At 33.7% G+C, this 132,718-nt stretch overlaps 9 protein-coding genes and 1 pseudogene across 16 annotated transcripts; 7 read left to right on the forward strand and 3 right to left on the reverse strand.

Moving 5' to 3' along the window:
- The first annotated feature begins 11,161 nt into the window (after positions 1-11,161).
- LOC117915398 lies at positions 11,162-13,563 on the forward strand. The gene is made up of 4 exons (XM_034830979.1): positions 11,162-11,260; positions 11,420-11,456; positions 12,068-12,342; positions 12,609-13,563. The coding sequence occupies exons 1-4, from the start codon at positions 11,162-11,164 to the stop codon at positions 13,320-13,322; spliced, it is 1,125 nt and encodes a 374-aa protein (XP_034686870.1). The 3' UTR covers positions 13,323-13,563.
- A 1,176-nt stretch (positions 13,564-14,739) lies between these two features.
- On the forward strand, positions 14,740-19,759 carry LOC117915749 (probable enoyl-CoA hydratase 2, mitochondrial). The gene is made up of 8 exons (XM_034831465.1): positions 14,740-15,013; positions 15,101-15,270; positions 16,474-16,548; positions 17,615-17,705; positions 17,817-17,868; positions 18,159-18,262; positions 18,331-18,407; positions 19,296-19,759. The coding sequence occupies exons 1-8, from the start codon at positions 14,872-14,874 to the stop codon at positions 19,470-19,472; spliced, it is 888 nt and encodes a 295-aa protein (XP_034687356.1). The 5' UTR covers positions 14,740-14,871; the 3' UTR covers positions 19,473-19,759.
- A 6,650-nt stretch (positions 19,760-26,409) lies between these two features.
- LOC117915429 (AP2/ERF and B3 domain-containing transcription factor At1g51120-like) lies at positions 26,410-27,339 on the forward strand. The gene has a single exon (XM_034831025.1). The coding sequence runs from the start codon at positions 26,410-26,412 to the stop codon at positions 27,337-27,339; it is 930 nt and encodes a 309-aa protein (XP_034686916.1).
- Positions 27,340-33,424: 6,085 nt separating this feature from the next.
- On the reverse strand, positions 33,425-35,077 carry LOC117915440 (1-aminocyclopropane-1-carboxylate synthase 7-like). Its single transcript, XM_034831034.1, has 4 exons — positions 34,955-35,077; positions 34,743-34,871; positions 34,506-34,666; positions 33,425-34,412 (listed from the first exon to the last, which is right to left on the reverse strand). The coding sequence occupies exons 1-4, from the start codon at positions 35,075-35,077 to the stop codon at positions 33,425-33,427; spliced, it is 1,401 nt and encodes a 466-aa protein (XP_034686925.1).
- Positions 35,078-41,232: 6,155 nt separating this feature from the next.
- Positions 41,233-56,085, forward strand: LOC117918788 (ubiquitin carboxyl-terminal hydrolase 3). Its single transcript, XM_034835685.1, has 9 exons — positions 41,233-41,356; positions 42,167-42,298; positions 42,438-42,476; positions 45,177-45,282; positions 48,822-48,880; positions 48,995-49,069; positions 54,792-54,840; positions 54,974-55,050; positions 55,634-56,085. The coding sequence occupies exons 1-9, from the start codon at positions 41,282-41,284 to the stop codon at positions 55,730-55,732; spliced, it is 711 nt and encodes a 236-aa protein (XP_034691576.1). The 5' UTR covers positions 41,233-41,281; the 3' UTR covers positions 55,733-56,085.
- Positions 56,086-56,249: 164 nt separating this feature from the next.
- Positions 56,250-57,135, reverse strand: LOC117918799 (oleosin 1-like). Its single transcript, XM_034835697.1, has one exon. The coding sequence runs from the start codon at positions 56,900-56,902 to the stop codon at positions 56,501-56,503; it is 402 nt and encodes a 133-aa protein (XP_034691588.1). The 5' UTR covers positions 56,903-57,135; the 3' UTR covers positions 56,250-56,500.
- A 1,167-nt stretch (positions 57,136-58,302) lies between these two features.
- LOC117915341 (COP9 signalosome complex subunit 7-like) lies at positions 58,303-85,053 on the forward strand. 8 transcript variants are annotated; one of them, XM_034830926.1, is made up of 9 exons: positions 58,305-58,496; positions 59,703-59,778; positions 63,895-63,983; positions 64,996-65,085; positions 72,014-72,058; positions 72,152-72,222; positions 80,449-80,587; positions 83,966-84,077; positions 84,738-85,053. In XM_034830926.1, exons 1-8 carry the CDS (start codon positions 58,338-58,340, stop codon positions 84,041-84,043), a joined length of 747 nt encoding a protein of 248 aa, XP_034686817.1. In that variant the 5' UTR covers positions 58,305-58,337; the 3' UTR covers positions 84,044-84,077; positions 84,738-85,053. The 8 variants fall into 8 exon arrangements, with proteins under 8 accessions (XP_034686792.1, XP_034686823.1, XP_034686817.1 ...); XM_034830918.1 differs by having other exon boundaries at positions 58,306-58,496; positions 83,983-84,077; XM_034830901.1 differs by lacking the exon at positions 84,738-85,053 and having other exon boundaries at positions 58,303-58,496; positions 83,983-84,543.
- Positions 85,054-86,763: 1,710 nt separating this feature from the next.
- Positions 86,764-87,918, reverse strand: LOC117915388 (ethylene-responsive transcription factor 2). Its single transcript, XM_034830968.1, has one exon. The coding sequence runs from the start codon at positions 87,824-87,826 to the stop codon at positions 86,978-86,980; it is 849 nt and encodes a 282-aa protein (XP_034686859.1). The 5' UTR covers positions 87,827-87,918; the 3' UTR covers positions 86,764-86,977.
- An 11,278-nt stretch (positions 87,919-99,196) lies between these two features.
- Positions 99,197-100,448, forward strand: LOC117925189 (ethylene-responsive transcription factor 5). Its single transcript, XM_034844120.1, has one exon. It carries the CDS (start codon positions 99,311-99,313, stop codon positions 100,331-100,333), a length of 1,023 nt encoding a protein of 340 aa, XP_034700011.1. The 5' UTR covers positions 99,197-99,310; the 3' UTR covers positions 100,334-100,448.
- A 13,179-nt stretch (positions 100,449-113,627) lies between these two features.
- LOC117919348 lies at positions 113,628-122,580 on the forward strand (annotated as a pseudogene).
- Positions 122,581-132,718: the final 10,138 nt, after the last annotated feature.

A 132,718-nucleotide genomic window follows, 5' to 3' on the forward strand; every position in this document is an offset into this window, starting at 1 on the left:
CTTGTTAGTTTCATCTAATATCTTTCATATCATATTTGATTTAATAAGATTCTAATTATAGATAAAAACATATTCAAGTCAAATAGTGACAATTTGATTTTCATTAATATAAAATGGAAGTATGAAAGTATAATATTTAAATAAGAGATGATAAAATTAAGACAATGGGATAAACATGTTTGTTAACACATTGCTTGAATAACATATATTTGATGTTTAATTTGTTGTTTTGATTTTGGGAATAGTGTCCTCTTTGTCAAACATTACCCAAATTATGTTATCGTTTATAATTTTTTTATTAAAATACTAAAAGAAAAATAAATTATATGATTAACATAAAAACTTACTTACAAATGACTATTTAATAATAAATGGTTTTATTATCCAATAATCAAAACTCTATAATTATATTTCCAATCAACTCAACCTAATAATTATATTTCTAATTATGAGGACAAGTGAATCATACTTGATTCTATCTAATTGAATAATTGTATCTTTTATTCATTATCACAATTTGGTTCAATTTGATTCAACTCAACCTAAGCCCATTCCACCTTTTTTTAGTACACCTTCATATAATAAGTTGAAGTGTACTTACATTTAAAAAAATCAATTCAACCTCAATTTGGGATAGGCACATATGTCAAATATACAAAACCAAACCAAGTGCAATATGCATCATTAATTTAATATTATGGTATCATCATAATTATTGTTACTGGATTTAATCTTTATTTGAACTCAAAACAAACTTGATCAACTGCCAATTGATTAACCTGATATCAAAAACTAGAATTGGATTCGATTTGACATAGGGGTTTATAATGCTTACAAATTTCTTGTACAATCTAATGGATGTTAATGCATAATAGACTTGTAGTACTCAAGGATGCAGTACTTTGATTATTGACCATGCCTTAGTTTTTTTATTGTAAATGATTTTCTTTTTTTCATTTCTTCTTATGCATATTTGAATTTCCTATAACAAAATCAAGACAATGTTTGGAAAAAAAAAATCGTAAATGTATTTTGTTTGTGTTGGCAAATCCATGTCTATTTTAGTTCTATAAGTTTTAGTTTTGGTATATACTTGAGCCAGAAAATAAATAGATAATATCTTCATGTTTTGGTAATTTGATGTTGGTGATACTCAATTGAATGAAAGGTTAATATGAAGGTTAAATATTGTATGATGCAAAATGAAGTTTTCTCAAACTCATGTAAATCTCAACCACATGAGATAATCAATATTTAAGAAGTTTACAATGAGTTGTATAACAATGAATCAAGAGGAAACCTTTGGAAAGCATCTTTCTTCATGCATCATTTGTCATCTCCTTGCACAAGTGTTGTACAATTTTGTTCAAAGAAGCATTTTTCATCGGTACTTGCTAACATGCATAAGGTCACTTACACCTGTGTAAGTGATACCAAAAAAATGCTCATTTCGTTATCTCGCATGTGCATGTGCACAAAAGGTTTGAGCATGTTGTATAAGAACAAGTAAGGACCTATTTTTTAATGTTATCATTATATCTTAAGTCAATGCAATTTTGAATTGCTTGTCAAAAGGTTGTTATGAGACTAAACAATTGTCACCTTATTCGTAACAACACTCAATAATTCAAATAGTGATCATTTAAGAACTTATTTGAAAGAATTTCTAGGGTTTAAAAGAATTCAAATTTTGTGTGAAATTAAGAAATTCTTTGACTTGGATTTTATATGGATCTTTGCTTGTGCTCTTTTTATTATTGTTGTTGTTGTTGTTATTGTTGTGATTGTCATTTATGATTCAAATCCAAAGTGAGTCAAGAGACCATGGTTGGAGTGAAGCCAAGTAATTTGAAGTTATACTTTCGGATTAATTTTTTTTTTTTTTATTTCTATTAAGGTTTACACCTGTTTAATTGTCTTTTAAGACCTGCCAAGGAGGTGTTTCCATACCTAGAAGGTTATTTTGATAATAATTTCATAGTCTAAAATCATCTCTTAATTCAATTTCATACATTTTCCTATATTGAAAAAAAAATGATATTAGTTAGTGAGATCAACCCCAAAGTAGTCCTTTTCTAGGTAGTTAGTTATATCACTCGTATGATTTTTTTAATGATTTTATTAACTACTAATCCATGTTGGTAATTTAATATCTAAAATTGTTTAGATTATCATTATATAATCATTTTTTTACTTGTTTGCTTATAATCAAGTAAATATTTTTTGTTTTTATCTACCATCATGATTACCATTTACTATGCATGGAAGACATTTAAAATGTCTTTGTTCAATTTGGCAACATACCAATAGCTTAATTCAAACGTATATATATCTAACAAGGTGAAAAATAGGAAAGCCTAGATGGAAGCAACTCTAGAAGTAATTATAACAAAAATAGTTAAACATGTATTAGAATTTAAATGTTTTTTTATATATATATAATTCACCATCCACATGTGGGTTAAAGAAATAGGAATGGATAAATCTTTATCATTCATCAATAAGTTTTGCTTATAAGTAATATAATTATTGGTAAGAATCCAAATATATATATATATATATATATATATATATATATATATATATATATATAATTTTTTGAAGTGTTTGAACCTTTCTATATTTCTATTATTCTCTTAATCAAGTTCTTTCTGGTGTCTATCTATATTTAGAATTTATAAAATAAAGTGATAAGAAACTTTAGTAGTTTTTTGAAGATGGAACCTACCAACAATTAAAGATTGTAATTCAAGTTACAAATTTTTTTACAAATATTTAATTTTAATTTTTATCCAACATTGATATAAAAAAAAAGCTACCAAAAATTAGAGATTGTAATTCAAGTTACAAATGTTTTTCGTAGATATTTAATTTGAATTTTTATCCAAAATCGGTATATATCAATACAAGATAAGGCTTGTTTTTGTCTCATATTATATTTATTTACTTAAAATAAATAGAGATCTATTTTGATTAAGTGAAGATATTTTTAATATTATTAAAATAAAAAAAATGAAAGACATACTTTTTAATTAAACTTTTTTATTTGAAATTAATAGAAAATTGTTTGATACATTTTTTTTCACATAAATAAATAAAAGCAAGGTTCCATAAAGTCTACATAGATTAAAAACCTTATTGATTAATTTTATAAGTTATAGAATTTTAGTAATTCTTATTATTCAGTATTTACATCAAATGGTTGGCTTAGTTAAAAGCTTTGAGTACTCTAGCCTAAGTGCGGAAGTTCAAGTCCAACACAATTACATTTGTGTGGGCTCAAAAGAGCATCTTAGCTCAAGGGCATACTTGATTACCCTATTGAATTAATGAATTACATCTCTATTTTTTATTTTTTTTATGTAGATGATTTTTTATTTGCGTTGTTTATGTGAATTTTTTTGTTCAATATTATTTGATTGGACCTTATCTATGGATGTACGTGCATTTTTTATTATCCCCTTGCTATTATGGTGGATTTTTTAAAAGGATATTGGTATTTTTTTAAAAATAAAATAAAATTTTAAATTAGCTATAATGTTCTATTTCATATTCAATGAGAGATGATTATGAGAATTGCAAAATTCTCGATTTCATTATATTAACAATATCATAGGCTAATAATTAAGAAATATGCTAATGTCATACTTTATGCAATAAATGTAGTAAAATAGCCAACAAAAATGTTGTTCTTGATTTCACTAAAGGAGAAAAATTATACAACAATAATCATGATATGAGGCGCAAAAAAAAAAATCCAATATATGTTAAATGAATAAGAAGCCTTAGAAATCTTAAATAATGTTATGATCCAACTCGACAAAATAAATTTAGCCCACCACCACTAAAATACGGAAGTTATTAGTTCTAAGTTAAAAAAAAAAAAAAAAAAATTATGCATGTTTTATTATGTTGAGTAGCACGCACAATTATTTAATAAGAGAATTTGAGAATTACCTCACTACCCAAGACATAAGGAATAAGCTTAAGATTATTTATAGTCTGGCATTTACAACTAAGTCGTGAGTGCTTACTTTGAAGTTCAAGAAATATGTCAGATCCAAACACAACATGACTGATTATTTGAATATAATACAACCTTAATATATGACTTAAATGCAGTTGGTAATAACATGGTTGATAAGTAAGAAATCACAATTATTATCCTCTTTTTGTCTTAATTATGGGGACAAATGAAACTTATGCTCACTTAAAATGAGAATATAAAAACTTTTACATATATTTCTCATTATATTGAGTTAAAAGTAAAGTGTTTTAAGGTACAACACACAATCCTTATAGCATGTATAGGTAAACAATAGGCTAATAAACCTAAGAGTAAGGGAAAAAGAAAACATGGTGGTACAGTTGGAAATCGGAGGCCGAAAAAGAAAATAAGAAAAATCACTAAAAAGGCACAAATAAGAATAAAACCAAAATAAAACAATATAATTAAGATAAAAAAGACAACTAGCTTTTCTATTGGACTTTGTACCTACCATCAAGATTTTTTTTTCTTTTTTTTTCTTTTTGAAAACCCTCTAAAAGGTCAATTATGTGTTGTGATGTGCTTTTGTCTTTAACCACCAATCATTTAAGGAAAATAATTGGACATATAATAATAATAATTTATTTTCAATTCCCAATTTGCACATGTGAAATAGATTAAAACCTTAGCAAATAGAAAATAATAAATAATAAATAGTTAAATAATGAATTACAAATACAAAATTATTTTGTTGTATTAATAATTTTTCATTGATAATAACACCATTCATGACAACCTGCTCATATTTTGTATTTATGACAAAACTAAAATTTTAAATTTTGATATTTTGATAGATCCAAGTAAAAAGTTCTATAAAATTAAATTTTTTTACTTAAATCATAAAAATTATAAGAAAAAAAAATGATTTTTGAAGGGATTTGATTTCAAAACCCTGGATTGATAAGTAAAGCAATACTAAACATCTAGTCTAATAAGTTATTATGAACTTAAAGTAAGAGAAAGATCATTATCAAAAGCTTTTTTAAAGGATCAACCTCTTTGATCTTACATAATGTGAGTTCCTTTTGTTAAATCAAAGTTATAAGGACACATGAAGCTTATTGAAGAAATTTGTGCATCAAACATTTAGAAAGATAAGTCACATGATTGTAAAGTTGATTGATCAATGCTTATGAGGTCAAAGATTGGGAAGAAAAAAAAAAGTGGTTGAAAAACAAACAATTTTTTTTTTTTAATAAAAGAAAAACAATGATGGTGTTAAGACTAAAAAAATGATCTAATGTCTCAATGCCTATTAGCAAAGAAAGAAATGTTATAAGCATTAAGTACCATTATTTGAATATCTTTTAGAAAATACCTAGCTCTGGAAATGTAAAGGGAAATTATTGAAAATTGTGTGCTTGCACGGGGCATTAAATTGTCTTGATGTCATTGTAAACTCTTGAGAACCGGAGATATTTGTTGTCAATTATCCATGGAACCAAAGTCATCCATAATCGGTTGGCCTTCTGGAAATAATTCGTATTTGGTTAGCTTAGAACCAAGATTAATTCATAAATGGTTAGGTTGAAATTGAAGTAGTCTTTTGCTTGTTAGATTATATTTTAAGTAATTTTATAGAAGAGCAAAGATAATCTTTACAAGTAGTTTTCTCTTATCCAATACTAATATTACCAAAATTATATACTTATTTTGTGTAAATTTATGAAGATACATCTAGTTTTCTAATTAGAAATCACTTTATTTTCTATAAATAGAAATTACTATCAGTAAGTTTTGATATTATTATAATTCATTCATACCACAAGGGAAAAAAAGGCAAACAAATTTTCTTTTATTTTCATCAAAACGTTTAGTGACTTTGTTAATTTCGTCTAATATGGTTCATACATATTTGATTTATGGGATTCTAATTTACCATAAAACATATTCAAATAAAAAAATAACTAAATATTTTGTAGTCAAATTAGTGGGGAAAAATCTTTTATTTTCATTAATATAAAATAGACGTATAAAAGTATAATCTTTAAATGAAAAGTGGTAAAATTAAGACAATATGGGATAAACATGTTTGTTAAATAGTGTTTGATATAAGCATATATTTAGTGTTTAATTTATTATTTTGATTTGGCTGATAGTTTCCTCTTAGTCAAACACTACCCAAATTGTGTTATCATTTATAAATTCTTATTAAAATACTAAGAAAGAAATAAACTCGGTAAAATTGTACTCGTAAATGGTTGTTTAATGCTAAATAATTTTATTATCCAATAATCAAAACTCTATAATTATATTTTCAATCAATTCAATTTAATAATTCTATTTTTAATTATGACAACAAGTGAATTATATTTGATTCTATCTAATTGAATAGTTGCATCTTTGATTCATCAACATAATTTGATTCAGTTCGACTCTACTCAACCTAAACTCATTTCACATTTTCTTATACACTTTCATATAACAAGTTGAGGTGTGTATACATTTACAACATCAATCCAACCCCCATTTGGGATGTGCACATACGTCAAATATCCAAAACCAAACCAAATGCAATATGCATTATTAATGTAATATTATAGTATCATCATAATTATTACTATTAACTTAATCTTTACTCAAACCTAAAACAAACTTTTTAACCTAATCTCAAAAAATTGAGCTAGATTGAAATTGACCATAGGAGTTCTAAGGTCAAATTAGGCTTGCACGAACTTATTGTAATGACACTTATCCTATTTATCATCTAGAAAAATTCATTTCAAACCCTAGATCGCAACAATTCTAGGGATAATAGATTTAAGGCATCAGAAGCATTTAAAACATAAATATTTAGATCTAAAGGTAATAAAACTTGACATTTGATTTAAATGTTCCTAGATCAAACTCCAATCAACAAAGAAGATTTCAACCACCTTGCAATCTTCCACATGATCACTCCTTCTTTGAGTCTTAGCACATGTGTAGAGTGGCTACACAACTTTCTTGACAAAAAAAAGAAAAGAAATAAATGTTCTTTGAAAGACAATAGTCAAGTGTCTAATCATAAATTCCTAATAAAGTTTATATAGACGTCCTTATAAATTTAAGTGATTTTAACATAACTTAGGCTCAAGTCACTTAATCTAATCTACTAGGTCATAATTAATTAATTAACCTTAAAAAACTCAAATTAATTAATTAGTTCAATCTAGAAAAATCATAATTAATAAAGCATAAAATCTTGTGTAACCTTATGCTTTTACCAAAAAGCTCTTAATATCAATGATTAATTCTCTATAAAACCTCAAGACTGTGGTGCCAACAAAGAATATGAACTTGAGTAAAGACCATTGGAACCTGTTGGAAATTTGAGGCTAATCCCTATGGTAATCACCCTAGAGGGGAGCGGGGGTGGGTAAATAGGGTGATGGTCTCTTTTTCACAAATTTAAACTATGCAAAAATAAGAGACAATTATATGCAAATATATAATTAATAAAATAAACACAATTGCATATAATTTAAAAGAGTTAGGGAAGAGAGAGTGCAAACACAAGAGTTTATAGTGGTTCGGCACTTCCTTGCCTACGTCCACTCTCCTCAACTTCCTAACCGAGTGAGGGTTCCACTATCTTGAAGGTTCAACCAAGCTTCCAATCTCTTTACAGTTGGATTATGGTTTCAATTCACCCTCTTGGACTTTAGCTCCAAGCACCCTTTACACTTCTTCAAGAGATATCCCTCTCTTGAACAACCTTTCAAGTGATACCCCTCACTTGAGAAAATTCCTCACAAAGATATACAAATAATGATCTCTCAAAATCCTAGTAATAGAACTTTAGGTTCAAAGATACAAGAAAAACTAGGATTGAATGGTGCACTAAAGATATGCAAGTTTTGGAATAATGGTGCACTAAAAAATACTCTTCCAAGACTCAAATATAATCAAGAAAGATTTGGGAAGGTTTTGCTTATGAAACAATGAAGTTTTGAGCCTTTTTATAGAAGAAAAAAGTCATACTAGCCGTTGGGGGTTCAATCGATCGAGCTAGGGGTCGACCGGTTGACTAGCCGTTAGGGAAAGTGACCATTGGGCCTCAACCAGACCTCAACCGGTTGAGGTTCAACCTTGACCGGGAAGAGAAGGCCACTGGGAGAGAGATAAACTTTTTGGCCTCCCTCAACCGGTCATCGACTGGACGAGCACAATCGGTCGACCGGTTGAGCCATTCTTTTGGCTCAACACTCAACCTTTTTCAACTTAAAACCTTTTAACACAAGTTTGAAAATCATTTAATACAAGGTTTTAGTTGAAAATATGAAATCATCCAATTCTTAAGATATTTAAAACAATATTACTCTTGGATGATTTTGGTGCATAAATAAAGAATGAAATGCATGAAAGTCCTAGTGCACCAACAACCTTACAAAGAGATCTTAAGAAGCTTTGGTCTTGAAAAACTCTTCTCTTTGAGGTGGTCTTCTTCTTCATGATTTCTCCTTGGCTTGATTTGTCTTTGGATTGCCACTTTGGAAGTCGTCTTGCCTAATCACACTTGAAATATGATCATTAGTTCTAAACCTTATTTTATTATCATCAAAATCAAGATTAACCAAACCGTGGTTCCACATAACCTATAAAAAAAATACCAACTTCTTTAAAATCTAATTTTAAAATTGACTCCTTCAATATTCTAATTTAATCAATTTCTCAAATTTGTAATTTACTATTCATTACATGCAAACTCCTTATAAACTGGTATCCGTAATCTAACAAGATAATTACTATCGAACTCTCAAAATTACCTTTATAATCCTTAAGTCATAGATTCTCTTATTTTGTGATCAAGTGATATACTTTAATCCACAAAGTACATATATCAAATTCCACTTTAGGAATTATTGCAGTCACGAATTACATGATCACAAGCCTTTAGGATCACTGAAAGAGATATGTTGTCTCAATCCCATGAGATATCATTATGTTTATGTAGAGAATATCTATTATCACTTACCTTAATTAATAGTGACCCAATTCATAGGATTTATATGACCATCTTAGGGTCTCACCCATGGATCAAAGCTACTAAAGGCTTCATTACTACTTTGACATTCTCTCAAGGTGAGTCCATAAAATACAATAACTTGGTGAATTATGACTACCCAATAGTCAATGTCATGATTCACCGTAGATCATATTCAATGTATAATCATACAGACTAGTGCATTTACCATGAGAAACTCATCTCAATTACCAAGATAAACTTTGTCTCTAATTAAAATGTGGTACATTACAGTATCAAATAAATTGTTTAATTCCATAAACCAACTATAAATAATTTATCATCTTGCAAAGAACTCATGACTTGAATCTTCTGTATAACTCCTAATATATCTAAGTCATGTAGAATGTAAATAATATAAATGCGAATGCTCAAACAATAATTAATGTAAATAAGAATATAAATAGGAACCAAAGATCATAATATACAAACATATCGGTGAAAACTTATTATATTACATCATACCATACTTTTAAGAGTTTTATCCTAACAATTTTATACTAATTTTTATTTTTATTTTTAGTTAGAGATCAGTATTTTGCTTAGTTAATTCAAAAGAATCCGAAATCAATATAACACACAATAATTAAATCAACTAAATTAAAATATAGCACTTACAAATTTCTTGTACAATTTAATGGAATGTTAATGCATAGTAGACTTGTAGCTCTCAAGGCTGTGGCACTATGATTATTGACCGTTTTACCCTTATAATATTTCAACTTGTTGAGTAGACTTAATCATATTATTAGTCATTATTTCTTATTATGAATGGTTAATTGAGTGGCATTTTAATTTTTATTTAATTCAACTATGATATGTACATGTTTTTTGTTGGATACTTCAATTATTCTTTAATTTTATTGTACTATTTTATTATTATTATTATTAGTTGTCTTTGATTGCAAAAAATGGCAAAACCATATGGCTTATTTAAGGAGACAATTGCATTTTCTCTATTAAATTTTAATTACTTATTGTTTATACACTTTTTAATTTGAACTATTAACAAAACAAAACAATACAAAACCTCTTCTCTCCAAAGAAAATTGCAATTTCTCGATTAAATTTTAATTTGAATTATTTAAAAATTAAGATAAATTAGAATATCTTAATTAAACAAGCTTTCAAGTCATTTGAATTAAAAGCATTGCACAATACATCATTTTTTTATTTAAAAAAAAAAAAAACACTTTATAGCCAATATTTTTTACCTTTTCATCTAGAATTTATATATATATAGAGAGAGAGAGAGAAACCTTTTTGATAATTTTTTGATATGTTTCAACAATTTTTTTAAAAAAATTTGGGTATAAAATTTTTTAATACTTTTTTTCTTTTTTCTTTTTTAAGTTTTGTAATTTGTTATCACATTTTTAAAACAAAAAAGAAAAATAAATTATTAAGTGGGTGTCTGTGAACCAACTTAATACTTAAACTAACTTAATTTAAGTCATTAAGTAAATTAAATATGTTTCGTAAAATAACTTAATAGTATAATGTAAGGTCAAAAATAACTTTAAATAATAAGTAAACATAACAAATTTATTATTAAATTCACATCTTTATTTTATTTTTTTTACTCTCATTTATTCTAATTACTTTTATGATCTCATTTACTATTCCATGACTTCCATTGCTATTTACCTTATTTGTCATAGTTATAATTTATAAGGATAAATATGTTAAATTTAATGATTTACAATAAGTTTTAAGTTAATTTTATCAAACAACCTTATACATAAAGTAAGAATTAAGTAATGAGTTTTAAGTTAATAACTTAAATATAATTTAATTTAAAATCAACTTAAATCAGTAAGTAATAAGTATTAAATTTTATCAAACATCCCCTAAATATGATTTTTAAAATTATTTTCAAAACTTTAATCATTAAAACAAAAATTTAAAAAGAAAAGTGAAAGCAAACATATCCTAAAATAAATTTAATATTTAAAATTTATATTTTCTATTTAGAAAAGCTTGAACTTCTTCAAGAAAATAATTAACAGAATTAATTTAGATAAAAAAAATTAAAATTAATAAATTGATAATATAAATATTATTTTCCAAACAATATTGGCGCCAATTTTTGCCGGGAAGTTTGAAAAATGGAAAAACGACTAAATCTATTATCTAACGGGGAACGTTCCAGTTCTTACACTTTTCTCATCCATATGCCTCAAGAGGAAGACAATTTCGATTCCCAGGTATCTTTCCTTTTCTACTATCTTCGTATTTTCTGTTTTCTGTTTGGTTGCCGAGAAAAATTAGAATCTGTCCTACAGGCTACAGCTTCTCTGCGACCAAACAGAGCGTTGAAACCTTAAAAACTCTTATATATTGCCTTAATTTCGTTATTTTTTTAGGTTCTGGGTTCTTCGTTCTCGCTCTCGCTTCCTTCTGGTATGCCTTCAGAGATTTTATCTTTTGTTTGATGTCTGAGAAAGTAGAAGAAAGGGGGCTCAGAAAATTTCAGATTCTGCTAATAGTGAAATTTCACCTAATTAAGGCCAAAGGCAGGACTTGTATTATGGGGTTTCAAACAATGGAAAATGTTGGGTTTAAAGATTTAGTTTATTTTCCTGTTTCACATTTTCTCAGCAATTAAACGAGTACCATCTGTTTGGCTGCCGAGAGAACTGAAAAAAAACCGAAAAAAAAAAGAAAAGAAAATGAAAATCTCTTGTTTCATTTTTCTTAGTACTAAGTCCGAGACGGTCCATCTTAACCAAGCCAAATAATTGCGCTAGGCATTCATGTCTGACCAGATGATCAGTCCTAACGGTGAAGGCCTTATAATACTTAAAAAGTTAATTTTCTTTTTTCTTTTTATTTAATTTCTCTTTCCCCACATTTTTCCAGCAACCAAACATTGTTGGGGTTTTAGCCCAAGTTGGCTTGATGCCCTAACAGCTTATACTTTTGTCAATTGGTTGCTTAACAGACATTGCATTACTGAAAAATTATGTGTAAAAAAAGTTCTAAACTTCTGGATGTATTTTGTCTTCTATCAGAGCCTCCTGACATCAGAAACTGGTTTTCAAGTTATGAGTATGAATCCCCAGCATCGGATTCTCTCAATGATTTCGGGTTCTCTTCTTTTAAGGGAAGCCAGTGTGAGAAAGAGGAGCTTGATACTGAAGAGAGCAACAGAGTCAAGGATGAGAATTTGGGGGAATTCAGGAACACTGAACTCATAGATGAATTGGCTTCTGGTGAGAAGACAGGTCCAAATGCATTTGTTGAATGCCAAAGAGATGATAAGCTTGAAAACCCCAACGTGAATGAGGTACTCTCATTGATCTTCTCCTGCCTTTTATGTTTCTTCTTCTATTCATATTTGATTTTCATAAGAATAGTGAACATTCTGATCTGGGTTTCATGTTTGTAGCTTAGTGGCACAATGATGACTTGGGTTCCTGCTTATCTGTGTTTTATCTGATAAAGACTAATGTGAATTCAAAAATACTTGTGGGGTTAAGTTAATTGTCAGATTGCAGATGCTTAAGATCTTTTGGCTAAGCCATTTTTCCCTTTCTTGTTTGAAATTTACAGAGGAATCGTGATAGTGAAGGGAATAAAGACCGGTATGGTTGGAATGATTTGTGCTCCAGCAAGATAAGTGATCAAGGCTGGGCTGATAGCACTTTGCAAAACCATGATACTGAGCCAACCAAAAATGTCAAGCAATCAAGTAGGAATAATGAAGATTCTTTGCCAGAGTTGGAAGGGAAATTCTCTCTGAAATGCTCGAAAACTAACAAAGGTATTGGCAAGAATGGCAGAAGATCTCCAATAAAGTTGGTTCAAAGGAAGGGTTTCATCCAAAGGAACTCAGAAGCTAACTCCCCAACCAAAGGAGTTGGTCCTGTATCATCTGAATGTACTTCAGACAGGATTGTAGTTAATGGGGATTCTAGGAAAAAGACAAGCCTGGTGAGCAATGACAAGGAGAATGGTGGAAAAGAATTAGTAGAAAATGGTTTTGTTTCTACCAGGAAAAACAGATGCAGAGGAGAGAATGATCATAACCATCTTAATAAACCACGAGAATTTCAGTTGGTGAGTTCAAGAAATACAGGGATGGTTTTGTCAACTGGTGAAAAGAATGTTGGGGAAAGGAGGAAGGTATTGTCAGAAAAAACCAATCTTCAACACTCAGATGTTACAGAGATAGCTGGAAAATGGAAGTGTCCCCAGAAAAGCAAGCCAGATCTTGGACCACCATTGAAGCAGCTTCGACTTGAGCAATGGGTTCATCGCTTATGAAAACATCATTTTGAGAAGACAGAAACTCAGATGTCAAGCAATGGCCATCTTCTCTATGTATCAACTGTTCTGTCATCCTTAAAAACTGAAAGAATTGTACAACCTACAAAGCCCACAGGAAATAAAATTAGTGGGTATCTAATACGAGATCCATTGCTTTTATAATAAGAGGGAATATTCAAAATTATGTGACTTGTAAATTAGATTGAAAGACTACATTGGACATGGATATTTATCAAAATTATAAGAAGAGGGATTTTTATTCATCTCTTCTACATGGTGTTATGATTCATCTTTATTCTCATTTTATTTCCATCCTCATTCCTACGTGCCAACGCATCCGAGTGTATATAGAAAACATACTACATTGGACATATATTTATCAAAATTTACTCATAATTGATATGCCCTTTTTTTAGTCCTTCTCATATATTAAATTCAACATATTTTTAGATCATGTTATGATTTTAGGAGTTCAATAGTAACAAAAACAACTACAAAAAAAAAAAAAAAACCTCTATAAAAACAAATAAATAAATAAATAAAAGAATGTGAAAGATCTTGAAAAAAAAATATATAAAGACAAGAAAACTATGACAAATAAGTGATTAATCTCTACAAGTTGATCATTACTATGAATTTGAACTTCATCAGAAAAAATGAGAGCGCAAGAGTGAGAGAGAGAGAGAAATGAGATAACAAGAGGGTAAATTGTGAGAGCGAGTTGATTATGATATGTAGAAGGAAAATGAATTAGGAATGCGAAGAAAATGATATTTTTTTAATAAATAAATAATATAAAAATGTTCAAAATGAGTTTTTTTTTTTTTTTTTTTTATGGATTATTTGCTTAAAAATGGTGAAATAATTCATAGTTTGTAAATCTAATTTTCCCCGTTTTTCAAACTAAAAAAATACTAATTTTAACTAAAAAGCCCTTACACTCTTTTTTTTGTTTATATATATATATATATATATAAACTCTCTTTAACACTTACATATAAATAATAATAAAAATTGAAGAAAATTTATGTTAAAATAAGTTATTTTTCAAGTTCAAATATAGAAGAAATTAGATTTACAATTTTGAGATTATTTCACCCTTTTAATAAAAAATAAAATGATCTCAAATCTATAAATCTAATCATTCATATTCCACCTAAAAAATAACCCATTTTTTATAAAAATATTTTTATTTTTACTTTTTTTTTCTTGTAAAATATTTTTTTTTTCTTTTGAAAGTAATCAAATTTTAAAAACTTATATGATAACAATAAAATTTGAAAGAGCATTAATCTCAAAAATATTTTACTTTTCAAATTCCAACATGGCAACATGATAGAAGTTTTTGCAATATCTTTATAATAAAATAATTCCAAGGAAAAACGGACACGTTGTGGGAAAAACTGGTGTGTGAAACGCCGCGTTTTTATCCAAACAGGTGAAAGGGTCGAACAACTTGTTGATCATGATTGTGATTCGGCACTCACATCCCGTATAGAATCGTGAAAATTCGCAGACCCTCGGTGTCTGCAGCTGCAATAATCAAATGGGTGTGTTCGCTATATCTCTCTATCACCACTGCCGCAGCAATTTCTCATTCAACTACCATTACCAGAGTCGTAGAACTCTCATATTGCAGTCTGCTTTTGAATCAGTTAGAGTCCAGAGACTTTCCCACGACGATTCTGGTAAGTATGAAAAAGTGAACATTGAATTGAATTTTTCTCTGTCCAGAAATCCAATCTGATTCAACTACCGAACTGAGTATTTTTCAGGTATTGTTGAGGTTCACTTGGATCGGCCTGAAGCCAAGAATGCCATTGGGAAGGAGATGCTGAGAGGCTTGCAAAACATTTTTGAAACTATTAACAGAGACGCGTCTGCTAATGTTGTCATGCTAAGTAGTTCAGTTCCCAGGGTATTCTGTGCAGGTGCTGATTTGAAGGTAAAAGTATTAGGCTACGAGTATTGGGCTTCAGCTGTTTGTTGATTTGCTTTCAAGAATAGGTGGAACTAATCACATTGAATAGTGGGGTTTTTTGTTTTCTGAAAAGGAAGTATGTTTGATGAGGGGATTTTTCAAATCAAAATAAAGATTACCCAATTACTGATTGTATGATATTTACAAGGGGCTTTACAGGTGTAAAGAATGGGCCTTTCTTCGTGAGGAAATTGTAGAAACTAGAAAGGTAAATGTGAAGCTGAATTTGATCACCAGGGTTTTGAATTGGAGTAGGTATGGGCAAGCCCTCAATTTCTCAACTGTCACACCATTGGAAATTAAAGATGTTCTAATAGAAGTGGTTGTGAAGATGTGAACATTGTTCCTTTGGGTTTTATTGATCACAGTATCAAATCCTAGAAATTGGACTAATGTTGAGTAGCAGGATGACACCTCTGATAGCCTTAGCTATATGCACCTTTATATAGCAGTGTCTCAAGTTATAGTTCTGTGAAATTGGTATGATTATAATCTTGGACTGCTTCAATCCTCCATATTATTCACTGTTCAGCATAGTTTCTTGCTTCTGAAATCCATTTCTTATGCCAGTCTTAAGAGGTTTGAGTGATATAGAGCATGAAGATTTATGATATTGTCTCAATAGAATTTCCATTCTATAATAGAAAAGCTATGGCTGTTCTTTCCCACAGAGTAAAAGGAGTTTAAGGAAAGTTAGGTGTGGTGCTTTGAGAAACAAAAAGGAAAATAAAGATGGGTTATGCGTTTCAGTGGAAATGAAGGACTAGATTTGCTTCTTAACGAGTGAACCAAATATTATGGTTTGTTTTTGCCTTGTTTTATTGATTTTTTTCTCTATTGCAGGATCTGTAAGCCTTTTGGCTTCCTCATATGAAGTTGGAATAGAAGTTTTTTTCCGTTCTTTAAGCTTTTACATGTATGTTTATATGATGACTAATGTGTTAACTAAAGAGCCACCACTGATACCTTGTCTATTAACCCATAGTTGTTTCACAAATTGGTTATAATTGTGGTTGTCTTAATTTCAACTTTTGGCCAGTCAACATTGATCTCTTACTCTCAGTTATGCTTGCATTGATTTTTTTTTTTTTCCTTAGGAACAACCTTATACAGCAGCTTGTTCATATGCTCAACATTAGTTCTTTGCTATAAATTGGACTTTGACAGGAACGCAAAACAATGAATACTTCTGAGGCTCGGTTTTTTGTCAACTCATTGCGCTCCACATTCTCATTATTAGAGGTGAGTCTTCATCATTCATCAACATGCCTTCAATATGCACCTTAAGTTGCAGACAGATGGTCCACAATAATATATGCATTCAAATACAAGGGTGATAGTAAAATCAATTGTGATAAAGGTAGTGGGCTTCGTTTCATTTTGTAGATTAGATGTTTAAGAGCAGAAATTTTCTTTGGTTGGCAGATTAGATTGTCAAGAGCTGAGATTTTAAGTACTCTAGTTTTATCCCCTGTGAAAATGCTGTAAAAATATATTCGTCTGCAAAAGTTTATAGTTATATCATATTCACATTGAAATTCATAACCAATTATAAACTTTAGCAGATGTATATATTCTTTTTCTATTAAATCTGAAAATATTTAACATGATTATGCATATGTTTGTGCACATGGGGGTGTTTGAGTGTGAAATCTATGGTAACAATGAACTTATCATGATAATGCCTTGCTTTTTAGCCATTAGAAATACGAACCTATAATTATGCTAACTTTAAAAACTTATCAATTATTATACTATTACATATATTCCTTTTAGCCGTTATCACCTTTTTCCCTTCTATAATATCTTCTTTGTGCTTATTATACAATTTGATTCTTTATCTATCAAAGAAAAAAAACATCTTTGTGCTTATGAAAAAAAAAGATATTCCTTTTGGCTGTTGCCAGATACAATTCATGGTTAAGGGCTGGTGCATATTCATCCCAATTCATATGATTTAGTACTTATATGTACAATTTAAAAATTTGCATATTCACAAGAATGCTCTAGAGGCAGTTTTGGACCATGAGGCTTTCTTCTATATTGATGCTTTTTCTCCCTCTCTAGTCTATTGTTATAATGCCAGTGTGGTGCATGCATTTTATTTTCATTATATTTTGGTCTTTCCATGTTCATATGTTAGTTCCTTATTTGTTTTTGTCTCTCCTTGACTACTTGTACAAACTACTTATATTCATTGTGTACCAGCATTCGATGTTCCTTGTCAGATGTCTTTATTTCTGTGCATTCCATGTGTCTGCCTTCTCCTTGACCATTTGTACAAGCTTCTTATGTTTATTTTGTACAGGCACTCCATGTTCCTACTATTGCTGTTATTGAAGGAGCAGCACTGGGTGGTGGGCTAGAAATGGCTCTATCATGTGATCTTCGGATTTGTGGTAGTTCTGGATCTAATACTTAATTTTTTCTGTTGTATTCCTAAAAGGCCTGGCGGTTTAAATTGAAATCTGATTGTTATTATTCTATTGTTTTCACGTTGAATGAATCAGGAGAAGATGCGGTATTGGGCTTACCAGAAACAGGACTTGCTATAATTCCTGGGTATCTTGTAACTCTCATTTCACATTCTGTAACCTATATTGTTTTTTCCTTATGAATTTCAGACTGCCTGAATCTTGTTTGATGGGGAAGTTACCTAATTTTCTTGCTATTTCAAACTATTATTGGAGAAATTACCAATTTTGAATGTACTTTGCTTGCTAATGACAGACGGGGAATTGCTGTACCTAATCAGCTTATCATTTCAGTTATAGCGCCGTTGTTAATATACTTTGACTATTTTAACATTGTCCTTCTCAGCATGAACCTCACAGAGTCCTTTCTTTTTGCAGGGCTGGTGGAACTCAAAGACTTTCAAGATTGGTTGGAAAATCAATTGCAAAGGAACTCATATTCACTGGTCGGAAAGTTGGTGGCAGGGATGCAATGTCAGTAGGTATGTTCTATTTGAAGTTACTTTAGTTTTTGCTCCATATTTACCAATGAAAGTGAGCTATGCTGCAGGATTAGTCAATTACTGTGTTCCTGCTGGTGAAGCTCATTTGAAGGCACTTGAAATTGCTCAGCATATAAATCAGAAGGTACAAATCTTTGTCTTTTCAGATTCTTCTTCTAAGGAAAAACTTATGACATGAGACACCAACATGGCTTTTGAAAGTGAAACAGTCTCATACCAACCAGACTAACACCACAATGTGGGGACCTTCTGTCATCATATTTTGATTTCATGTGCTGAGAAATTATGATTGCAATCCTTGCCTTTGCTCATAAAAATCTTTTAACATGTAAAGTAACACTCGATATAAACCAGAGCCATCCAATTTTTGGATCAGCCAGTGGATTCACAAGGGCCAAATTTTCATGCAAAATCAAAATTATTATTGTTATTATATCATTATTAGAATTTCATGAAATCTGAAATCCTAGTGGCAATTTATATGCATTTTGATTGCACAAATTTCATTATTATATCACAATTAGAATTTCATGAAATCAGCAATCCTAGGGGCAATTTTTATGCATTTTGATTGCACAAATTTCAATGTTAGACCAATCCCAACGCCCATGACTATAAGTGCATACTTGTCATATATATAGCAATTTTAGTAAAGCCATTCAGAGTACTAGCATCATTACATTTTTGGTCCTTAATCTTTTGGATCAGCTATATGTGGAACTTCCCACTATGTATGCCAACTTGGCTTCCTATAGCATCATATGCATTTTTTTGTATTTGGATCTGAATGCATGTAAACTTGGCTCCGAGCAAGAGCTTCATCTGTTGTATATTTAAGCAACAACCATACATCTCTACAATTTTTAATTATCAGCAAGGCCTTGTATTGTAGCAGACAATGCTTGGCTGCAGAAAATACATGTTACGTACAAGTCATTTTATTGTTTATAAAAATAGCATTTAAGTGATGCATAGTAATTTCATATTCAAACTGACCTCATATCCTTCACAGGGTCCATTGGCATTGCGGATGGCAAAACGAGCTATCAATGAGGGGATCGAGTTAGATATGGAATCAGCTTTGGCATTGGAAGAAGAGTGTTATGAACAACTTCTGAACACAAAAGATCGCTTAGAAGGTTTGGCAGCCTTTGCCGAGAAGCGGAAGCCCAGATATAATGGTGAATAAGAGTAGCAAAGATGCCTACATGAACCCATGAATTAAAATAAAAGACTTTTGCAAATACCCTTGCTTTAACAATGTTCATTGCATGATGTTTATCTCCTGGATGTGTTTGGGCTATGCGGAATGCACTGTTAGAACAGTCATTTTTTATATATGCCAACAATTTATAGTTAACCTGCTATCTTTCACTTATTGTGATGATGTGAGCAAAGTTTAAGGTGGGTTTTAGGGCATTTTCACAAGTTGTACGTACTTCTTTACCATGAATGGAAGGGCAATTTTTTCTCGAAGAACTTGCTGGTTAATGTACTTGTTCAAATCAGAACACATGGAGTGGACCCTTTTTATTTGCAGGGTATTGTGCACTAGAACCAACAAAGGCAGTTCTTACAGTTCAGGAGAAGTAGAAAGTTGTCTAATTCAGGCTACTTGTGAGTAGCACCCTGCTCTCAATAAATCTTTTTTAAAATTTCCCCTGGTTCAGAAATCTTCTATAATTACATAAATATATGGATAATTAGGAAAAGAGGAAGAAAGCGCGCACACAGAGGGAATTGAGATTTTGAAGTGGCCCAGTTTAGACTGGCCCTCTGCCCTTTGAGGATCTCTTTTAACACATCAGCCATCCCACCCTCCGAGAGAGTAGAAACTAAAAATGTGTTTGATAGTGATCGTAGAAAGTGTTTATGACGTTTTTCAAGTGTTATTTTAAAAGTATTTCATAAAATCATTATCAAACGCACTCTAAAACTTCTAAAACTTAAAAAGATAAAAAATTTAAAGTATTAGAAAGATTAAAAGTGTTTTTTGAAATCAATGGCAAACGGACTCTTAAAGTGCGTTTGACAATGATTATATGAAATATTTCTAATATTTTTAATACTTATAGAATAAAAAATTTCAATTTTACCGTTCCTATCATCACTCTCAAACACACACTAAATGCTTGTAGATTAGTTTGAGAAGTCAATCAAACCATTGGTTTCCACATTGTGTCAGTTTAGTAATCTCTAGCTATTTTCCATTAAAAAACTACAAGAATAACCCTACTTAAGCATTGGTGGCATGAATATGCGTCATCTACAACTTAAATTTACCTTAATAGGCTAGGATTTTTTATGAAATAAGAAATAAAAACTAAAAAGAAATATTCAAAACATAAATAAAAATACTTGCATCAACTTCAGATGGATTCAACTTTCTTGACATGTAGATCCATTAGCTGCCACTTCAACTCACTTCGAGTTCACAGATGAGGTTCATATTGCCTCTGTTTCAACATTGTCATTGGAAGAAAGGTTTTGATTGGTTCTCCACTGATGAATGATGTTATTAGCTTCAACCTTCATAGTGGCCAAGTAACAATGAGGGAAATGAGAATATTGTAGGGAGAATGATAGCCTGCAACTTGGGGTGAGAGGAAAGAAGGATTTCTAGGGATGGAAAGAGAAGTGAGCTGCTAAAAAAGCGCGTTACACTATTTGATTTTCACCTTAAGTTTCAAATAGCAATCTAGCAGGTTTAAAAATAAAAATAAAAAGTTAGTTTCAAAATAGTGAGTGCAACCTCTGTTTCGTGTTTCCTTTTGAGCCTTATTCATTAGTAAATATGAATAAAATAAATTTTTTATTATAAATTAAATTTATGATTAAAAAAGGAAAACTAAAAAAAAAATTATAAAATAATATTAATATATGATATATAAATTATTTTATATAGTAAATAATATAATATAAAAAAAATTATTTGTAAAGTTCAAATAATTTAATCATGAATATTGTTAAACATAATAAAATTTTCCTTTTTCTAAATTGAAAATATTTAAATGTGATATAATTTTTATTTTAAATATTGAAAATAACATATATTTTATATTATTTTTTATTCATTTCACAAATTAAATATAAATATAATATAACATATCCTATTAGGTATGCTACTTTAAAATATCATGTTTGTAAGATATGCATATCCAAAGATATCATATTTCAGGATATGCATATCTTATCTAATGAGATATAATATCCTAAAATATACATATCCTATCGTATCATATCTCATCAACCAAAGTAACCTTAGGTCATGTTTGGTTAGTCCGATATAACATATGATATGATAAGGGAGCGAATATTATATCCTATTCCATGTTTAGTCACTGATGAGATATGATAAGTTATGTCATCACTTATCTTATCTTATATTTAACCAAACATGAGATATGATAAGTGGTAGAATATATTATCCATCATTTTTTTTTATCTCGTTCACATGAGATATGTTAATCTCATGGTATGATATGAGATATACGTATCTCACATATCAAAAATTTATTTTTTTATAATTATTATATACTCATTTTACAAAATAAAATTTTATTATAAATTAAATTTATGATTAAAAAGGAAAAACTAAAAATATATTTATAAAATAATATTAATAGATGATATATGAATTATTTTATATATGAAATAACATAATATAAAAAAAATTATTTATAAAGTTTAAATATTTTAATAATAAATAACAAAATTTTCATTTTTTAAAATATAAAATATTTGAATATGATATAATTTTTATTTTAAACATTGAAAATAATATATATTTCATATTATTTTTTATTTATTTCATAAATTAAATATAAATATAATATAATATAACATATTTAATTGAATATACTATCTTAAAATATTATGTCCATAAAACTATATATATATATATATATCCGAGGATAGGAAATTATTTCCTAGGATATGCATATCTTATGTAATGGGATATGATATTTTACGATATACATATTCTAACATATCCTGTCAACCAAACGTAGCCTTAGGTTATGTTTGGTTCCCGTAAAATTTGAGAGAAAATATGAGGGAAAGAAAATAGAGAGGAAAAGTGAAAGGAAAGAAAAATAAAAAATAGATTCAAAATTAATAAATTATTTTTATATGTTTCTTCAAACTCATTTCACTTTGATGAATAATAAGATTTCTGATTACCTTTTGAAATAGCCAAGATCTAGATTGGTTGTTTCACTAGCCAAATTTTTCGTCTCAAGTCATGAATGAAACTACAAATACGAGAATCATTCGTTTCTCACAGCACAAGAGCTTTAACATTCGTTTCACTGGAAAAACTAGGGATAACTTCAAGAGAAGACCTTTTGTTTCTTTAGAAGAATTATATTCTTACTCTTTTTGTTTTCCAAAGAGAGAAAAAACATATTTTTTTGAGAGAGAAGCCAAAATACCTCTTTTTGGTTTTTTAGGGAGATAATTCTCACCAAGGGAGATTTCACTCTTAGAGAGAGAAAAAAAAATAAAAAGACTTTTTATTTATTTATTTTTTTACTTATTTATTTTTAATAGTGGCTGGGTAGTTATAAAACTCCCAAAAACTACTCCCTCATTTTCTCACTTATTTGGGTCGGGTCAGGTCAGCTCACTTGGGCACCCAAACCCAACTCCAACACACTTAATTTCCTCTGTTATATAAAGATTAAATAATTTTAAAATGTATAAATTTCTAACTAATTTTAATTATATTTAATTTTATTTAAAAAAAATTATAGTGAAACCAAACATGAAAAAATTATTTTCCTTTATATATATTTTTTTCTTTCCTTGGTATTTTATGGAACCAAACATAACTTTAAGGAATATTGCATCTGCCCCCCATAATTATAGCTCCATTTGGAAATTTCAGTCTTCTGTGTAATGCGAACTTAGATAGTGAAACTACTAGAATTTCACAGCATGAGTTATACTAAAGATATGAAAAAGTTTTGATTTCAACAAAAGTTAGTGCATTTTCTGTTTAATGATCCATTTAAAAAAGAAGTGATTATGTCTCCATGCCTTAAATGTTTCTTATATGACTGAGAAACCTACATAATCCAAATCTTGAATATGGGAATCTAGTAGACTAATTCTTTTTTTTCTTTTTTTTTTAATCAGAAACAAAAGATACGTCTAACTAAATTTGTAGATATTGAAGATTTAGAGAGTCCTATTAGAACACTTACATTGAACTTCTTGATTATTCTGTCTAACTTCTTGATTTTTCTTTTTCGTTTTTTAAGAAAGGTAGTTGATTGACTAGTGAGTCTTCTTGTTTAAGTAAGAAAACAAGTTAATGAGATAGTTATTCATTCTAAAGAAAGCCTGAACCAGAACTTGTTTATAAGCATAATGTCACCGCCTGCTCGTTAATGCAGGGGAGCAGGAAGGTTTTCAACATTATCCCAGCTCCTCAGGACTCTACAAAAAAAAAAAAAAACAAAAAAAAGACTGCTCAGGCTTGTTTTTCCTTTTTTTTTTTTTGGGGGGGAGCTTGCTAGGCATACTTTGGAGCTTGCTAGAAAATACCAGAATATTCCACAAGCTTCCAAAGAAGAGTAAAGTTCTTCAGAGTTATGTGGAACTGACCAAACTAGACTGAAAGTCTCTTAAAGGAACTAGGAATATCTATAAGACTCAGGAATTGTGTAGATACTCTACATAATGCAGATGTTATGGGAGGTGGTTGCAGGGTCCTCCAAAAACCTCAGGATCTATAGAACACTTTGGTTGTCTTAACTAGGAGAGACCCTCATTTGGCCAAGACAATAGATCTTGTAAGCTACACTCCTTGTAAAGCTTTGAGGACTATGTAATTGCATTTTTTCAAGCTTTCAAGCATGTTCTCTTCTTTTTTTCAAGTCTTAGCTTCCGAATTGCCTAACCATAGTTTAGTATAAGTTCGGGAAAGATTAACTTAGCTTCATCAAGCAAGCTTGAGTTGTCTTAGTGTTGTGCTAGTGCTTAGGAGAGACCCAAAATGACAATAAGCTATTGAAATTCTAGCTGCACTGTTATTTCCTTGCAATGTCATATAAGAGATTATTGACTATAATTGACGAGGTAGTCATGGACAAAATTTCCCTACTGAAACAATTGTATTTTAGTAGCATGATTAACATTGTGGTACGTAAACTTCAGCAATGGAAATCCTAAGAACCCATCTACATGACTGTTCTTTTATATCAACCTTTTGGTGACGAACTAACTATATATGGGTAGCAAATCTAGTACAATAGATAGATTATCTTCCGCTTTCAATTTTTTCTTTTTTGAATTTCAATTGTTATGGAAATTTGCAACAAAAAGGGGAATTGGAATTTAGTTTGTGTGGATAAGAAGGAGGGTGGCCTAGGAATATGTAGTTTTGTGGCCCTAAATAAAGCTAGCCTTACTTAGGAAGTGGAGTTAGAGATTTGCAACAGAAGGGGAGTCCCTTTGGAAACAAATCATCATAAGGAAGTATGGAGTAAAGGATGGGGGGTGGTGTTTGAGAGGAATAAGAGAAGGTTATGGTGTGGGGGTGTGGAAAGCCATCAGAAATGAATAGGAGGAATTAAGATGTAGATTCTTCTTTATGATAGGGAATGGGAGAAGGGTTAAGTTTTGGAAAGATTTGTGGTGTGAGGAACTAACCTTGAAAGAAGCTTTTTCCAATTTATTTCATTTGGCATTTAATAAAAATGGTTGGGTGTCAAAAGCTTGGGAGGAGGGTAGGGATTTGGCTAGTTGGAGTCCCCGCTTTTCAATATGATTGGGAGTTGGGGGAAGTGGAGGCTTTGTTTCGCAAACTACAATCCTTGGTTGTGAGAAGAGAAGTGGAGGACGATATGAGCTAGAGAGATAGTAAGTACAACAAATTCTCTATTAAGCCCCTTTATTACTTCTACACAAGGGCTTTTAGAGAACCTTTCCCATGGAGTATCAGTTGGAAGTCTTGGGCTCCTGTGAGGGTGAGTTTTTTTTGCTTGGGAAGCATCTTGGAGCAGAATTCTGACCATAGACCGGTTGAAAAAGGAGGGGTTAGAATATCCTAAATATATGCTACTTATGCAAAGAAGATGAGGAAACTACCGACCACCTACTCTTGTTTTGTGGCAATGCTAGAATGTTGTGGATTTTGATATTTTCCCTTTTCGGTGTGCAATGAGTTATACATTCCTCAATTAGAAGGGATTTGCTAGGATGATACAACTCTTTTGTGGGTAAAAAAGGGAGAAGGTGTATAGGATTGCCCCTTTATGTTTAATATAGACTTTATGAATAGAAAGAAATGGAAGAGTTTTCAACAATGTTGAGCGGTTTAACCAAACAATTAAATATATTTTCTTATATACTTTTGTGAATTGGGTTAGGGTGTATATAGAGGATCACACTTTGTCCTTAATTGATTTCATAGATTGGTTGTTTGTCAAGTAAAGAGATGATTTTTTTCTTCTCGTCATTGCTTAGGTTTTTTTGGGCGTTGTTTATATATTTCATGTGTTTTTTTTTCCTATCTTTTGGCACTTTTAATTCAAGCCCTTTATTTCCCTATAAAAAAATAAAATAAAAATTAGAAAGTTATTATTATTTTTTTTTACTAAGCTAGAAGTAATAGCATCTGCTGGTGGACATATAGGTTTTCTACCATGCCATTTTACTTCATTTTGTAGTTTCACAACGGGAAGGCCATTAATGCCTATTAATTAACTCGTAAGACATGGAGACTATTGAATTTTCATTTTTTTTTTTCTAATTTCAATTTGTATGGAAGGTTTTTTATGGTAAGTTAGAAGTACAACATCGGCCAGTGGACATACATTTTCTACATGTCATTTTACTTCTTTTTGAGGCGTCACAATGGAAAGCCCATTAATGCCTATTCTATCTTTTTATACTAATGTACATATAAGAAAAAGTATAACCCCGGCAAATCCGGACGCAAATCTTCTAGATTCGTCTCTATAGCTTAGGTTTACCATAATTAGTGCAAATTTGCATGTACAAATTAAATAGAAAAACCTCTATCAAATTACAAATAGGCAAAGCCTAAACTGTTCTTTTTGAAATCATCACATTTCTCCTTCCTTTTGCTCTAATTGTGTTTTTCTTGAAGCTTGTCCATGGAGCTGGAGATGGATAGTACTATTTCTTACTCAAGAGCTGGCATGGTGGCAGAAAGATCATTCTCAAGCAACAGCTTCAGCCTCAGTCAACCAAATGATCATCGCTCCTCAAGGTTCAGAGGGGTAGTTTTGCTACACAGTGGCAACTGGGGTGCGCGGATCTCCATCCAATACCAGCTTGTCTGGCTTGGGACATTTCCGACTGCAGAGGAGGCAGCTAGAGCTTATGATACAGCAGCCCTCAAGCTCCATAAAGGAGATTCATTCCTCAACTTCCCTTGGTCTGATCACAGCCCCCAAGAGATCATGTTCCAGAGCTATTACTCCATCGGTGAGATTTTCAAAATGATTAAAGATAAGTCTTACTCATCCAACCTTGCAACTTTCATTGCAGATCAATCATTGATAATGAACTATGCGAGTGACCCGATGTGTGAACAAGGGATCTCTTATCGACTACTTTTTAAGAAGGCGCTAACTCCAAGAGATGTTGCCAAGCACCCTAGGCTACTCATCCCTAAGGAATATGCACTGATGTACTTTCCGCCAATTACAGGAGATGTGGAATCTGTCCAGTTAATGTTCTATGATAAGGATGGCATTCCTTGGACTTTCCGATATTCTTGTTGGGAGAGCAATCAGAGCTTTGTGTTTACAACTGGCTGGAAACAGTTTGTCAATGCAAAAAGACTGAAAAGAGGAGAGACAATCTCTTTTTATAGATGTGGAATTGAAGAGGAGTTTGAAGACAGTGCATTTTTCATGATAGATGTAGACCGTGGCGATTGGGAAAATGATGCCATTGGTGAGCATATGGGAGAGGAAATCAGTGTGGGAGGAAACAGTAACAATGGAATGGATGCTGATGACAAGGAAAAAGAGGCAGCAGACAAAGGGTTTGTGCTATTTGGTGTAAAACTTGGTTGAACAACACCAAGCCACCACCCTCTCTTCCTAAGTTGCCTTCATGAAGGGTTCTTTCTTATCTTTATGGGCTTCTCATCTTTTGGTTTGAAGGGTTGTCTAAGACCTGTTCATGCTTTCATGTCATCTTGATTTGTTTGATTTTCCTGTGCTCAATGTTCATGATTGAGTAGTATTGAGAATTTTCCTTTATGGTACTAATCATAGCTCTCTTTCTAGATGTGCTCAATTCAGTTTTAAGCCTCACAAGATTGTGAAATGTGTTGTTTCCAATTTTAATATATATTCTCTTTGTGCAATGGCACAAAAAAATTAGTTCTCTGGCATTATGTGCTTGGAACCAAGTCCATTAATAAAGAAATGAATGAGTTTGTTTGTCTGATGGAAATGGAATTGCTGAGTGGGAATTTATTCCATTTGTCCCTCATTCCTGGCATTTTGTTGCATACATAATAGCATGGAATGAGAATGGAATTTCACTTCCATTTAGTACTAATTTCATGATTTTCTTCCCTCTCCATCCACTGTCATTAAATAGAAAATGATACAACAGGTTCATCTAAAGACAATGAGGAACAAATAAAAGTTCTCCCTTTTGTTATGCTAGTCTGTTTGATGATAAAATGGAAAATATCTATTCGGTTCCTCAAAAATTAGGGACAAGAGGAGAAAATAAATTTTAATTTTTTAATTTTTTTAATCTTCATCTTTTTTTATTCTCCGGATGAATTTATTCCCTTTCTCAAGGATGGGTAAAAAAAGAAATAGAAAAACCCTTTTCAATCCCTCATCCCGACCGATCATATAGACTATATTTGATTGTCGAAAAGTATTAAGAAAAGAAAAAAAAAAGTGTTACAAAAAATGGTTTTCTAATACTTGATTTCATTGTGGAAAATTCAAAAGAAAATCAAATTTAATTAAAATTCATCAAGAATTTATATATTTTAAATTATTTAATCTTTGTATAAGGGAGGGAAATTAATGAATAAGTTTGGAGAGCATTCAAAATAATTGATTGAATTTGAACCTATTTTTTATTTTTCTTCTACTTTTAATCTCTATTTTCTTTCCCTTACATTTTTGTTTAAATTTTTCGGGAACCAAACATAACCATAATATTTTCAATTGGATTAAAAATGGTAAATAATTCAAGAATATGAGAGGGGAGAGTAATTAAGCATTTGGATTCCTTCTACAAATGTTTTTTTGTTTTATTTTTAGCAAAAAGATGATTAATTATTAACACGATTATATCTTTATGCAAAGTTTTCATATGTAAATGAATCGAACTTTAATTACAAAAACACATATGAGAATGAATACTTTTCATATGCAAATGAATCCACACGTATTTTTGTAATTAAATATGATGAGATGTAAAAATTTTATAAATCGAACTTTCATTACACAAATACATAGTCTGCATTTTAGATGATGGTAACCAATTGTAAAATTAAATAATTTTACAACTCATCATCTTTAATTACTCAAATACATATATAGTCTTGATTTTAGATGATGGTGAACAATGGTAAAATTAAATAATTTTACAACTCATCATCTTTAATTACATAAATACATATGGATTCAATATTTGTGTAGGAAAAATTTTACAACTCATCATCACTTTTCATTCTCATCTCAAATGATAGATATTACAATTCATCATGATTATGATCATTAACTTCAATAAAAAGTTTTACAACTTAGCGTCATCATAGTCATCGTCATCGTCATCGTTATGTATGTCGGTCTAATTGAGGTTTTTTTTATATACATAAAAATAAGAATTAGGATATATAAAAACAATAAGCAAATGAAATTAATTAAGGTATAAAAATATAAATAAATATTATTAGATTATAAATAATAGGACTTGAAAATATAAATGTAACATCACCTATGAAAACCAAAAAATTAAAGGAAGAAGTAAGCTAAGAGTTCATTTCATAGTAATTTTATGAAGTGTTTTTAGCCAAAAAAGTGTTTTTGAAAAAAAATAAATAAATAAAGAAACACTTTTTAAATCTAAAAAAAAAAATCACTTCTAGCTAGTATTAAAAAATCGTTTGTAATGTTTTCTAAAAAAACAATTTTTCTAAAAAAATTTTTAAAGAAAACACTTCTATTAAAAGCACTTTGAGTAAGTGACAAACACAGTTTAAATGTAATTCAATGACATTACTTAGTATCCATTTTATTATTCATAATCTTATCAACCTCAATAATAGTTAAAGCAGCAATTAATGTAGGATTTTTAATTGCTAGAAGTAAATACCTTACAAAAAATAGTGAAATGAACTAATCATCTATGTATTTTAATTTCAATAGAGAGCTTGCAAAATGTGGTTAATTTACAAATTATATTGGATAAGTAATTGGATTTTCTCAACCAAAAATATTTGGGGTTTTGTTGATATCTTTATTAAATTGTAACTTAAAGAAATATTTGATTAAAAGATAATATATATATGATGAGAGATTGGAATTTAAAAATTATTGAAGAGTATTTTTATCCAAAAAAATTGTATTTCATATTTTAAAAGAGGGAGGTCATTCTTCAAAATGAATGCCTTAAATGATCCTATTAATCAAATAAACAGAACTCAAATGTGGTACATTAAAAGCCTACTTTAAAAATAAAATACAAGGAAATAATGGTTATATACTTTTGTAATTTTATATCTTATATTTTTTAAGTCATATTTGGGCTTAGATATCACATGGTATAGGATATGAAATAAGATAAAATATCATATTTCATATTTGTTTGACGATAAGATAAAATAAATTATATCATCACTTTTATTTTATCGTATCCAACTAAATATAGAATAGGATAAATAGTTGAATATATCATCCATCCATTTTTCCATGTACACTCTAAAAGTTCATGTATACTATTTTTCTATATATGCTCTAGAAGTTTAAATGTACGTACTCACCCATAAACCATAAAACTATTCTTATCCTCCATCTTCTTCTCTTTTCTATATCACTCATTTGTAAAAAAAAAATAGATGAACTTTTAGTTAAAAAAAAAACTAAAAATATTTATAAAATATATCATAAAATAATAGTGATATATATAGGTGAATTTTATTATAGGCAAATGATATAAGATAGAATGTATTAAGGGAATGTTTGGTATCTAGGCACGACAGGTCAATTTTATCATAGGCAAATAAGATAAAATAAATTAAGACAATGTTTGGTATCCAGGAATAAAGAACAAGAATGAATATTTTATTTTCATTCTCATTTTTCCTTGAATAGGTTAATGAATTTGATGATTTTAATTCTTATGTTTAACAAATAGAAAGACCATTAATTAAATAATAGAGAATTTATAAATTCAGTTTCCTTTGATTCAAATAATAACTTATAAGTTAATTTTAATCAACATCAAACTATTTATCATAGATAAAAAAATAATTTTAAAATATAATCCTAAATTAACACATGAAGCTTGTTGAAATCAGATTCTTAACTATAGTAGAACATCAATTAAATGTGAAGGTGAAGTTTAAGAGTTTGAGAAGAGAGTGAAACAACGTTAGAGACAATGGAATTAGAAAGAGAGATAGTAGGATCAAGTCAAAGAGATCAAGAATTTCATTTGGTAAAAAAATTGAGTCTTCTTAGAGTGCTAGAAAATAGTCACTTTTATATTAATTAATCATTCAAAGATGACGCAAAAGCCTTTAAAGATGATATGTGTCACAAATCACTATAATTTCCTATCTCTCATTGTGATCAAAATGAGCTCATGTCTATCCCACTTCAATAAGCTTAACTCTAACTATCAAACAAAGAACCTTGAATTAGTTTTGAAAAACTCGATGTAAAGTCCATTTTAAACCCTGCTTCCAACTCATACATGTGTGTTGGCATCAAGATATCGTGTTAATAAGGGTAACGACTTTGAAGGATCGTCTAAGCACAATTATTATGATAGAGAAAACTACCTTCTTTCTTCTAAAAGAAGTGAAATAATCAATTATCCAAGTGCATACCTTTGTCAAAAAGTAGAGTAAGAAAGACTTTATTCACATTTTTCATAAATGGATGGATATCCATGTTTAAGTGAAGTTTAATTAACCTACTTTGACTATACATATCAAGAAGATTGCTAATTGGGTGTTGGTCAAATTTTAAACATGCTAGAATTCACTACACATTTAAAGAGCTTAATTGAATAGTAGCACAATAAAGTAAACAATAAGCATGAGAGAGAGAAGCTGTGAACAAAGATTTATAATAATTTGACAACTACCTAGCTACGTCTACTCACTCCAACTTCTTCCTAAATTCGGAGGTTTTTCCACTATATATATAGCAAGAACTTCTTTAACTAAAACTCTTCAAATGCTTTTAAGTATTCTCCCAAATACTTTGAAAACCGTGTCTCATAGAGCTAGAGATACAACAAGTGATAGATTATAAGAGTTGGCTTAGAATATATCACAAAGAAGAAAGTAGTTAGACTCAAAGGTGAAATCAAGGAAAATTTGCAAATTTTGAAATAAATGCACATGAGGAGTATTATTAAAAACTCTTAATAATCGATAGAATTAACATTCAAGAGTTGAAAGATTTAGAAATGATGTCCATAAGCTTGCAAGTGACCATTGAGAGACTAAATGGCCGGTCAAACTCTTGCACGCTTATATTGACCAAGCAATTGATCAGCAACTCAACCGATGGGCACTGCTTGTTGCCCTAAATTGTGCACGTACCCTTCTAAGTATGGGAATGGTTTACTGGCCAATCAATTGCTTATACTAGAAAGTCTTAAGATGTGAACTTTCATGCACTAAATGATCATCTCCGGATGGTTATGTGCCCTTCTTTTTTACTTTGGAAACCTTTTTGGATTGAAAAACGCTTTAAAAACAATAGGTTTTTATCAATTTAGCCTATAAATCTCACAAAATTTTTGTATTTGAAGGCCCACTTATAGAAATTTAGGATGAAAAACATTTTTAAAATGGAGCATGATCAAGATTTTTAAATTATGCTTGAGCTTCCAAAAATGTTTTTCAATTTATATAATTTTCTAATCCTTTATTTTGTCATTATTAAAATAGATTTTAAAAAACTTTAGATTAACTCAATGGTAGACATCCGAATAACTCGGGGATATATCTAGGGAGACTTACATCCAAATGTTATAATACTATAACATACAACACATATATACCCAAAAACAATAGCCACAAGCAAAACCATCTACATTTTATGTGGGCAAACCCTATGTTATAGATTTTTTTTCTCATTCTTTTAATACCTTTTTAGGAAAATTAGTAATTCAACATGGCATTAAAGTTTGGTTTTACAGGACGTCATGGGTTTAAGTCATCTCTCCATAATTTGCATTTTCCCCCATTTGTTATCAGATTTTGGTGCTTTCGGGGGTCATGGGTTCAAGCTATTTTCCCCATTTGTTATCATAGCTTAGTTTTATAGGAGGTTATGGGATTGAATCATCTCTCTGTAATTTACATTTTCCCATTTGTTTTGTTGGATATAAATCCAAATTTTGTCTGTCCATATACGGGTATAGGTTTAACAGATAAATGGTGAGCTGAGTTAATTAATTAACATCACTAGAAACCAAAAGATAGTTGGAGGGACAAAGCTAGGGCTTGTTGTTCCATCATCTTGGTGAAGTTATGGGGGTGATATTGGCATTCAGATTGAGGGGAGATGCCCACACTGCGGTCATGTGATCTCCTGTGAATATGTTATTGTAAGCAGAAGAAGTTCAAACACCTTTTCAGTGCCCATAAGGAAGACATAGCTGGTCCACACAATCTCAACTAAACCATTTATCTCAGGAAGAAGATGCTCCTCAGTCTTCAGAAATTTAAAATAAAATAAAATAAAATATGCCAACCCTCTTCTGCAGCGCTTTTATGCACAAAGAATCTAAGAGCACAAACTATTGACATTCACTACAAAACAATCACTCTACCAAGCCTTCTTCACAAAGACAGATTCTGAGTGCCAAAATATACTAGTTAAATAAACAAACGGATAAGCTATGCAGATCAACTAACATCTCAGACCATGGCATCATATTTCAGTGAGCAAGTGGCTCTGGTTGTAGATCACCTGCATCCAACCCAAGTGATGTGCAGGCTGCGGCCGCAACCCCACTGGACCCCTCCGCTGCCGCCAATGCATCAGTTTTCCCCATGGATAGTACTGCTATTTCTTGTGCTCGACCAGCCGACATGAATGCCTTTATCCTGCCTAGAGCAACATTCATCTCATCTTCGCTCATATTCCCATAACAAACCCTAAACCATCCCGGTTCTTCGCAGTGGAATGAGCATCCTGGGCTCACGTTCAAGCCGATTTCTTCAAGAATTACTCTCCATAGCTTCATTTCTCCATCCCAATTATCACAAACCAATAAATTCCTCAAGTTAACCCAGCTGAATAGACCTGCATTACCTTCCAAGGAATCGATTCCTATCTCTTTCAACCCCCTCTTGAATTCCCCGTGTCGCCTTTTCAGTCTCTCCTTAATTGTAGCAAGATACTCTGCGATAAATCCAGAGTCGGAAAGAAGGCACTTTAGCAGCACCTGGGTTTGGGAGGATATGAGAGAGAAGCTTGACATTCTCCTTGATGCAGTGATAATTCTGGGGTTTGAAGAGTAGATAGCGCCAATTCGGAAGCCCGGGAGGCCAAGATCCTTGGAGAGGCTATAAACGACATGGACTGTTTCCGGGTCATACTTGTTTGAGCTCTGGACAATTTCAAGTATGCTAGTGAAGGGCTGAGAAGAAAACACAGTTCCAGCGTAAACTTCATCAGAAATGACATGGAGAGATTTTTCAGCAGCGAAGTCGAGTATCTTGGTGAGGGTTTGAGGGGAAATGGTGAGGCCTAGAGGGTTTGATGGGTTGGTTATGAGAATAGCTTTTATGGACTGCTTCTTGCTTAACCCTTCTTGGTAGGCTTTTTCTAAGGTTGGGAGTGTGACTTCAAAGTTGTTGTAGCTATAGCACTTCACTGGTATTATATCCACTCCAGTTCTCCACCTCAAATCCCTATCAAACCTGGAAAAGAAAAATCAAAACAAAAAAAAGTTAAGGCACTGAATCCATATGAGAGGATATATCACTCATGCAGAAATATATGCAAAGGCTTACCCTGGATAGTATGGGGTTGGGACAAGCAAGGCCTCTCCGGGGTCAGCAATGCAAAATGTGAGTATTTCATTGCCGGCGGTGGCACCGGCTGTTAAAACAATCATATCTGGATCAATCTTCACTCTCCTTCCCCTCACTTCTGCCATGAAGTTAGCTAGTGCCTGCATCACATTATTAATCCACAATATTTAACATCTTCACAAGCCAGACACCATTAACATCACATTTGATTATTACCTTTCTAAAATTAGCTAGGCCATGGTAATCCTGATACAGTGCAGTTTGCTTGAAGCTTGTGAGAGTGCCCTTCCATGTAGGGATATCAGAATGCTTCTCCAGCCACTCTTCTAATAGGTCAGTCCCAACCTATAAAGGCACACAAAAGCTAATTCAATCCCCAACCCCTCTCACAAAAATACATTACCAGCTAGAAATTAATTATCAATTACCTGATTCTCAGCAAGACCCATTTGAATAATCCCAGATGGGTTGTAGAGTAGGTCATATGGGTTGAGATCATAGGCTTTCCAACCAGCAAAGTATGGAGAATCCTCACCATGCCTATCAGCCATGGCCAAGGTTGAGAGAGAGCAAAACCCCATCAGCACTACTACACCTTTAACAACAAGCTTTTCCAAGAGGTAGTGCTGAGTATACTGAATGCTTGTGGTCAATGCGGGTACCCTAGCTATTTATAGTGGTCATGACTCATGAGTGTAGAACCCACAGAATTATATATTGGTATTGTTATTGAGTGTAGCTGAGGGCACGAAATTGTTATTGAGTGAGAGATAGCAGTAGTTGAGGGCACGAAACCATAGGCAGTCTCTGTGTATCTCTGTGGGAGACCTGGTTGACCCTCCCTTTTGACGTTAAAACTGAGTTTAATTCCAAAATAATCCTTCCAAAAAAAAAATAGTGGGAATAGTGCCCCTCCCAAAACAGTCTCCGTGTATCTCTCCGATTGACCCTCCCTTTTCACGTTAAAATTGAGTTTAAGTCTAAAATAATTCTTCAAAAAAATATTAGTGGGAATAGTGTCCCTCCCGAAATATTTTTCACAATAGTGTTTTCTATCCACGTAATTATTATCCACGTGAATTTTATTTTTAGGGTAAAAAACCTTCATTCATAACGAAATGGTTTTAAAAGTTTCAAAAATATCCTTAAAATCATAATTATAAATTGGTTTTATAATTTTTTTTAGAATCATAATTACTAATTATGGTTTCAAAAATATTTTTAAACCATACCCGATTTCAACTTTCAATGGTTAATATTGTGATTTTAAAATTATTTTTAAAATCTTCTTTACCATAATAACTATAAAATTATAGTTAATAATTGTAGTTTTAAAAATATTCTAAAAAGCATAATCTTCAAAATAATTTTAAACTAACAATACAATGCAACGGTGGAAAATTATAACGGTACGGTTTAAATGATATTTTTTAAACCATAGTTACTAACTATGGTTATAAAAAAAAGTTTAAATAACAATACTAACTATTAAAAATTATAACGAGTTTTGATTTAAGACATTTGTGAAACCGTTGTCTGTTTCAGGATATTTTTAAACTCATAATTATTAACTATGGTTTTATAGCTATTATGATAAAAAAAATTAAAATAATTTTAAAATTATAATACTAACCATTGAAACATAATGTGGTTTAAAAATATTTTCGAAATCACAATTAGTAATTATGGTTCTGAAAAAAATTGTAAAATCATAGCATGTGACTATGGTATTTCTAAAATTTTTAAAATCACCGTCACCAATGGTAATTTATCATACTAAAAAAAAATATCCACATAAAAAAAGACTATTTTCACAAATATCTCGAGAGGATACTATTCTCACTCTTTTTTTCTTCAAAAATGTATTTTGGGTCTCAACACATTAAAACCTAAAAATCGTAGCGGTACTGAGTTTACTTGAATATACCAAAGGGTCTATGGCTCTATGCCCTTTCAATTCAATTATATTCTTTGCTGCATGCATGCTGCCATTTCTTCATCAATTATTTCACCTAACTCCTCGGATATTTTTTCCATTGGCTTCACTTCACTTGCCATCGACCTACTGTGAAATGCACGATACCTCCACCACATTTTTCTTGTTTGGGATATTCTGCTCTTAGTGTTTGTAGTTACCGGTGTTATTTTTTTTAAAATAAAAACATGTGCGAATAACTTAAAAATGTTTTTAATATTTTTAAAAAACAATTTTTATGTTTAATTTTCAATTATTCTTTGTATTAGTATAATTATTTTTTAAAATAATCTTAAAACTTGAAACTAAATTTATTAAAATCTTAAAAAAAAAATTTATATATATTTTATTTTGAAGAATAATAAGGAAAGAAAAAAAAAATTAAGAAAAATAATTTTTTATATGAGAGAAAATCAATTAAAATATTGTATATTTTCAAATTATTTAATAAAAAAAATGAAGGGAAATGAGTTTTGAATCCAAGAAACGAAGGTAACAAACAATGTCCAGTAAGCGGGTCGTGAGTGCAGGAGTCGAAATGATGGGGGAAGAAAAAAGAGTGATGTCAACTGCCAGGTCAACGCCAGCCAATGGAAATCACGCATCTCAAGGGAGTCAAAGAGTCCAAATATTTTGTTTGTTATTTGCATTTATCCATAAATGTCAACTTCCCCCCATTCTCTGGCCATGTGTTTTTTGTCCTTTGGGTTCGGCCTCTCTCGTTTGGCATTTGCTTCCCAACTCCAGTGGGCCCCCAGTTTCCCACCCTATGGATTATGGATTAGCTCCCAACCCGATTTGGAGTTCCTGGTTTTGTTTTGGGTTGGTTTTACTTTTATGTAACGGTTAATCGCCGAGTCCGGTGAGTCTCGTTGGGAAGTGTTTTCAAAAAACAATTTTAAAAAACGGTTGTTGAAAACATATTTTAAAAACCATTTTTTAATGTTTTGTGAAATAAAATATTGTTAATCTCTTTTGCATGTTTTTTAATATTTGTTGAAAATAAATTTTATATACAATATTTTTTTTCTATATTCATATAATTAATTTTTTTATATATAGTTATAAGCAAAAATAATTAAAAAAAACCATTAAAAAAAAAGTTATTTGAAAACACCTTAATAACTATTTTTTAAAACAGTTCTTAAAAATAGTTTTTAAATATGGTTTTTAAAACTTGTTCTATGATATTTTGAAAACTTTTAACTTGTTTTTAATGTTTTAAAATATATTTTAAAAATAATTATTTTCTAAAATAGTTTTCAAAAAACAAGTAGAAAAAAAACAATTAAAAGATGTTTTTGAATTTATTTTAAATAACAGAAAATTGTTTTAAAAAATAATTATAATAAATACTTTTATTTTCTCCTTTTAAAAATAAAAAATTATTTTTTACTTTGTGATTGTTAAACATGTTTTTCTATTTTTTTGAGTATAAAATAAAAATAACTACGCCTATTTTGAAAATATTAAGGATACTAATTTGCTAAAAAACATCATATCCTTTTCAAATCATTCTAGTACATGTCCTATAAGTAACAACAAAGTTTTAAAGCTACAATACGTATCAACCAAGTTGTTCAAAAGTACAAACTAATGAAAAATTTAATATAAAGCAATCAATAAATAAAATATACATCTATAAAAAATTAATACTATGATTTTTTAAAATTAATCAATTATACAAGTATACAATTATTGAATTATGCATTTATGAAGGAAATGGAAACTTGATTTTATTATTCTAAAAATTACAAAGAGTTTGAGAACAAATTTAGAAAATTAATAATGGCAAATGAAAATTCAATAATTTGATCATTTTTTTCAATTAAAATAAATTTTCTAGTTTATTGTATTTTCCTTTGAACCCTAAGATATCTGCTTTACTAGTCTTTATTGTTTTCAAAAGCATACTTTTTACTTATTTTTTATCGATTATTTAAATTTTAACTTTTTTTACAAATTGCTTACTTTTTGTCTTAGAAAAATGGAATCAAACTTAATACCATCATCTACTCAAAATTCAACCACAAATTCACAATCAATTAAAGGCATCAATGACTCTCCATGAGAAAATGTTTATGAAGAAATATATATAAATTGAAAGAAAGCTCTCATGAGTTTGTATTGCAAAAAAGTTGTGAAAGGTGGGGGGAATTCATAGAATAAAACATCTTGTTAAAAAGAGAGATAATATTGAATCATGTAAATCGATTTCTCCTGATGTTACATTTCAAATGAAAAATTATTTGTAAGAGTTTGTGAAATCTAAAAATATGGCTTAAGAGACTTATGAATATGAACATCCATATGACCCTAATATATCATAGTTTGAAGAAGATATACGAGGATATGAAGAAAAGGTAGATGAAACGCAAAATTCTATAATGATAAGTAGTGAAAAAAGAAAAAAAAAATTAATGGATAAGTATTTTGTACCAAGAAGTACTCAAGGAGTTCAACCTTCAATTAAGAGTGTAATAGTCGATAAATAAGTTGTTTGGAGAGTAGACATGGCTATTAGAAGATTCTTTTATAATGTATGTATTCCTACTAATACTATGAACTTCTTCTACTTCAAACCGATGTTAGACGTTATAGTTGCATTTGGTCTTGGATATAAGGGTCCAACTTGTGATTTCTTATCATGAAATTTGGGCAAAAGTTAGATGTATAATAAGAGGTGATGGTTAAACAAATAATAGACAAAGAACATTCATCAATTTCCTTTTTTATTGAGCCCAAGAAATAACATTTATGAAATCCGTTAATGCTTTAAATATTGAGAAAATTAAACTAATTTATTTCAACTATTTAAGGAGATAGTTGAATAGGTTAGTCTAAGGAATATAGTTTATATGGTCACTGATGACACAACAAATTATATGGATAGGGGAATAATGATTTCTAAAAAATATAAACACATTAATTGGTCTCTTTCATTGTATTAATTTGATTTTTAAGGATTTTGGTAAATTATACCATGTGGCTAAACTTGCAAGACATGTCTCAAAAGTGACAATCTATGGATGGACAAAAATTTTTAAGGCTTGGAGCAACTCACTTGGCTACCACATCATTACATTAAAAAGTCTCCATTATCATAAATATGATTTGGAAGCTTTTGTTACTAACAAGTTTTTTTTGTAGGCTTTAGATATTTGAAGGATAACAAAAAAAAAAAATTGTAGTTTCTATTATATTAGATGATAAATTTTGGAATGATTGTTTCGTGGTTATGAAGCTTGGCTCCATTTGTATGCTTATTACACATTGTTGATTATGATGTAATATCTTTAATGAAGTATGGGTATGAAAACTTGTATAGGGTTCATTTGGGCATTAAGAAACTATATAATTATAACCAAAGATTACATAAACCTTACACACAAATCATAAAATAGCGATGAAATCAACAACTAAGCAAAAACATTTATGCAATAACTTATCGGTTGAATCCATGTTTCCAATATGATCAAGAAAACTTTTGTGACAAGCCAAGGATTATTAGAGGTATCATGGATGTTATTGATAAAAACACTACAAAAACCAAACATAAAGTGATGAATGAATTAAGGTTTTTTCATGACAGATTAGAAAGTTTTGGAAGAGAATTTGTTTATGCTTCACACAATATACTTCAATGAAGTAAAAGTTAATTAATTAGTGTGATTATTAATTTTCATTACTTAATATTTATTATTGTATCTTAAAATTTAGATTATTATATCTTTAAACTTACTAAATTTTTTCCTTTATTTTTAATATGAAAATGATTATTAAATGAATAGTGGAGGTTGCATGGGTACAATGCACCAAATTTGTAAAAGTTGACAATTCAAATATTGAGTCCAACTTCATCCTCTTGAGGACGTAAGAAAATTTTGAATGTGTACATATCACATATGATATCTATGATACAATATAAGATATTATATTGGAGATGTTGAAATTTTGATAGAATACATTATTTTTTATAATTATTTTTAATTTTTATAACATTTAAATTATAAATTTATGATGTCATCGGTTTGATCGTGGTTCATTGGTCCAATTGATGAACCGTGAATCGATAATTTTTTTGACTTAAATACCGATCTGATTTTTAAAATATTGATTTTATGGAGAAAAATACATATAACAACTTGTAGAATAGTAAATAATGAGCACCAAATTAATGGTAGTATCCTCTCTAACCAAAGAATATATCATGGTAGGGTGGTAGGATGCAATTAAGACTAATCCTAATTATTCATATCTTATTAAAAGTCACATTTAATTTTCCCACACATTTGTTTTTTACTCTTTCCAAATATCTCTAAGATAACCATGAATTTGATCTCTATTGTGCTATATATTAAATTTATACTTCATTTTTTCTTTGCATTAAAAAATTTGGAGTATTGAAATTTGAAACCCAAGTAATAAAACTCTAATGAAATTATAAAAATAGTTACGCTAGAATATTAATAATATTGCTATAATAAGAAAAAAAATATTCTTAATTTGATTAAAATATTAATGGGGGATATTTGAAAATAATTTAGAAGTTAAATATTTATAATAGGCCATTTAACAATGGCCTGAAAAGTGGAAGCCCGGCCCACGTTTAGCTCAAAGAAGGGTAGGCCCGGCCCGGACCAAGCAGAGAGCCGTACAGGGTGGGACTTCGACCGACCGAAAGCCTATATATAAAACACGCTTCTGCCACATTTCTTTCAAATCAAACAGCGATTTGGTATACGATTCGTTGCGAGAAAGAAGAAAAGAGAAAAAGGTGATGGCAACACCAGATGAAAGTCCTTCTGCTAAGAAGTGGCTTCCTCTCGAAGCTAACCCCGATGTTATGAACCAGGTTTCACTTTCTATCTCAGACTACTCTCTGTTTGGTTACTGAGAAAATGGAGACTAAAAGGAGAAATTCAAATTTTGAACCTCAGTTTTTGCATTCGCAGTGAACTAAATCAGGATTGAGTGTATTTTTCCTTGCTTTTTCTCAGTTTTCTCGAACTCCAAAAGCAGGCTTACCGTTCTTTTTTCTGGAATTTGGCGTAGAAGTTGTGTTTTCTCAAATTGAATGGTCTTTTGAATGAGCTTAATACCATATTTTGATTCCTTGATCTTGAGTTTTTCATTTCTTTCGGAGAAAAAGCAGCAGAAGAGATAAGAAGTTATCTTTCCTTTGCTTTTGCTTTATTTTCGAGGGAACAGGACCGAGAGTTTTAGGTTTTTTGAAATCTGGTGGGGGGAAATTATGCTCGTTTTTTTTTTTTTTTGTACATCGATGACCGTTGTCTTCTCTTGGATGATAGATTTACAGTGATTAGAGGAAGATCTAAATGTTGCTAATTTGATTGATTTTCATTTTTGAAAATTAAATGATTGTTGAGTTTGAATAAAGAAATTTTAGATGTGATTTTGATCCCGCTGCAATTGATTATGATTAATCGTACTTCTTCTACAAGTAGAGTTAAGAAAACCTGTAGATTTGATATACTCCCAATTGATGTTGCACTGCCACTTTGTAAATTAAGTTAAATAGTGATAGTCATCGTACCTTCCAACAAAAGTGAAAAATAATGAGTTGCATCAACCATGATGGAAATTTTGGATAAGTAGTTGGCTTCATGGACGCAACTGAATTACCCTTTTGGTCATGGTGCAGTTCCTTTGGGGTCTTGGACTTTCGGAAGATGAAGCAGAGTGTTATGATGTTTATGGTCTGGATGAAGAACTCTTAGCAATTGTTCCAAAGCCTGTCCTTGCTGTGCTGTTTCTTTATCCCATTACTACACAGGTGTGTTTGTTAAAGCCTCTGTCTTCTGCATTTCTGTTGATGGTGGTTGTTCTTGAACTTGAGTCCTCTAGGAATTTGTTAAATGAAATTGCATTATTTTAAGCTGATTTTGAATGAAGTTTTCATTTCTTTTTTTCAGAGTGAAGAGGAGAGAATCCTGCAGGATAGTACAAAAAGGGTAAGTGCTGTGGCATTTTAGTTACATTATATACATGTTGAGGATGATATAGTTTCATTATTATTTGTTATTTCGCATCTAAGGATGTATCATTGTTTATCTTTTAATATTTTATGGCTAGATGATCTAATTGATAATCCAATATACATGTTTCTAACTGTATGCTGCATTGGATGACTAGGCAGGTTGAAGTCAGACATGAGAATGACAGTAATTGATTAGAAATTTATCATAGTTAAACCCCAATCAATATTCAAATGTTGGGAGGAAAGCTACTCAGGCTTGATCATGCTGCTTTCAAATTGTCAATGCATTTGCAGTGCTAATTAGAAGGCTAAAAATTATATCAGCACTTGACTATGTGTGAAGAATCAGAAACTCGTTAAATTCAGATTGAACATCAGAAACTTATCTGATTCATCTTCCAAAACCAAATGGACAAGTATTACTTTTTTTTTTTTATAAAAAAAATGGGTACTTTCTGTGAAGTATATTAAAAAATCATTGTATTCAATCTACTGAACCAATCTCAAACTAAGAACTCGGCAAACACATATTCTTCTGTCAAAAGTTTAATTAAGAGGCCCTAGAGGGTTAATCTTCAATAAATTATGTCATGCAAGACTTGATCTTCATCCTTGAAAATGGAGGAACAGTATGCTTATGAAGACAATCCATTAATAAAGCTTCAACTGTGTGTATTTTCTCATAATTCCCTATCCATTGAGCTGAAAGAAACCTATGTTTTCGTAGCAAAGTTGACATTGTTTTTTTTTATTTCCATGTCCACAAATTTTCTCTTTAATTTAAAGGATTTTGGTCCATCAGCTGAGGGAACTTCTGTCTAAGTTTTTTCAATAAAGGATTTTTGTTATTTATCATTTCTGGCATTGATTTTAATATTTATTTTTACATTTGATTTTCAGACTCAAATTGTCTTGTTGATGCACCCTCTCATATTTTAACACTTTACCTATAGGATTTACTATTTATTCAACTTGAGTTTGCTTGTATTGACATGTAATGTAAGTGTTCATAGAGTGAAATTTTTTGAATTGTTGACTCATGACCAGTTTGGTGTGATTTGGCTCCAAATTTTTGGTCTCTACATGTAGTATATGTGGAGATTGTATAAATATATTAATGGTTGAGAATAAGAGATCAATGGCAAATCAGTAATCCACCAGGATTATAAAGGTGCTCAAAGACTTGGCTGGGAACTTCCTGTCCTTGAAACCTAAGGTGCATTGTTCTCAATCATGGCTCCCTAATGTGGGGGATATGCTGAAAACCATATTGATTGGCCTAGGAGAGCAAGGAAGTTAGTTCAAGGGACTTGCAGCAGAATAAACCAATCTAAATTTTGAACTATGTGGGTCTGTGCATGTTGAGGTGAGTGGCTGGTTGTTATGATTCCCTTTGTGTTCTTGATGATTTGAACCAACCCCTAATTAGGTGATTGCTAAATAGCTCTAGAATTCACAGAAAGGATGATGATGGCACTAAATACTATAGAATCAAAGGGAAGGTAAACACTGGTGGAGATATTGGCAACAAATATAACTTGAAAGAGATGCATAAAATAAGAATCAGGGAAGTGTAGTAACAATGAGACATATCTAAGCATTGAAATCCATAAACTCAATGATATTACAATCTTGGAGGTAATTTTGAATCAATATATCTCTGAAAAAGCACACAATTTAGTATTGAATGCTTTAGGATCTGCTTGATAACTGTTCTTGAAAATAGAAAACAAATTTCTAATTTAAAAAACATATTTGGAAGACTTTTGATAGAAAACAGTTTTCTAGAATTTGTTCTGAAAACAGGTTGTTTTTTAGAACAAATTTAAGGTGTTTTCAATTGTTTGTAAGAAAGTGTTCTAAGAAACAATTGAAATGATGGAGCATATTCTGAAAGATTTTAATTATATGTAAGTCTCCAACAACTTAATAGAGAATAAGTCAAGAAAACTGCTTTTTATATTTGTACCCTAATAGAATTTTATTCTTAAAACCAACACAATCAATGTTGGTTTACAATCTGAAGAGAGTTGATCTATCAATTGTTTTAAAAGCATTTGAGAACTATTGTTAAGAATTGTTCTGAAAAACCGTTTTTTGAAAATTGTTTCCAAAATGTTGCCAAACAAACTTTTAGGCTATGTTTGGTTCTCGAAAAGTATTTTGGAAAGAAAAAAAATGTTAAAATGAAAATTATTTTCTTATGCTTGGTTTTACTATAAAAAATAGTAAAGAAAATGAAATATTTTTTTTAATAGACAAAAAAAAAAAAAAAATTTAAACTTTAAAAAAAATAAGCTATAAACTTTTGTATTTTAAAATTATTTAATCTTTATATACAATAGTTGAAATAAATGAAATGAGTTTGAAGTTGAATAATTTATTGATTTTAAATCTATTTTTTATTTTCCTTCACTTTTTCTTTCCTTCTACTTTTCCTCTCTATTTTCTTTTTCTTACATTTTCCCTCAAATTTTCCTGGAACCAAACATAACCTTAATTTCCCATTTCTTAATCCCCTGGTTGTCACATGAGAGATGATATATTTTGTAAAGTTTTCCTCTGTTCTTAGTTATTTTAACTAGTTAAAGAACCCTGCATGACTGCATGAGAATTCCTGTCATCCGGCTTGGTATATTTTGCTTAGGATCTATTCATATTGTATTGACTGTAGGAGACTAGCAATAAAGTTTACTTCATGAGACAAACTGTGGGGAATGCTTGTGGAACAATTGGACTTCTCCATGCTATTGGGAATGTCACTTCAGAGATTAAGCTTGGTAACTTTTCTCTCTTCTCATTTCCTTGGCAGCTGTTTATGCTCCTTTTCATGGATGATTTAAGTCATGCTTTTATCATGTATGATATTTTTGCATCCTATTCCTATGGATTTGGTTGTGTAGGTAAGCTATATGTTATTATAACAGAAGGAAAATTATTGAATTGAAAGTAAGCTAGATATGTTTACTTCGAACCTGTAAAAAAAAAAAAACTAAATAAAGAAAAAATAAAAAATAAAAAGAAAGAATTTAACTAAAACTGAACAGTTCATGTTCTTCAACAAGCCATCTTAATTACTTTTACCTCTCTGAGGTTTGGCTTTATTGCAGCCTTTTGCTTCATTGTTAAGTCCTTTGTTTTTTCTCCCTCATTTGTTTTTGCCTTCCATTGGGCTGGATGCCAACTATGTGTCTAGGAAGTGTCACATTGTCGTTGGATGCCATCTGTTGAATTTCCAGTGGGTTTTTTTGTCATGCTCTGCTAATTTTTGGTGATGGATTGAAAGTTAGTTCATGAAAGGCTTTGTGGTGGGGTGACCAAGTTTCTTGTTGGATCTACTCTCCTCTATCTTACGTCTAGTTCTAGAGACTTTACCATCTCTGGTGTTTATTCCTTCTCCCAAACCCTCTTTCCTGGGATTTTAACTCTTGACATGGTCTTACTCATCATGAAATTGATGACCTTTTATCCATTGTACTTGCTCTACATAATGTTCACTGCTTCCCATATTTCCAGAACTGTAGGTGCTAGACCCTAGAACCTATAACCTTCTTCCTCCAAATCCTTCTTTTGTGCCCACTTAACAATCCATTGCCATCAATGTTATTTGGAAGTCCATTGTTCCACCTATAGTCAGAGTCTTCCTCTGACTGGGTGCTAGTAAGAAGATAAATACTAATGATTTGCTATAGATCAGGGAACCATTAAGCTATTAACCTTGATTGTTGTGTTTCATGGTTGGAGAGTGGTGAGACAACTGACCATCTTTCCTTCACTATTCAGTTGCCTTGGAGCTATGGCAGAGGTTGTTCTTTTCGGCTGTCATTTTATCAGCTCACCTTAGGGATATTTTTGATGGGTTGGTTATGCTTTTCAAGGTTCTAGAAGGAGTTCTGAAGGGAGAGTCCTTTGGAGAAGTGCCTTCTTGATCATCTGTTTGGTGATTTCACTAGAAAGGAATGATAAGATTTTTGAGGTGAATGTGGATGTCATTGAAGTTGGATAAAATTTGTTACCCTCACGTTTTCTTTGAGTGGCTATTACATGTTATCTGATGTCACGGAGACACCCTTGTTGGTTAGGTGTTTGAGAAAATGCATTGGTCTTATTCCTCTCTCTCCAAGCATAAACCTACAACTCTTAGTTGGATCCTTCAACTTGTTCCTCTTATTTTGTTGCCATGCTCTTTTTCTCCACAGGGATACAATCATGTATAAGGCATGGGTTGTGGTGCTGGTACGTGCATCATAGAGAAGTTTAACTTTGGAGAAAAAGGCATGGACTAGTTATAGAAAAGATCTAGCGTGTTTCTGAGAAAAAAAACATATGGACTTAACAAAAAGTTCACATCCATGGAAATAAATTTCCTCTCTGTTGGAAGGTTAAAACAATCAAAATCCTTTTGTGTCTAAAATCCAGATTTCATGCACATAACTCATGTTTGCTCTATCTTTTGCCACTAAATGAACTGAAGGTTGCAGAGATTGAGTACATTTAATGCAGTGTGGTTTTATGTCCTATCATTAGCTCAGGTAGTCCTTGTTTCTGGTGTTTCAACCACCCATCAGTTGCTCCTTGGAAGTGGTTATCTTCCCAAGATTTCAAGCTAAAGCTACCCACTAGTTTTAATCCCAGTCAAAATAAAAAGGCCCAATCCTGCTTGATTAACTTCTTGAAACTACAAGCATTGGCAGAACTAGGCTCTCTGTTCTTAAATCATGAAAACTTACAGTGTGTTTATGTACCCCAGTAAAGCGCTTAGAAGTACAAATTTGGAGCTTAAAGGCTCTTTTCAGCAAAGCTGTGGGTACTTTGATATGGCAGAAAAAGCCTAAAAGAAAAGGTTGCAAAAGTTAAAAAAATTTATGTATGAGATGGCGATCATATTTTAATCTTTTCAGAATTAATTGACCAGAAGTTACAGTTGTGACAAACAGACCCTTTGCTGTTCTCTTAAAAATGCACCCAATAGCTTTCTTCTTTGCATCAATTAAAGAAGCCGCATAATGGTGAGAATTTTAAGCATTTCATTTCCAGAAAATCTTAGCTGTGCTTCCTTAATGTTTCTATTGAGAGACCCTATTTTTCTTCCTCTACTCTTAATAATTAAGCCCAACATTGTTTAAGCAAGATCATTGTTTCCATATTACTTCATTGTTTGTTCTTTGGGTACTAATGTTATCCATTCCACCACTGAGAGTTGTTCAAGTTGTTCTCAGGTTCTTATATACTCATGATTTATTTGATTTGTCTTGTTGACCAGAAAGATTAATAACCAAAAATGCCATGACCTCCATGATACAGAAAGAAGCCTCAAAGCCAGGTTTAAATGACAATAATCAAAAGGAGGGATTCCAAGGCTGTTATTGGAAAGGTTACACCCCATGGCACAATCCAAATAATTCCAAATAACCTGTAAATAAAGAAATTTTACAAATGTTAAAACCCTTTTGAATTATTGAAGACTGACTTGAAAACATAGTCGTAGGTGCAAGGGAAGGTGCTCTTAGAGGGTATTGAAAAGTCTTCTAGATCTCAACTGCATATTTCAGCTGACATTTACAGAGGTTGTTCTCTTTCTTGTTAGAGAGTTTAATTAATTATTAATTAGACAGTACATCTATTATTATTTTTTCTTCAAATCTCAAGGAAATGACTTCGACTCCAAACAATATAAATATGCAAAATTTCCAGTTTATCCTTGAGTCTATTAATTTAGGATTTATTTGTTGTTTTTCTTCAATGTTGTGAATAAATGTTGTAGGACTCATTGCCATGGGCCTGGTTGCAATTGACTTAGGAAAGAAAAAAATAACCACTTAAATCTATTTTTTATTTTTCGTCACTTTTTCTTTCTTTCTACTTTTCCTCTCTATTTTCTTTCCTCGAATTTTCCTTCAAATTTTCTAGGAACCAAACATAGCCTTAGGGTGCACCCCCTTTCATTTGCACTCTTTTAATAGATTCTTTGTTTGCTTATCAAAAAAAAAAAAAAAAACCCACAAAAGAGAAAAAACATAACCTACAAGAAAACCACTATGAAGTATTTGCTTTGTAGTCTTTCCCTTACAAACCACCTCAAAAGTAAGGCATCTCCCCAGCCAAGAATTGACTATGGGTCCTCTCTTAAACTTGCCAGATCCAGGTACCTAAGCTGCTATCTGTAATAACAGTAGTAGAGAGGTATACACCAGATTTATTGAAGGATTCAATTTCTTTTCAAATATGTTTTGCTTTAAAAGGCAGGATGGCCCAAGTCCATGTTCTTAAAATGCTGATGACAATCATTTTTAATTTTTGGCCATTTCCTTGTTTTCAGTTGAGGGATCGTTCTTGGATAGGTTTTTCAAATCCACTGCAAGCATGGACCCACTAGAGGTTTTTCCTTTTTTCTGCTCTTTTTTTGGCCCTTTTTTGGTCAGTTGATGGATTTAAATGGTTGTCCCATTTTTAATTCTAATTGCTATCTGTTATCCATTTAATGTTGTGTAGCGTGCAGCATACCTTGAGAATGACCAAGAAATGGAAGTTTCTCATTCAGTAGCAGCTACTGCTGGTGATACAGAGGTAAGTTTTAACTTTTAGTTATTATTGCAATATGAAGAGAATCATGACCAAATATTCTACATCTCCGCAACGTTTTAAGTTGGGTATAGTAAATGGACAGTTAAGTTTAGCATTTTGAAATGCTTCTTTATTTATTAAAACTGAAATGTGGAGAGGAACCGATTTTTTTGTTTATTCTAAATCATGCACATTCTAGTTAGCTACCCTATATATTAAATAGTTCCCAACAATTAAGTCACCCAACAATTTAGAATTTTATTTATTGACTTGGGACATTTTGATCCAAGAAAAAAAATGGTTTTTGAAAAAACAGTAGTCCTTCAGCTGCAGAACAGATTGAACCATGGCTGCATAAAAATAAGTTGTTACTTCTGTGAAATAAGTTAAATTAGGTTTGCATACTAAAGCAATGAACTGGAAGCAGTTCGGTGCACAGATTGGATTTACAGAACCTGATTTTTTAGCCCTTCCATTTATTTATTCAACTTGCACATGCCATTAATGACCATCTGCATGGATAGTGACCTTGTTACGTAATTGGTTCCTTTCGACATCACATATATGTCAGAAGTAAAGTCACACTTCTTCAGTGATCCTAGAATTCGACTATAGCCAAGTGTAGCTCTTGAATTGGGGATGGAGATGGTCACAAAAAGGTGTCATCTTTCACAAGGATATTGTTGAAGCTCATTGAAGCAGCCAGACCTTATAGCGAAGCTAGCAACTCTGCCCCTATAGCTAGCCCTTGCTTGGTAGGCTTGGAGAAAACTCTGATATCCCTACCTGCATTGTTTATATAGTGGCCACTATCTACCCATATACCTACCCAACCTAGGTTCCCAAAGCAGCAACCGTTAAGATATAGCTGTGGACAACCCAGGGGTGGGGTTTTGCTGCTGTGATTTGTTTTGCACCTGATACACCTCACCTTGCTACTCCTATTCATACAGCAAGCAGATTTCCAATCTGACACAATCACCTTCCATGGATATCCTAAAGAGCATCCATTAAAATTTAGCTTTAGACAACTCTAGGGGATAAGTTGTGGTCTTGTGGTTTTTTTTTTTTGCTCCTCAGTCCTCATGCCTCAACTAGCACCTCTTATTCACACAAACAACAGATTTCCAATATAACATGATTGTGCTCACTAGAATCCAAATAATTAAACCCCTAAAGATATAATGAATAATCTTCTGTTGGATGCTCTCAAGTGCCCCGAGCAATTTTCTCATGTACAATTATTTTAAAATTCTAGAAAAATTTTATTTTTTAAATAACAAGGGTTTCTATTTAGATGCAACCTAAAAACCCTATGGCTTTCATATAAATACCTAAGATTTTTTATTCATTAGTGAGCCTAATAACAAAAAAACTGTTGTTATTTTGTCCTATTTAAGAATGAAAATGTACAAAAAGAGCTACAATGAGGCACATCAAAGTACACAGTGAGTATACAAAGGGTGCTAAACTCAAAGAACAAAAAAAGAGACACAATTCCATCTCCAACCTCCCCAAACTCAACTAATCAACAAAATCCACCATAGATATAAGTGTCTCCTTTATACAGTGTCTTACACAATCCAAAAAGTTCCACATGAATAATGTTTTGAACACTTGCTTTGAATGTTCCACATTATCACAAGCCCTTCAATTTGGCTCTCTGGATTGCCCAAAATAAACACAAACGGGCTATTGTCCATGCTCTCCTCCTTTTCTTCCCAACATAGACCCCTTCCAGCTAAGCAACATCACTCTTGTTGAAGAATGGATCATCCAAGCTATCCCAAACGTGGAAAAGACCCACTGCCACAACATGCTTTCTAAAACAGAATGTAGAAGAATATAATCAATCAATTCTTCTTCCTGCTTACACATGCAATATCTGTTCATTATAGACATACCTAACTTTTTCAATTAATCGAAAGTCAAAATCCTTCCCTATGATGTTTCCCATAGAATCCATGGGTTCTAAACATTACTAGTTGAAAAAGGCTTTGAACCCCTTGGCTCCAAAAAGGGGTAGAAACACTTGACTGAACTTTGCCACTTTTAGACTCCAACTAGGCCATTCTATCCTTTGTACCCCATCTCACTATATGCTTTTGAAGGGTCCTCAGAAAGGTCTCCACCATCTCTAATTCCCAATCATGAAATTGCCTCAAAAAGCAAGGTCTCTAAAGATCCCTGTCCATTATCTACTCCCATGCATCTGCTACTCATGTGTCTTTCGAACTAGCTATAGCATATAAGGTGGGGAAGGAGTCTCTCAAAGGGGAGTCACCACACTCCCTATCCAACCAAAACTTTACACTACTGTCATCCCCTATAATAAAGTGAGCTCTACTTTTAAAAGCCTCTCATCCTTGTAGCCTTCAACTATCATACACCAAAACCAGAGCACCAACATCCCTCTTCTCCCCTAAACTTTAATAACCCACTTCCATAAAGGTTCATTTTTTGAGGCAAATCTCCAACCCCTCTTGCCTAAAGGAGCAGAATTTAAGATAAATAGATTGTTAATTTCAGAGCCTTTATTTTTCTTTAGGTTTGCAACTTGAAGACTAATTGACTAGATGAGGTTTTTTCCCAAGAGCTTCGCCCCACCCCCATAGGAAGTCTCGTTAAATCTTCAAACGTCTTAAAGTCACCTTTCTTGAAATCACTAGTATACAATAGATCAATATGGTTGACAAAGTGTTCTTTATCAAAGTGAGTCTTCCCCCCTTTCGACAAATACTATCTCTTCTGTAGGGACAACCCTTTTCTAAAATCTCTCCTCCACCACATCCCAAACTATCGGCAACTTCAAAGGCACACCCAAAGGAAATGCCAAAAACATGGAAGGAAGCTCCCTCATCCTACATCCTAACTCAAAAGCCAACACTTCCTCATTATCTATCATCTCGACTGGGATAAACTCACTATTCTCCATATTGATTTTTAACCCAAAAATTGCCTTAAACCATATGAGAGCCTAGTTTAGGAAAAACAATTGCTCTTAGCTAGTTTGATAGAAAAATAATAGTCATTAGCATAAAGGAGGTGAGTCATCTCAACACCCTTACGACCCATCTATCTCACCTTGAAGTCAAAAATGAAATCTCCTTCCCTAGCCTTCATTAATAAACGAATGAGAGCCTCCATGACCAAAGCGAATGAATAAGGGGAGAGGGATTTCCTTGCCTTAGGCCCTTAGAGCTATGAAAAAAATCTATGGGAGTCCCGTTGATCAAAATAGAGAAACTAGCAAGAGATAGACACCATTTCACCCATCCCTCACATTTCTGGTTGAAGCTTATTTTATCTATGATTGCTAATAAGAAACTCCAATCTACATGGTCTTAAGCTTTTTCTCAATGTCAAGTTGACAAATAGCCTCGAGGGAGTTACCCTTGAGCCTTGAGTCAATGGCCTCATTTGCTATAAGAGCCACATCTGAAATTTGTCTACCCTCAACAAAGCATGATGAACATTAGAAACAACTTTGCTTATTACCCTCTTCAATGTGCTTACCAACACCTTACAACTTGTTAAACCCTCCCACCAAACTAATGGGTTTGAAGTCTTTCAAATCCTTTGACCCCCTTGTTTTTTGGGATTAAAACCAAGAAAGTAGCATTTAAACTAACAATAAAGGAGTTGCCCTAAAAAAACTCACTATAAAATCCCATGACCTCAAGCAAAAAATTCACTAAAAAGTCCCATGACCTCAAGCTTAACAAATTCTTTGTCAAAAAGCCATAGTGAACCTATCTAGCTTGGGAGCTTTATTCCCACTCAAGCTGGGCAAGGCAAAAAACATTTCCTCTTCTAAGAAAGGAATCTCCAAACTCCTTAAATCTCCACACTCTAAAAGAGTGAAAGACATCCCACTGATACTAGGACTTTGGGCTCTTGCCTTGGAAAATAAGCTACAAAAGACATTTGCAACCCCCTCTTTTATATCTACATCCTCAGATAGCTAGGTCCCATTCACTCTGACTCTAGCCATGAAGTTCATTCTTTTGTGAGCATTAGCCATTTATGAAAAAAGCTGGTGTTCTTAACCCCCACCCTCAAGCAAATCTTTGTTGACTTCTACCTCCAAGATAAAATCCTTAACTTCATTGACAAATGGAAACTAACTTCCGCCCACTCTTTCCTTTATTGCTTTCTTTGCTTGAACGTCCATCATAATTGTCAATCCTTTAGACTGGCCCCCGACAAAACATTTTAACCCCTAGAAGACCTAACCATAAGAATCACCCTGCTTTCAGATCTCCTCAAACTCCCACCATTGAAAGCCTCCTAAAGAAGGAAAACAAGAAGGATCCCTATCCCTTGAAGAAGCAAAAGAAAAGGGCAAACCTGGAATTTAGCCACTCAAGTCAGTAGAGCCTCCTCATTGGCCGACAACCAACCTGTGTCCCCTGATGCATCTCCATAGCCTTCCATGCCTGGCTGCTTGCCCCTGGATCTTCCCTCTCCTGCGGAAGCTTCTGAAAAGTGAGAACGGCACCTTCTCCCATCTCTCTCCAACAAATCTCCGTAGACAAAGGGTTGTAACTTTGGGCGACTCTCCCCCCATGCTTAAAATCAATAGAGCCATTTTTCATTCCTTTTTTTTGGCCTATGCTTTTTTGATTGATTGTTTATTTATTTTCTATTTGAAGAATTTTGATCATACACTATTTCCTAGTTTTACTTATTCTTGACATTAGTAAACGGTTATGTCGTATGGAGTATTTCCAATAGTCCCATGTTTTTTTAAATTACTTGTAAAAGAATAGGAACCATTGCCTCTGCTCCTTAGTGCTTAAAAATTGGATTCATTTTCTAATTAAAGCCACCAATAACTTAACAATCCACTTCTTGAGTTTAAATTGTCTCTTTTTTCTTCAAATCCATGTTAATTACCCAATCTTGGGCTAAAAGGAACTGAATAAATTGCATGTGACATCACATAGAAATGTCAATTTGGTACTGAAAAACATGTGCACAGGGTTTTGGCAGGATTGTATTATTTTACTACTGCTATTGACTGGTGGGATTCAATTATAGTATGGCCATATTAGCTTTTATTTCTTCAACATTTGAACAAAGATATTAAATATGACCTGAGATCAATTTTGAATTTTATGTACACATTATTTTTTTCTTTTTAATTTGATGGCAAATAGAATGGTATGCATTAAAAGGCACCTAACAAAAGAAGGCATAATACTAGTTGTAACTTTGGATTCTTTGTATATTTAATTAAGTTGGATTCTTTTCTTTCTGAACCCAGTTGTGTTAAACACTTCATGCATCCTTCCAAATCCCTTGTTGGCTGAAAATGTTAAAGATATCATCTACGGTGCTTTCTGGAATTGAAAAAGAATTAGAGGATTCCAAAAAAAATGTGCTGCTTCTCTGCATTCAGTTTTGGTCTGTTATATCATGGCTGGACCCTTTAAATGACTGCTCATTCCACCTATATGAAGAGGTGAAAAGCAAAACATGCCCTCTAGAGATGAGGTTCCTTAATTCCTCATCAACTGTTTGAAGATGTGGTATTGTTATTCTAGAAAGGTTTAAGACTGCTAAACTTACATTGACATTGAATTTAAATAAGAACATTTCAGTACTCTTTCTATGAACATCATAAATCACTACTCAATGATAATAGCAACTTGTTCTATCATCCCAACCAACTTATTTGGACAGCTGGTGCTTATGAAGTTTTACAAATTTCTCTTGACAGGCTTCAACTAATGCAGATGCTCATTTTATCTGCTTCTCATGTGTGGATGGTACATACTTTTCCATAAAATTAAATTCTGTCCTTTCCTTCTTTTAGCAGTATGTTGCAGCTAATTGATCCTAATCCAGGTTTACAATGCTCTTTTTTGTTTATCTAAATATAAATAAAAACATGTTTTGTAGGAGAACTTTATGAACTTGATGGACGGAAGTCAGGAGCAGTATCACATGGTCCATCCTCGCCCAGTACCTTATTGCAGGTAAACATTTTCATCTATCCTTCAGATGTAATTCTAGTTGGCAAAGTGATACTAGAAAGGCTTTCGCTGTTATAGAATTTTATAAGAACAATGCTTTAATTTTAAGTTGGAAGTTGAGGAAACATCCTCTAACCATTCAGTAAGGGCTAGAGCTCAAGCACATTCAGGAATCAATCCCACCTTGGGGGCGAGCTTGTGTTTGTGGAGCATAGGATTGGATTTTTGCTGGCGTTGAAGCTACCGACTCAAATCCAAAAGAAAAGAAAAAAACTAATGTGATTGCCCGTTCTGAATTAAAAATGCTTTTTCAAGTCCGCATAAAAGGGGTTGGGTTTCAGTTGGATAAGCCATTGCCCCGAATCTACCCCTTACCCATTCTGAAGTTCCTAGGCTCCTAGCTTTCTTGGCCTGGTTTGTGATTGGGCAGGGCTGAAGCTGCAGCCTGAGTAGATCCACTTGGGTTTTACAGTCTATTCATTCGTCCTGTTTACTTTTAGCCCACAGCTTTGATCCTGTACGTTGCTGTATTCCATTGAGCTTTGGGTTTTGTGTATATATGACTCTGGATCTTGTTTCATCACAGGATGCAGCCAAGGTCATACAGGGTATAATCCAAAAAAATCCGGACTCGATCAACTTCAATGTCATCGCAATTTCAAAGAAACTTGAGGGAGCCTACTAAGGAAGAAGCCCACTATGGATTTCCCCTTCAGAAGTTTTAATTTGATCCAGTCATCCTTCGATTCAATAAGTAGACATTTGGATTTCTATTCTTCGTTTATGTTCATGACATCTTGTGGGCATAGACAAGCCAACATAAAATCATCGGTAATACGTTGAGGAGTCGAAATGAATGGCGGAGAGAATTATTCTGTTTTCGATTTGAAGCAATTATTACGGGGTTTTGATCATCCCATATCGCTCTGTTACATTTTTTACGGGCTTTGTTTCTACCGCGGTAAGACACTAATGTGACACAAATTCAGTGGGGTAAAAAACCGAAGAATGGGAGGGTTCAATCATTGGATGACTAAATCAAGTGGTAATTTTTTATTTTTAAATTGCACCATAGTTCATGAGTGTTTTCAATTTTTTAGTTACCGCATCATGATTGTGGCTGCCGCCCCCGCCGTTCCATTGCCCAAAAGCTAAGTTGATTCGATATATGCCTATTTTAAATCACTTTTGAATAGCAGGAGTACGAAGTTAAACCCACCAGACTTTCTCCTGATACTTCAGAAGAAATTTGCACCCTGGATTTTTGTTTTATTGAAAATAATTCATAAGCATACATCACAGAGGAACATGAACACAGAAGACAAACACAGACACACAACATCAAACATAAACTAGTACTTCAGGAAGAAACAAACCTAGAGCAAATTATTACAAACACAACACCCAAATCCCTTCCTTCTTCCATGACAGTGGCTTCCAGGAACCTGCAACATCAACCCTGCGTTCCTCTAGTGCCAATCTGCTCTGCCGCCCGCTCCTTCACCTCCATGGCCTTGCCCGTCAGCTTGTCTCGTGCGCGATCCAGCTTGTCTGCACCAACTGGGTGCTGTCCCCTTACGTATTTGTACAGCCATAAAAACACCGACACTGCGCTAACTCCAAATCCTCCCGACGCCACCAGCCCACTTGCCGCTAAGAACACCGTTATGGCCGCCGGCACCAGCACAGGGCTGAATATCACCAGCAGCGGCGTGGCCACCACCAGGGCGATCACGGTCCCGGCGAGGGTGAGGCCGGAGAGAACCATGCAGGAGCCGCCGATGGTGGCTGCGGTTGAGGTCTTGATGAGCTGATAAGAAAGCTGGGTTTTCTGAGGCTGGTCTTGATGAGCCATTTCGGATCAAACTGGTTTTTGGGCTTCTGTGGTTGGTGGTAGTGTGGGACTTGGGAGTTGAAGGATTTGAAGGAGAAGGTGGTGGAGGTGAGTAGTGAGAAAGAGGCAGGGGGGGTCACGTGGGTGGTGTTTGTCTGATGCAGGTTTGCATGAACAGAAGGGCGTAGGTGGTGGACACGTAATCTGGGATGTGTTGAGGAGAGAGAGGGAGTTAAGCGGTGATGCAGCCAAGGTGTGACGTGGTCATCTTCATCCCTCGTTACTGCTAATATATTTCAAACAGTGGGCGCTGCCTCCCTCCATCTCGACCCTCCACGTTTGCATTTTAGTCCATTTTGTTCACTTCCATCTTCACATCGGCTTCGTGCAAGGTTTTTCCATTTTTAATAAGTTCTGTTTCCATTTATAACATAACTACAATAATAAATTCATTATCAACTCGGTGTAGATTATACCCTTTTTCTCGACGGTTTTTTTTTTCATTATTTTTACGTTACAGAAGGATAAGAACTTTTTTTTTTCTTAATTTTTTTTAAATTTATAAATAAAATATTATATTATGTTTTTAATTACATAAAATGATGTATATAAAACTACAAATTTAACTTATTTTAATTAAAATTACTTGTTTTCCTAACATAAAAAAATAATTGTATGGTATATATAATACTTTATAAGCATAGGATAAAAATAAAAAAAATGAAATAATATATCATATAATTTATCTTATTATATATTTAATTGATGATAAAATATGATAATAAATAAAATAATTTATTTTATTTTATTTTACATTAATTAAACAAATATAAATTAAAAAGACGTTTATTAAATATATATATTTGAAAAAAACTTAATATCAAATTGCACGTAATGATGGAATATGACTTTAGGTCAAATTATGGTTAGGTTATTAAATCATTAAAAAGAAAACTTCTACGATTTGTTAAAAGAGTTTTAATAAAATTTTTAGATAGATTTTTAAAAAAATGGAAAATAGGATAATTTTATATAAAAATACATGAACTCGTAAAAGATTGTATTGATGAAAAGATAATGATTTTAAAAATGAGAAAAAAAAAACTGAGGAATAAAAAAAAATAATTACCTTAAATTTAAAAATATTAAAAGTATATATATATATATATATATATATATATATATATATATATATATATATATATATATATATTATATAATAATACATGAACTCGTAAAAGAGTGTATTGATGAAAAGATAATGATTTTAAAAATGAGAAAAAAAAACTGAGGAATAAAAAAAATTATTACCTTAAATTTAAAAATATTAAAAGTAAAAAAAAATATATATATATATATCACACCTAAAACGCAGCGTTTTTGCTGTCACGCTTTTGGAAGCATTTAGTTTTCTGTTTCGAACCACTGCTCAGTGTTTTTGGCTTTTGAAACGGAAATGGGAGCAGAGCAGAGAGAAACCCAGGCGATAGAGCAGTTCGTGAAGCGAGCGTCGGACCTCGAGGGTTCCTCTCTCGTCGACCTCATCATCCAAGCCACCTCCCATTCCTCACTCTTCGCCTTCTCTGAGATTTTGGCTGTCCCCAGCGTTGTCGAGGTTTGGATTGATACGTTTTTTTTGTGTAATTCTACCTGTCATGATTGAATGAATCCATGTGGGTCTGATCAAATTCGAATACACAGAAACGTAAATGCTTCATGCTTCCTCGGTGTGCTTCGGTTTCTGTTTTTTTTCCCCTTCTGTTTGGTTGCTGGGAAAATGGGGTTGATGGAGAGAAAATTTGGGTTCTCTTGTTCATGTCGTTCTGGTTTCTAGAGAGTGAGAAACTCGCGTAAGGTAAGGTAATAGTTTGATCGGCCTAGTTGACTGGAGGTTTTTGTTTGGTACAACTGCAAAAAAAATGATGAATATAAGATTCAAGTTTTGACTTATTTTCCTTTCCTATCTTTTTCTCATCAACTAAACAGAACAATAATAGAATGGTCAGCTCTATTTCTTGGTGAATGTATTAGTGGGAGCTACGTTAATGTTGAGGGGCATTTGCGGATAAGGATTATATAGTCCATCCTTATCCTTGATAGAGGATGTACTTGAAAGAAGGCTTTGATGCGCGGAATCATTCCTCTGTGCTTAGTTGTTTTGCATTCTATACTTGTTATTTTCATCTCCCTTTTTTGGGGTTAAAAAAGAGTAAAGGAAAGGGGGAATAAGACCCCACACATTAATTAAACCCTATAAGAGAATCCAAATCACTCATGATAGCCTTCCATAAACCCTCATGATGATTCCCTCAAAGGCTTAAACCTCCATGGCTCACCAACCACCACAAACACTGTCAAATTTCCATTAGAGCATTTTTTTTCCATAAATAATCCTCCATCTTGAACCTTATAATCATTTACTAAAAGAGCTTGATTCTTCAGCACCCCACCATCTTAGAAAGGAATGTTAACCAGTATTTCTTCCTATAAACTCTTCTCCTCCCTCTCACTCTGTCATTTCTCTACTTTCCAATCATGTCTCTCTCTATCTTCAGATCTTTGAGAAATAAACAGTGTTATGCCATCACATGCGTTTGGTGGTTTGAGAAACCAAAGGGAATACCAAACTGGGCCCTTTCTCCAATAGGTGGCATAAATGGTTGCTTGTTATTTTGGATTTTTCTTAATTACACTATCATTATGCTTACTAGCAATATTATTTGTAAATTAAATCTCATTCCTTTTGAAACATGTAATTTGTGTCAGTAGATAGCAAACTATGTCTTGTCTGTGTTTTTCTTACTAATTAACTTTGATGCAGCTTCATGGAACTCAATATTCTGTATACATTGATTTGCTCCGTCTCTTTGCTCATGGTACATGGAGGGATTACAAGAGTAAGAAACTTACTCTTTAACAAAAATTTTGGTATTGAGCAATTTAGGGCATTTCTCTTATTTGTTGGGTAACAGTTATTTGTTTGATCATAATAATCCATGTGAATGTTTTTCTTTCTTCCCATGACTAAGATGCTTTCCTGGATGTTAGAAAATGCATAGATATTTTGTACATTATCCAAACTACCATTGGTCATTGTTCTTCATGGTGTCTTTGTTATGTTCTCTCTCTCTCTCTCTCTCTCTCATGGATAATGAAAGCCACTAAGGTCATCAAAAAGGGGTGTAATGAAAGTAGATATAAATATATAAAATATCCAAAAAAAAAAAAAATGGAAATAAAAAGAACCCATCTCAATCAATCTTCTACAATTAGTTCATAAAAAATCTAAGAAGGAATTAGATGCACTCGTAAAAAGCTCTTTATATATATATCATTTTTCTGTGCGTCTACTTATCAAAAGAAAAGAAAAAAAAAAAGACGTACTCGTAAAAAGGGCATTGTCAACACAATCTCCTTTAGTTCGAGGGTAAACAACTCCTTTCTTTTAGGTGTGTGTCCATTCCTCTTTTTTCAAATGCACCACATCCTTCTTTTCCTTACAAATCTACAAGACCAACCTGCTTACACTTCTATCAACCTTGGCATCATCTATTCCACCATGAAAGGAGCCAAAACAAATGACCATAATTGCTTGGCCGCTCTACATGCAATAGATGAGGATCAATGGACTTTGCATCCCTTTGGCTTGTGCACCAATTAGAATGATCTTCTCTTGTTTTAGTAGTTGATCCATGGTTAAATCCCCTCTTTAGTTGGTCCATACACAACTATATAATATAAGGAATTTATGTTTGCTATTGGCTTTCAATAAATTCTTAGACCCTGGCTTTGGAGGTTTAGATGGAGTTGTAGGGTGTGGAAAATTAGAAACAGTGTAAAAATGCGTGTGATCTAATTTAGTGTAGTAAATTAAGGGATAGAATCAGTTGAGTCAACATTTATAAATTTAGGATTATCTCTTAATTTGGGTTTTATTTTTATGTTTTTTGGGTAGTAATCATCTATACAACTATATCTTTTTATTATTTTCCTTTTTTCATGTACATAAGAGTAGTTATGTATGTATTTTACTTTGATAGACTCAGTGGATTTTTTTCTAGTCTCAATTTTTTTTCCTAGAACCAATCAGGCTGCTAGTAAGAGGATTAATGTCTGGAGTTAGCAAGGAGGAGAATTCCGAAGAGTCTTCATGAAAAACTTTGGTAGAATCGGTGGATTTTTTTCTAGTCTCAACTGTTAGTTTTCTTCCTAGAACCAATCAGGCTGCTAGTAAGAGGATTTAATGTCTAGAGTTAGCAAGGAGGAGAATTCCGAAGATTCTTCATGACAGGTATCAATGTCGCCTTTACAAGCCTCACCTCAAAGCACCAGACAACCCTTCACTGCACATGATCACTCATAAGCTGAATGAATTGAATTTTCTCAAATGATCTTAGTCTATTAAATTGTTTATTTGTAGGAAGGGGAAACTAGGATATCTGACTAATGCAAAAAGGCCCCAAAAGAGGATGATCTAGGCTTTCAAACATGGGATTCAGAGAACTCCATGATCATAGCATGGTTTGTGAGTTCTGTGGAGTTGGAGATAGGTTAGACTTGCATGTTTTTTCCAACAGCAAAAGAGTTCTAGAAAGTGTTAGAAAATATTTAATTTAGTGTTAATATCAAACTTGAAAAATAACATCTAGGACATGAAGAAGAAAGCATATATGATCCATAATCCTAACTTTAATAGTTTGTAGTTCTTCAAATTACCATATTAAACTCCTCACTTTTGATCTTTACTCTCTTTCTCTTTCTTTTATACACTCCTTAGTGATGGGTATGGAAAATGCTTTCAATATTGTGAGTGGCGATTGGGACCAAGAACTTTTCTATTTATTGGTGCTTTATGGTTCTTCCCATCAATGAAACATTCATTACATACTTTGAATTCTTCTTTAATTATTACTATCGAACCTTGTAGGTGCTTCTATGTAGGTCACAAAGCAAGAAAGCATTCTTAAGGTCAAACTACTACAAAGATCAAACAAGTTTAGCTGCTAAGGACAATAATACTCATTTAGTATTCATCTTTGCTATTGGAGTAAAGGTTTTTTGATAATCCACTCAATTTGTTTGAGTGTTCTCTAGTATTTTCAATCAAATCTCAAAACTTAGGGAGTTAATTACTTGGTGTCTTCAATCAAATTATCACCTCTGTGTGCACTAGGTTTTTAAATCTAATAGCTTGTAATCATATATGAAAATACAATTCAATTTCTTGTTTTAGTTCCACATGGTGTATTTAGAAATTGGAAGGAGTAAAGTTGCATTTTTGAAGGAGAGGACATTCTAATTATACTTTGGTTGTACTATGGTTTGCATCCTTTTTTGTGCCTTTTAGTGGATTTTTTTTTACTACTTGTTAAGAAATTTGCTTTCAAGGAATATTTAAGATCTCAAAAATCCATACTTGGGAATTTTCTCTACACTTTCCTGTCATTTCCAATCAAAATATCTGACTATGAACATATCCCTCTTGAATCCTTCCTCTTAACTTTATCCATACCTTCTTTATGACCACTAACACCATGAATCACCTCCAGAAAAGGAACAATTTAACTTTAACTAAACCTTCCCTTTGACTTCTAATACTATGAATTACCCCCAGAAGAGGAACAATTGTTTCCATTCCTAAGCCTAGAAACTACTGATAACTTTGGGTCTCTAGCTTTGGTTCTCTCTAAACCACTCCAGATGATCTCTCCCTAGCTCTTCCTTATTCTTAGATTATGTAGCATAAATACAATCATGAGGCATGGAAAATCGTGAAAAAGTAAAATACAAGAACCATAGAGATATAGAACTATGTAAATATGTGTACTTTTATTTTTATATATAGTTAGATTATATATGTTTTTGGACTATCAATTTTCCTAAAAGATTAAACTATTAAAGACCTATGGACAAACAAATCACAAACAATCTCCTTTGAGCTTTGCACATAGGCTTAATAAATTGGGGAAATAAATATGGGATGGGATTCGAACTCTTGATTTCCTGCTTTGATGGATTGTTGGAGAACCATTTTTCCTAGAAGTTTAAGTTATTAAAATTTTGGCTGACAGTATATATCATGCTTTCTATCTTATATCAAGTATTCAAATTTTGATTAATTTATCTTTTATCCTATCAATTGCTTACCTTGAAAGGAGGAGCTCCAAAAATATAATATGTATTGTAGGTACTATGAAATGTAACTATGCAAGCCCGTTGCGCCCTTTATATTATGCAAGTAGTAGAATCTCAAATATAAAGCAAAGTGGCAAAAAGTGGGATGGAGAGAATTCAAATCCTATTATAAAAACAATATTATGTTTGTGCCTCATCCATGTCTTACACCATTGTAGGGGTCCATTTTTGACTCATTGTCAGTCTGCCGAACTTACCCTTTATTTCCAAAGATTAGGGTTTATGGTTTGACCCATTTAGATACAAGGGTCAGGTAAGGGCTGGCCTTGCTCATCCCATCCACAAATGGGTTGGCTTAAGGTCGACTTTGTCAGACCTAATTGATCTCTATAGTATTGCTGTTAAGTAAAGTTTATACTTATAACATTTCATTTTCATTAAATATTCATTTCAACATATATGTCCTCATTAAATTTGTTATTACATCTTAATGATATTATTATACTATCTCATAATGAATGACAATTTTTGAAAGAAACTTTATTTGTTAAAATCAGAGGGGAAAGATTGAAAATAGTGGGAATAAATGGGCTAGATGTGTCTGGTTTTAGATGGTGATTCAGAAAATATCTGAATTCAGGTTTGAGTTCTGTGACTTGTTTAATATGTGGATCAGTTTTGAACCTTGTAGCTATTCTCTTTTGTATTTTGAATTTTTTAGAGCGCTAAGATCTTTTATCAGTCATTGTTAGTTATTTTGTTTGGATTTGCATCATTATCACTGGCACATTAATATTTATCTTTTGTTCACGGCTTATTGGTCTAAATTGTACACAATTCATGAGATGGTGGTCGTTGGTGATTGAAATTTGTGCAAGGTAATGCTGGCTTTCTTCCAGAGCTGGTTCCAGATCAAGTTCTCAAGCTAAAGCAACTTAGTATCCTTACTCTTGCTGAGAAGAACAAAGTATTCAATCTAAGATTCTCTGTACCTGCAATTTAACTTGTACCCATTGTTTGTATAATAATTAGATCCCTGATTGAGGGGTAGTTTTAATTAAATCCCTGATTGAGGGATTTTTTTTAATGATGAATACTAGAATCTGATTACTGAGGTTTAGGCTTTAGCTAAGGAAAATCCCATGAAACTTATGTTTTCTGTGATTGTTTGTCGTATTGAAATTCTAAAAAATTAGTTTCCAAAATTTGAGATTCTTTTTCTTTTCTTTTTTTCCCCCTCTTAAGCATGATTAACAAAAGAGATATCAGTTTTTTTGAGGACTACTTTATTGTTTATTGTTTGCCCTGCATCCAAAAGGAGCAAAATTAAAAAGAATTTGAAAACCACTGTTTTTTAACACAGTAAGAACTATGTCTACCATGGTGTGGTTAACCATTTTAGCTAACTTTCAGTTTCAATCACTTTGTTGGCTTACTTTATTGAGTTTGGGGTGGTTAGCATATTAGGTTTTAACCTATAGATTAACTTATTGTTAGACAACCAATTCTTCTAATAGCTTAAGCTTGTAGGATTTGGGCCCATAATATATATCATACACTAACACCCTTCCTTATGTGTAGCCTTCTTGGGCTTACAGGTGGGCTTATTAAATTAGGGAAATAAAGTAGCCTTCTATGGGTTTACTAAATTGAGGAAATAAATTTATAGTGTGGTTTGAATACATGACCTCCCACAAAATGAGCCTTTGATACCATGTTAAATAACCAATTTTCTCAAAAGCTTAAGTTTGTAGGATTTAAGCACACAATGTATATCATGCACTCTAACACTTAATTTAAATATATTTTGTGCATTTCCAATTGCCTATATGCCTTGAGTGAATATTTAGGTGACCCTTGATATGCCTATATGTGGCATTTGGTTATGAAGGAGTTCCCTTTCTATTGATATTGTTAATAGGATTTTTGTAATGCATAAACTTGTATTGAACTATCTTATTAATGTTTGAATTTTCCAGGTTCTCTCCTACTATCAACTGATGCAGGAACTTGATATTTCTAATGTACGTGAACTTGAAGATTTTCTTATCAATGAGTGCATCAATGCGGTGGGTCCTCTTGGTTTTGACAAGTTTTATGAATTCTCCTAAATAGTGAATTCTAATACCTGCAGATTTTCAAGGAACTTGGCATTTTATGATCCCTTCTTTGAAGGGATTACTTTTCTTTTCTTTCCTTTTCTATTTTTTTTTTAAAAAAAATTTGCATTTCATATTTGTTTTTTGTCCTTTCTTTTTTGGTGCGATGAATTTATATGCGTTGGGGGTGTGGTTGTGGCTTCAGTGAGGGATAGGGAAGATAAGAGACTTATAAAGCTTTAAACCAGTGATCTAAAATTAGAGATAATTGTGTGGGAAAGTGGTATAATTAGGATAAAGGATACAAAATTTTATAAATTGCTGGAGATTCCATGTAGAGTAAAAAGACAAAAATGTCTTTGTTGTCTTTTATTATTTTCTTTTTTTCTCTTTTTCTTTTTATTATTTTTCTTTGAACTTACTCTTTTATTACTTTATTATTATTATGAATATTTATGTTACGACTACTATTTTTAATGTTGTTGTTTACTAAAACTTTTTAGTATTTTGTAGTACAATCATGAGATACGAATTAAACATATTATTATTTTTAGTATGTATAACTAAATAAAAATCAAATTTGTTTATTTTTTATTTTTTTCTCCTTTAATGTCTTTACAATTTCCAATACTTGGTAAATGAAAACTTACATAAATATCTACCACAAGTAACCAAGTACAAGTCTCAAGTTTCCTAGATAATTTAAATATTTTATGATACTAGTTGACTTGACTACTTTCTTGGGACTATCTGTCCTATGTCAATCCCCTCCACTTGAATAAAATTCAACCTCAAGTCACAATCTGGATAGAAAGGCTTGTCAGGTGAATGGTACTCATTCAAATCAGAAACATTGAAGTTCTTAGAAATCCCTATATCTTCAAGTAGATCATTTCCTTATCATTATCATTAATGTACCGTAACACCTAAAATGGTCCATATTTCTTTGGTTTCAACTTGTTATAAGTTCCATTAGGAAATCTTTCCTTACATAAAAATACCATCACCATAGCACCTACTTGAAACACTTTGTGTCGACGATGCTTATCAGCTGTTGCTTTATGCTTGGCATTTGCCTCTTCCAGCCTCTTCTTTGTTTCACCTTGCATTGCTTGGACTTTCTCAGCCACATGTTCTACTGTGGTACTCGGGGTAGGAGCCCTTGGTAATTGTACCAAATCTAGGGCATGTTTTGGTGGCTTCATATATACCACTGCAAAGGGAGACTTTTGTTTAGCACCATGAACAACATTGTTGTATGCAAACTTTGCTTGAGCAAGTGCATAATCCCATTGTTTAGGTTTGTCTCCACAAATACTATGAATCAAATTTCCCAAAGTCTTATTTACTGCCATAGTTTGATTATCTGTCTGTGGGTGTGCAGTGTTATTATAATTCAGTGAGGTATCAAACATATTACAAAGAGTGATCCAAAAATGACTAAGACACTTAATATCTCAATCAGAGGTGATAGATTGAGGAACCTCATGCAATCTAACAATTTCATGGAAGAACAACCTTGCTATATGTGAGGCATCAGAAGTTCTTCGGTAAGGAATAAAATGAGCCTTTTTGAAAACCTGTTAACAACCACAAAAACAGAGTATTCTCTTCTTTGAGTATGGGGAAGTCCAAGACAAATTCCATTGACAAGTACTCCCAAATAGCATTCGAAATTGGTAAGGCCATGTAAAGTCCAATATTCCGTGCTTGACCCTTTGCTACTTGGCATGTGTAGCATTTTCAGACAAAATTACCAGCATCTCTCTTCAATTGCAGCCAATAATAACGTTCCTCAAGACTGGCCACAATTTTATCCCTTCCCAAATGTCCACTTAAGCCTCCACCACGCAAGTCTCGAATAACCTTTTCTCATAAAGATACTCGGGGAATGCATAAACGATTTCCATAAAATAAATAACCATCATGAATATGAAACTCAGCAGTAGGCTACCTTGTAGTGCATTTGTCCCAGATTTCTTTGGTATCATCATCCTTTGCATATAACTCTTTTAAACATTCAAAGCCAACAACTTCATTCCTCATTATCACAAGTAATACAGCGCGACGACTAAGAGCATCAACAACTCAATTTAGTGCTCCAGATTTATGTCGTATAACACAAGGAAATTTTTGCAGAAAAGTTGACCACCTAGCATGCAATTTATCTATATGCTTTTGGCTGTTAATGAACTTCAAAGCTTAATAGTCAGATTACAATATAAATTCCTTCTATATCAAATAATGCAATACTTTAATGCTCGCTCAACTGCATAAAATTCCTTATTGTAGGTACTTCATTTTTGCCTTGCTTGACTTAATTTCTCACTGAAAAAAGCCACTGGTCATCCACAGTAAGATAGAATAGCTCTAATTCCAACACTGCTTGCATCACACTCTACCTCAAATAGCTTTTCAAAACTTGGTAAGGCCAATACTGGTGCGGTGCAAAGCTTTTCTTTAATCAAAGCAAAGCTATTCTTTACTTTATCACCCCAACTAAACTTCCCTTCTTCAAACACTTTGCGAATGGTGCCATTATGATACTAAAATTTCGGATAAATCTTTGATAAAAGGTCGCCAAACAATGAAAGTTGCCTACTTCCATCACATTTTTTGTAGGCCACTCTTGTATAGCTCGAACTTTATCATTGTCAGCATGAACTTCTTCTGAACTGATCACATTTCCAAGAAATAACAAATTGTTGGTCATAAAACTACACTTCTTCAAATTAATAAAAACTTATTTTCCTGTAGCACTGTTAGAACTTCCCTCAAGTGCTGAAGGTGTTCTAACTCATTTTGGCTATAAATCAGAATATCGTCAAAATACACAACAAATTTCTTAACAAAAGGTCTTAAGACCTGATCATGAGCCTCATAAAAGTATTTGGTGCATTTGATAACTCAAAAGGCATGACCATTCATACGACCTCACTTTAGTTTTAAACGCTGTCTTCCATTCATCCCTTGGTCTTATGCAAATCTATATTCGAAAACAATTTTGAACCTTCCAATTGACCCAACATGTCATCTAAGCACAGAATCGAAAATTGATACTTCACAGTGATCTTATTTATAATATGACTATCGATGCAAATATGCTAATTATCATCTTTCTTTGGAGCAAGTAAGGTCGGGACTGCACATGGGCTCATGCCTTTGCGAATAAATGCTTTTGGCAGCAACTCCTTCATCTCTACCTGCAATATCTCGCTTTTTTTTTTAGGCTCGTTCTGTAATGCGGTGAGTTAGACAAGCTTGCTCCGGGGACTAAATCAATGTGATGTTGAATGTCACGCATTGGAGGCAAACCATTAGGTAAATTGCTTGCAGTGAGCTCTTTAAATTCTTCTAGCATTGGTTGCAACTATTCGGCCCTTCTACAACTGGTTTCTCTTCTCCATCTGTAATAAGGGCTGCCTTCACTATCATTACATGAACTTCTTGTGTGCTCCTTGCATCTGTTTCAAACTAAGATTCTGATCTAGCAATAGTAAGGAAAGAACGCCCCTCTACTTTAAAAGCCTTGGGTGACTCTTTTCCCTCTTTGGATGAAACCACAACATTATGAGAACCCCAAGTAAGAACATGTATATTATGGCCTACCCAGTAAAATATGGCTGGCATCCATATCAACAACATCACAAACTATTTCATCTTTATAATGCTTTCCAATGGAAACGGGAACATGACAAATTTCTGTTACCTTAACTCTAGGTCCCCTTTTAATCCAGCCTATAGCATAAGGAGATGGGTGTTTTTCTGTTGGCAGCTGCAAATGCTCCACTAGCCTTTTTGCCACAAAGTTCTCACAACTTTCACTATCTATGATCAAGTTACAAACCTTTGCAACAATACACTATGATTGGAATATGTTGTTGCACTGATATTGGTCCTTTGATGAGTATAACAACCGCTGCACCACACAATTAACGTGCTCCTCTCCCTCTTCCTGTTCTTCTGCAAATTCAACTCCTTGGTAAAAATCATCATTTTGTTCTATCTCCTCTTCATCATCAACCACATCATCTTCCAGCCCTGCCAGATTTACTGGTTTTCTTGCTGGACGCTGATTTGATTTATGCCCATGTTTTCCACACGTATAATATTTCATAGTTGCATTGTTGACAGCAGGATTTTTAGACACCTCCTTGTTAGGTGCTACTGCTGTTTGCTTTATGGAACTACCACCAGTATTAGAAGCATCCTTGGTCTGTATACTTGGGTGTGATTGAGTTGGGGTAGCTTTCTGTAATGTTTTTCCTTTCGTAATTGCAGTATATGAAGAATTAGGAATAACTCAACAATTATTATATGATTTTCCTAATATATGCTCTAACATTTCTGCTTTCAAAGCCTTATCATGGGCTTCATCAACTGTATCAATTCTCTGCAACCCAATCCTTTCTCTAAGAGAGGACTTCAAACCATTAAGATGCCTTGAAACCTGTTGATTTTCTGTTTCAACTTATTTATTATGAGTGGAGAGCCTTAAAAATTTAGATGTATAATAAAAAACTGACTTATGGGGAGGGTTTGTGGGAGGTTCCAGGTTCAAGTCCCAATGGGGGACAAAAATTTACCTATCAAAAAAAAAAAAAAAAAAAAAAAGGCTGACTTATGGCCTTGCATACAATTCTTATACATCTAGAACAAGTATTGCTCATAATTTGGAGGCAAAAATCTTCCCATTAGCAGTTGTTTCATTTTTCTCCAAGTCCTCATATGTGCCTTTCCTAACCTCTGCCTATTCTGCTGCAGTTGATCCCACCATACCACTACTCCTCCCGTCAATTGAAAAGCAACAAGTTTTACCATTTTCCCTTCTAGAACCTCCATCATGTCTAAGAACCATTCTACTTCAAAAACTTAATCCAAAAAATCCTCTAGGTGCAGATGCCCATTGAAAGTAAGAATATCTGTCTTTAGTCTATACTCTTCAAATTCTTTATTTATTATTCTTTGTTGAAACTCCCCATGCCCACAATCCTCATAAGAGTCAGAATCTTCATCGTTTGTAGGTTGTTGACATGGGTGTGCAGGAATGAATCTCTCACAAATAGGTCTGCCGCAAACAGGCCTATCAGTAGGATCATCCAAGGCAACCCTTCTGGCACAATTCCCATGTTGAACAAGTTCTTGATCGACATCCAGATTTTTTCAGACAAGCATATTATGAATCTCATTCACCTATTGCCCTAGCCTATCAATTGTAGTTCAAATAGCTTCCACTCCACTACCCTTATTGTTAGGGACCATATTCTCAATTTTATTGTTAGCCATCAAGTTAAGACAAACTTTGCTCTAATACCAATTGACACAACAAAAAAGTAAAAGAAAAAAAAAGGATAGAATAGGTCTAACCCAAGAAAGTTTGGAATCCACCGGAGAAACTCTTAAGAAGAGATTTCCATTGATTGAAAATTCCAAAAAAAAAGATCTTATCCCATCAGTTTTCCCTCCTATTTATCCTGATAACCCTTTAATGTCTTCACAACTTCCAACACTAGGAAAATGAAACTCACTTATATATCTACCACGAGTAACCAAAGTACTACAAGTCTCAAGTTTTCTAGATAATTTAAATATTTTATGATACTAGTTGACTTGACTACTTTCTTGGGATTAGTTGTCCTAGGTCAGAAGTTGAAGGGAATGGTGTTAGAAGGAAGTGAGTGACAAATATAGGATTAGGCTATGGAAAGTAATAAGGAAATTGTGGGCAATTGTTAGCATTAAAGCCTTTCTTTTTTGTGGGCAATGGAAGGAGAGTTGAGTTTTTGAAGAATAGGTGGTGTGATAATGAGTTGTTGTGTGTTTCTTTCCCTTCCTTATATACCTTAGCTAGTTTCAAGGAGGCGTGGGTGGCGGATTTTTGGAATCAGTCTAATGATAGTGGTTGTTGGACTCCTAGTTTCTCTAGGCATCTAACGATTGGGAGATTGAGATTGATATTGTGGAGTGTTTTCTATTGAAGATTCTAGGTAAAATAGTTGATTAGGGAGGAGAAGATAAGGCGATCTGGCTGGAGACAAAGAATCGTTCTTTCTCTATAAAGTCCCTTTGTGCTTGCCTAGAGCTTGGGAGTTCAACCCCTTTCCTAAAAGTTGTTGTTTGGAACTCTTAGGTTCCAACTAAGGCAGGTTTCTTTAACTGGGAGGCTTTGGTGGGGTAAAGCTTTGACTTTATATCACATCCAAAGGAAAGGGTGGTCTTTGGTTAATAGATGCTTTATTTGTCATATCTAAGAGTCGATTGACCACATCTTGCTACATTGTGGTATAGTAAGAGCTTTGTGGCAATTTTTGTTTGCTTTCTTTAGTGTATCCTGGGTGTTATCTTCCTTAGTAAAAGATGTTATGCTGGGTTGATGTGGGTCATTTTTTGGAAGAAAATGGGGAAAAGTGTGCCTTTTTTGGACAATTTGGAAGTAGAAAAATAGGAGATCGTTCAAACAAGGAGCTCTCTATCTTAGGACAAAAACTTGTTCCTCTATAACTTATTATCTTGGACCAAGTTGTACATAGCTATAGGCCCAATGTCCTTGTGTGATTTTATTGATTAGTTGGTTTCTCACTAAGGGAGGGAGAAGTTTTTTGTTTCCCTTTTCCCTTTTTTTGACCATCTTTTGGCCACCGTTGTATACGTCTTGTGTACTTTGATGCACTCTTTTTGACGCTTTTCAATGCATTTCTTGTTTACCTTTTTTTTTTATAAAAAAAAAGGATCATAGGACAAAATATGCAATGTAAGTGAACTTTGGCCCAATTATATAGAATTGATGCCTATAAGCATAATTGTCCCTTAAAATTAATAGTCAAAGATTGCATTTTTAGATCTGAACAAATTTAACAAGACAATGAAAAGTTGATAATCTTCCATTGATTTTATATAGGGCATTGTTAGAGGAAAGTTGAATCAGTTGCAAAAATGCTTTGAGGTTTGATTCTTGGCCTTGCTTATAACATTTTCTGAATTAAGATAGTCTTATCAATGAACTCATGTAAAAATGTTGATGGTGTGATTTTTGCAGGTGCAATTTGCAGCAGGAAGAGATCTGAGACCTGGAACACTTGTGAGTCTGATACAGACTCTTACAAATTGGTATGCTTATTAGATACCACACTTTCTTTGTAATGGCTAGGGACTACTATATTTTGAGTATGCTTAGGTGGGTATGATAGTGATACAGAGTGGAAACTTCAGATGTACTGGTATTGGTTGCTGATGCACCACTTTTTGAACTCAATTTGTCTCAACTTTTGGGTCCTTATCAAGTGAGTTACAATTGCTTGCTCATTTGACCAATTAATTACCTAGATCTATTTAAGCAATTCAGTCATTAGGAGAAATATATTTGTAAGTTAGATACTGAGATAGCCTTCAATCATGTAAACTGGAATTTCCTTCTTTTTGATTATGAATAAAATGAGGTTTAGCTATTAGTGAATTCATTAAATAAGATTATGCATATCAACTGTGAGATCCTCTAGTGGTGAGTAACTCTCCTTCCAGCTTCCTTTATAGTTCATTTATGGTTTATAGTATTGGGGGGGGAGGAGGAGAGGAGAATATGAGAAGGGATAGAGATTTCCCATTTACCCTTGATGATGATACACTATTTTTTTGTAATGTGTCCTCTGATGAGATGTATTTGAGGTTGACTCCTTTTTGGTTTGAAGCCATTTCAAGATTGAGAACAAACTCGAAGAAAAGTGGCTTAATTCTTATGGGGGGGCTCCCAAATATTGAAGAATTGAAGAATTAGCTTCTTTGTTGGGTAGTAGGGTGGGAAAATTGCCCTCCATCTATCTTGGTTTTCCTTCAGGTGCTTCTTTCAAGTCTTCTATTGTGTGTGCTGTTGTAGAGGAGAGACCATTTTAAAGGTTAGCTTTATGGAAATTCCAGTATTTGTCTAAGGGGGGAAGATTAACCCTTTTGGAGAGCAGTTTATCCACTTTGCCCATTTACCATTTGTCACTATTCGTTATGCTAAGGGAGGTTCCTATGAGATTAGAAAAGATGTGATGGGACTTCTGGTGAAGGGGAGCAAACTACAGCTGCTGTAACCAATCAAACTGCAGCAAAAGGTTGAAGGCAGGGGCAATGTTTGGTGTTAAGCCTCGACATACAAGGGCTACTTGCTGGAAATTACATGGCAAACCCGCAAACTAGAAAGGTGGCCGATTTGGAGACAAACAAGGTGAGGATTACTAGCAGCTACAGGGAGCAATTTTCTAGACCTGACACATCTCGCTTTAGCAAAGAGCAGCTGGAACATCTCTACAAGCTGCTGCATCAAACTCGGTCCTCTCAAACTCTAATTCCAACCAGTTCTCATGCTAAAAAAGGTAGTCCTCTAAGTGCCCTCACTCCTTTAAAGCACTCTATACCATGGATCATTGATTCAGGTGCATCTGATCACATGACTGATCTATCACAGTTATTTACCTCTCATACTCCTTGTTTAGACCATTTAAAAGTTAGGATCACTGATGGGTGTTTGTCACCTGTTGCAGGAAGGTGTCCATAGTCCTCTTAAAGAATATTACTTTAAAATCTATCCTACATGTTCCTAAACTTTCATGTGATCTATTGTCAGTCAGCAAAATCACTAGAGATTCCAATTGCATTGCTAAATTTCTTGATTCTCACTGTGAATGATAGGACCCACATTCGGAGAGGATGATTGGTAGTGCTAGAATGGTTGATGGACTTTATTACTTTGATGACAATCCTCTAAAGAGTGAACAAGTTCAAGCTACGGGTAGTAGTATAGTTTTTTTTCCTATTGAAGGTCAAATAATGTTATGGCACTAAAGATTAGGCCATCCTAGTTTTCCCCACTTAAAACAATTGTTTCTAGCTTTATTTAAGAATGTGAATCCTTTGTTATTTCAATGTGAAAGTTGTCGATTGTCCAAGCATCATCGTGTCTATTTTCCTTCTCAACCCTATCAAACATCTAAACCTTTTTTTTTTTTAATACAAAGTGATGTGTGGGGTCCATCTCATGTGACCAATGTTACTAGAACTAGGTGGTTCATCACTTTTATTGATAACCATACTAGAGTGTGCTGGGTATATAACCTATTAAAAGAAAAGACTGAGATTGAGAGGGTGTTCCAAGAATTTTATAGTATGATTGAAAACCAATTCCAAACCAGATTTAATCTTTAGGATTGACAATGGAAAAGAATTCTTCAACTTTATCCTTGGAAATTTTTTAAAAGAAAAAGGTATTTTCCATCAATCCACTTGCTTTGATACCCCACAACAAAACAATATTGTTGAGAGGAAAAATCGACATCTTCTTGAGCTTGCAAGGGCAATGATATTCACTGTGGGGGTTCCTAAATATCTACGGATTGAAGCTGTTTTTGCAGCTTCTTATTTGATTAATAGGATGCCAACTTGGGTCTTAAAGTTTGAAACTCCTTTAAACAATTTGTTAAAAGTCTTTTCTTATATTTGAATCTTCACTTCACTGCCTCTTAAAGTTTTTAGTTGTGTGTCTTTTTTCCATATTCATAAACAAAATCGATCAAAACTCAATCCCATGGCTGAAAAATGTGTGTTCCTAGGTTATTCTCCTAGAAAAAAAGGGTACAAGTGTTTTGTTAGTATGGATGACACATTCTTTAAAAACCAACCATACTTTACCAAAAATACTCTTCAGGGGGAGAATAATGAGAGGGAAGGTCATTTTTGGAAAGTGTCGGCTTCTTTACTTTTACCTACCTCTTCTTCATTGAATTCCTCTTGGTTTGATCCTAATTCTATTGGTTCGAATATCATAAACTATGAAAAATCATTGACAGGGGGAGAAACACTACCGAGAAAACCTCAAAGTGAACTTCGTATTTACTCTGGAAGGAAGAATCATCAATATAAAGAGCATTAACCAACTAAACCATGCCAAGAAACTTCTTTGAATAAAGGCAACTAGAACGAAACAAGTAATTCGATCCCCAATTCTACTTTGATTCTTGAATCTAGTAGTAAGAGAATTTCCTTTGATCTTGATATTCCCATTGCACTTAGGAAAGACACTCGTTCTTGCACACTATTGCAAAATATGTCTTATCACAGTATATAAAGCTTTTACCACTAATCTCTCTACTGTTTTTATTCCTAGAACCGTACAAGAAGCCTTGAACCATATTGAATGGAAGATAGTAGTTTTAGAAGAGATGTGGGTTCTTGAAAAAAAATGAAACTTCGAAGATTGCTAATTTGCCTCAAGAAAAAAGGACAATGGGGTGCAAATGGGTATTCATAGTCAAGTACAAGTTAGATGGGACTATTGAGAGATATAAAGCAAGACTTGTTGCTGAAGGGCTCACACAAACATATGGAATAGATTTTCAAGAGATATTTGCTCTAGTGGCAAAGATGAATTTCATACGAGTTCTCCTCTCACTTGCTGCAAATCTAAACTAGTCATTGCAACAACTAGATGTGAAAAACGCTTTTTTGAATGGTGAGTTAAAGGAGGAAGTTTTTATGGACTTGCCTTTGGGGTTTGAAGAAGTTTATGAAGTTAGAAAAGTTTGCAGACTAAAACAAGCTCTCTATGGGTTGAAACAGTCACCTAAAGTGTGGTTTGATTGATTTACATGAGCTGTTAAAAGCCAAGGGTATCTCCAAATTCAGGCTAATCATACAATGTTTTTCAAACACTTGAGCAATGAACAGATAGTCATTCTCATTGTATATGTATATGACATAATCTTAACTGGAGATGATGTGAATGAATTGAACAGATTGAAGTCATTTCTCGCATGAGAATTTGAAATTAAAGATCTTGGGGCTTTGAAGTACTTCTTAGAAATGGAATTTTCAAAATCCAAGAAAGGAATATTTGTACACAAAGGAAATATGTGTTAGACCTACTCTCAAAGACCGAGTTACTTGGCTGCACACCAATGGAGACTCCAATGGAACTAAATGTGAAACTAGAGGCAACAAGAATAGAAAGAATGGAAATCGAGGGCAATACTAAAGGTTAGTTGGAAAGTTTATTTATCTTTCACATATTTGACCAGATATAGCTTTTGCAGTTGGTGTAGTGAGTCAATTCATGAACTTACGAAGAAACAAACACTTTGAAGCAATCAAACGAATTCTCAAATATCTAAAGGGGACATTGGGAAGAGGATTATTGTTTGGAGAATCATGTCCATTTGCAGATTGAAGCCTACACCTATGTTGACTGGGCAGGTAATGTAATGGATAGAAGATCCATTTCAGGACACTGCACTGTGGTTGGAAGTAATTTAGTTAGCCAGAGAAGTAAAAACCAAATGGTGTTAGCAAAGAGTAGTACTGAAGCGGAGTTTCAAGCTGCTGCTCATGGAATTTGTGAGTTAGTTTGGCTGAAAAAACTACTCAAAGACATGAAAATTCCCACTCCATTGCCTATGATGCTCTACTGTGACAATAAAACGGCTATCAATATAGCTCATAATCCAGTCCAACATGATAGAACCAAACATGTGGAGGTTGATTTGAAAAATGGACTGATCTGCATGCCTTACATTCCAACTGAAGAACAATTGGCTGATGTTCTTACCAAGGGATTGATGAAAGGGCAATTTGATAATCTAACATGCAAGCTAGGAACACAAGATATTTTCGAGTCAGCTTGAGGGAAGTGTTGGCAGATTTGATGCAGTAAATTAGGCTATTGGTGCAACAGATTAGGAGATAGGGGAGATTTTTGAAATTATCTGCCATAATTTTTAAATATAGCAGTTCCAATTTTTTAGGCTAATCCTTAGGCTAAGTTAAGTTACCTATGTACATAGGATTCCTCTATAGTAAGTGTTGTAAATAAACAGGATTGTAAATGCTGAAAGTATTATGGATTGAAAATATAGAGAAAATATTTCTCCAACTCAACAGTTTATTAGTTTATTGTATCCTTGGATAAGCTTTGCTACATGTAAGGATAAGTTTTGGAAGTATGTTATCTCAGGTAAATTTGGCGAGGAGGAAGGGTGAGTGTTCTGATGAGAGGAGGGAAGAGTTTGGAGTTGGGCTATAGAAAGCAATTAAGAAGTGTTGGGAGGTGTTTCAAGCCACAACTATATTTGAGGTGGGAGATGGTAGGAGAGTGAGGTTTTGGCATGATCTATGGTGTGGTGGAGCGATTCTAATGGAATCTTTTCCCACATTATTTTTCATTGCATGGTCAAAAGATGTCTAGGTTGTCGATGTTTGGGAGGGCTGGGAGACAATGACTATTAGAATCTCTGGTTTTGAAGGAACTTCTGTGACTAGGAGTTATCTTTTACGAAGTATTTGGTACTGAAAATTCAAGTAGTGATGGTTACTAAGGGATGTGAAATAGGTTGGTTTGGAAAGGCTCAAATAATGAGATTTTCTCTATCAAATATTTCTTTTTTTAACTCTTTTGGAAAGCTACTTTTGGAGTTTCTTTCCCAACAAAAAAGGTATGAAGCTTAAGGATCCCTAACAAAAGTGTGTGTGTTTTTACTTAAGGTATAACCTAGAGAGTTTGTTTGTTTTTACTTTGTAGCTTCTTGTTTTTGTTTTCTTGTTGTTTAGCTTTTCTTTGGTGGGAGGATTCCTCATCCTTCTCTTGTACTTCTTTTTTCTATCAATATATCTCTTTGTCGTTTCCTATCAAAAAAAAAAAAAAAAAAAGTGTGTGTTTTTCTTTTTTCTTTGTTTATATGGGAGGCAGCTTGAGAGAAAATCTTAATGTTGGATCAATTCAGAAGAAAAAAAAAAGGGCCTCTGGCTAATTAATGTTCCTCATGTAGAGCAACAAAGAACCAATCAACCATATCCCCCTTTGTTGTGGCATATAGAGAAGTTTATGTCAAGTGATTGTGTGCTCCTAGAGCCTCTTAGGTGCTGTCAAGGTCAGTTAAAAGAGGTTTTATTGGGGTGGGTTGTACAGGAGTTCTGCAGGGAAGAAAAAGAAATGAAGTTTAGAGAATGATTCTTCTATGTTTATGTTAAACCATTTGGCAAGAGTGGGGCAGTAGAACCTTTGATGGGATGTAGCAATGGGTTCAATCTTTGAGAGATGTTTTTTGTTCCTTATTTTTGTGGCCTAGAAGTTGTTTAGGTATTGATTGTTCATCTTTGTCTTATTCATTGATTATGTAGGGTCCTGTTAATTTGTTTCTTTCTAGAATCTAGCCTTTTGTCACGCTCCTATACTCCTTTTGTTGTGCCTTCACTTTAGTTTATGATTGGTGCTAGTCAAAAACTGACCCAGCCTTTAATCAAAACTTCTCTTGCAATCCTCTTGTGCATGTTAAATTCTTTTTGTCCTCTTTACATTCTATCTTGGTTTTGAATGAATCCTCCAACCTTGTTATTTAAGAACTTTGCGTCATGAGTTTAAATAAATTCTCCAACCTTGGTTCTGATACTGCAATTTATTTTTAGGGGACAGTTTGACCCTACATGCTGTGCAGTTATAGTGAAGCAAAGCAATACATAAATAATGTATAATGTGGTTCAGTTAAACAATTCTACACCAATGGATTAAAGAAACGTCCACTATAAAATCAAGAATCTTAGGATGTTCCCTTGCAACTTATATTCCCATCCTAATCTTGAGTCCTTGAACTACTTCATAGCTCCCTCATTCCTCTAGGTTTCAGCATCTCTTCTTCACATGCCTCTACACCTTATTTAGTTACAAACCAATCTCTTATGACTTGTTCTCTTACACTCTAAGAATATTTATAGAGATGCCCATAACCTGTTTCTTTATTCAACAAGGAAACTTATTTTCATTAGAAAACATCAAAGTAAGAATTCTTCTTTGCAATATTCTATACCAAAAGGCATTCTAAAAGAATTAGGTGCTGAATCCTGATGGGAAATCAGGACACTTTCCAACAGACATCAGTCATTGCGATTCTTCATTGCTAGATATGTTTATTTTTTACATCACTGCAGGTAATAATAAGGATCCATTTATTTTATTCATGGGGAGGACCCCTTCAGTCTCTTTTGTTCAGCTGAAACCTTGGAGATTGGGGACTGAGTGATTATAAACCTCATGGGAAATGCTTTATGCCTACCCCGTGCAAGTATCTTGGAGGGAGATCTTAGGTGATGAGCACTTGAGAAGTCAGGGTTATTTTTAATGTGTTGGTTCTATTCATATTTGCTAGGTGGTGGGGTTACAATTTCTCAGCTAAATTGATATGGAAGTCCTCTACCCACTCAAAAGTGACCTTATTTGCAAGATTAACTGTACTAGACCATATCCTGACATTGAATGAGCTGATCTCTAGGAAGTGGACAATTTCTAATTGCTGTGTGCTTTAAAAGGTAATAGAGCAATTTGCTGGTAGTTTATTGTAGAGATTGGATGTCTAATGCCTATCTTGTAGAAAATTTGCCTATTTGGTATTCCATGCTCCATGTAGTAGAGAAACAAAAGTGCATTTTACAGTAGGGAGTTGATTCTGGATGACATTCTGATACAATTTAAGGCCCTGTTGGGATTAGCTTCTTGGAAGCCAAAAGTTTTTTCTAAGCTCAACAAGAGCTTTTGGATATGTTTTGGGAATTTCAATTTAAACCAACAAAATAAAAAAATAAAAATCTTATGGCTTAGGAAAGAGCTTAATAGGAAAGCAAGGACAATATTGCATATCATGGAAGTCTTTTTTGGTTTAAGTGGGAAGCTATTTCATGTTTAATGCAGCTTTTATGGTACCACAATTGTCCCTTTTAAAATTATAATACCAAAATTGGTGTTAACAAAAGTAAAAAAACAAGAAGCTATCCCAAACAAGGCCTAAATGGTTTTTTTTTCTTTTTTCTTTTGCTTATCCCACTTAAAAGAGATCAATTGACTTGATCTAGACCAATCCAAGGAGAGTCATTTTTGGATGATGCCATTTGTTGGTTCCTGGGGTTTTTTTGCACATGCTAGATTAAAGAATACAAATTATGTTCAACTACATGTTTCATATATGCAATCTATTTTTTCAAGGTCATAATGGAATTCTACCAATAATCTAGGATATTGCTGCATTTTGTTTTGTCATGCCATGTATTGGTTGTTTTTAGATATTAGGCAATATGCATCATAACTCATGATGCCTTCCAAAACATGTCTTTTTATCTTAAATTTGTTATTGAACTGTAAATCCTGATCAGACCTTGTCTTTGCCAATATATATTGGGGTCATATGAAATTTCAGCCACAATGATTATGATATATGATTTCCAAATTTTTTCTTATTTTCTAATTCATCTCTTTGGTTTCATTTGTTGTTCTGGAATGTCTTTGGATTCATTAAGCAGTTTTTGTTTCTTAAATATTAGGTTGTCCACTTCAGACAAAATGCTGTTGACAATCAAAGAGATGATTGATCAGGCAGATAGGATGAAAGAGTTGGACAAGGAACATCAAAAGGAAGTTGAAGAAAAGATAGAATTAGCAAAGAAATTCCTCCAGAACAAGGTCAGTTGAATCCCTTCCCTTTTCTTTGTCGTACTTTTGTTGCATGTAATTCAAGACTTTGGCTCATTTAATTCTATGGAGATGCATATTTAACATGCATAACTTTGTAAAGCACTTACATAATGTGCCTTGGATTAAGAGCATACACCTTGGTCTGTGTTCTAAATTGACGAGTGTTTCTTGTCTAACTTTTCTCTGTGTTTCTTGTATTTTCTGTAGTAAGTGAGGACCTGTAGTTGAGGGATCTTCCTTTGCTGTGAGGATCTTTTACCTAGAGCAGGGCCTTGAATAACCTTACCTAGTTGAGGCTAGATTGGTTTCTGGTCTCAGAAGGTGGGAAGGTCATTTTAGCGGAGTGATGTATCTTGCCCAGACCTGTGTCAGATCATTCATCGGTTCTGTTGGATGGGGGTGGTATGCAGAAAGGTCCTACACCTTTTAGGTTTGAAAATATGTGGCTCAAGGAGGAAGGTTTCATAGATTTGGTGAAGCAATGGTGGATAAGGTTTAGTTTTAGGTCCTACACCTTTTAGGTTTGAAAATATGTGGCTCAATGGTTTTTTTGGCAATGTTGTTGGGACTTTGTCAAGGATGAATTAATGGGATTCTTGAGGAAATTTCATGAATAGGGCAAATTCGTAGAGAGCATCAATGCAACATTCCTGATTTTAGCACCAAAGGTAGGAGGTGCTATATTCCTTAAAGATTTTAGGCCTATAAGTTTGGTGGGTAGCCTTTATAAATCATCGGCTAAGGTGTTGGCTAATAGGCTTAAAAAGGTTTTGAGTAAAGTGGTCTCAAAATCCTAGAATGCCTTTGTAGAAGAGGGTAGGCAAACTCTTGATGTTATGCTTATTACCAATGAAGTAATTGATTCGATGTTGAAAAGTAACACGCTCAGGGTGCTTTGTAAGCTTGATATTGAAAAGGCGTATGACCATGTTAGTTGGGATTTTTTGCTTGCGGGTTTGAACAAAATGGGTTTCGGGCATAAATGGATCTGTTGGATTAGTTGGTGCATTTTTTCACCAAAATTCTCTATCATTGTGAATGGTACCCCTTCAGGGTCTTTCAAAGCTCCAGAGGTTTGAGGCAAGGGGATCCGCTTTCACTGTACTTGTTTGTGTTAGCCATGGAGGCACTTATCTGCCTTAGAGAGAGGGCTAGTGGCTTTTTGTCAAGTATCAAGGTGAATGGTAGAGTCAAAAAAGGTTTGGAGGTTTTTCATTTGTAGTTTGCTAATGACACGGTGTTTTGTGAGGCTTCTACTACCCATTTAACCTATTTAAGTTGGTTACTTATGTAGTTTGAGGCCATTTCGAGTTTGAAGATTAACTTAACCAAAAGTGAGCTCATTTTGGTTAGGAGGATGAAGACTTGAAAGAGTTAACCGTTGTGTTAGACGGCTGAGTGGGTGTGCTTCCGTCTGCTTATTTGGGCCTTCCTCTAGGTGCCCCTCATAATTCTTTGGCTGCTTTGGATGGAGTGGAAGAAAGGTTTCATAAAAGATTAGCAATGTGGAAACGACAATATATTCCAAAAGGGATAGACTTACACTGATTAGGAATACTCTTTCTAGATTGTTAATCTACTTTATGTCTTTGTTCTAGTTGCCTAGGATAGTGATGTTAAGGTTGAAGCAAATTCAGCGGGACTTTCTTTGGGGAGGAGGGGCGATAGAAAGAAAACCTCATCTAGTGAAGTGGGTCACTGTTTGTTAAGGTAAAGGAAAAGGGGCCTTGGTATTCGACGTCTTTCTTCTCTCAATAAGACCTTTTTGTGTAAGTGGAATTGACGCTTTGAAATAGAAAGAGAGACAAATTATAAATGGCAAGTATGGGAAAGTTGAAGGGGATAGGTGTTCTAAGAAAGTGAGTGAGAGTTATGATGTTGAGCTATGGAAGACCATAAGAAATTTGTGGGAGATAGTTAATTGTAGAATTTCCTTCTTAGTGAGCAATTAGAGAAGGGTAAGGTTTGTTAAGGATAAATGGTGTGGAGCGCTTCTTTGCAATACTGTTTGGTAAAGGGGTAGATGAGGGAAAAGAAGACAAGGTGTGTTGGTTGGAGGTAAAGAGTGGATCTTTTTCTTTTAGGTCTCTTTACTCTAGCTTAGAGAGAGGAGATTTGAGTCGTTCTCATTTGGTATCGTGTGGAAAGCTTGGGTCCACATAAGGTGAGTTTCTTTACTTGGGAGGCAACCTAGGGAAAAGCTTTGACTCTTGGTCATTTACAACAGAGAGGTTGGTCCTTAGCCAATATATGTTTTCTATGTCACACTTACATAGAGTCAATTGACCACATCCTCTTGCATTGTAGCAAGGCGAGGGTTTTTTTTTTTTTTTAAATTTATGGCAGCTTTTGTTCTCTTTTTTTGGTATCTCATGGGTGATTCACTCCTCTGTTAGAGACACTTTGTTAAGATGGCAGGGCTCTTTTGTGGGGAGAAGTGGAAAAAAGTTTGGTGAGCTGCTCCTTATACCTTTTTTTGGATAATTTGGAAGGAGAAAAATGGAAGAACATTTGAGAATGAGGAGCTCTTTGAGTATAAGTTGAAAGTCCTATTTTTGTGGAGTTTGTATTCTTGGTCAAAGTTGCTCATTGGTGATAGGTAGATGTCCTTTTTTTTATATTATTTCATTGATTGGTTGGGTTCAGTTTGAGGGAGGGAGTATTTTTTTTTTTTCCTCCTTTTTTTGGTGCTTTTTGGCGGCTATTGTATGCATCTTGTGTACCTTGGTGCGCTTTTTTGGCGTTTTTCAATACAATTGCTTCTTATCCATCAAAATAAAATAAAATTATATCTTACATTCACCAAATATGGCAGGCTCCTAAAGTATTCCTTGTCTACATGGTGGGATAATGTTTGTCCATCAAACCTTAGAAACACTGCATTTCAAATTTTGAAAGCAACAAGAACCCAAGGATATCATAGTTGCATTTACATTTCTGACATATATTCACTATTCAATTCTAGGAACAAACTAAGAATGGTGTTTTTGGGTGCATATTATAAAAGGGAATGGCATTTTATTTTTTGGTTAAATGTTATTTTAAGAGAGAAACTTTTCTTTTAAAATAAAGCTATGACCACTAACAGGGGGAAATGAGAACTTGATTTTGAACTTGAGATCATATAGTTGGTCCTCTTTAAATTGAAAAAAAAACTCATTTAAGGGTGAAAAATATACTAGAATGATTTATTTACATGCAACTTCCTCATGTGCTCCAAATGTTTTCCCCTTTCATTCTATGACTTTATTTAGCATTCCCTGCTTTTGGATTTGTATATTTCACTGTAAACTGTACATGTCAAGAGAAATGTTTTCTCATTAGTTGGAATATATTGGTCAATGTGCTGTACTTACATCATGGTAGGGTTTACATAATGTTAGCAGCATAGTATCAAGTTGGGGCCATTGGAGGACATTGACATGCTCTATATGGATGAAGTAATGAGCTCCAGGGAACTTGGAACCCACTCCAAGAGGTATCACATATCAAACACTTTGCATATGTCCTGGTCTACCAACTATGCCCATTTATTCACTTTAGCTCAGGACTATACTATGTATTTTCATTATATGGATAAAGAGATGACTTGATTGCAAAATCAAATGTTTGTATTGACTGAAGTAGATGCTCACACTTGAACCCTAAAGTTATTTTTTAAAATACTATGCAGAGGCCTAACTAGCTGAGCTAGACCATTACAATTATAAGCCAGCTGAATGGCAGATCATCCCAACTTAACCCTATGAACTTGGGTGATGAGTATCAGTGTAATATGGAAGAAAGGTGAAACCTGCAGTTTGACTGCTGGTTTCAGGCTCATTCATATCGGTCTATCTCTAGTTATCTATCAAAAAAAAATATATATTGGTCTATCTCTAGTTTTGTACCTCACTTGAGCTAAGAGTTGAACAACCTGGTTCATGCTATAACAGCTAACTAAATTACAAAGCAAAACTGGTCCCATGGTTTGAACTGTTTTGCTTTGATTCCCTGCCCAGCTTAAGTTTAGGGTTGAACCAACCAGGTGGGCAAAAGTGTATAAAACAGGCCATTTTTACCATTTGGTCTGGCTTTAACTGCATGCTTTCCATGCCCTGTTTTTTCTGTTTGAGTTTAGTCACTCTGAAAAATGCAGGAAGCGAACATCAATATAGAGACGAGGTGTGGGGGGATCCTTTTGGTGTGACTTCAGGTTGGTGGCCAGATTTTTGTTCATCTCACATTGGATTTGGAAAATTTTTCATGTTCTGGATTTGAAGCTCACGTTGTTTCATTTAGAATCATAAAGAAAGGAACAAAATCAAGTTGATGGTGCAGCTCAAAAATTATAGGAAGTTGAACACATTATCATGATCACATTTGGCCATTTGAGGTTATGATCATTTAGAATGGATGATATTGCAGTTTAACTTTCCCGCTCCTATAAAAGTACTGCACACAATTTTCTTGAATCCTGCTACTTTGTGGTTTAGTATCTTTGTTTATAACCTTACTAGTGCATATAATAATTTGACTGAACAATCTTTGACCATTTGATGATTGGAATTGTAAGGGTGAGACACATTCCAACTGATAATGATGCTTGCTATGCACATGCTTGAGATTTCTGGGATTATATTAGGATTATATTTAACCTAGATTGCAGATAGTTTGACCATCCAGATATCCTGTATGTAAATTCAAACCATCTTGATTTGAACCATAGCAGCAATGAATTAGAAGCTTCTGCAAATCATCTGACTAAGTAACCCGGCTTTCTATTTGACACTTTCCTTCTTTGGATAAAAGTTGTCATTTGTCAATATCTAGATTCCATCCCAACCAACACATTTAGATATCGATGACCAGATCTAAGAGGTGAGTGCATATCAATTAGAATTCTTAACAAAATATGAACGCTGGGTCTTATTGTGAGAATCAAGGGAGGGCTGACCTTCTCTTAGATAAAGGAACTTCATGTCAATTGCAAATGTTAGAAAGTCTTAAGGGTTGATTGGTTGAATGGATTAGAAGCTTAGAAGATTTTACATTGTCAACACAGGTAAATAAAGTCAATTGAAGATTTCAAAGTCAAAAGAGTTTATACATATAAAATGCGGCTGGGTTGACCAGACGGTGCAATGAACCTTTTAGGTGCCCGTGCGTCTACGGTTTCTTAGGTGAGCTGTGATGTCCCTCTTTAGTTGTTGTCTGTCATTAATATACTGCCCGCATCGAGAGACCTCTGACCTTTGAAAAGTTGAACCCTCATTAATTATCTGTGTTGGTCTGCATTCAAGTTTTCCTAAAGCCTTGAGTGCGACAAAGAACAGCTCTCAATCTTGACAAACATGAAAATTCAATGGAGTCTTTGATACAACTCTCTGAATGCTTCTAGAGGATGTTAATCAGGGTCACTCTTCACCTTCTTCCTCTAATTGTCAGTCATAGCTCTAAGATGACTTCGGGGGTTAGGTTTACCAAACCCCTATCCTATGAGTTGTGCCTTAGAAAACTTGTAAGGTAAAGGGAGGGTCTTGAGCTGGTGACTACTGTGTTTTAGGTGATTGCATGCCATGAAACAGAGGATGATTATTGTTTAGAGTTGGAAAATACTAAGGTCTTAGTACTGAATCGTATCTATCGAATTCCCCCTTTAGATCGTTATACCAGCGAGTGAGATTTGGACACACAAAGGCATGGATTCGCAAGTGTAAATGTAGGATTACCTAATTGATGATGTTTTTCCGATATTGACTGAAAATTTTTTGTGACGCACGAGTATAACATACATAATGATAATGATGGGCCGCCCAAAATGTTGATTGGTGTTGAAGGTGATAGAAATAATACTAGATTTGGCATAATGAGAGGTAGGATTGTGTGAACACAAAAGGCCCATTTGAAAATGGGCTTGTTACTTTTCTCCCTAGCTTTTGCTTCAAGAATCAGGAAAGAAGTTTCAAATTGTTATTGGAAGTGATGTGCCCATATTCACACTGCAAAGTTGAAGAAGTAATGTGAACAAGAACTTTGTGGCACGCTTAATTTCTTGGGGGTGGAAGCCTAAGATCCTAAGCAACACAATCACCTCGTTTGGGTCGCAATGGAATGTGCTCATTCGCTTCAATGTGTATTTAAATGTACTCATTTTCCACTGGGACCAAAAACTTAACGCTAAGTAAAAAGAATAAAAAGAGCCATTTCACAGAAACCTCCATCAAACAAATAACAAATCATATGTATTCACAAATCTATTTCTTGGACCCCATTTTTTTTGTTCGGCTTTTCTGTTTTTGATCTTTTCTTTTTGGGGTTTATGAGTTCAAAATTTGGGGAAATCTGTCTTTGCGATGAATATGAACAAAGTGTGACTCAGGATTTCAGATGTCAGCATTAGCGAACCAATAGCTGTGGGCCATGTGTAAGCTGTGCCACCTCATATCCCGCCTGGGATCCCTCCATTGACTTCCCTAATTCGATTCCAGTTTGAGCCGTTGCCGGCGCCACAGCGGGAGCAGCCAAGCTACTCACTTTCTTTCTACGCTTGGGTGAGCTATTATCTGATGATGATGACGACGTTGATGAAGAGGAAGGCTCAGGTGAGGATCGTTTTGAGGTCACTCGGACTGGATCGGGCTCCCCCGAGTTAACTCGGAGTGGGAAATTGAGCAGTGCGCGAGAGCCGCGCATCCGATAAGCGGCTCTGTCATAGGCCAGTGCGGCGTCCTCTGCCGTCTCGAACGTCCCCAGCCAAACCCTAGCCCCGTTCTTCGCCGGATCCCTAATCTCCGCAGCGAACTTCCCCCACGGCCTCTGCCGCACGCCCCTGTAATGCTTCCCCTTCGCCGGCACCACCGCCGGAGCAGGTAATTTCGCCGGTGGGTCCACCGTCTTCTCGGGCACTCCAATAACCTCCGCCGGAAAAACTTCCGGCTCCGATTTCACGGCCACCGTGGGGGCGGCAGAGAAACCGTAGGAGGCAGTCTCTGAAAAGAGTGGAGCGAGCGTGGGTGTCCAGCCTCCGATGGCGGCGTCGCGGAGAAAGCCATAGATCACCATGTCGTCGGAATCATCCTCCTTCAAAGGCAATTCACCCCCAGTTTCAAACAAGCTACTAAAACTATTGCTCCGGCAATACATGGGAGCGTCGAAGCGACGAGAGTCGGAGTCGTCGAACAAGTGCCGGCAAACAGACTCCAGGACAGCGAAGTCAGAAGAGGGATTACTACTGTAATCACACATATCGAATTGAAATCTAGCTTCTTGTTTGGTGTGTTCGAGTATTGTTGGGTTTATGTCAGAGAGAGAAGAGAAAGGAGATTGGAATGGTGGTAAAGGGCGAAATGGAGTTTAAATAGATGGGAAAGGTGCATGAACTTGTGGATAGAGGTTTCCAATATTATTATAAATCCCATTAAAAAAATATTATATTATAATACATATGACACTGATTTCTTGGTTATCACCTTCCATGAACGTTCTCCCAAGTGGGTGGCGTTTTGAATCACGTGTTTATTTTGTGTCCCAACTCCTTTTTCTAATATTTCCATTCATGACGTCAATCTTCTTACACCAGCACCCCTCACCCCCATCCACTTGCATCTCTTTTTCTTCAAAATTTCTACTTACTTTTCTCTTTTTTCTTTTTCTTTTTCTTTTTCTTTTTTTTTTTAATTTTTAAATTTAAATTTTATTTTATTTTATTTTTTTACAATTTTGTTATGCTAGACTTAATTTGGGTTTTTTTATAAAAAAAAAATAATCATTTTAATAGCTATATAAATGGATTACTATTATTTTTTTTTTGGAAAAATAAGGGATGAAAAAAAGAAAAGAAAGAAATAAAGAAGGAAAGGACAAAAGACGAAGTTGCCGACTGGGGAGGAGAAAAAGACTCGTAGGCAGATGCAATGGTTCTAGACAAGGGGTTTTTTGAAAGGATAAGTCTCTCATCAAAGTCAAATATTATAAGTTATAAGTCCCCCACTATTGAGATGTGTTTGGTCCCACTTCTCTCCCTTTTATTTTTATTTTTTTCATTTTCTAATAATTAATTATTTTATTTTATTTGTGAAGGTATGTGGGGTGGGTCCCAATTCCTCACTTTTGTACCATTTCATGGAAGGTGGTTCACCCTTCTTTATGTAAGCCTTTTACAATAAGATCTCTCGTATCTAAAATCCATCATGCTTTCTTCTTGATTACTTTATTGTGGATTCTAATACCTTCAAATATTCTTACCTATGGGCTTTCCTCACAATTCACGCCAGTGAATATACATACAAAATATTCCTCCTCATATCTCTCTCCATTACCAAACAAAATTCTTTTCATTCAAATTCAGTACTAATCTTAAAATTAATTAAGCTGATGAACAAAAATTCCCTTTTTAAGACACCTTGAGTCATAAAACTACAAAATAAGCAAGTCGAAATTGAATGGATTAAAAAAAAGGTGACAAAAATTGAATCATAAAGTGGGTCAATTAAATTGGGCTAATTCAAATCACATTTTTTCAACTGGAGAAGAGAAGACAAAGGGTTACCCTTGAAAGATGGAATCACTTTTTTTTTAATTAATTTTAAAACAAACAAAAAAAAATGAGTTAGAAAATAATTAAGGTTGGCGGGGTTTTAAAAAAATGATAAAAGTAAACCAACATCATAAGTTATATGTCGTGGGCTTGAATTACTTCAATCTTTTCAAGATATGCCTAACTTTTCCATATCTTTCATTCAACTGAAAATTATAATAATAATAATATAAAGAACACATCTCTATTTGTAGTGGTCTTATAGCAAATTAGGCGCCCTATTCCATATCCATTTTCCATCAACTCCAAGTCCCCAATCAATCACTCTCAAGTTTAACTTTCTTCAAGAAGCCATTTTCACAAATTTAACATTATTCCATTGCTAGTTTTCTCAAAATTACCAAGAAATAACCAAGAATTCAATAATATCATATGAAAGCTTAAAAGTAATTTAAATTATATATCGCTCGGACATAAATTTCGGGTATGGATCCTCAATTTACAAGTTTAGAATTAAATAAACAGGTTAATAATGAATTTAAGATTTTTTTTAAATCAATATAAATTCAAGTATTATCTTACCATCTCCCACCAATTATATATAATTGATTTTTAAAAATATTTTATTTTATTTTATTATTTTCTCATTTTTACCATACAAAATAATAAAAATTTACTTTTCAATAAAAATAAGTTATAAAAAATTATGATACTTTTATTCATGTATAAAATATATTTATTTTAAATGCAATTAACATTTTTGAATTTTATATTTATTTTATTTTATTTATTAAAATAGGAATGATAATCACTTTATATATAAACAGAACAAATGCTCAAAATGCGGCTTCATTTTGAATTCGATTATGGGTTGTATATATCATACACCTGAATTCTTAGTAGCAGTTAGAAGGGCACATCTCACGAGACTTTCAAAGGCACGTGCGGAGTAAAGAAGCTTTCGAAGCTGACCATGGTGGTCAAATATGACTTTGACCCTCACCAGTGCCGTAAATAGAAACCGCTAGCATGACAACAAGTGGCACGTGCGCAGCACCGCAATTTTTGATCTCATTAAAGTAATGGACAAAAATTTATAGGAAACGTGAGAAAAAAAAATTCCTAAATACGAAAAGTTGAACATAAAACACGTGATGAAATAGGAGGCAACGTGGTACCTTCTTTGGGGGCTGTTTTGAAAAGGTGGCCCACCTCCCCCCACCCCCCCACGTATTACTCCAATAATATATTTGCTTCGTTGAAAGTTTGTTGTTGAATTGAATTCCAACTTTCAACCACAGCTTTTTGGCTGTTTTTTAATTATTTGATTTCATTGAAATATCTTATCGACAATTGGGGCTTGTCCTTTTCCTTGTATGAAATCATCGCCTGTTTTCCTGAATCCAAAGGCGGACGTTGATGGGTTAATTTGATATTGGGGCAACACGTGGGTCAAATTTGGGATTTGATTAGGGTTCATACTTGGAATTTGGAAATCTTTGGGCTCACTCAAAGTAGAAAAGTATATAAATAAAATAAAACCCTAGAGCTTGGCGTATCGGATCTGCATTCTCACAGAGAGTCTGAATTTCTAAATGAGGATGGTGACCAGCATGATCATGGATGATATCATGGTGATGTAAGCATTTGAGGGATTATTAAGGAATGGTACTGACCTTGATGAAGTAACCATCGGCAAGCTGTGTTCTGGCGTATTCGTTCTATTTGAAAAGAGTGGTATCCACCCAATCCTCTTACCTGTAGGCCTCAATAAGGGGAGCCCAAGAGCAATTAGAAGAGAATACGAGAACCACTTCATATTATAAAATCCAAAGTAAACTGAAGAGGATTGGCCCCTTCGTAAGCAAACAAATCAAATGCTATGACTAGAAAAAAGGCTAAGAGCAAGACATCATAGTGCCGACATATCCTAAAAAGGCTACAATCCACTCCAAGGCAAAAAAAACTATGGATGACCAAAAATGAACCCATCGGGTCGAGTACCCATTGGGATTTGCCCCTGATAGGACCGAAAAGGGGATTGATGTTGATGTTGAAGATGGGGAAAATTTTGTAAATGTAATAGGGGAATGGGGTAGGATTGTAGGAAGCCGACCTCATTCCTAGTCCCTTGCCTAGACTAATAATGGGGACAAGGTCGGGGAGCCCTCCTTGATCTTCTTGCACTGTTTAGATCCCCTAAACAAAACATGACACTGATTACCATTAAGTAAGCCCAAGCATAGAAAAAATAGCTAAAGAAGATGTGCCCATTAAACATCTACTTGAAAAAAGTTCCATAAAATGACCATTGATGGCTAACCAAATATCAAGACATAATTGTAAAAGAGCTTAGGGAGCATATATGTATAGACACACATTCATATACTGAAAAAGTTACTACCACTGAAAGACAAAAAGGTTAGAGATGACCAAAAAGAAAACTCATCAGCTTGAGTCCCTATTGGGATTCACCCCTAATGGGATAGAGGAAGGGAGTGACAATCAGGGTCTAGATTGAAGACAGGGAAAATTTCACAAACGCAAAAGGGAACAGGGCAGGAAAACGGGACCTTATTTCTCAATCCTAGCCTAAATGGAGAATAGGGTAATGGAGAAGAAATTTACAAGTAGGGGCAAGGAGGGGGAGCTGTCCTTGACCTTCCCCCCATTGTTTAGATCCCCACAAAAAACATGGTACTAACTATCATCAAGTATGCCCCATGTATAGAAAAAATAGCTAAAAAAAGCCTAGAGGAACTTAAAAATAACCGATGATGCTTAACCAAATATCTAGACATACCAGCAAAAGAGCTCAAGGAGCAGGGGATGAAAAAAGTCAAGACTTGAAATACATTCTTTCTCCATTAGCAAAAGTGCTTATGGATGACATTTGTTGAGCTTAGAATTCCCCTCTTGACATCTGTACACCATCATTCCACTATGATAATGAGGTTAACATTTTTATGTTGTCCTTTTTATCATTATGAAGGTCAAATGCAATTAGTTACTTTTACTTCTCCAACCATTATTTTGGATTTTATGAGATATTATTGATGCTTATGAGATTTTACGGAATTGACCATTTTGAGATAAGTGAAACTTGGACAACAATCATTTTTTTATTCTTTAAAATATATTTACTTTATTTTGGAAAATTATATAATAAAATATTACAAAAATCATTTTTTTTTTCCCTTGAGTCTTCATATTTTTCGAACAACTAGATTGTGGATAGATTCTCCATAATCTTCCTAGTGACGTGCCGATGTAGGAGACACTGCTACGAGCCAATGATTGAGGTTGTATTTTAGAGAGACCATCATTCATTAATGTTGCATGCGGGGGGCAATAGTAGCTTTAGGACAGCGTGCGACCACTTGCATCACCAAACCAAGCCAACTCTTCTTAACTTTGTTTCAATTATGTCTTATTTTTCTATATTTTTGAGTTTCAATGAGAACTTTGAAAAAATGAATAGAGAAAACATAGAAGAACATATTTAATTTCCATAGCAATCAATAGGGTTAGAGTTTTCAGTCCCGATGCCATACCCATATTTTCCATCTTGTATAGAAGTTGTTCAATAGTCATAGCTACAAGTTTCCAGCTCAGTTAGAACACCTTCATCTACATGCTAGTGAAAAAAGGAGTCTCGTTTAATATACAAAGTATACCAAAATCATGATTCACATCATTTCAATTGGTTTGCAGACACCTTTCCTAAAAGTAAATAAAGGGAACAGATAATTTTTTTCTTCCCCACTATGCAGAAAAACTAATAAAAGTTTGAAAGCTAATACTGTCCAATCAAGATGACCCTACATTTGATCTCTTAAGCAAGACATGACACTATGATTCCTTCTCCTTCTAGATCATTTTTATATATTTTTTTTTCCTTTTTTTCCAGCTTTATCTCTCAACTCCTAGTGTACATGATATTATTTATCAGTATAATTTTCTTCAAAAGGCATCCTTCAATATTTTCTTATGCATTCACTATTTGTAAATAGACAAAAAAACTGATCTTGAAGCCTATCATAGGGGTAGCACCAATTGAAGACAAGCTAAGGAAAATCATGAATTCATTATGTGCAGTGAGAACAAATGGGTGCAACAGTAAAGGGAAGCGTTTTGATTTCTTCTGTAAGTGATAGCGGATATGATTTAATGCAGAATGCAACCCTAAATGGATGTGAATGCAAAATTTCAGAATAGGACAAAGAATGATAACATCTATAAGACAGAAACAAAAAAAGCTGATGCAACATACTTAAAGAATAAAAAAGGTCATAGATACAACAACAACAAAGCATAAACACGCCAATGACAAAAGAAAATAGGGTTGTGATTTAGAGGCTCATAATCCAAGTACAAAGTACCAAAAGGTGATTTCCCCAGTCCAGATCTATGAAGTAAAAGAGTACAATAACAAATGTACTGACTCAAAAGGGGGGAACAGTGACAACCTAAGTACAAATACCAAAAAGATGATGTTATTTTATTCTTCTACTGTAGAGGAACCAGATGCAACTTTGGGATTATGGTTCAAAAGATGTGTTTAAACTTGAAAAACACAATAAATTGCAATCCTGTCAAGATTTTCATGGTATCCTAAGTAGGCATAAAAACGATGAGCTGTTTGGATTTCCATTGAAAAATATAATTACCATAATCAGTAATCAAGATTCATACTAGATACCATAATCAGTAATAAAGATTCAAATTGAATGTCATAATCCAAAAGAAGATTCATGAGCTCCAGATGGTGTAAAAATAAAAGTACTACAAACTAATATAAAATGCTTCAAGTTTTATTCCATACCTGTGGACACACATAGCTCCAGAGACATAGATCTCTATGGTGAAGATGTCCATGTACATTTTCAAGAAGTCTGGTGGGTTTGCTCTGAATGTCCCTGGCAGAATATCCCCATTGTTTCTAGAAATGTGGCTCTAGATAGTGCCACTTCCTGTCAAAGATAAGGGTTCAACTGTTTATTAGTTAGGTTGGCTTTCCAACGGAGCAATTTCTTCAACTGCTTTCACATTTCCAGTTAGCCGAGCTTACACTTGCCTTATGTAAAGGATATAGAATAAAACACCTTAAGCATGTCCTGGTGATCTTCAATCCACATATTGAAGATCTAATGAACAAGGCCTGCCTAATAAGGTCATTCCCAATGTTAAATTGATCCCCTTTCATCATTGACCGAGCCATTGTGAGTAGTACCAAAGCTGAGGTTTCAGCAAGGAAATAGTCTGGTGGAGTTCCGAAACCAATTGATTCATCTGACCCCTTTCTCAATAGGAGTGTCAGGCTTGATGCTCACAGTTCTTGATAGATGAGTTCTACAGAGGGACTTCACCTTGAGAATGCAATGAACATGCAGCTTGCAACAGGTAAAAGCACTATGGTTTTATTTTTGGAAGGTAACATTTTCTTTATCCCTCTTGAAACCCGGACTTTGAATCTTGCACATCTACACCCAAACCCATCACCACTTGAGCTAGGCCTCAAGGGCATAGAAGCTATGGTGACTTATTTTTGCATTTTCCAAGAAGACTGGTGAATTTGCCCATGGCCAAATTCACTGTCCTGATGATCTTCAACTGCAGGTTGAAGTTCTAATCAATGCTTTCTGATATGGTTCCCTGATGTCAAATTGCCATCCTCATTAATTGAGCTCTTGTCCAGAGTGCTGCAGCTCTCAATAGTGCCAGTTCCTGCCAAAGGTGAAGATTCAACAATGAATTAGTTTGCGTGAGTTTACAACAAAGTGTTTTGTTTGATCAGTCCCCAACCAGGGTAACCAAGGCTTTGATCTGCTGATTCTGATACAGTCAAAGGAGTTCTATGGTGGTGCTACACAAAGAATGTAAAATTTTTCATTATGCTAGGATTAAAGCCACTTCTTCCCCAACAAAATACTAACTCTTGAGTCTCTCAGACCCTTATTAGCTCAACAAATCAGGGGTTGTTTTCAAGTCCAAATAGCAAGAAACATGCTGCCCATGGATTTTCAAATGCTGAGAAATGGACCTGTGACTAATGATGACCCAAACCACAGCTCAAGCTTTTCTTGTTGCTCCTTTTTCTGTATATCAGTGAGTGATGATAACATGGCCTGATGATACCTTTATGATACAAAAACCTAAAAATAATGAGGGTGCTTTGAATTCTGATCTCTCAATGTATGATGATGTAGCAGAACAAGAGCATTTCAGCTTTTTCTATAATCATGTATCTTGGTGTGCTCAGGCAAGTTAATTTCAAAGCTTTTTCCATAATCACTTATCTGCTTAAATATTCAGTGAGAAGCTAGTTCCTCCTCCAAGGAAGCAGACAGGGTGGTAATTCAAACCAACCACTGCCCAGGCCCATTTTGGAAACCAAAGTTTTTGGCCCATCTCCATGGCCAAATATCAAGGAACAAACTCCTAAGGTTGCAAGAAGAAGGTGTTTTGACTCGATGATTGACATCTTTTATCAGTCCATGCCAAGTCTCTCAAAGGTATTCTCAACCTCTACTGCAACATCTAACAGTAACCAGAAGTTCAAATAATTCTACTTAACATATACTTGCTTTCCCTTCCTAACCAAAGCATCTTGTGGTTTTTGGTGGTATATGTATGAAAATCTAAGAAGAAGCTCCACCTTGTTGATCATTAAGACCCCTAGCCCCCAAAGTTAATTCAATCAGAAGAAGCTCCATCTTGTTGATCCTAGGATGGGTGTGTCCCTGAAATGCATGCAATCACCTTCTATGTGAAATATTTATGGATTTTCTCCTTGTTCCATACCTTTAGACATGCTGCATGCATTGGCCTCCATGGTGGTTGCTGCCTTTGAGAAAATCCAATGTCTTGCATTGCAATTCCTCTGCAAACACCTTTAATTCAGTCAGCTATATTCTCTTCTGGCTTCTGTATCAGTCCCTCAAACAGCCTCTGTCATTTTTAACAGTTCTCATATTGATTGAATAAACCAATGCACATTATTGATAGTTGCAGACAATTTTTGTTCACAGCAGTTACTATTGCTGCACTTTAATATTTTACTACAAGCCTCCGATTTCTAAACAACGAATTGATCTTATACAAAATGAATTGCATACTAACAATACAAAGACATATCCTGAAAATTAATAAATATTATAAAATATTAATTATAATCTATTGAACCAAGTTGGTTCCTTGAAAAGATATTATCTTCATTCCCCAACATTGAGAATAAAAAAATATCAACTCCTCTAGCACTTAAACATGGCAATCTTATACTAGGATATGAAGTACTCATTATCTATAGTTAAGACACCCAAGAACCAAGAGCATCCTTAAAGAAAGACAATTTATCAAGTTGTGTAGTATTGGGAGGAAGAAGGGAAACAAGAATCATGCAGGATGGGAGAATTTCATGGCTAGGTGTCTGGAAAGAGACTATAGTAAGTTGGGAAGATGTGAGAAAAATATTGCCACGGATCAGTTGGTTTGCACAGAATAATAGGGTTTGTAGGGCTACTCTGCATTGTTTATCGTAGTCTATGTAGAAAAGAGGAAGAATAGAAGGGTTTTTGGAAGAGAGGAGTTGCCACTGCTGAAACTGAATCAGTATCCTTTCCTTGCCCCTTCTATGAATGAGAGGCCCAAATAATTCTTCATCACCACATCAACTTCTCCGAATGACCAAAAGATTCGAATAGATTTTCAACTAATATACCTGTTTCCCCTCCTAATGACAGAACCATCTCATTTCTTAGGTCAAGAAGAAGTGCTACCTTTCCAATCCCCAAATCTCCTCAGAGGCAAGCTATCCCTTTCCTTAACAAAATTTTCATGACTCTTCTCCTTCCACACCTTCTGCCATTCTTTGGCCTTAGTTATTGATGCCACCTTTGATGAAATCCAGCACGTGGCATCTTAATGTCCTTCTTGGACTCCTTCCATTCAACTAGCTCATTTCGCTTCCAGCTGCTACTCTCCGTTTGTTGTTCCCCATGACTTTTCTCTGATGTGCTGTTCTTACTCCAAGCAATTGACAAAACCTTTCCACCAAGCTCTCGCCTTGAGTTCAAAATATTCACTTTTTGAATCTTCACTAATATCACCAAAGAAAACAAGTTTAAACCTAGCAAGTTCTTTCTACCTACCAATCATATTCACTCCAATATGAACAAGGCAATTGTCCATGCATTCTTATTGAATCCTCTTTAAATTCTTCTCAAGTCCCCCTCACATCCTTCTTGAATCCTCCATACATCCTTCTCTAATATTCACATGTTTAAGAGAGTTTTGGCATTGAACTGTCAGCCACAAAGCAACTAACCCCTTTAACCTCCAAATCAGCCCAGAGCTAGCCAGTACATCCTAGCAAAGAACCTTCATGACTGTGAAACACTACATAGAAATCTTCTATCCTATTAGAAACAAGGAAAAAGGAAAAAAAAAAAAGAATTAAAGAAAGGGGTCAAAAAGGCTATCTAGGTGCATAATTGTTCCTCCAAACTTGATGGGGGATCATGATCAGCAAAGCTGTGTTAAATGTTTTGTAGGGTGGCATTCCTCCAGACTCATCGAGGAATCATTCAGGTTAAAAATGGTTTGGTCCTTGAACCACAGCCAACCAGGTAAATAGCAGTTTATACATGGAAGGATAAAATTAAGTTGAAGCTATACAATCATGTTGGTGCCATTTTTTGAATCCTGACCAGCACTCCTATTTTCATTATCATTCTATTTACTCAATTTCTCATTTTCATTCAAAGTCTGTTCTCTTTCTAATGCCCAGTATTCACAAAGTGCCACATCATATCATCTGCTGCTCCAATGGCACTGCTATGATCATTATAATGTTGTTCTTTAATTACTAGACCAAGCAGGCCGTTTGACCCGGTTAAAACTTCCATCCTTTCTGCTCAATTTTTTTCCTTCTAAAGAAAAATACTCTCAATCGGCTCCAAATTATTCTGTTTATAAAAAAAGAGAGTGGTTGAGACATGACCAAGCCAAACGATGCAAAACAATAATACAACAACAAAGAGTTGGTCTAATGGGGCATTGTTAATGAATATTAGTATGCTGTTATTTCATTGTCTATCATATGACTAAGATGCAGAAAACCCTTAGACTTGGCTCAAGTTCCATCTCATTCACTCCCTTGAAACAAAAATGAAAATAAAAAATTGTTCAGGCGGTTGCAAATTATCATCATTTGAAAGAAAAGATTATAAAATAGGAGCATTTAAGATGAAAGCTCAATAAAGACAGAGTACTAATACAACCACATCCATTGACTGCTTCCATTGTTTAAATTAAATTCAGTCACCCCACCTCATACATCTTTGATTACATCAAAAACCAATGAGGATAGGATCTGGTCAAAGAAATTAAGAACAGCAGGCCTTTTCTCACCTTGAATTTTTCATTAAAAATTTAAACAAGAATATTTAATAGCATCAAACTAGAAGCTACTATTTTTTGTACAAAGAATGATGAAAAAGAGTAATTTGGATGGATTTTGATTTTTGAGAGCATGTCATGCGATATTAGGACGAGAGACAAGAGCGAAAGCCAGTCGAAATAATCGAGATATATGGGCGGGCTTGAACCCCCGACCTCTCACCCTTATATGGCATGGAAAGCTCTCCCCATCTCAACTGGGGTACACCCCAAATGGTGAATATTTTGCTTTCTGTTTCAGCCTTAATACATTCACCACAACACTCCACCAATGTTGTGTAAACTACAAGACTTTCATTTGTTTACTCTATTATTAATCCAAACGTGCACTTTTGGGAAGCTTCCATGAACATTACTCTCCATATTATATGCATATGGATAGGAAGAAGGGTAAATCGAGTAAGACAATTGACTTACAGCACCAGCCGTCCGATGCTCGCTTGACTTGACAGGTTAAAACGGGGAGCATAATCCAAGGGTCACCATCCAATGAGCACCTACTCCTGCAGACACAGCCCAGGGGATGAGGATACTTCCTAGTTACATCATAGGACCTCAGCATGAAGGTCACTTTTTCCTGCCTGTCTCTCTATATATATATTCGTATTCCACTCTTCTCTTCCACTCATCCTCTCACCCCCTATTCAAATCCTTTCATTCAATTTTTCTGTGTTTCAACAACTCAGCTTCTGTCTCTAGAAGTTGTTTGAATTTGAAGTCTGAGCTTGCTGATCATGGCAACAGCAGATGAAGTCTCAGCACTCCAGCTCATCAGGCAACACCTCCTAGGGGAGTTGTCTCCAAAGAACATCGTCGTCACTGACCTTACAGTCGGTGAAGAATGGAGCAATGGGTTAAATTCTGAGGTTTCGACCTCTCAATCTGATTCCTTCTGTTTTCAGGCTGCTAGTTGTGACTCTCCTGTCACAATCTCCGAGTTGTTCGGCAGCACGGATCTCAGCGCTGATTTCTTCGGCTTCGTCCCCAGCTCCACCTCTGAGCAGTCTCAAAGTAATTTCTTCGAGTTCGAATCCAAGCCTCAAATCATCGATCTAACATCGCCGAAAGGGCTGAACTCGAGTCATTTTTTTGAATTTGAAACAAAACCTCAAATAAAAGATACGACGAAAACAAAATCGCTAGATTCGAGCTCTCAATCGACTGGTAAAGATCGAAAACCGTCGTTGAAGATCTCGGTCCCACGGCCGACCAAGGAAATTGAATGGTTGGAGTTCGCTGAGCCGAAACAGGCGGCCACAGTAGAACCGGTGCAGAATATTTCCCATCCTGAGGAGAAGAAGCACTACAGAGGAGTCCGACAGAGGCCGTGGGGAAAATTCGCCGCGGAGATCCGAGATCCTAAGCGTCGCGGGTCTAGGGTTTGGCTTGGCACCTACGAAACCGCCATCGAAGCGGCCAAAGCGTACGACAGAGCAGCGTTTCAGATGCGTGGAAGCAAAGCGATCCTCAACTTTCCTCTTGAAGCCGGAAAATCTGCCGAGACCAGCGCCGATTACAGCCGCAAAAGGTGCAGAGAAGCCGAAACGAAGGAAACGGAAGTGGAAGCGAACCCGCCGGCGAAGAAGGAGAAGTTGCCGGAAGCTGACACCATCACACGTGTGCAAAATGATACTCCGTTAACGCCGTCATTTTGGGACTTCGACCTGGATTCCGTAGGCTGTTTATTTAACGTCCCTCCCATTTCGCCGCTATCTCCCCATCCGAAGTTCGGTTTTCCTCAGCTTATGGTCATATAATTACAATATTTTCCAGTGCATTTAGTGACTTTGAAGTGTATGTACTAGCATTCCTTCGGCATTAAATTAAGAAAAATTGATGAAAAATATCGTTGCTTCATCATTTTGTGCGAAATTATCTTATATTTCGAGAAATCATAAGATTTGAGTTCATTCTTTCGTATGAAACATAATCTTCAACCAAACGTCGAACATATCCATGATAATCAATAATTACCCTTGTCGGCCGCCCATCTTAAGAAAAGACGAAGCCCCTCATGTCTTGACAGGGTTGTGATTTTCTTCCATTATTATCCTTATTCTCATTTTTATCATCAAGAGCCAAACACATCCTCTCAGATTGTGATATTTGAGCCCTTGGGACTTTCACAAAAAATATTAAATGCCTTGGGGCCTCAGACGTCAGTTGCAAGTTGCAGGCTGCAGCTATCTGTATGCACGACTTGTTAAGCCCCATAAATGCCTTATCCTGATTCTCCATCTTTGATTAGGTCATCACCGTCATTGATTCATTACTAGCTTCCGCTAATTACTCTTCAATGGAGTCTTCACCCTTTTTTATTCCTTTTGAAATGGAAAAACCTTATGAAGATGACAAATTCCACTCAATTTTTTATGGAAAGATTCTTTGGGGGATTAGTTCTCTCCCGTGACCCCATTCCTATCTAGAAGATGACAAATATATATATATATATATTGGCAACCTACTTGATCATCCATCCATAGTTTTATTACGGGAAAGGATAGATTTCAAGGAAACTGTTTCATTAAAATCATTAAAAATAAATCATTTTTGTCTTTATTTACCCACCACATACAATAACAGAAAAACAAGCACCGAGTCCCAAGAGATAGAAGCTGAATAAGTGGGTGGAGGATTCATTGTATTCTAATCCTCCATCTAGCAATTAATATTTGTGTGAGATAACTTGAAAAATGGTAGGGACAGAGCTTCTGAGCACATGGGTGTGGGGGTCTTCCCTCGCTGACTTGTTCCTTGCTCATGCCTTTTGTCTTCTTTTATGACTTTTTTGGAAGGTAATGAGGTGAAGGAAGCAGGAAGGAAGGGATGTGTCAAATTAAATGATTTCCAATGTTCTTCTACATCCATCCGTCATAAAATAAAATGCCGTTCACTTTCCTTTTTCCCAGCTTGACTTCTATTTCGTGGTTTTTTATTTATTTTATAATTTCAAACCATCAAGAGCAGGTCTCCCCCTATCGAACATTTCTCTTCTAGACCGCCTTAAGGCGTAATTTAATTGTATTTACAAAGATGTTGTTATAAAGTTTGGGGTAAAAGGAAATTAAATGTCTTTTTGTGACGTGTCGTATCGGTTAGTGAAGAAAGTTTTTTACACTATATAAATCTGAACTTCTTTTAATTATGAAGATATATTTTAAAGTCGTAAGACCTCTTCGCACTTATAGCCGATAATATCTACAAAATTGAATGCATATGATGGGGATATTAGAGTATTTTTACAAATAATCTCAAACACCCACACGTATCTCAAAGTTAATCGCACACCCAATATTTTTATAAATAATCTCAAACACCCACGCTTCAGTGTGGATCGGAGGACGGTTGAATACGTATTTTTACAAATAATCTCAAACACCCACACCTCGGTGTGGAGGACGGTCGTGCCCCATGATGGGGGTATCAGATTGGATGCGTATTTTTACAAATAATCTGAAAGCCAATCCCACACCCACACCTTGTTGTAGAGGACGGGTGTGCCCCCAAGATGGAAGTATTAGATTGGATGCGTATTTTTTTAAATAATCTCAGAGTCAATCCCACACCCACACCTAGATGAGGACGGTTGTGGCCATGATGGAGGTATTTGTGATGTCTGACATCTTTTCCTTTCAACCATCAAGATGCGTTTTACATTGGGTGCGGGTCAATGATAAGATGAGAAAGGTGTGAAAGCTTGAAAAAATTTTGGTTGCATGAGAAGCAAAATTCTTGACACGTGAAACTGGACATGTACATGCAGCAACTTAGAATAATAGATAGATGTCGATATGTTGTGTGCTGGATGGTGAAGTTTCAACTAAAAGGAAGGGAATTGAGTGGAGTGGTCTGCATTCCAAGTAGCATGAAATTCAAAAAAGCTGGACTGGGGATGAGGGATGGGGTCCCATGTTCAGCTACTTGCCTAGTTGCAGTATTCATGGCATCAATTGTTGACTAGTTTTTTTTTTTTAGTTCTCATTATCATCACTTCCACCCCTTTTATCTCTTCTTGATTTGTATATATATATATATATTGATAAATGCATTTAGGTTTGTATTAGGGTTTATGGGATAAGAAAATGAAGCATGATATAAAAATCATGTCCTTGTGGTTTCTAATGTTTAATCCCTAATTAAATATAATAAAAAGAGATTAGTTTTGCTCTTCATCATAAAAATATCGATCAAACTTAAGGAATTAAAAGAGAGAAACGTAGTTTGCTCCTACATTAGTTTTTTTTTCCTTCAATAAATTTCTCGTGGATTAAGATATATTTTCTCTCAATTTTTCTATCGTGAGAATCATATTGTTTTACAATATTATGATATTTTGATTCATAAAAAATTTAGAGATTTTATTATTTTATATTATGAGAATTTAATAAATTACTAACCATTATCCTATCCTAGCTGCTCTACTATGATCATATATATATATATACATAATTCAATAAAAAAATTCATAAAATTTAATTTTCCTTTTTTTTACACATGAAATAATAAAATAAATTTCTTATTATGAAAAGAGATTATAAAATATATAAAATTTATTTTTAATATAATTATTTTTTAGAAAAAATAAATTGAAAAATAAGTGAAATAGGCCGGAAGGTATGCGGAATTCCCTTGCCTACCACCCCACTCATTCATTTTTATTTTTTTTGCCACATGGAAATAAGTAAATAATTAGTTCGGCTTAGAATGAAGATGACCTAATTACCATGTTAAGGTTTATTCTTTTAGTTTTTTGCTTAAAACAATTTACTTTCAGACTTTAAATTGTTTGTTTTTAAAAATTTTCATAATTTATTATAAATTTTTTGTTGAATAAAAAAAAATCAAAATATTTGACTTTTTCTAAAGGAAAAAAGTAACATGTTGATTTTTATTTACTTTTTAATATTTAATATAGATAAAATATTATAAAAATAAACAACTTAATACTTAACAATATTAAGCACTATTTAATTTTAAGTTCCATTTAGAATTAAGTAAAAAAAATCAAACACAACAAAGACTAACTTGAAACTTTATATTATTTTGATATTCAAGTATAATTTTAATTAATCATATAGTGTCCCACCTCGCCCAATACCTGGAAGGTGATAAGTCATATATAAAGGGTTTTCACAACACACTAACAAGGTCTTTTCTTGAAGGTGTAATAAAGAAGCAAAGTCAGGGTCGCCCAATGGGTCGTGGCTGCCACTACAGCCTTGAACCCGACAATTTCGGGTAAAGATTGGGGTTGTGACAAACTTTCATGCTCTCATGTGGGATGGATAGAAAGAAATCGGTGGGGCATTTATTTTGTTCCAAAAAACCCCAATCATAAATCTCATTCTCTCGTTGATTATTCCAAGTTCTTTCCTTTGACCAATAAAATGTGAAAAAATTTAATTGCAATAATCAATTACACTTAACATACAAATTAGTATTTGCACAATATAATATAAGATAATAATTTATACGCATATGATCATCAAACTTACAACATAATTTAATATGCAAGATTTAACAATTCACTAGAGACCAAGTGTGGACACCTATATTTTAATTTATGAAACTATATTATAAAATAATAATATGATAATGAAATAAAGATTGAACGTAACGTGTATAGAAATCTTTGCTCACCTTTTTGTTTCGTAATCACTCATTCACTTTTTTTTTTAATGTTTTTTATTTATTTATTTCAAAAGGCTTGACCAACCAGATAAAATCACCAAATTAATTAGAAATTAATCGTGACCGAAAGTGGAATTATTTTAATTTGACCAACCATGTGATGTTGAATCTTTGCTTTTTTTTTTTTTTTTTTTTTTAGGATATTCTCTTTCTTTCGTAGGAAGACGTAAGTAGTTTTTTTTTATTTCAAATTCAAAATTGTCAAAGGTTCTCCTCTTCTTGATATGGTGAATGCAAAATTGACAATTTTTTTTTCCATTAGAGACCAAGTGTGGAGACCTATTTTTTAATTTATGAAACTATATTATAAAATAATAATATGATAATGAAACGAAGATTGAACGTCATGTGTATAGAAATCTTTGCTCACCTATTTGTTTCCTAATCACTCATTCACTCTTTTTTTAATTTTTTTTTTTTTTAATTTCAAAATGCTTGACTAACCTAATAAAATCACCAAATTAATTATAAATTAATCATGACAAAAAATGGAACTATTTTAATTGGACCAACCATGTGGATGTTGAATCCTTGCTTCTTCCTTTTTTTTTTTCTTTTTTTAAATTTTTGTTTAGGACATTCTCTTTCTTTCGTAAGAAGACGTAAGTTGTTTTTTTATTTCAAATTCAAAATTGTCGAAGGTTCTCCTTCTTGATATGATGAATGCAAAATTGACAATTTTTTTCCTTCTTATTTTAGTGTAGGATTGACATAATAACTTGGACTAATTCTGATCCAAAACTTTTATTTTATTCTTCTTGATCATAAGATGAATACAGAATTGACGTATTCTTATCTTGCTTCTTATTTTAAATTTGAAAGAACTTTAAAATTTTAAAATTGTTCAAAAGTTCTTTTTGATACAATGAACGCAAAATTGACATATTCTTTTTCTTCTTATAAAGAGTGTGGAATTGACATAATAACTATGATTAATTCAGATCCAAAACTTTTAATTTCTTATTTTTTATCATACGATGAATACGGAATTGACATATTCTTATTCTGATTCTTATTTCAAATTTGAAATTAAAAATTCAAATCATTCGATTTTTTTTTTTTTTTGATATAATGAATACAAAATTGACATATTCTTTTTCTTCTTATAAAGAGTGTAAAATTGATATAATAATTATGATTAAGTCGATTCAAAACTTTTATTTTGTTCTTCTTCATCATATATTGAGTACGAAATTGATGTATTTTTCTTCTGATTCTTATTTCAAATTTGAAAAAACTTTAAAAATTCAAAATTGTTCGAAAGTTCTTCTTGATATAATGAATGTCTGATTGACATATTATTTTCTTTCTTCTTATAAAGAATGTGGAATTGACATAACAATTATGATTAATTCCAATTGAAAACTTTTATTTTACTCTTCTTTATCATACGATGAGCACAGAATTGACATATTCTTCTTCTGCTTCTTCTTCTTCTTATAATGAGTGTGAAATTGACATGTTTATGACTAATTCATATAACCAAAACATTAATAAATTTACCGTGGTTATAAATTTATTAAACATATATAAAATGTAAGAAAAATATAAATTTGTTGTAAGTAATCATGAAAATGATGGGAGAGACTTATATCGCATTTTTAGTGGTCGGATTTGAATAATACTCTTTTATCCACAATGTCAAATTTTTATTAAATTAAATATAATTCATTGGAATATAATAACTAAAAGTAGGTTGTGAATTCAACTTAACAATCAAACTAGCACGTTCCCATGGTCAAAGACTCAAAAGTCACAATGATCTCCCCCGTTTCAAGCCTAATGAGACAACAAATGGTTATGAAATTAAGAGCACGTGTCGAGATTGGCCTAGATTTCTTGACCTCCATGTGGGATTTCATCATTTATTTTGAAAATTTCAAATTATTTGACCAACCTAATTTTGGAATTTTGATCAAATAGGGAAATATTTGATTTAAACATGTGGGTGTTCAATTTTGAAGGTTTATTTAATATCCTAACTTTCTAATGACCGCCATCCAATAAATATCTTCCTTCCCATTTTATGCAATGATGACAAATTATTTTTATCAAACATAATGAAATAAATAATTTAATTATCATTTATTAATATATTTTAATTACTTTTTTAGAATGAAAAAAAAAATATTATTAAGAAAATAAAATCACATTTTTTTTTTTTTAAAGATTTTGATTCAATGATAATTCACCCATGTCCATTGTATTTTTATTTTAATTCTCACATACAAAATAAACGTAATGTAACAAATGATTTTTGTGTGCTAATTCAACCTAATTAAACTTATTTTTCCTTTTATATATCTATATAAAGCTTAAATAATTTTAAAATTTATAAATTTCTAATTAATTTTTATTTTTTTGTATTTAATAATAAAAATAAACATGAAAATATCTTCTTCTTGGTTTATCATTTTTTTTTTCAATTACTTTACCAACCAAATATAACCTAAAAATTTTGTCAAGAAGAAGATACCAATGTTCAAAGTTAAATTAGTGGGCATACAATAATACGAACTTCATTAATTTACAATAAAGTCTAATAAATTCAAATAGGTTTAATCTTTTATATTAATCAAAGATTCACTCTTTACATAACCATCATCATGCCATCTTTGTCAAAGTCACTATATAAAAAATTTATTTTTTGTGATACATATATTTTATTTTTTTGTATAAATTTAAGATATTTATTAGGGTCTTGGTAAACGTATCTATAATTTCTCCCTTCTAATCCACGCTCTTTACTTTTCCGTCTAATAAAACGGGTCAAAAAAGGGAAAAAAAATAATTTAGGCCCTATTTAACAATTATTTTTTTTAAAATTTTTTTATTATTAAAAAAAGAAAAAAAAATATTTAACAACTAAAAAATAGAAAACAATTTTAGAACATATTCACGAACTTTTTTTAAAAATAATTTTCTGTTCTTTGTAATAAAAAAACATAAAAAATATATCTGATAACTAAAAACTATATTATGTTTTTTTATCATTAAAAATAGAAAATAAAGTATTTTCAGATATCATATTTTAATTTTTTTATATTATTTTCACTTGTTTTATGAAGGTTGTTTTAAAAAATAATCATAGAAACGTATAAAATGATTAAAAATAAAATATTATGTATAAAATTTATTTTTAAAACATATTTACAAATATTAAAAATATGTTAAAAATATTTTAGATTTTTAAACAAATTTTTGTTCTGTAAAAATTATAAAATAATTTTTAAAAACTATTTTTTAAAATTATTTTAAAAATAATTATCAAACAAACTTTTAAGAATAAAAAATAATTATATGAAGAATAATTAAAAATGAAACATTACGTATAAAAATTATTTTTAAATTATATTTGAAAACATAAAAATTAGGTTAAAAAAATTTAAAGTTTTTAAACAAACTTTTATTTCATTAAATAGAAACCAATTTTTAAGAACCGTTATGAAAAATCGTTTGTGAATGTGACACTTCTGAAACAGACGTACCACTCATTTTCAATTTGTGAATGTGACTCGCTAGACCTTAACGATCGTCCAAGCCACGTGGACGATGACTTGGAAAGTCAAGGTCGTTGGCTTTAATGTAGTGTAAGGTTTGACGTACCAACCACTACGTTCAAACAATGTGGCTTTGGACCCAAAAACTAGGGGTGGGAAAAGAAGGTGTGATTTGGATGGAATTTAAAAAAAAAAAAAAAAAATCTAAATCCACATCATCCATTTATACTTAAATTAAAATTGGATCGATTTTTAAGGATTAAAATAATTGAACTAAACCAAAATTTATTAGAATTGATTTGATTTGATTTAAACAATCGGATGAATGCAAGTGAATTTAAATCTTATGTTTAATTTGTTTTTAAAATTAATTTAAATTTGAAGTTTAAAATATATTTAAAATTTTAAATCCAAAATATAATAAATACGTTTAGAAATTAATTTAATCATAATATAATAATAATAAATTATTTTAATAAAAAAAATCATTGAACATTAAACACTTTATATATAAACCTATGTTTGAACGTAGGTTTTTTTGAAAAATAATGGTTGAAAATAGGTTTTAAAATTTATTTATATAAAATAAAAGCTTATTTGAAAAATTAAAATGTTCTTCAATTATTTTTTATATTTTTAAATATATTTTATAAGTAGTACATTATTTTTAATTATTATTTATATTTATATAATTATTTTTAAAAAACAATCATTATAGAATAAGTATGTTCATTTGAAAATAATTCAAAGATGTTATCTTAAAATACTGCAATTTTTTGTTTATGAAGCCTATTTTCTTTAAGAAAAGAAAACTATTTAAAAAATATATATATATATGGTTTAAAGGGAGAAGATAATTCTCAAACTATAAATCTAACATTTTTTGTGTTTTTGTTTGAAAAGTAACCTATTTTTTTATTTTACATGATTGTCATTTATCAATTCAAATATTTATATGTAGGTTTTTAAATAAAATATTATTTTTACAAGAAAAATGACATGACATTTTTGTTAAATTAAGTTTTCATTGACCATTTTAATCAAATAACCATAACATCTAATTTTTTATTAAAGTTTTAAAATTATTATTAATTTAAAAATAATTTTAAAATTATCATATTTAAAAAATAATTTTTTAAAAGAACATATTTGTGTCACTAGTGGGGGTTGAGACTTGATTCATAGAATAGATTTAAAGATAAGGTTCAAAACTCTTGTTGTGGGACATGAAAATTCACTTCGTGTTGCTTTTTAAAGCTACTTCATCTAGATGTGATGTTTCAACTAAGAGAGTTACCAATTCGCCCACTATTTTGAATTCTCTCCATGGGATTGGGACCCACTCTCCTTTTTTTTTTTTAATTATTTTAAAAAATAATTAAAAATAAAATACACAATTTTCAAAAATTATTTTTGAAAGCATTGTAAATATTTCCTTATTTTTAAAATAAAAAAATAAAAAATGATGAAGCATCTAAATTTTAATAAAATTATAATGAGGTGTGTGTGAGTGTGTGTGAAATTTCATTCATTGAAAAAGTTCTAAAGTCTTATTTGTTGAATAAGTTTTTTGGAAATGATTTTCATGCATAACACCAATTTCAAAAACACCCCAACCCCAACGTATATGTTTGACCATGACTTCCCAAGATTTGACTATTTTGATGATTTTAATTTTCAAAAGTCAAATATCACACAGCGGTCAAATCTTAATCAGACTGTCTGATCTGAAAGGCTTTGAAGCAGCAACCCGCTCAACCGTCAAACTCTTCTTACTCTCTCCCTCATGCCCTTCTCGGAAAATTAGAAAAAAATTCCCAAGTTTTGACTATTTTGATTATTTTAATTTTCAACCTCATGTGTGAAAATGTCAAAGGTTAAAAATGTCACACAACGGTCAAACCTTACTCGGTGTGTCTGATCTGAAAGGCTTTGAAGCATCGACCGCATCAACGGTCAAACTCACTTTACTCTCTCCCTCAGACCCTACTCACATAGGGAAAATTAGAAGACAAGAATAGGTCACATTTCCAAATCAAATCTCCAAAGGGCCTTTGTGATCAGGTGTGGTGCAGACTGGGATGGGCTTCAACCATTTCAAAGTCAGGCCTGCCAGCCTGATAATGGGCCGGTGTAGGAGGCCTGGGAGAAAGCCCAACCGTTTTTATTTTGAAATAATCTTTAAAATTTTGTCTGAAAGCACTTTAAAGTATTAAGAAGTGCTTCTAGCTTTTTGAAAATCATTTAAAATGGTTTCATTTGCTTAAAAGGATTCAAGAAAAGTTTTCGAATGCGTGAAAACCCATCAAGATTAAGATAATCATGTAAGATGAATCTTTTAAATGTGCTTAAAGTTTAAATACTTTTCATACATTATTCATATTTGGTTTTCGTAAAAATGAGCTTAAAATTTGTATGAATTTTCTAAAATCGATTAATTACGTTAGACAAAACTATTCCAACTTGACATACAAAAGGTTTTATATAAGTTGCCTAAGTGTTAGAGAGCTTTTGACTAAAAAATAAAAAATTTTGAGGAATTTTTAGTCCAATTGGTCTAGGGTGCTCTTGAACCGACTTAAGCGATTACTCTTTCTTAGTCAAGGATTTGTCTAAACCCAAAAACATTTTCTCTTTTTCTCTTTTTTCTAGATGATTTGCTTTCCCATTTAGCACTAGTCAAGGGTGGGTTGAAATTAAAAGAAAACCAATAGTTATCTACAGTGCATTTAATGACCAATGCTTATTCAACCTGTTCTTGGTTAATACCTACTTTTATAGTTTGGGGTGTTCGAAGTTAGTTTTCTATAAATTGAGAGTTTTTAAACATTATTGATAAGAGAAAACATGCATTAAATAGTCTAACTACTTTTTTTCTTTTTCTTTTTTTCTCATTAAAAGCTTTCAAACTCCAGCATATTGATTATTCCACTTGTATATCCATCTTAGTATACCTATTTATGTTCATCCTAACTTTCTTTGTATTTAAATATTTATTGAATTAGGTTGAGCATATTATTCAATCTTTATTCATGAAAAGTTGATTATTTAGAAACTTTAAGTGAGTATTGAGTTTGAAGAGACTACGAGTCTATTAGAACCATTGAATCCAAGTGTAGAATTTGAAAACTTGTATTGAAAACGTTGAAATAATGGAATCCTTATTCAAAGAGGAGTTTGAGGAGAGTAGATGTATTTCAAGTAGTTTTTCAAAAAGTTTTGTTTACCCAATTCGCCCCACTTAGGTAATTCCTTAAGTTAATTAGCCTTACTTCACAAAATGGTAATGTTTTTCCAACATATCATAAAAAATAAAAAAATAAAAATTGATTTTTGGAAGAAGTACCAAGTCCTAGTTAAAAAATCACATGTAGGAAGCGAATTTTTAAAATTTTAAAACTTATGTGAAATGTTTAATTTTTTATAAGGAAATTACTTCCAATCTTCTCATAATCATACCCAAAATGAGCTGTCTTTATATCATAAGAGATACATAATTTTGTTCAACATTTTTTAATCTTCCAATATAAATATTAATTCAAAAATCACTTCAAATGATTATTTATATTTTTAAAACTTTGTAAACTTGTAACTTTAAAAAAAAGCATTTTCAAGCCAACAATCCATTTTAATTTTATTTTATAATCATTCCCAAACATACCCTAATGATTTGTAAGATTGAGATATGATTTTAGCATGACCAATTCTTGGAGTGGACCGCCCACAGGATGGGTTGACATGAGCAAGCCCAAAACCTTAAAACCCATTAGAGTTCTTGTGAGAGTAATTTTGAAAAAATGATAATTATATAAATAAAAAAAACGTTTTTTTGATAAAATTTAAAAGGTATTTTTAAATTTGTTTAACAGTGATCTTAAAAAATGTTTTTAACTTGAAAAATGTTTTTGAAAAAAACTTACGTGTTTGACAAAATTTATGTGACCCTTTTAAAATTTTGAAAAATCATTTATAGTGACAAATGAAAATTTCCTTATAGTGTTTTCTAAAGAAACAGTAGATAAGTATTTCTCCTAAAAAAAATGTCAGAAAAAAAAAAACTTCAAATAAAAACATTTCTAAAAAAAATACTTTCATTAAAAACGCAATCCCACTTTAATAATATCTGCATGGCTGGTGCAAATTCATGTTAATAACATTGATGCCCAATTTTTAATAAGCTAAAACATGAACAACACGTAGAATGCATGCATGTGAATGATAGTTTAATTGCTTAATTTATGATCAAATTTTGTCATTATATGTATTGCTCTTAATATTCTAATTTCATTACCATTATAGCAAAGATAATGGTTGTGACCAAATGTGTTGGGAATTACAATAAATATACAGCTGACACCTTGTCAGTATTGTTGCAATTACATTAAGTTTACAGCCAGCCAACTATATATTATATGATATTGAGGCCAGCATTTATAATTGGCTTTATCTCAGTTTGGTTATTTACTTAATCCCTTATGGTTATTTACTTAATACCTTGATCCAACCGATGATTTGGACACCTGAGATCGAAACTTACTTGGTATATTTAGTCATGAATCATGATTCCTCCGGCTCAAGTCTGCCTGACTGGTCCCATTTGAAATCTGTGTTTAAAAACAATTTTTTTTTTTTAATTTTATTTTACCTCTATATATCTATTTGATTTTTTCCTTGATAATCTGACTTCAAGTGGAATTCGAACATATCAAAGGAAAATTTAGAATCATGGGTATCTCAGTCATTCCTGTGGAGTTGCAGAAGCCATGCTCTTGTCTTCTATCTGCATGCATGCCTGTTATCTGTATGCAGTCTCTCCCTCTTTCCACTGGCTTTATATATATATTTTTTTAAATATAGATTTTTTAAGTGTTGGATTTGTTTGATATTGTTTATGTAGTTATTTTTACAGGTTATAAATTCCAAACTTTTGAAAGCTTCTTCCATGCTTTTTGTGCTGGAAGCTTTGGTGTTCTTGGCCACCTTTGAGGGAACTGGGCCAATCTTTTTCCTCATTTTTCTAACTTGTGAAATGGGTTCATGCTGAAGAAACCCACCAGTGTTTCAGTTTGAGTCTCTGCAGGTACACACATTGTTTCAACTTGGGATTCTGTTGCTATTTTTCACAAAGGATTTGAAGTTGAATCTCTTCTAATGTTTGTTTATTGGTGCCAAAAAATGTGGGGGTAAATTTATCAGGGTTTGGTTGAGAGAATGTAACATAAAGGAAAGAAAATGGGATTTTGAGAATGGTTCTTCTTTGTTACCCATATGGAAGCTAGAGAGTTGTGTTTGGATCCTGAGTGGAGGTTTTGGTTATTTGGGTTACCAATCATTGAATTATCAGATGTTCAGAATTTTAGTTTCTTTTATTTTCCTGCCTTTTCTCATAGAGATCCAAACAGAGCCCAAGGGTATGCTAGGGATTTGGTGATCAATCCCATTTCTTCATTTCTGTGATTCTGTTGATGTATGTGTCCATACTGGAATACCGATTTGTAGGCTGAAAATGCAATGTGAAATACAGTGGGCTATAATGAAATTTCAGTTAGCCATCTAGCAACTCCTGAGAAGAGTCATGAATGATTTTTCATGACATGAAATTAGTGTTTTGCAGAAATTTGTTTCAATCTTTTTTTTCTTTTTTTTTCTATTCCACTTTAATTTTGAGCCATAGATTTTATCTTCTTGTATCCAATTTCTTAGCCTTAAACATATCTTAACATGAGATAAATTATGAAACATACAATGGAAAGTGTGTGGGTGTTGGCTGGCGTAAATTTCTGAACTACATAGTAATTTGATGACCAGATTGGACTTTGCAGATTATCTAACTTTCCACTGCAGTGTTAGAAGAGCCACAATGGACAAAACTGCAATTGCCCTTGAAGCTATCAGCAAGGAGATTCTTGATCTGGTACTTATTTTACTTTTGTCTTGTTTACTATCTTGCATTCCCTGGTTATATAATGCTGTGTATTGGCCAGCTACATGTATTCTCTTTTTTTTTTTTTTTGCTAGTAACATCTATTTAGAGCCATGATGCCTATGTATCTTAGAACTGCAATACAGTTTTACTAGTTGGGTTGGAGGTTCAACCTTCAATTTTGGTTGGTCAACTGTGCTAATTTATAAGTCTCTGTTGGCAGGAAAACATCCCTCTTGAAGAAGTTTTCAAGAAACTAAAATGCACACAAGAGGGCCTCAGCTTGGATGAGGTAGAGAAGCGATTGAATGTGTTTGGGTACAACAAACTTGAAGAGAAAAAGGTCCCAACTTGTGTTCTTCTCTAGTTGTAGTCTTTCTTGTCACCTTCCAGAAATTCAGTTTCATTTTTGGTCAAGTTCCCAACTTCTTCTTGATTTGTGGTTGGGTCATTTCCTTTTCAGGAAAATAAAATTCTCAAATTTTTGGGATTTATGTGGAATCCTCTCTCGTGGGTTATGGAGGCCGCAGCAATCATGGCCATTGCTCTTGCACATGGAGGGGTAAGTCTATATATCTAGCTTATGTTTATGTTAGAAATCCCCATTTGAAGACATTTGATTGAATTGAAATCAGAACCCAATCTTCGTATTGATTGTTGCAAACATTTTTGGTGCAGAATGAGGATGTAGATTACCCAGACTTTGTTGGCATTCTGGCACTGCTCATTATCAATTCAACCATCAGCTTTGTAGAGGAAAACAATGCTGGCAATGCAGCAGCAGCCCTCATGGCTCGGCTGGCTCCAAAAGCAAAGGTTTACAACCTCACATGCTTTCAATCTTACCTTTTCCACCAACTATTTCATTCTGTTGTTTTCATCATACTGTCTGGGCCATTATTTCTGTGCCGCTTTCCTTTAAAATATCACCTGCATCTTCAGGTTTTACGAGATGGCCAATGGAATGAGGAAGATGCTTCTGTGTTGGTTCCTGGAGACATTATCAGTATCAAACTAGGAGATATCATCCCTGCTGATGCACGTTTACTTATAGGAGATCCTTTGAAAATTGATCAGGTATCTGGCTATGTTAAATTGTGAAATTAACCAACAAAAAATGTGTGAATCTGATTATGAATGTCTACTTTGCAGTCACTTTTTCTACAGATCAGTTTGAGATGTGTGCATTTGAACTTTAAACAGATGAGATGAATAGGTTAGAACCTGAAATCAAGCTGAAAATGTCAGAATTGAATTGGAAATGATAAATGGAAATAAGTAAAAATAATACGAATTATGGAACTTTTGATTAGGACCTCTAATTTTCTAATCTTGCTGTTAGATCCTAATTTTCTATGCAATCAGAGTGCTGTATTCAAGTCCATCACCAGTGTATATATAGGTTATCAATTGACATCCTGGTAAGTTACAGGATCATTGGAAAAATTCCATGTGAACTGCTTTGCTCTCCTTAAATTCCTTCCCTAAGCTGTTTCTCTTCTACTTATATATGCCCGAGTAACAGCTACTTGCCAAGTCCCTCAGCCAAAAGAGAAACTCATAAAAACAATTCTTTAGCTTCTAGTAATCATGCATTGTATGTAATGCTGGTTAATATCATCCTGGTGATTAGCTGTGCTATTTCATTTCCCCCCAAGAAATTTCACATCATTAGACTTCAATAACTGTCACTGATGGGAAATTATCTTTCTCATATTAATTGTTATATACCTTAGACAAATAATCATACAAACTTCAGCAATCTCCCGGGAAAAGGAAGCATAAAAATCTCAATGGGCTTGAAAATAGATCAACCAAGATGTAGGTTTGGAATATGTTAAATAAAAACAGAGATGGGTTTCATCATCTTAGAACTTCATAATTTCTACTGTAATTATTCACTCGTCTTTCCTTTTCTTCCTTTCGTTAACCCCCTGAAGCTCTCATTCCTATGTTTAGGCATTCCTACACATCTTTTGATAAAATTCGGCCTTATGCCTAACATGATCCTTGTGTTGCTAAGTGCTACTATGGATTTGCAGTCCTAATGACACGATTTCTATAGTTTATGGTAGTAATTTTTTTAAGGAAATCACCATTAGTATTTCTGAAGAGACCTTGGGATGATTTCAGATGACAGAAATATGCATATGAAACATGTATATCCAGAAAATGTTGGAGAATATCTGTCGGTCTTGGGATTGAGGGACTAAATATCTGAAGTGACTGGCCTGATAAGGCAACATATTATCCAATTACACATTACTTATCTGCAAAAGCATGCAAGTTGTGTTGGTCAACACTCATTCTTAAAGAACTTTGCAGTTCATCTTCTTAGAGAAAAATCTACCTGTCCCAAGGGTGTCAAGAACCAATTACAATTAGTATTTCAAGCTGTTGAGGTTGTTGAACCTGAAAATAGGAACTTGATGTTGCTTATGTTTCTTCTATCCAGAGTGTAGTGTAATGTGTTACCACTGCAATGTGGTAGAAATACTGAAGTTTAGCAGGATTACTTGTTTGGAAATCTATAAATGATATAGTTCTAACTTTTATTTATGGATAGATGTGGAGTATCTGACATAATATTTCATGTTTTAACTTCTATCCAGTAATTATGTGACTTAGTGTTTGTAAAAAGATTTTATTTCATAAAAGCAAAATTTGAGTGACTTCAGTCTCTGTATTTCTAACTAGTCTTCTTTTTCAGTCTGCTCTCACAGGAGAGTCGCTTCCGGTAACCAAAAATCCTGGTGAGGGAGTTTACTCTGGTTCAACATGTAAGCAAGGTGAAATTGAAGCAGTTGTTATTGCAACCGGAGTGCATACTTTCTTTGGAAAGGCAGCTCATCTTGTGGAAACCACTACACATGTTGGACATTTTCAGCAGGTTCATACCTAAAACTTTGAATCCTCATAATTGACTAAAACAGGTAGTTATGGACTTTTGGACCGGAAAACCACTACAAGTGTTGCTACCTTTAAGCCACTGGCATAAATTTTGCATCTACAAACAAAGCAATATCAGTGTGAAACTTACAGTATTAGGCACAAGGAATTTATAACATCACATGACATCTAGCATGCAACCTGTGAGAAGGAACCTGTTACTCCTTGTATATTTGGGGAGTCATTACTTTACTTGATGGTTTCAGGTTTTAACTTCAATTGGAAACTTTTGCATCTGATCAATTGCCATTGGAATGGTGATTGAGATCATTGTAATACATTGGGTTCAACACAGACATTATCGTTCTGGAATAGATAACCTGCTTGTCCTACTCATTGGTGGTATCCCAATTGCAATGCCAACAGTTCTGTCTGTTACCATGGCCATTGGTTCTCATCGCCTATCTAAGCAGGTTTGTGAAGCTGCAATTGATATAACATTTTGGAATTGTGCCTTTGCCTTAAATTTTCTGCAGAAATTATTCAAATAGTAATCTGGGAGTTCTAAAAAATTGAACACTCCCTTGTGCAGGGTGCTATAACTAAGAGAATGACAGCTATTGAGGAAATGGCTGGGATGGATGTGCTCTGCAGTGATAAGACAGGAACTTTAACTCTCAACAAGCTTACAGTAGACAAGAATATGATCGAGGTACTACCTCTTGTCCTCTTATACCATTTTCCATCTCCTTAACTGACATAGCAAAAAACTGTGATTCAACTTAAGGGCTTACTTTGGTGATATGTATGATGTTCCATACTAAAACTATGGCCTGAGAGTTGTTTCAATTTCATTAGCGTGAGCTTGCATTCGTAAGAGCTTCCAAGATCGTATGTCCAATAAGTTTTTGCATTGGATAATTGTGGAGTGGCTCAAACTATAAATATTACTTCTAGTGTTGGAATCTTCATATAAGATTTGAGACACCAATATTTGCTAGAAGCTTTTAGCACTCCTGAAGAATGCATCTAAAGAGCTGCAGAAACGATGTGCTTACTCTGATCTGTCAAAACTAGTCTTTTCCATTTTGATTTGCAATATATATTGACATGATTGACTTTGCTACAGGTTTTTGCCAAAGGTGTTGACAAGGAAATGGTTGTATTGATGGCTGCAAGAGCTTCAAGGTTGGAGAATCAAGATGCTATTGATGCTGCAATTGTGGCAATGTTGGATGATCCTAATGAGGTATTATAACTTATTAATTAGAATATTCATGCGAGTCTTCTCACCTGAGGCTCCTTTAGAAATATTTTGGTTGTATATAAACCTAGAGCAATAGCATTGTGGACCAAGAAGTCTCCAAGCCCTTCTTTGCTTAGGTTTTTTCTCTCTTCCTTTTGAAGAAACTGAAGAATATTGAGGTTATCATTGGTCTTCCAGTGTCATTATTGCTCTTGTTTTTGTTGTACCCAAATAAAATGGGCATCTTTTTAGTATGCCTGGAATGCCCTAATATTGTATTAGAGAAAAGAAAGTCATTAGACTTCTTCTAGACTTACATAGTTTTATGTGTGAATAGAGTGGGATAACAAGCTGCAGCTGATACATATAAGTAGCATTCTCCATGCTTGTGAAACAGACTCGAAAATTTGATTATCCTTTCCGTTGAATTTTTTTCCTGTTCTTTTGTTGCAAGGCACGAGCTGGAATTACAGAAGTTCACTTCCTTCCTTTCAATCCAACTGATAAGAGGACAGCGCTTACATACATTGACAACTCTGGCAAAATGTACAGAGCTAGCAAGGGTGCACCAGAGCAGGTATAGAACTTTTCACTATTAGATTTGAACCCTTTGGCATACAATTGATTCTGAAACTTTGGAGTCCCTTTACATGTGACTTGTAGATTCTCAATCTGGCACATAAAAAATCAGATATTGAAAGAAGAGTACATTTAATAATAGATAAATTTGCAGAGCGTGGGCTTCGATCCCTTGCAGTTGCTTGTCAGGTAACTTGGTTTTTATTCATTTGCTGGTGTCTTCTGGAATTTTGTTCGTCAAATGCATTAATGGACTAGGGGCTGTTCTTGTTGTTACAGGAAGTACCTGCAGGCACCAAAGACAGTCCTGGTGGGCCCTGGGAATTTATTGGTCTTCTCCCACTATTTGACCCACCTCGCCATGACAGTGCTGAAACAATTAGAAGAGCTCTAGATCTTGGAGTAAGTGTTAAGATGATTACAGGTGAGCATTACTGCTGATTCTCTCATGGAGCTAACTATTTCTATATTTAGAATGATTTGTCTTCAAGAGTCTTTAATTCTGTCAACTGGGTGTATTCTATATAAAATGTTACTCTCAGATGAATTTTTGTACTATCTGGCAGACTATTGCCAACTGGTTCACTAATCTTAAAAACATGCTTCATGAGCTTATCAACAAAGACAATAAAATGGATGCAAAGCAGTAGTGTACCCATATAAAATAAACTCTCAAATTGACAGGTTTTTCTGGTTAACCATCATTATCCTTGGTTCCTCTGACAAATTAGAATGGAGAATAACAAGCTGCCCAAAAAACAGATGATTCTGTAACTGCTGCAAATTGATGGTATTTGATTTAAAAAGAAGGGTGTGAATGTATGTGAAAAAGTGGTTGTTTGAGTGCCAGAGAAGAATCTGAGTGCTTTATTGTTAGTTCAGGTCTCTCTTAGATTGGATTTTGTGTTCATCGCTACTTAGGATTTCTTAGACATCCTTCTGTAGTTTCAAACACTTGTATTTGAAATAAGTTTTTCTCATGCCTCTTGATACATGTCTCTTAACTTGGTGTATTTTGAAGACAATCAATCTATCTTGACACTAATACAGTTTCAGTTTCATGCACTTCATCACAGTATATCCACTTTAAACCATAACGGCAATCCAATCTCTCCAAGTTTTACCAATCTTCTTTAGGAATTTTTTTCTTTCTATTTGAAATTGATTCCTTAAAGTGCATCTTCATTATATCTTCCAAAGAAAAGAAAGATCATGCATCATGATTGTGGCTGCAATTGGATCCTTTTTCAGGTGACCAATTGGCAATTGCTAAGGAGACTGGGAGACGGCTTGGAATGGGCACAAACATGTACCCTTCATCATCTTTACTTGGTGATAATAAGGATCAATCCATTGCAACCTTACCAGTTGATGAACTTATTGAGAAAGCTGATGGTTTTGCTGGTGTCTTTCCTGGTAAATATGCTGGTTATAAAATGTGACCTCGTGAATCTTTTTGCACAACTGGTTTTGATCCATCCTTCCATGCAGAACATAAGTATGAGATTGTGATGCGATTACAATCAAGAAAACACATTGTTGGGATGACGGGTGATGGAGTCAATGATGCACCTGCCTTAAAGAAAGCAGACATAGGAATTGCTGTGGCAGATTCAACAGATGCTGCTCGAGGTGCTTCTGACATAGTTCTGACAGAGCCTGGGCTAAGTGTAATCATCAGTGCTGTATTAACCAGTCGTTCAATATTTCAAAGAATGAAGAACTACACGGTAAAAAGAGATTTTCTTTTCATTCAAGGAAAGTTCTCTTAGCAGAAACTTGTGCTCCATGATCTTTAATGCTTAAAAGTTTCTTTTTTCCCCGTTTTTTCTTCCCAGATATATGCAGTATCTATCACAATACGTATTGTTGTAAGTTGCCCCTATTATTTGCTTTTCCTTGGATTGAATATAGGAGTTTTATTTAATTATGTGCCTGCTATAATGGTCATTTCTGATTGGGAACTGGGTTATTAACAGCTTGGTTTTCTGTTGCTCACTGCATTCTGGAAGTTCAATTTCCCTCCTTTCATGGTTCTCATTATTGCCGTTCTTAATGATGGTTAGTATTACTAGTCTCTTATGCTTCTATTTGTGTGATTCATGATGATTGACAATATTTAGGAACCATCTTTTGATTAAAATTCTCATTCCCTTGTATTTCCTAATTACCCAACTTGAGAACTTGTTGTCAGGTACTATCATGACAATATCCAAAGACAGGGTCAAGCCATCTCCAGTTCCTGACAGTTGGAAGCTTAGTGAAATTTTTGCGACTGGGATTGTCATAGGAACTTACCTTGCCCTAATGACAGTTGTATTCTTCTGGGTAGCTTATGAAACCAGTTTCTTTGCGGTAGAACCTCTTGTTTAATTTTGAACTTCTTTATTAAGTAAAAAATGTCTAATTTGTGCAACCAATCTATTGCTCTTTACACTAATTATCTGGGCACTTACTTGAGCTTGCTGGCGAAAGAAATATGATTTAACATTTCTTTTTTTGTTCCCTCAGAAAAACTTCCACGTAACAAATTTCAACAAGCATCACTACAATCTCTCAGATGAGAAAACCCATGATCATCTGCATGCACAGTTGGCATCTGCAGTGTACCTTCAAGTTAGCACCATCAGCCAGGCTTTACTATTTGTGACTCGCTCCAGGGGCTGGTCTTTCATGGATAGACCTGGTCTTGCTCTTGTTGCTGCCTTCATCATTGCTCAATTGGTAAATGAGTTAGAAACTGTTTTAAGTTTGCATAATTTCAATGGATAAAGGAAATATAGAACTGTGAAACGGATGCTACAAAATGAACTCCTCTTTCAAAAGGAGTTTTGGAAACAAAATATGACCCTTCTAGTTTCCAATGCCTGCTTAATCTTCTGCTTCTACATTGTACTGACTTTTTGGCAGTAAGCTATTATTGCTATATATTTGTGACATTATATTTTGAACCTTGCTTGTTTTCATGTTTCTTGCTAATGCTCCATATGCAGGGTAATTTTTGTTTTTCACTTGAGAGACTGGGATGCTTAGTTTTAAGCTAATGATTTATCATCCTTGCAGGTTGCAACTGTGATATCTGCCACATTATCATGGAAACTTGCTGGGATTAAAAAGATTGGCTGGGGTTGGACTAGTGTTATTTGGCTCTACAACATTCTGACTTATATGTTGCTTGATCCCATCAAATTTGGTGTGCGATATGCACTTAGCGGGAGAGCCTGGGGTCTGATGCTAGATCAAAGAGTGAGTTCCAAATATCCTTTTTCATAACTGAACTGTGCCTTGATGAGAATTTAGTTGAAGCTCAAAGTTGAATTGGGTTTGCTTTGCTATGGTGTTGTCTTTAGTTTCCCAGTTACTGTTCTAAAAGGGGCTTGTTTCTGATTTTTGCTGTTATCTCTGAGTTTTGGTGATGTATTTAATTTTTCAGACGGCATTCAGCAACCAAAAGAACTTTGGTAAGGAAGCCCGCGAGGCTGCTTGGGCAGCCGAGCAGCGGACACTTCATGGGCTTCAATCTACAGAAGCAAAGGTACCATTTGGACGGAACACTTATGGGGAGACTAGCGTCATGGCTGAAGAAGCTAAAAGACGTGCAGAGATTGCAAGGTTAGTCTTTCTTCAATATTCCTCTCCCATTGAAGGGAATGTGAGTTCAAATCCTCTGCTTCTAAGCACTCTAGCTTTGTAAATGACAAACATTTCAGTCATTTTCAGTTCCAAGGTTTTTACAAAAAGACTCCTCTCTATTCACACTGGATAGTGGCATTTTGCATAACGCTTCACAATCTGAAAGGGACATGTTCCGATACTACTCACATTGCTAAACTTTCTCTGCTGTGCAGGCTAAGGGAGATTCACACTCTGAAAGGAAAGATCGAGTCTTTTGCAAAGCTGAGGGGTTTGGACATTGCGGTCCACCCTCATTATACTCTCTGATTTCTGTCTTGACTGGGAATTCCTTTTCGGGTTAATCTTTCCTTTCCCATTTGTTGTTCATCATCTGCCTCTATAATCATCTATTAGTCTGGTTTTGTGAACTATCTATAAAAGGCTTTTCATGGCAATGCATAGGTTGTCAGCCACCACCAGCTGAAAGCTTGAAGCCACCTTTTGGTTCCTTCTCATTTTCCTGTTATTATAATGATGTGTATTAAGTTACAGAATTGGCACTGGGTGTGGTCTTTCTGCTTCAGTAGTCAGTACCATCTGAAGTCTTCGCAAGAGATTGTGGTATTATACATGCCTTTACATTGTGACCATGTATTTCAACTCCTACTGTTCTTAATAAACCACACAGCCCGTCTAGTGTAAAAATGTTATTTTTGTTTTTAAACCATGATCTCTTATAAGTAATGTAAGGTAGTGTTAATTTTCCAAAGACTGCTAAGAGGATGGGTTTTATTTCTTGCTTCAAGTTCGGAATATAGGCTTCTATTTTGTTGGTGATATAAATATTTTCACCTCAAAGGAAAAAGTCATTCTCTCTTGGAAAATATTGCCCACAGCCAACTGCATGAATGGCATCGGATTTATACAAATAAATACATTTGTTTCACCTAAAGCCCTAACCCTCAAGTTCGATTGTGGAAACTCATTCTTGAATATTTGAATAAAAAAATCAATATAATTTTGCATTTTTAATTTGAATTTATATAAAATGCCAATTTTTATTCAAATAGATTTTCATATATTTTCAATTTAAAGAATTTCATTAAAGCAATTCTTTAGATTTAGTTTGACAAATTCTATAAGTCAATATATAAAGACAATACCCGAAATACTACAAAAGTCATAATGACTCTTTTTCTAATTTTTCTTGACTAGAATCGTTACATACAAGGTTTGGTATTTTAGACAATAGAGAATTTTGATTACTAAAAAGTATATGACTCATATTTTTGCAACATGGTGACATGGAACACATCATGTATACTTGACCTGTCACGACCCAAAATTTGGCCCGTGACCCCAGGTCAAAGGTTTGACCCTAAAGTTTTCTCTTATTCCACGTTGGCAGTCAACTAAAACACTCTAAAGTTTTTTTTTTTTTTTTTTTTTTTTTTTTTTTTCACATACAAGTCCCACTAGGTTCTCACCAACTAACAATATTTCAAACCTTATTCAAACACATCAAGATTTAATAAACACCATTGCATTCCAAAATAAAATTTCTTAAAAATCCTCTTAATCAAATTAAGGTTTTATTACATTATCCATAATTCACTTATTACAAGGTCTCAATACCACAAACATAATAGAAAAAAAAAATAAAACACATTCCACTAAATCGCTCCAGGGGCATCCTGAAGTCCTCCCTGTCCCATTTGTGAATCCTCAGGAGTGATATCTGCATCTAAAAAGATATAAAAAGGAAGGGGTGAACATTTCCACATTACTCAGTAGGGTGCTTAACACCCAAAAGGTTAATGGGGGATTACTATATTTCAATAACCCAAACACAACAGTTTATCAATATAAATCAAGTCACACAATTTAACATATAACATTAAACTTAATCCCACAACATCCAATCATTAAATGAATGCATATGAATGTGTGACACACAGTCATACAATGCATTATTGTTCTCGGGTTTTCACCGAAGGATACGCGTCCGCACCCAAATATACTCCTCATTCGGAGTCTTCCCGAGGTAAACTTTTGGGTCTTTCACCCTAGGGATCTCCCTCCCTTCTTAATTCGCCTCACACGGGCTTTTACTTTTCATCCCTATTTTATTTTATTTTTTTCCATTTCATACACTTTTCACGAATTTTTTTTTTTCATACAACCATAATGCAAGTGAATGCCACAAACTCCAAAATTCCTCAATAATTTCTACAATTCCAATAATTCCAACATTCTCAATAACCCAATAAAATAAAATTTTTACCTTAAAATTCCCGAAAATACACCAACAAATTTTCAGAAATTCACACATCAATATACTTGAATTTATATCACAATTTCAGAATTTTTCAATAATTTTAATAATTCCCAATATTTGAAAATAACTAATTTTCCACAATAAAATTACCGCAAATATTCCAATCAATTTTCAAAAATTCACAAATCACTAGATTTGAATTCTTGCCCTAATTCCAGAATTTTCCTATATTTCTAATAATTTTTAACAACCTAAAACGATTAATTATTAATTACAAAGAATTCCAGAAATTACAAAAAAAATCCAGAAAAATCCCAAATCATTCCAGAAAATTCACACAACATCAAAATTATCTACTTAACTCATAATTATCATATTTATAAAAAAATTTCCAATGAAAAATACATTAAATTTGAGTTTTCAGGTTAGTTTTCCCCTATCACAAATCTGAGAAGTTGACCGTTAAAAATGAAATCAGCCACTGTAAACTTGTTCCTCTAGTCGAATAAAGCACTTCCTCCGAATTTGGGCTGAAGCGGAGGTCGTTTGGCCGTCCAAACGGCCGGTCAAAAATCCGACGAGTGACCAAATTTCTGCACAGTGCCCTTCTCTCTCTCCCCGCGTGCTGCCAGTTTCTAATTCTCCCATTTTTCCTTTTTTTTTTTTTTTCTTACTAAAATTTCACCACCCACTTAAGCCCAAACCAAAGGCCCAATTCCATTTCATTTCATTTTAACAATCCATACTACCTTTACATGGCCCAAGTTCAATAGCCCATTGAATATTTTCATTTCTTTTCTTTTATTTTACTTTTCTTTTGTTTATTCTATTTGTTTTATTTGATTTCCAATTCATTTTTTTTCGTTTTTCGTTTCCAGAAGTTTTCAATTTCTAAAATCTTAAGAAATTTTCTACCCTAAGGCTGACATGGCATAAAATTTCAACTCGTTTAATTGACCGACACAATAAAATGAAATTCACCAATCTGAAATTGACACGTGTTCTCCAAACACTTTTCTTTTTTACTTTTCAACCATTACACAAAATAAGACTTTTCAAACTAAAAATGCTAACGTGTCATAAAATACCCGGTCATTACATCCTACCCCCCTAAAAGAAATTTCGTCCCGAAATTTAAACTAGTTTACCTTAAAATTCGTAGAAGAGTTGCGGATAGTATTGTCTCATTTCTTCCTCAGGTTCCCAAGTGGCTTTTTCTATCCCATGGTGTTAACACCATACTTTGACTGCAGGAATCACCTTGTTCCTGAACCTATGCTCTCCAACTTCCAGAATTCGTAAAGGTTCCTCCACATAAGAAGTATCTTCACTAATCTGAACATCTTGCAAGTCCACTACCCAAGTTGGATCTAGAGTACACTTCCTTAGCATCGACACATGGAAAACATCATGCACAAGGGACAACTACTGAGGCAAAATTAACTTGTATGCCACTGGGCCAACCCTCTTATCAATATGAAATGGGCCCACAAACCTAGGGGTTAACTTTCCCTTCTTCCCAAATCGAAATATGCCTCTTCGAGGGGACACTTTTACAAACACCCAATCCCCTTCCTCAAACTCCAAGGGCCTTCTCCTTTTGTCTGCATAACTTTTCTGTCTATCTTGGGTAGTCTTAAGTTTTTCCTTGATGAGTTATATCTTCTCTATAGTCTCTTAGACAATCTCAGGTCCAAACAAACGACTCTCACCCATCTCTATCCAACACAAGGGCGATCTACAAGGTCTCCCATAGAGTCCTTCATAAAGTGTCATGCCAATGCTAGATTGGTAACTATTGTTATAAGCAAACTCTGCCAAAGGTAAGTAATCTGCCCAATTTCCTCCAAAATCCAAAACACAAGCCCTTAACATGTCTTCTAAGATCTGGATCACTCTCTCTGATTGACCATCTGTCTGAGGGTGAAAAGCGGTGCTAAAATTCAGGTGGGTGCCCAAAGCCCTTTGTAAACTCTGCCAAAACTGAGAAGTAAACTTAGGGTCCCTGTCAGACACTATAGATACAGGTATCTCATGCAATCTCACAATCTCCTGTATATACAACTTAGCCAAAGAGTTCATGGAATCAGTAGTTTTCATGGCTAGAAAATGAGCTAACTTAGTAAGACGATCCACAATCACCCAAACTCCATTTTTCTTGCTTCTAGTTCTTAGCAACCCTATCATAAAGTCCATAGTGATATTATCCCACTTCCACTCAGGTATAGGTAAAGGTTGCAACAACCCTGCAGGCTTCTGGTGTTCAGCCTTCACTTGCTGACAAATCTGACAATTGGCTACAAACTGAGCAATATCTCTCTTCATCCCACTCCACCAAAACTATCTCTTTAAGTCTTGATACATCTTGGTATTCCCAGGGTGGATGGTATACTTCGCCCTATGAGCATCTGCTAGAAGTTCATTTCTCAACTTCACATCTTTTGGCACACACAATCTCCCTTTGAACATCACACTCCCATCTTCATACATAAACCAATTTTCATCTATTTCACCTGCTACCAACTGGGTTTTAACCTTTTCTAAAAACTCATCATAAACTTGGGTCTCCACTATTCTCTGGATAACCATTGGTCTAGCTGATATACTGTACAAGCATGGACCATGTCCTTCCAAACCAAGACATAATTCAAAATCCTCAATAACTACATGCATCTCAAACTCTCTCAACTCCAAGCTAGACAATTGGCCAAAACTCTTCCTACTCAAGGCATCTGCTACAACATTCGCCTTTCCTGGATGATAATGAAGAGCAAAATCGTAATCTTCCAATGTCTCCATCTATCTCCTTTGCCTAGAGTTCATATCCTTTTAAGTGAAAATGTATTTCAAACTCTTGTGATCAGAGTACACCTCAAACTTCTCTCCATACAAATAGTGTCTCCAAGTCTTAAGGGCAAACACCACTGCTGCAAGCTCCAAATCATGTGTTGGATAATTCCGCTCATGCTGCTTTAACTGTCTTGAGGCATAAGTTACCACTTTGTCTTGCTGCATTAGCACACACCCTAGCCCCACTGTGGAAGCATCACAATAAATTGTAAACAACTCTCCACTAATAGGAGCAGTTAACACTGGAGCAGTGGTCAATTTCCGCTTCAACTCCTGGAAAGCATTCTCACACTCCTCATTCCAATCAAACTTCACCCCTTTTCTAGTCAACCGAGTAATTGGTGTTGCAATTCTAAAGAAGTCTTCTACAAACCTCCTATAATATCCAGCCAATCCCAAGAAACTTCTAGCCTCAAATACATTAGTAGACCCTTGCCACTCCTGTACAGCTTCCACCTTGGAATGGTCTACTGCTATTCCTGCCTCAGAAACCACATGGCCTAAGAAATTCACTTCAGTAAGCCAAAACTCACTTTTGTCCAACTTCCCATACAACTGATGTCTTCTCAAAGTTTTAAGGGTGGTCACCAAATGCTGCTTATGCTCCTCCAAACTCCTAGAGTAGATCAAGATGTCATCCACAAAACTGATCCAAGTAAGCACGAAATACTCTGTTAATTAAATCCATGAAAGCAGCGGGGGCATTAGTTAGCCCAAAAGGCATGACTAAGAACTCATAATGCCCATATCTCGTTCTAAAAGCGGTTTTAGGAACATCTTCTTCCCTAACCCTCAATTGATGATACCCAGTTCTCAAGTCAATCTTACTAAAATACTTTGCACCCTTCAACTGATCAAACAAGTCATCTATCCTTGGAAGAGGATACTTGTTCTTCACAGTAACTCTATTCAACTTCCTATAGTCAATACATAACCTTAGTGTGCCATCCTTCTTCTTCACAAACAACACTGGGGCTCCCCATGGCGACGTACTTGGACGAATAAAACCCTTACCCAACAATTCATCTAACCGAGTTTTCAATTCCTTCAACTCAAGAGGGGCCATCCTATAAGGGGATACTGAAATAGGATCAGTTCCTGGGTATACTTCAATAGAGAAATCAAACTCTCTATGCGGTGGTAAACCTGGTAACTCATCTGGGAATACATCCTAAAACTTCCTCACTACTGGAATTTCTGTAATGTCTTTCTGGGCTTTCTCCTTACCACGAAGACAAGCTAGGAAATTTATTGATCCCTTCCTCAACACATACTGATAACACGGATCGGACTGCGAAAAAGGCAAACTAACACACTTCCCTCCAACAAAGCAAACCTCAAATGCCTCTAGCAGACAAAATATTATCCTACGGCAATGACAATCAATAACCGCTCTATACACTGTCAACCAATCCATTCCCAAGATAACATCATACCCAATCATATCCAAAATCCTCAAATCCACATTTAGTGTTCTATCTGCCAAGGTAATAACACACCCCTTATATATTTTATCAACTCTAGAATTCGTACCCATAGGAGACTCAATAAGTAACAAATTTTCTACCCTTTCTATTTTCAACCCCAATGCATTAGCATAAGATGCAGAAATGAAAAAATGAGTTGCACCAGTATCAAACAAAACACGCACCCAAGTACTATATACCAAAATCATACCTTCCACCAAAAGGGCGTCCTCCTCTAGCTCTGTTGGGGTCAAGGCAAAAACTCTTCCTACTGCCTGTCTTCCCCTACCTCTAGCATTCAACCCTTGAGAAAAACGGGTCTGACTACTCATAGTAGTTGTCCTGGTTCCCTGCGCTGTTAGGGGTAATTGTGGCATCTAGTAGTAAGGCAATTGAAAATGAGAAGGCTGGAAAGACACTACTGGTTGTTGTTGAGAACTTTCCTGAGACTGAGGTCGAGCCTGCTGTACACCCCGCAATGGGCAAGCCCTCCATAAGTGGTCTCCCGCTCCACAACCATAACATACTCTATTAGCAGCCACCCTCTGAGCATTCTGCTCACCTCCTACATAGAATGAGGAATGCCTCTCAGACTGTTGAGTCCTTTATCTCTGCTGTAGGCCCTAAGATCTCCCCTGGAAACTTTCCCCCATTCTTTGTTTTCCTTTTCTATCCCCCCTTTGCTCCCGAATTTGGTTGGTCTCCTCAATATCCTGCTTCACCAACAAAGCCCTCTTGACCAACTCAGAATAATCCCTTATTGCCAGTGGGACTAATCTATTCCTAATAGCAGGCCTCAACCCCTGCTGGAACCTCCTAGCCTTTTATCATTCCTCATTGATCATCCTCAAAGAAAAACGAGACAACTCTGAGAAACGTGACTCATACTCCAGCACTGACATGGTTCCTTGGATGAGGTGCTCAAACTCCATCCTCTTGGCATGCTTAGCCACCTCCCCAAAATACTTGCCTAGGAAGATTCTCTCAAATTCCTCCCAGGTCATAACCTCAATGTCATACACCCTTTTCATTGATTCCCACCAGAAATCAGCTTTATCAACAAGCATATATGCTGTCAAACCTACCATTCTTTCCTCAGGTATGTCCAGTCCCACCAGAATTCTTCTCATCCTCCTCAACCAATGCTCAGCTGCTTCAACATTGGGCTCTCTATTAAAAGATGGGGGTTGCATCACCATGAACCTCTTCATTGCTTCCATTTAGCTCATTGCTGGCCTTTCAGTGCGGCTCCTCCTATGTGAGTGGCCTGAATCCTCATGGCCCTAGGTACCTCCTGATCTCCTAGAGTCTTGACCTCTCATCGACTGAACAGTCTCTCTCAACTCCCTTCTTACTTCTCAGAGTAGTTCTTCTCTTACCGACTCCAACTCCTCATTTCTCTCAGATCTTCCTCTTCTGGTCCTTCCCGCCATTTCAAATTTAACAATCCCTAATTCAACCACATTACCAAGGTGAGCAAAATAAATTCACATGTACTCATTTAACAACCTCAACAACTATCAAAACTTTCACTTTCCTACAATCACAATACATAACTCAACATAATTAACATCATCATGTTCTTATTATCATCTACAAGAACCATCACAAGGCTTTTCAAACATCAAGAATCAACAATTAACTAATTTATTTAATAATAAACTCATTAACTAACACATACAGAAAATCATAACATTACAATACACACAACACCCACAAACATTGACCCCAAAGTATTATTGCAACCTTGGCTCTGATACCACGCTGTCATGACCCAAATTTCGGGCGACCCAAAATTTGGCCCATGACCCCAGGTCAAAGGTTTGACCCTAAGGGTTTCTCTTATTCCACGTTGGCAATCAACTAAAACACTCTAATTTTTTTTTTTCACATATAAGTCCCACTAGGTTTTCACCAACTAACAATATTTCAAACCTTATTCAAACACATCAAGATTTAATAAACATCATTGCATTCCAAAATAAAATTTCTTAAAAATCCTCTTAATCAAATTAAGGTCTTATTACATTATCCATAATTCACTTATTACAAGGTCTCAATACCACAAACACAATAGAAAAAAAATAAAACACATTCCACTAAACCGCTCCAGGGGCATCCTGAAGTCCTCCCTGTCCCACTTGTGAATCCTCAGGAGTGATATCTGCATTTAAAAAAATATAAAAAGGAAGGGGTGAGCATTTCCACATTGCTCAGTAAGGTGCCTAACACCCAAAGGGTTAATGGGGGATTACTATATTTTAATAACCCAAACACAACAGTTTATCAATATAAATCAAGTCACACAATTTAACATATAACATTAAACCCAATCCCACAACATCCAATCATTAAATGAATGCATATGAATGTGTGACACACAGTCATACAATGCATTATCGTTCTCGGGCTTTCACCGAAGGATACGCGTCCGCATCCAAATATACTCCCCATTCGGAGTCTTCCCGAGGTAAACTTTTGGGTCTTTCACCCTAGGGATCTCTCTCCCTTCTTAATTCGCCTCACACAGACTTTCACTTTTCATCCCTATTTTATTTTATTTTTTTCCATTTCATACACTTTTCACAATTTTTTTTTTCATACAACCATGATGCAAGTGAATGCCACAAACTCCAAAATTCCTCAATAATTTCTACAATTCCAATAATTCCAACATTCTTAATAACCCAATAAAATAAAATTTTCACCGTAAATTTTCCAAAAATACACCAACAAATTTTTAGAAATTCACACATCAATATACTTGAATTTATATCACAATTTCAGAATTTTTCAATAATTTTAATAATTCCCAATATTTGAAAATAACTAATTTTCCACAATAAAATTACCACAAATATTCCAATCAATTTTCAAAAATTCATAAATCACTAGATTTGAATTCTTGTCCTAATTCCGGAATTTTTCTATATTTCTAATAATTTTTAACAACCTAAAACAATTAATTATCAATTACAAAGAATTCCGGAAATTACAAAAAAATCCCAAATCATTCCAGAAAATTCACACAACATCAAAATTATCTACTTAACTCATAATTATCAGATTTATAAATTTTTTTCCAATGAAAAATACATTAAATTTGAGTTTTAGGGTTAGTTTTCCCTTACCACAAATCTGAGAAGTTGACCGTTAAAAATGAAATCAGCCACCGTAGACTTGTTCCTCTAGTCTAATAGAGCACTTCCTCCGAATTTGGGCTGAAGCGAAGGTCGTTTGGCCATCCAAACGACCAGTCAAAGATCCGGCGAGTGACCAAATTTCTGCACAATGCCCTTCTCTCTTTCCTCGCGTGCTGCCAGTTTCTAATTCTCCCCCTTTCCCCCCTTTTTTTTTTTTACTAAAATTTCACCAGCCACTTAAGCCCAAAACCAAAGGCCCAATTCCATTTCATTTCATTTTAACAATTCATACTACCTTTACATGGCTCAAGTTTAATAGCGCATTGAATATTTTCATTTCATTTATTTTATTTTACTTTTCTTTTGTTTATTCTATTTGTTTTATTTGATTTCCAATTCATTTTTTTTTTCGTTTTCGTTTTTCGTTTTCAGAAGTTTTCAATTTCTAAAATCTTAAGAAATTTTCTACTCTAAGGCTGACATGACATAAAATTTCAACTCGTCTAATTGACCGACACAATAAAATGAAATTTACCAATCTGAAATTGACACGTGTTCTCCAAACACTTTTCTTTTTTATTTTTCAACCATCACACAAAATAAAACTTTTCAAACTAAATTTGCTAACGTGTCATAAAATACCCGGTCATTACATGACCATTGTGGCAATAAAGGTAGTTTGTATGCAACTTCTTCGACTATTTGAAGGATTTCAAAGGATCCAATAAATCTTAGTGTAACCTTTCCCCTTTTATCAAATTGAAATACCCCTTTTCGAGATGTCACATGTAAAAGAACATGATGTCCTACTTGGAATTCTTGGTGTCTTCTTCTATGATCAACATAACTTTTTTATCTATTCCTAATAACCTTTCACATATTACTTAAATCTTATATGTTATTTCTTGCACCGATTCAAACCCAAAAACACTAACCTTTGTCCTCCCTTTATTTCCTTCACT

Source organism: Vitis riparia, chromosome 1 (assembly GCF_004353265.1).
Source record: "Vitis riparia cultivar Riparia Gloire de Montpellier isolate 1030 chromosome 1, EGFV_Vit.rip_1.0, whole genome shotgun sequence".
In the NCBI taxonomy this organism is placed as follows: Eukaryota; Viridiplantae; Streptophyta; class Magnoliopsida; order Vitales; family Vitaceae; genus Vitis; species Vitis riparia.

Coding starts and splice junctions, on each gene's coding strand:
- LOC117915398 (XM_034830979.1), top strand. CDS start 11,162: ATGGAAAAACGACTAAATCTATTATCTAACGGGGAACGTTCCAGTTCT. Junction 11,261..11,419: donor AAGACAATTTCGATTCCCAG/GTATCTTTCCTT, acceptor TTATTTTTTTAG/GTTCTGGGTTCTTCGTTCTC. Junction 11,457..12,067: donor CTCGCTCTCGCTTCCTTCTG/GTATGCCTTCAG, acceptor GTCTTCTATCAG/AGCCTCCTGACATCAGAAAC.
- LOC117915749 (XM_034831465.1), top strand. CDS start 14,872: ATGGGTGTGTTCGCTATATCTCTCTATCACCACTGCCGCAGCAATTTC. Junction 17,706..17,816: donor ATGTGATCTTCGGATTTGTG/GTAGTTCTGGAT, acceptor TGAATGAATCAG/GAGAAGATGCGGTATTGGGC. Junction 18,408..19,295: donor CTCAGCATATAAATCAGAAG/GTACAAATCTTT, acceptor TATCCTTCACAG/GGTCCATTGGCATTGCGGAT.
- LOC117915429 (XM_034831025.1), top strand. CDS start 26,410: ATGGAGCTGGAGATGGATAGTACTATTTCTTACTCAAGAGCTGGCATG.
- LOC117915440 (XM_034831034.1), bottom strand. CDS start 35,077: ATGGCTGATAGGCATGGTGAGGATTCTCCATACTTTGCTGGTTGGAAA. Junction 34,872..34,954: donor TGGGTCTTGCTGAGAATCAG/GTAATTGATAAT, acceptor GTGCCTTTATAG/GTTGGGACTGACCTATTAGA. Junction 34,667..34,742: donor GCCTAGCTAATTTTAGAAAG/GTAATAATCAAA, acceptor AATGTGATGCAG/GCACTAGCTAACTTCATGGC.
- LOC117918788 (XM_034835685.1), top strand. CDS start 41,282: ATGGCAACACCAGATGAAAGTCCTTCTGCTAAGAAGTGGCTTCCTCTC. Junction 41,357..42,166: donor ACCCCGATGTTATGAACCAG/GTTTCACTTTCT, acceptor GTCATGGTGCAG/TTCCTTTGGGGTCTTGGACT. Junction 55,051..55,633: donor CGCCCAGTACCTTATTGCAG/GTAAACATTTTC, acceptor GTTTCATCACAG/GATGCAGCCAAGGTCATACA.
- LOC117918799 (XM_034835697.1), bottom strand. CDS start 56,902: ATGGCTCATCAAGACCAGCCTCAGAAAACCCAGCTTTCTTATCAGCTC.
- LOC117915341 (XM_034830901.1), top strand. CDS start 58,338: ATGGGAGCAGAGCAGAGAGAAACCCAGGCGATAGAGCAGTTCGTGAAG. Junction 59,779..63,894: donor TACATGGAGGGATTACAAGA/GTAAGAAACTTA, acceptor AATTTGTGCAAG/GTAATGCTGGCTTTCTTCCA. Junction 65,086..72,013: donor TCAATGAGTGCATCAATGCG/GTGGGTCCTCTT, acceptor GATTTTATATAG/GGCATTGTTAGAGGAAAGTT.
- LOC117915388 (XM_034830968.1), bottom strand. CDS start 87,826: ATGTGTGATTACAGTAGTAATCCCTCTTCTGACTTCGCTGTCCTGGAG.
- LOC117925189 (XM_034844120.1), top strand. CDS start 99,311: ATGGCAACAGCAGATGAAGTCTCAGCACTCCAGCTCATCAGGCAACAC.